The 109,232-nt window shown below is 40.9% G+C and overlaps 2 protein-coding genes across 8 annotated transcripts; one reads left to right on the forward strand and one right to left on the reverse strand.

Annotated features, from left to right (window-relative positions):
- Nucleotides 1-1,014: 1,014 nt before the first annotated feature.
- slc9a7 (solute carrier family 9 member A7) lies at nucleotides 1,015-76,693 on the forward strand. 2 transcript variants are annotated; one of them, XM_062975335.1, is made up of 17 exons: nucleotides 1,015-1,401; nucleotides 33,263-33,462; nucleotides 34,184-34,261; nucleotides 36,037-36,113; nucleotides 36,513-36,625; nucleotides 38,525-38,630; nucleotides 38,779-38,925; nucleotides 40,529-40,629; nucleotides 42,600-42,688; nucleotides 43,745-43,858; nucleotides 45,454-45,565; nucleotides 48,297-48,450; nucleotides 60,684-60,743; nucleotides 65,574-65,637; nucleotides 68,987-69,069; nucleotides 71,387-71,492; nucleotides 74,777-76,693. In XM_062975335.1, the coding sequence occupies exons 1-17, from the start codon at nucleotides 1,077-1,079 to the stop codon at nucleotides 75,017-75,019; spliced, it is 2,172 nt and encodes a 723-aa protein (XP_062831405.1). In that variant the 5' UTR covers nucleotides 1,015-1,076; the 3' UTR covers nucleotides 75,020-76,693. The 2 variants fall into 2 exon arrangements, with proteins under 2 accessions (XP_062831405.1, XP_062831406.1); XM_062975336.1 differs by lacking the exon at nucleotides 60,684-60,743 and having other exon boundaries at nucleotides 1,016-1,401.
- Nucleotides 76,694-80,233: 3,540 nt separating this feature from the next.
- On the reverse strand, nucleotides 80,234-107,959 carry chst7 (carbohydrate sulfotransferase 7). 6 transcript variants are annotated; one of them, XM_062975337.1, is made up of 4 exons: nucleotides 106,387-107,959; nucleotides 94,611-94,677; nucleotides 91,308-91,365; nucleotides 80,243-80,372 (listed from the first exon to the last, which is right to left on the reverse strand). In XM_062975337.1, exons 1-4 carry the CDS (start codon nucleotides 107,735-107,737, stop codon nucleotides 80,364-80,366), a joined length of 1,485 nt encoding a protein of 494 aa, XP_062831407.1. In that variant the 5' UTR covers nucleotides 107,738-107,959; the 3' UTR covers nucleotides 80,243-80,363. The 6 variants fall into 6 exon arrangements, with proteins under 6 accessions (XP_062831410.1, XP_062831412.1, XP_062831407.1 ...); XM_062975338.1 differs by lacking the exon at nucleotides 94,611-94,677 and adding an exon at nucleotides 101,087-101,132; XM_062975341.1 differs by lacking the exon at nucleotides 94,611-94,677 and having other exon boundaries at nucleotides 106,387-107,958.
- Nucleotides 107,960-109,232: the final 1,273 nt, after the last annotated feature.

Here is a 109,232-nt window from a genome sequence, read left to right on the forward strand (position 1 = left end):
CCAACGTTCTGGATTATCCAACACATTTTTGTAGTCAATGTTTTCAATACATCGTGATATTTTGGTGCTAAATTCATAAATACAGTACTTACTACATAGCATTAACCCTGTATTGAACTACTTTTTTGGTCAAATTTGTTGTATAACATGATGTTTTGGTGCTTAATTTGTAAAATCATAACCTAATTTGATGTTTAATAGGCTTTTCCTTAATCTCTCCTTATTATCCAACATATTCGCTTATCCAACGTTCTTGCGGCACGTTTATGTTGAATAAGCGAGACTCTACTGTACTTGTAAAGTAAGTACTGGGGATACCTATTTCAAACTAGTAACAGAAAAAAAATCAAATTTCGTTATAAAGTGTACATAGTAAATGTTACATTCTTCAGAAGGAAGACTGCACTCTAAAAGTCAGAAGAAGGCTAGTGGTGCATCCACACTATAGAATTAATGCAGTTTGACGCTATTTCAACCGCCACGACTCACTGCTATGGAATCCTAAGAGCAGGAGTTTTTAGTTTCGTCGAAGGCTTTCATGGCCGGAATCACTGGGTTGCTGTGCTCTTCGGGCTGTATGGCCATGTTTCAGAAGCACTCTCTCCTACCGGCTGTTAGGAATTGTGGGAATCAAAGTCCAAAACACCCGGAGGGCCGAAGTTTGCCCATGCCTGGTGTAGGCGCACATCAGAATACGGCAGGAGAGAACATCCGTACCAAAAAAAACCCCATCCTCATTCATGGTTGGCAGACAGAATGGATTGCACCACTTCAGATCTTAGAGCGGGGTGTGACTTTGCACTTTAGAATGCTCCCCTCTCTATTTGAACTGAACTAAAATACGATAAGACACATTGAGAAGCTTTAGCTTTGATAGGAGTTTTTAAAAAAACCTCCACGTGGCATTTCAGGGCTCTAACCCCCCCCCTTTCTGTGGTTTGAAATGGTACGGCCTGAGTTGTGGGAGGCGGGAGAGCGCGGGGATTGGACAGGAGGGAAGGGGCGGGCCTTGGGGGAAGGCCCCGCCCCCAGCGTGAACTTGCGCCTTGGCTGGAGCGCTGGGAGGGAAGCCCGGCATGACGCGCCCGCGGGTCCTGCAGCCGCCGCCGCCGCCGCCGCCGCTCCTTGTGCTGGTCCTGCTGCTGCTGCTGCTGCAAAGCCCCGGCCCGGGCGCGGGAGAGCGGAGCGGAGGGAGCAGCAGCAGCACCGGGAGCGGGAGCGGCCTCCGCAGCGCCATGGAGGAGCTGGCCACGGAGCAGGAGGCGGAGGAGAGCCACCGGCAGGACAGCGTCTCCCTCCTGACCTTCATCCTCCTGCTGACCCTCACCATCCTCACCATCTGGCTCTTCAAGCACCGCCGCGTCCGCTTCCTCCACGAGACCGGCCTGGCCATGATCTACGGTGAGGCCGGGAAGAGGGGGAGTGGCAGGGGAGGAGGCCCGGCTGCACTGCGGGAACACCCGCCCTCGCCCCGCTCGGACCGGCAGCCGTGGTTGGGGAGGCGGGAGGGAGGCCCGTGGAACTACAGCTCCCGGGGTCCCATAGCATTGAGCCGTGGCAGTGAAAGCAGTGCAGGTCAGGAATGGGAAAACGTGGGCCTTCCGCCAGGTCTTTTGGACTTCAACTCCCACCATTCCTCACAGCCTCAGGCCCCTTCCTTTCCCCCCTCAGTCGCTTGGTTTGCCCATGCCTGAGTCACTATTGGCATAACATTGGTTTTCACCTATCTCTCAAAATAATAATAATAATAACAACAATGGGCTCACAAATCTGCAAAGGTAGTGGAAAATGAGCACGCAAAAATACTGTGGGACTTCCTAATCCAGATTGACAAAGTTTTGGAACACAACACACCAGACCTCATGGTTGTGGAAAAGAAAAAAAGTTTGAATTATTGATGTCCCCATACCAGGTGGCACAGCATGTTAAACCGCTGAGCTGCTGAACTTGCTGACTGAAAGGTTAGTGGTTTGAATCCAGGGAGCGGAGTGAGCACCTGCTTTTAGCCCCAGCTTCTGCCAACCTAGCAGTTCGAAAACATGCAAATGTGAGTAGATCAATAGGTACCACTCCAGCGGGAAGGTAACGGCGCTCCATGCAGTCATGCCGGCCGCATGACCTTGGAGGTGTCTAAGGACAATGCCGGCTCTTCGGCTTAGAAATGGAGATGAGCACCAACCCCCAGAGTCGGATATGACTGGACTTAATGTCAGGGAAAAAGCTTTACCTTTACCTACATACCAGGTGACGGTCCAATTGACAAAAAACAACAAGAAAAATCCAACCGTTACCAGGACCTCAAGATCAAACTGCAAAGGCTCTGGCATAAACCCGTACAAGTAGTCCCAGTGGTAATTGGTGCACCAGGTGTCGTGCCAAAAGATCTCAGCCGGCATTTGAAAACAATAAACATTGACAAAATTACAATCTGTCAGCTGCAAAAGGCCACCTTATTGGGATCTGCGCACATCATCCGAAAATACATCACACAGTCTTAAATGCTTGGGAAGTGGTCAACTTGTGATTCTGTGATACGAAATCCAGTATATATATCTTGTTTGCTGTGTCATACTCTTGTCTTTTGCCAATAATAACAGCTTAATTTTTGTATCCCGCCCCCATCTCCCTGAAGGGACTCGGGCGGCTCACATGGGAACAAGCCCATTCAATATAAATTAAAACATAGATCAGTAAAATTAACAACATTATAACCACATAAAACATCAACAACAGTTTAAAACCTGAACAGTAATAATTACTGGAATTCAGAGAGTAGGAGTTTGGGCATAGAACTTCCGGGTAGGTCTGCCTGGAAGGTGGGTGTAAGGGCAATCATAAATAGGGCTGGAAGGGAGGCTGGAAACTGGATTGTAGTTCTCCCTCTCCTGCTCCCGTGGCATCCTTGCCGAGCTATGGGTTCATCTTCACTGTGGAATGGAAGCTGTATGGCACCACTTTAACTGCCATGGCTCAATGCTGTGGAATCATGGCAATTCCTGCTTTATAGGGCTTTTAGTTTGGTGCAGTGGTTCTCAGCCTTTTTTTTTTACCAGGGACCACTCTCCAACATTAATACCAAAAGGATTATGATAACTTCACACTAGAGTTTGGATCCACTTTAAATCCACTTTAGGGAGGGACCTTTCAATAGCTCAGCCAGACAGGTCCTGGGCCTCACCAAACCACGAACCCCAGAATTCTGCAGGAGACAGAAAGCAGGTTTATAAAGTGGATAAATGCTCAAGTGTGATGAGGCCCACATGAATCAGTTTTTGGTCAACTTTAGATTTGGTTTGGTTATTTAGGGTGCTGATTCAGAAAACTACATTGGATAGACCACATCAGCTCTAGTTTTTGATACAGAACATGTGCCATCCAGTAGTCCTCATCTGTTCGCCCACAGAAAACTATATTTAATAATCTAAAGCTGATGTGGTCTATCCAATGTAGTTTTCTGAATCAGCACCCCAAATAACCCCACAAGCAGGCCTAAAAACAAAGACACCAAAGAGTCCCCACTTTCTTGGTGCCATATGGAATGGCTCTGCTCAGGGGAGGCAGGAGGAGGAGGGGCAGTAGTCAAGAGGCTTGTTGTCCTTCCTTTCGTGGGTAGCCAACCTTTCCCTTCCCGACATCAGCATTGTCTCAACACTCTCAGAGGGTTTCGCGAGACCAGTCACTTGTTGCAACGGCGTAGTAATGGCGGACCATATTTTAGTTCTTGGAGACCACTGGTGGTCCACAGGCCACAGGTTTGGAACCACAGATTTAGTGCCTCATCAATCTACAGATCCAGTGATCCCATAGCATTGAGCCATGGCTACTAAAGTGATGTCAAACTACATTACTTCTACAATGGAGATTCACTATGGGATATCTTTCATGCCACCTCTTATGCTCTCTATATTTGTCTATGTGCATAAGTATATGTTTGCAGCTTGAACCTTGGCTGGCCCTTTTCCAAGGCTCTATGATTTTCCACAACTGGAGTATGTGTGTGTTGTGTACATATAGTGAATTGTTGTCTTCTTTCAAACCTATTTTTAAAAAGAGGAATTAAATGTGTATGTATTCGTCCTCTGTTTCTCGTTTGCTATTCCCAACAGACAGGCTCATCCCAATGCAAAGGTCACTTCACAGTGAGCATCATTGTGTTGTTGAAGGCTTTCATGGCTGGAATCACTGAGTTGCTGTGAGTTTTCTGGGCTGTATGGCCATGTTCCAGAAGCTTTCTCTCCTGACGTTTCACCCACATCTATGGCAGGCATCCTCAGAGGTTGTGAGGTATATAGGAAACTCTGCAAGGGAGGTTTATATATCTGTGGAAGGTCCAGGGTGAAAGAACTATTGTTTGTTGGAGACCAGGGTGAATGTTGCAATTAATCACTTGATTAGCATTGAAAAGCCTTGCAGTTTCAAGGCCTGGCTGATTCTTGCCTGGGGGAATCCTTTGTTGGGAGGTGTTAGGTGGCCCTGATTGTTTCACATTTGCCTCCAACAGACAAGAGTTCTTTTTTCCACCCTGGACCTTCCACAGATACATAAATCTCCCTTGCCTAGTTTCCAACAGACCTCACAACCTTTGAAGATGTCTGCCATAGATATGGGCAATACATCAGGAGAGAATGCTTCTGGAACATGGCCATACAGCCTGGAAAACTCACAGCAACTCAGTGAGCATCATTGCCTGCCCTTTCCTTTTTGTTTTGTAGATATGCAAAAAAAACTGTAATAGAGCTCTTTCAAATTCATATTACATAATTTGCCTTCTGTGGCACCGGCTGGGAGGCTTGTTTGGGGTCATGGATAAGTGGGGGTGGGAGGAGTTTGAATGTCAGCCTTCTATTACATAAGGAACAAATTAGGGGTATGAATGGTCTTTTCCTATAATAGCACAGCATCTTCCTAATCGTGTTGCTTTAAAACGACACTTTAAAATATCCGCTGGTGAAACAGGCAGGGCTGCTTATTCTCCTGCATTTTTCTCTTTGAACTAGTAATATATAGAATAGCGTAGAAATTGTACTCTCTGAGATAAGTTGCAGTAAATACTTGAATTGTAACCTGATGGTTAGATCTGGTCATGAGCTATTTATGGACCCCCCTCTTGTTTTTCCCCTTTCCTTTTCTTCTGTGTACAAAGGGGAGATCTTGATCTTTCCTGCTTCAAAATAAGACCCCAAACTGTGAAGAGAGGCTTCTTTAAATATTCATGGCCTTTGGCTAATGACTGCCAACTAGCTGTGCCTGCTTGTTTATCCTTCCCCCCTAATCTTTGGCAGTTGGTGTGTGTGGGTTTCTACCTGATTGGGAAGGAACCAGACACCGTCGTTACACAATGCACCTTAAGTCTATTGTGGGGATTAGGCGGCAAAGTGGGCAGAGCCTGCCCTTTGGAAGGTTTTCATGCTCCGCCACCAAAACAAAGTACATTGACGCATTTGTTCTTGCTATCTGATGTGGCAAAGAATTGGAAATTGCAATCAGCCCTGTCCCCGACACCTTTGATTAATGAGTGCTGCAGTAGGCTGCCTGCAAGCTGACAATGACAGCCCGTAACCTTGTGCTGGTTGTCTTTTTAAGCCTCAAAATAGGAATCCTATGTAGTTCTATACAGGCAATAGTGTTATATGATACAAGCGGCCCTCATATTTGGACCACAGATAGTCTTTTAAGCTCCAGATACTGTCAAGTGTATCTATTTCCACCTTTCTTGCTCTTTGGAAAATTAAAAACAACACCTAAAGGAAGACAGCGCATCTGCTTCATGTTCCATGATGCAGATGTGTCTTTTCATAAGGCAGCATGGATTGAGTGCTTCTGCAGAACAAGAAAGTGACAGTTTTCTTCCAGCGACTCCTTAAAAGTTAAATGCATGGAAGCAGTGGAATTTTCCTCTGCTGTGGTTTTTTTAATCTGTGGCAGTCAGTCATCTTCATTATTGGTTCCTGCGGCATTGCTGTGTGGTTGTCCTCCTCTCTGGTTTTTTAACATCCTAAATCCTGGCACAGGGATATCTTGAAAGATAGGTCAGTGTGTGTCATAATATATATCTCTGGGTTAGGGGCCAGTTTTCACTCTGGTACCCCAACGGACCACACTGCCTCGGTTTTTCTAACTGTGTGTGCCACATTTGAAGGTGAATGTTTTCAGATGAGTTGTCAGAGGCTTTCATGGCCAGAATCACTGGGTTGCTGTGATTTTTTTGGGCTGTATGGCCATGTTCCCACATCTATGGCAGGCATCCTCAGAGGTTGTGAGGTACAGTAGAGTCTCGCTTATCCAACATAAATGGGCCAGCAGAATGCTGGATAAGCAAAAATGTTGGATAATAAGGAGGGATTAAGGAAAAGCACCAAAACATCATGTTTTACAACTAATCGACACAAAAAGCAGTTCAATACATGGTAACGTAATGTAGTAATTACTGTATTTACGAATTTAGCACCAAAACATCGCAGTGTATTGAAAACACTGACTACAAAAACATTGACTACTAAAAAAATGGACTACAAATAAAGATAGAATTGCATAAAATGAACATACAGTAACAACATTGTCAGAAGTTAAATCCGTAAAAAGGTCATCCTGTGAAGATTTTTACAAATCTGTGATCCTTGCCTGCCTAGAGAAACAGCTGTGCGTCTGGGCAGGAGGCAGACCGCATTGGATAATACAGAATGTTGGATAAGTGAAGGTTGGATAAGCAAGACTCTACTGTATATTGGAAACTAGGCAAGGGAAGTTTATATATCTATAGAAGGTCCAAGGTGGGAGAAAGAACTCTTGTCTGTTGGAGGTAAGTGTGAATGTTTCTATTAATCACCTTTATTAGCATTGAAAAGCCTTGCAGCTTCAAAGCCTGGCTGATTCCTGCTGGAGGGAATACTTTGTTGAGAGATGTTAGCTGGCCCTGATTGTTTCATATCTGGATTTCCCCTATTTTCTGAGTGTTGTTCTTTATTTACTGTCCTGACAGAGTTTTTTAGAGTGAGTAATTGCAACATTCACACTTACCTCCAACAGACAAGAGCTCTTTCTCCTAACCTGGACCTTCCACAGATATATAATCCTCACTTGCTTAGTTTCCAACAAACCTCACAACCTCTGAGGATTCCTGCCTTAGATGTGGATGTCTCCCATCTGCAATGCTTACTCAAAAGTAGGCCCTACTGAATTAATTGACATTTACTCCTCAAAAAGTGTGTGTCGTGCTGGGTTCTCAGTGTAACAATTTCTATTTGCATTCATGCTATGTTTTTGGAGTATTACCCTCCATAAATATGGAATTATGAGTAAAAAATGTACCATGCCAATCCTTTTTTTGAGGGGGGGATAATGTATTGTGTCAGTCTTCCTAAAATCGCTTCTTGGGCATTTTTTAAAAAAAATTAGAATTGTTACGATCAGACATTCTATGAAAGCATTCACTGATATGCTGGCCATCAGTAGTATTAAAATTCTCATCAACTCCAGCCAATGTGGAAGATTTGAATACTAGGCATATATATGTATAGAGTTGTATTTGGATGCAAGTCTTGCTGAGGCTAGTGGGGTGGGTCCTACTGAATAGGTATTTATGTAAGCAAAATTACTTACAATCTCATTAAAATGTCAGGCATTTTTTTGGTTCACACTGAAATGCAAAATCTTTTCTAAATATTGTACAGTATTGGATAAACTGGTTTCTGCCTTCTAAGCAGTATACGTACATTTATAACTTTGATAGAATTGAAATGTTTTTAAACTTTTTAACACCAAAATGTTTACTAGGTTGCTATGAGTTTTCTGGGCTGTATGGCCATGTTCCAGAAGCATTCTCTTCTGATGTTTCATCCACATCTATGGCAGGCATCCTCAGAGGTTGTGAGGTTTGTTGAAAACTAGGCAAGTGGGATTTATATTTCTGTGGAAAGTCCAGGTTGGGATAAATAACTCTTGTCTGCCTGAGGCACGCGTGAATGTTGCAATTGGCCAACATGATTATCATTGAATGACCTTGCAGCTTCAAAGCCAGGCTGCTTCTTGCCTGAGGGAATCCTTTGTTGGGAGGTGTTATCTGGCCCTTATTGTTTCATGTTTGGAATTCCCTTGTTTTCAAAGTGTTATTCTTTATTTACTCTGATTTTAGAGTTTTTTAAATACTGCTAGCCAGTTTTTGTTCATTTTCATGGTTTCTTTTTTATGTTGAAATTGTCCACATGCTTGTGGATTTCAGTGGCTTCTCTGTGTAGCCTGACATGGTGGTTGTTAGAGTAGTCCAGCATTTCTGTGTTCTCAAATAATATGCTGTGTCCAGGTTGGTTCATCAAGTGCTCTGCTATGGCTGACTTCTCTGGTTGAATTAGTCTGCAGTGCCTTTCATGTTCCTTTGTTTATTGTTTTGTTAAGGCAAAGCTGTTGGTGCTCATGGTATTCCCAGGGCCTTTCCTTGAGATGTTTTCAACCCAGAGTTCCCCAGAGATGCAAGACTCTTTGGAGTCATATTAAGTAAACTTGGTCATTTTTTTGGCTGGCAAGGTTATGAATTGATGTTTAATAGAGTAGATATACAAGGGGAGGTGTCGAGGAAGAGGAGTTATGTGAGTGAAGTTCACTGATTGGAATTTCTCTGATGGAAGATGAATTGGCTATACTATAGGTCTTCAGTATATGATCATGGCAGCAAGACTGTTTCATATGCAAAAAAGGAAGAATTCGTAACTACCAGTCATGGAGGGATGGTTGATTAAACTGACAGACTTAGCAGAAATGGATAAATTGTCTTGTTTGATAAGAGAAAGGTCATTTCTCAAAGTCTGGAAATTCCCCATAGACTTTTAATGAAAGAAAGAAAGTGACTTGGCAACCTTTGGTTTTGATGATTTGATAGTATACGTTATTGAAAGAAAAGACGATGTGGAAATTCAGGTGACACAGACATGAATAATTAAATGTGCCTGTACCAGTCCTGGGCAAACTTTGGCCCTCTAGGTGTTTTGGACTTCAACTCTCACTATTCCTAACAGCCTCAGGCCCCTTCCTTTTGCCCCTCAGCCGCTTATGCGGGGAAAGGAAAGGGCCTGAGGCTGTTAGGAATGGTGGGAGTTGAAGTCCAAAACACCTAGAAGGCCAAAGTTTGCCCAGGCCTGGTCTATACCCACTGAAAGGAAGATTGGAAGTCACCTTTTCCCTCTTTCTCCTCTTCTCATTTTCTCTCTTTGTTTTTGTTCTGTATTCACAAACGCTTATTTTATTGTGTTTCATGTCTTATCTTCTTTGTTCCTGCTCTTTCTAGATTTTTCATATATTTTAAAATTATTATTTAATTAATAGCCTAGCTATATATCTGCCTCTTCTTTGCCCTGGTGTGTCCATTGTAAAGACTCTCAGAATTTGAAAAAACATACTGAAGAGCAAAACGATGGAGAAATGTTTACCCCATTCCCTTCAAAGTAATAGGAGAAAGGAATTTTTAAGATTTAATTGGTCATGATATCAAAAGCTGGAATATCTAGCTTAATACAGAAACAGAATTTACAGTGGTTGCAATCTAAAGCTTCAGGCCGAGAAGAAGCTCCATTCACATGAATGGGTTTCTGTGTTGTGACTTTTCTATGAAGTGTTATGGCATCATTGTCCTATCTTGTGGGTTCAGCCTTGGCTATTTTAATGAGGGAGATAAGGTTTTATAGATGGTGCTTTTTCTGTTTTTGAAGTGAATGGGACAAGTTCTAATACTGCGACTTACAATCAGAGAACAATATGGAGAAAGGAAAGTTTTGCAATGTCCTTCTAATATTGTTGTTTTTAAGGCCATGCTGGATCACCTTAAAGACCTGTTTAGTATAGCTTCTTGTTTTCTATAGTAACTAGCCAATTACTATTAGGACTTGGGGCATTCAATCTCTTCCTCCTCTGAATATCCTAAGCTTGATTATAACTCCTTTCAGTTTTATCTTTCTATATCCGCCATCCATATATGCATGTCTTGTATTAGTCAGTGCATTTCAAGTTGTACACATGGTTTTTGAAGAAGTGAGAGCCACCCATGTATCCTTGTCCTTCCTGTTTTATTAAAGCTGCCAGCTGTGTGGTAAAGCAAGGTGGGAAATGTTTTGCTAGAGCAAGGCATTGTTCTGTCCTGTCTGAAGGAAGCTCCAATAAGGCTGTTCCTTAAAAAATACAATAAAACTAGAAATCTTCCTGAATCCTATCTTATTATAAAATTATTAGTCTGCCTTCATTATCTCCTTTTTGGGAAAGGTTCTGGAATATGTTGTGCCTCCCAACTTATCTAGATCCATTTCAATATGGCTTCAGTCCTGGTTATGGGATAGAGACAGTTCTGGTCACTTTGATGGATGACCTATGCAGGGAACAGAGCAAGATAATATGTCCCTGATGGGTCTGCTGAGCCTATTCACAGCTTTTGATACCATCAACCATGTCATCTGCCTATTCTGCATGGGAGTTTGGGACACTGTTTTGAAGAGCCTCTGCTCCTTCCTGAAGGGGGAACCCAGAAAGTGGTATTCCTCTTCAGCACCCTGGATGCTGGCCTGTGGGGTCCCTCAACTCTGCCTTTTGTCCCATGTTGTTCAACATGCACCAGAAATGGCTGGGAAAGCATGTCCAAAGATTTTGGAATCGGTGTCCTCCGCAACAAAAGTCCGCATAGTTAAAGCAATGGTATTCCCCATAGTAACCTATGGTTGCGAGAGCTGGACCATAGGGAAGGCTGAGCAAAGGAAGATAGAAGCTTTTGAACTTTGGTGCTGGAAGAAAATCCTGAGAGTTCCTTGGACCGCAAGAAGATCTAACTAGTCCATCCTCCAAAAATAATGCCCGGCTGCTCACTGGAGGGAAGGATATTAGAAGCAAAGATGAAATATTTTGGCCACATCATGAGAAGACAGGAAAGCTTGGAAAAGATCATGATGCTGGGGAAAATGGAAGAGAAAAGGAAGAGAGGCCTACCAAGGGCGAAATGGATGGATGGTATCCTTGAAGTGACTGGCTTGACCTTGAAGGAACTGGGGGTGGCGACAGCTGACAGGATGCTCTGGCGTGGACTGGTCCATGAGTTCATGAAGAGTCGGAAACAACTGAGTGAATGAAGAAGAAGAAGAAGTTATCAGTACATACAAGACATTCAAATCTAGTTCTCTTTTCCCTTTACCGGTAATTCCAAGAAACCTGTCTCACTGCTAAAGCAGTGTGTTGGCAATTCTGGAGAACCCAAATCTGGCCACCATAACATATGCCTTGGTTACATTCCAGTTGGATTATTATAACGCAGTCAACGTGGGACTGCCTTTGAGACCTGCTTGGTAACCCCAATAGGTTCAAAATGCTGAAAATAGACTGCATATGACTCCCTTGCTGAAACAGCTTTACTGGCTTGGCTTGTCTCCAGGTACAATTGAAAGTGCTGATTTTGACCTAAAAACATTGTTATAGCTTAAGTTCAACTTTATGAAAACTCATATCTGCCCAAGTTTTATGATATTCGAGGGAGGGCTTGCTCTACATCCCATCACCTTCCAAGGCTTGGATGGTGAAGACATAGGAGTGGGCCTTCTTGGTGGCTGCTCCTAGGCTTTGTAACCACCTCCCAAGGGAGTTTTGATTTGCCCCTCTTTGTTGCCCTTTGGATGGCAAGACGAAGTGTTTCTTGTTTAAAAAAGCCTTCAGCTTTGACAGAGTGGAGTGATGTTGGGTATGCTATTTCAATATACAGTAGAGTCTCACTTATCCAACATTCGCTTATCCAATGTTCTGGATTATCCAATGCATTTTTGCAGCCAATGTTTTCAAAATATCATGATATTTTGGTGCTAAATTCATAAATACAGTAATTACTACATAGCATTACTGTGTATTAGACTACTTTTTCTGTCAGATGTGTTGTATAACATGATGTTTTGGTGCTTAATTTGTAAAATCATAACCTAATTTGATGTTTAATAGGCTTTTCCTTAATCTCTCCTTATTATCCAACATATTCGCTTATCCAACGTTCTGCCAGCCCGTTTACGTTGGACAAGTGAGACTCTACTGTACTTTCTTGTTTTAAGTGGTTTAATCTATATATAAAGGTAATGAAATTTCGGCCTAGGACAAAACAACAAAACTACACATCCCAGAAACACTAAACTTGGCAGCACAACCCCTCATCCATGCCTCTACATTCATACAATAAAAAGAAAAGAAAAATAAAGTCCTAATTAGAGGGAGAGGAATAATTGTTTTTCTCCAATTGCTGCCAGTTAGAAGGCTAAGCTCCGCCCACTTGGTTTCCTAGCAACCCACTCAGCCCAGGGGACAGGCAGAGTTAGGCCTCACTTAGGCCTCTTCCACACTGCCTATAAAATACAGATTATCTGATTTTAACTGGATTATATGGCAGTGTAGACTCAAGGCCCTTCCACACAGCTATATAACACATTTACAATCTTATATTATCTGCTTTGAACTGGATTATCTTGAGTCCACACTGCCATATAATCCACTTCAGTGTACATTTTATCCAGCTGTGTAGAAGGGGCCTCATATAATCCAGTTCTAAGCAGATAATATAAGATTATAAATATACAGTACAGTCTTACTTATCCAACATAAACAGGCTGGCAGAACATTGGATAAGTGAATATGTTGGATAAGAAGAAGGGATTCAGGAAAAGCCGATTAAACATCAAATTAGGTAATCATTATACAAATTAAGCACCAAAACATCATGTTATACAACAAATTTGACAGAAAACGTAGTTCCATGTGCAGTAATGCTATGTACTAATTACTGTATTTACAAACTTACCACTAAAATATCACAATGAATTTAAAACATTGACTACAAAAACATTGACTACTAAAAAGCAGACTGCGTTGGATACTCCAGAACATTGGATAAGCAAATGTTGGATAAGCGAGATTCTACTGTAATATGAAATAATTACTGTGGTAGAATAATACAGAACAATATAATCTCTAAAACGAGGACAGTAAATAAAGAGCAACACTCTGAAAACAGGGAAATTGAAAGGTCGCAGGTTTGAATTGGGAGAGCGGAGAGAGCCCCCACTGTTAGCCCCAGCCTCTGCCAACCCTAAAGTTCAAAAACATGCAAATGAGAGTAGATGAATAGGTACTGCTCTGGTGGGAAAGTAACGGCACTCCATGCAGTCATACCTATGGCCACCAACCCCCAGAGTCAGACACGACTGGATTTAATGTCAGGGGAAAACCTTTACCCTTTACCTTAACTACCACCAATTCCTCAATACTTTATTTCCCATACCACCATATTTCACCACAGCAACGCTTGGCTGGGCACAGCTAGTTGTTTAAAAAGTTTAATATTTTAGAAACAGTGTTTGAATCGAAGGTACTACTTAATGCTTTAAAACTTTTGTGTTCATATTAATTTAACGGCTCTGCTTTCATTTATGCTGAAAGAGGCTTTGAATCTCATTCAGGAGAAAAGCAACATATTAAGTAAAATAAATAAATAATGGCCTATCATTGGTTTAGGATAATACAGGATCTTCCAGCACTGAATATGGTAATTACTTTCTTCAACATGATTTTTTCATTTATTAGAACACTTCACATACATAAATGCATATGTTTTCATAGCTCTGTTTAGTAAGTGCCTTTCCGGTGGCAGGCTAAAACCTTTTTATTGAGACAGGCATTTCAAGATGAAGGTGTTTAAGATCAATTCAGGGAGTGCTGTGGTTTTTAACTTTGAATGTGTTTTAATGTTTTTTAATTGGGAATTTAAAACTGCGTTTTATATTTAATCCTGTTTTAATGTTCAGGTATTTGTATATTTTAAATGGTTATGCTGATGCTTTTATCTTAAGCCGCTTTGAATCCCCTACGGGGAGATAAAGTGGGGTATAAATAAATAGAAGAAGAAGCAGTGCTTCAGTGTAAGTTTATACACAGAGATTTCAACTGTCAAGAGTAATTTCTTTATGGAAAAAGGGCACATAATATCTTACTGAATGAAAAAAATGCACATGTGTTGGTGGTAACTGTGATTTTGTCAATGACACATGAATACTTGCCTTTTGGAGCTATTTTACGTAAACATTGGCATTGTTTCTGTGTAGTGGTGAGTGGGGCTGCGGTGATTTATTTCTCATTCTTCACTATGAATTGTGTATTCCCTGTTCAAGTATATCTTCTTGCCTTGAATTTCAGATTAAGCATTAATTGAGGTATTTGACACAGAGCAAAGGAGTAAAACACTGTCAGAATATATTTCACTACTCATATTGCAACTCTTTATACTCTTTCCTTTTGGAGTTGGCCCCATTGAACTCAGTGTGGCTTTCTTCTGAATATATACAATGGCACTGTTGATTGCAAACTGTTCCCAAAGCTGCCACGTTAAACAAGAAATTGTGTAAACAGAGGACATTGTCCAAGGTTGAAATTTTATGTACACTTTTTTGGGTTTAAGCCACAACAAATACTTTTTTTAACAGTGAACACATGTTTACTTCTGAATGAGTCTAAGAAACCTTAGGTACTAATTGTAAATTGTTACAGAAGCTGTTTTTTATGAGGTGCTAGTGTTTCTATTAAAAACAAACATTTCTGACACTTCTGTAACTGAGTCAGCTACAAAACTAACATTATGCAGAAGTAGGCACTGTGGTTTTGTGCTACTGTAATTCTGAGAACTTGTTATCTTCTTGGAAGTCAAATAGTTCCTACTAAGAAAATGATTGCATTTAAAAACTGGTTTCAGGTTATAGTTCATCCATCTACACCTTAATTTTTCCTTTCTTTCCCACTTGATCTTAATTTAATTAATTAGAGATATGTTTCATGTGTTGTCAAAGGCTTTCGTGGCCAGAATCACTGGGTAGCTGTGAGTTTTCTGGGCTGTATGGCCATGTTCCAGAAGCATTCTCTCCTGACATTTCATCCAGATCTATGGCAGGCATCCTCAGAGGTTATGAGGTTTCTTGGAAACTAGGCAAGTGGGGTTTATATATCTGTGACAACTTCAGGGTGGAAGAAGGAACTCTTGTTTGTTGGAGGCCAGTGTGAATGTTGTAATCAATCACCTTGATTATCATTCAATGGCCTGGCTCAAGGCCTGGCTAATTTCTGCCTGGGGGAATCCTTTGTTGGAAGGTGTTAGCTGGCCCTGATTGTTTCATGTCTGGAATTTCCTTGTTTTCAATGTATTCTTTCAGATATGTTTGAGTCCTCCATGAGACTTGGGATGGAAAACTGGGACTGGTCCTATTTTTTGTTGGGTTGTGGTAAATGAATCCTCAAATCATGACTTTCGGCCCTTCTTTGCGGAAAGGACAAGAAGAAAAGCATATAGTTCTTTAGAGTTTTCTCTTTTGCAATGCATGTTTTAATTCCCTTTGCACCAAAATACTTCCAATTTTTCTGTGAAGTCCAATAATTTGTCAGCTACTCCTAGGTTCAAGTAAGCTAATAGAAGAGGTAAATTTGAATACTTTCAGAGTGTCTATTAAGTGGGTCTTGGGACAAAAGATGGCAATTGTGGCCTTTAAAAATATTTTTGGACTACAGCTCCCATCTTTCCTAACCAATATAGTCAATTGCAGGTGAATATGCAAACTGCAGTCAACCAATGTTTTGAAGGGCACATAAGCTCTTGGCAGTTCTAAATGCCGATGCATAAGCCCATTTTAACGTACTGTACTTAAAGGGAAGATGATCCTGCCAACTGAGGCTGTTACAAATTGGAAAATTTCCACTGCCCCTCAAAATACTGTGATATCTGTGTTATCTGTTCTTTAGTGGTGAGTAGATAGGAATGGTTCTTGCAATAAGCTGTGTGGTTTTTGGCAAAATTTCTTTATCTAATTTTTTTTCTGATAACTTGTTTAAAACATCCCTGTCATACTGGCTTTAAAAAGCAGAAGTGAGAAAAAGAAAGATAACTGAACAATAAGACTGAGAGCTTCAGAAATCTCCATCTTGAGAGGAAAGGGAGGGTACAATGTTTTCACTGTAGCAGCTGTTATTGACTGGTGTTGTTCCCATTCACCGAGAAACACAATGTGGGATATTTGGTGCTTTTTCTGAACTTACTAAGATGAGATACAAGATGAGATACCTTACTCCAGCAATAAACTCCCATTCCTGGCTTCTTGATAAGCAGTCAACACCATCTCTATCCAGAAGTTCTTGCTTACGTGTGCCAAATCCACCCTGGGGGCTGATGTACCCTGGCTTTTGGGTGAACATCTACAAGGGTGGGGCATGTGCATGTGTGTCCAAGAGTATATGTGAAGGTTTCCACATGGCCTGAAACCCCAGCATAGCAGTTCGAAAGCATGCAATGCGAATAGATCAATAGGTACTGCCTCAGTGTGAAGGTAAAAGGGTGCCCCATGCTAAACATGCTGGCAACACGATTGGAGATGTCTACAGACAATAGGCTTCTCGGCATGGAAAAATGGAACAAAAGCGCACGCACGCACACACACCCCATGGCTAGATGCCGGAGATGAAAAGGAGAAGGCTTTTACCTTTGTCTGTGTATTGTATGTTGTTGTTGTTCACTATGTAATATGGTATTGCTGTTCTAGTATACAGTATCTTGGAACTAAGTGGTCAATTTTTGAATACCCTATATACTCATGTATAAGTCTAGAAATTTTAGTGGAAAAACCCTGGGTTGATTTTTTGGAAAATGGCATTTATAATCTTGTGGAAAACACCATTTTTGAAATCATAACTCTTTTGAAAAGCACAATCTTTCATAGAAGAGCTAAGAGAGTAGAATCTTCTCTTATGGTATACAACCAGATATAATTATGCAAGGCAATGGTTTCAGTTATTAGACTGAATAACCTGTTATCTCTTATCTGTTAAGAAATCAGGGATTTGCCAGTGCATAAAAACAGCAGGGCTTTAGACGTTTTATATACAGAGTGTTTGAAAAAGAACTCCCTATTCACCATTTCAATTAAATTTTCAAACACCCCATAAAACAACTTGTTTCATCTTGTGCACTTAAGAAACAAAAATGAAGTAGACTTTGATAAAAAAATATTTGGTTTACTCACAACCTTCATGTTTTCAGCATACACAGGAACAAAACTTATCAGTCCAGTTTCAGAGATGTTTGAGATAATTCTCTGCGCAATCCTGCCAGGGCATCTCTCTTATAACGAAACAGCTATCAACAGGTCACATAGTCAAACGGAGAGAGAAAGGGCATGTAGTCTGCATCCCTTTTTATAACTTCTCAGAAACCATATAGTAAAGGAAGCTGCATACCAGAACATACATACAAGAAACAGTAAGCAACAGGATCATAGATAAAACATTACTAGAGAAGGCTTGAAGAAGGTTGTCATTTCCAACATGATTTATCTACAGTCACTGTAAATATTGTAGCTTCGTCCTTCTTTTTTCTAAAAAGGAACCATTACTGTACTTTCATCTGGGTAGAGTGGTGAATGGCAAGGGCTTAGTGTGTCCCAGGAGAACCTAAAAGAAGCACTGACCCCCCCCCCCCTCTACTTTCTCTGCTGCCATGCCACTTCTGTCCCTTTTGAATACTTCAAAAATGGCAGTAGTGGGCAGACAGAGCGGCCCCTGAGGAAGCTTTGGTCCTTTTTCCTCTCCACACAATGACCCTTGACTTATTTAAGGGTCCATATCAAAATCCATAATGTTGTTCCCAAAACCTGCCCTCAGCTTATATATGAGATCAGCTTATACATGAGTATATATAGTAACTGCATAGTACAACTCCCACCATTAAGCCACTGGAGAAAACATTGTATGTGTGCGCAATAAAATAACAGTATTTTTGGTAAATAAAAAGTGGCCAGTTGCTAGGATAAGACAAAAGCTAGGCTGTCTGGGAGGCCCTTTTCAGTTATACTGATTTGGAGTATGTATCCACCAGCTGCCTCCCACAGTTTGTTCTCAAGGGCAAATCACCCCAATGGTAACTTCAGCTGATAGACTCCATTTCTCTTTCTCCTGCAGGTCCTCAGTATGCACTTAGCTGGTGATATCACACCCACAATAGACCCAGTGCAGAAGCTTGCACTCTTCATATAGGGGTTAGGTAAGTGCGAATCTTTTCAGCAATATTGTATTTTTTCACCTGTCTTAATATTCTTATTTTATTGTTGGCCTATAAAATAAGAATATTTTAGTAAGGAAAACATGCCATATTGAACAGTCACAAAGATGTCCACTTATTCCCCCTGAGTGAGCTTCCTGGAGGGCTGTGATGTCACCAGCAGAGTCCATCCTAGGCTGGACTGGCCAGTCACTGGGTGCATGGAAATTCAAACAAGAAGGGCTCAGCTTTTTGTTGATTTTAAGAGAAGGGGAATAAATGTTGGACATGTGAAAGGGAGAGGTAAGTTGTGCTCACAAAAGGACACTTGAGCATCCAGTGTACTAGAAATTTTTCTCATATACACTCTGCCCATCTAAACTCAGTATAGTAGTATAGTGTCCTACTTTAAAAAATGAAAGTAGATTTCAGACACTTGGTGGAAAATGCAGGAGCAGCAGTCCTGTATGTGTCTCTGATATACAAATCAGGATAAGAGAAGCATTTGCAAGGAAGATGCAAAACATAAGAGTGAGCATGTTTCACACTGCTGTCTTTCCTTTGCAACCACACTTTTGTCTTTCCTTTGCAATGTTTTAAAAAAATCTTCCTTTAATGTTTTCTTCCATTTTATTAACTTGGTGCATATATAGAACTTTATGAACATTTTAAAATAATTATTGTACTGCACATATCACAGAATGAAGGCCAATTCATTTCCTATCCAAAAAACCCTAATAAACTTTTTGTTGTTCATAGAACACAAATAACTTCAATTTTTCCAATATGCTCAAATCTATTTTCCATTCATTTCTTGTTTGAATTGATTTCTCTTTAGTTCTATAGTGTTTTTTGTTGAAATACTGTTTAACATGATCATTTATTAGAAGACCAGTATGTAGTGTTTTTTTCTATGTTTGGAAAACATAGGAAATAATCTCACCTGGCAAGCTGTTTGCTCAAAGTTGGCCTCTGGAGCTTTTCCACCCTGATTTCAAGGCCATTGCCTTTGCTATACTACAGAGTGTCCTCAGTGACTGACTGCTTTACAGTCCTGCAGCAGCAGCCAGATGTTCTAGGAACCCCAACTAAATATCCAAAGACTCTAGCAGTGTCCTAATGGGTATTGTGAGGAATAAGTATTGCCTCATGCTGACTGTGTTGCCACTGCAAATGCTTCCATCCTGCTGCTGCTTTACATGCCTGAGGCGGTACAGGGCTGGGAGGTCCTGAGTTCCTGGTTCAATCTAGCAGGACCTGGGACTTGTGCAACCTTCTCTGATCAGGTTTTGAAGCCTGCAGGTGTGGCACCATTAATTCATTTACTTCTTCATCTACATCCAACCTTTTTCCCAGCACAGGATTATGACATGGCACACAGTAATATGTAGTTCCAAGCAATAGGCTTGGAAACTGGATTTGCCCCCAGTTTTGGCAGAGGAGAGCTTTGATTACATACAACCTTGGGATTCTCTCAGCCACTACAGCTGGTGAAGAGATTATCTTGGCACCTTTATCTAATAGTGTATAATATTAGTCAAGCTTGAGTCCTGCAATACAATATACACAAAGTTGCATTTCAAAATATAAGTTGTGTATCCCTTATCTGGAACTATAATCCAAAATGTTATATAATTCGGAATTGTCTATATGGTTGGATGAGATACTGACATTTTTGTTTTCTGATGTTCCTATGTATATTAAATATATAAAATTATCTTCAGGCTATGTGTGTAAGGTGTCTATGACACATATTTCCCTGTATAGGCTCCCATCTCCAAGGTACCCCATTCTGTACATATATTCAAATACAGATATTCCAAAATGGTAAAAAAGTCCAAACACTTTTGGTCCCAAGTATTTTGGATAAGGGATACTCTTCAACCTGTATTTGGAAACATAGTCCATGTTGCTAAATTAATAAATGAGACTATTAATGTATTTTCACCAATACTTAGAGCTTCACTTTTGTACAGTTCAATTTATGGTTTTGGCTTTGGCCTATAAATGCATCAATAATGTAAGATCAAGACCTCATGGAATGACATACTTTTAAACAATAAAAAATAGAAAAAATAATTGGTTTTTTAATGCTAACTCCATGTGAATGCAAACCATCAATGGAAGTCCTGCTGGAGGCCTTCCTTCCTTCAGATATTAGGTAGATCAGTGGCTCTCAACCTGCGGGTCCCCAGATGTTTTGGCCTTCAACTCCCAGAAATCCTAACAGCTGGTAAACTGGCTGGGATTTCTGGGAGTTGTAAGCCAAAAACACCTGGGGACCCCAAGTTGAGAACCACTAACCTAAAAGAAATACTAACCCCCATGGTGCTGCTTCTGGCCTTTCTGAATGCCTGGGTAAGAAAATGGCCAGAGACAAATAGTCCCTGGAGGAAGTGCTGGAGTTTTTCCCTCTCCACGAAATGACCCTTGACTTATCCACTGAGGTAGATGGTAGTGTCAGAGAAGGAGTCTCTTTTGATCTCCATTCAAGGGCATAATTTGTCTAATGCTCACATGATAATTTTTTGGATGCCACCAGACACTGCTGTTCCCTAACACTTTAGGAAGTAACGTTTGTTTAGATATTCAATTCTATGTAGGTGTGAGATATTTTAGGTGGTAATATTTTCAGTCTATTTTGATGGGTATTTTTGCTAAAATGAGATTAAAATTTGCCTTGAAAACCAATTCCAGTTGAAAGAAGATATGTAAACATTTTAAAAGCTTTATACCACACAGTGGGCTTGGCACTAGAGCTTGTTGTGGAGTGGCATTATCTTGCTTTAACACGTGACATACTTGCCAAACAAAACTTGGCTGCTCTTCCTGATTATCCAGAACAAGAGAGTACTGGAGCCAAAAGTAAAGTAACTAGCCTTTTAGCAGCAACGCCATTATTAGTCTTTTTTCTCACTATTCAACAAGAGCAGTGATTATTTTATCTTAGCCCAAGAAAGATTTCTAGAATTTTGTTTTGAATGGCCGCTTTCCTTTAATGGTTACACTCAGTGCTGTTTTCCCATCTGAAAAAAGAAAGCTGCCATTGATGAGAACAACATCTGTAAAGGATGAAGTGCAAGTAGGAATGATGAACTCCTACACTAATGAAAGGACAAATTGTCTCATTGTGTATTTATTTAATTGGAAATGTCTTGGAGTGTGTGCACTGCTTAAAGTGAGGATGATTTCAGTAATCAGTTGATACACTAAAGGCCGCTTTTGGTACTTTTGGGAGTTTTCTTTGTACTGGTATAAAGATAGCACTGTGTTACACGTAAGATATTTGATTGCTTCTGTTATTGTACATCCATACATGCGTCAAGATAAATGTGGAAACAAAGGGGCATTGTCTGGAGATATTACTTGCACACAGCAGGTTATGCACTGGCCTTTCAAGAAAGTGGGGAAATAACTACTTGAAACAGGTAAAACTAGTTTGAGAACATCAACTGTGAATACATGTGACATGCTTTATCACAGCTATCTTAAAGAAGTGTTGTGATCCTTCAAACGTTTTTGCTATACTTCTATGAGTCCTTTCCAGCATAGCCAAAGGCAAGGGATGATGGGAACAGCAGTCTACCAATGTGTGGAAGGCCACAGGAGCCCACATATGGTTGGTGAATAGGACATGTACTTGGTGTTTAAAAGAGAGGGATAGGTATCTCCTCTTTTAAAAGGATATAAATGTGGAAATAATTCTGAGATGCAGTTTTTAATTTTAAACCATTTAAATAGCACGTGTGTGGTAGGATGATAGATGGTCAGGAGCAGTTATGTACCTTGGCAGGCTACACATGACTCCTGGCCCCTGAAATTCTTGCCCCTTCATTACAGATTAGGGTAACAATAGCACTATATCAACGGTAGGCCTATCTCAGGTGTGCTCTGGACACATGCTTTTTGCCGGGCATGCTCTTGACCTGGATCCCTTTCACACAACACAATTCTAGCTCATGATCATACTTTAACTGTTGAGGCAACATGCTATGAAATTCTGCAATTTGGAGTTTAGGCCGGGGCATTTAGAATGATCAGCCAGAGTGTTCTAGTGCATCACCAAATTACAAACCAACACCTTGTTGGTCTTAAAGATAACAGGATTCTTCGAGGGGTCCAGTTGACCAGTTGTACACTTAATCTATATCCATCCCGGCACTGTGAAATCAGATTTCTTAGCGGGTTCAGGGTGCTGAAGGAGAATGCAACGAGACCTCTATTTGTGAGCAGTGGTAGTCGGGGAATTATCATACAATCCTACTCTCATGAATAATCAATTCTCAATGTCAAATATACTTTTGAGCAAGTCAATCAGAGATGGCACTGCATCTCTAAGGGGCTCTGGGCAAAACAGATTATTTCTGTCTTCTTTTCAATTTGGCTTTTAGCTGAGTCTAAGGTAGAAGCTGTTTAGGAAGTCCTTTGGCTGAATGCATTGTATGCCTTTTTGTTCTGTCTGTTGTATTTATTGCATTTCCTTTTCCTTGATTGCTGTCTTATGAATTGCTATTTAGTTCATCCTAATCTTTTTCATGTTAACAGCTGTTTTTCTGGGATGAATGCTTCACGTATAGTTAATGTTCCCATCTGCACCTTTTGTTGTTATAAGCTGTCTTGGAGTTTCTTCTTCTTAAGAAGCAAGGTGTATTTTTATCAAAGAAAAACAAACAGATGGCTGACTTTGAAATACATTTGTCATCCTCTTGTCCAATTACTTTGTTTGGAAAAATATGTTTTTGAAGCTCTTTATCATCTCTTTTTCTCTGCCAACTTTAAAAGAAGGAAGGTAGGGATAGATAAAAAGAATGTAGCAGCACCAATGCTTTTATTTTTGCATGAAGTTTCATAGATATAAATCCATTTTTTCAGATGTAGTTCTGGGTAACATTAAGGTCTCAGTTATAAAGCATATTTATACAATTGCAGGAGTGGGATTGAATGTGATAGTATCCAGAAAGATATGCATTTTGTGATTGAAGTAGAATTTGAATGAGCTTTTGCCTGTAACCCATTTGACCCACCTTTTAGCAACTTGGGGATACTATGTGTTGCCTCTGGATTTCTGGAGACTGTTAATTTCATAGAATTTTGTTATCATTGTTGTCCTGACTGCTGTAGAGTTGGCATTTACCTGTAACCCCTATGATTGCAAGACCTCCAGATTCCTCTATCATCAACTACCCTTTTTAATCAAGGAATCCTCAGAGGTGGTTTATTTATTTATTCATTTAATATATTTATATACCACCTTTCTAACCCCCGGGGGGGGGGGGGGGAGGGAACGACCCAAGGCGGTTTACAACATATTAATGGCAAAAATTCAATGCCAACATACATATAATAAAAATCATAATAACTTAATTATAATTTAACTATAAATTAAAATCATTAAAACCATTAAACATAGGCATATACAACATTTAAACACTAAGACAAAGCATTAAAAACATCCTAATATAAATATTGACCCCTCCCCCAGAGGTGCAGCGGGTTAATCCACTGAGCTGCTGAATTTACTGACCAAAAGGTTGGCGGTTCAAATCCGGGGAGCAGACTGAGCTCCCGCTATTAGCCCCAGCTTCTACCAACCTAGCAGTTCAAAAACATGCAATGTGAGTAGATCAATAGGTACCGCTTCAGCAGGGAGGTAACGGCACTCCATGCTGGCCACATGACCTAGGAGGAGTCTACGGACAACGCCGGCTCTTTGGCTTAGAAATGGAGATGAACACCATTTCCCAGAGTCGGACTCAACTAAACTTAATGTCAAGGGGAAACCTTTACCTTTACCTTAATATAAATATTAAAATCACTTTGATCCAAAAATCATGCACCGTGGTCATTCCGATTGTCATTGCACATATTTCCTAAATTATTCTTTGCACTGCATTACTGGCCAAAAGCCTGACCCCACAACCACTCAGGAGGGAGGGTGCTGATCTAATCTCACTGGGGAGAGAGATTTGCTAGTTCTTTCTTCTGAAATATAGCCTAAAGCACCTGGTGTTTGTTGGAAGTCTCTCATCCAAGTGCTAACCAGGACTGCTTCTGTTTAGCTTCCAAGATCATGTTGAGTGGTAGATCATGGGGAATGCCCTACCTGCTAGACCACGGTGACTGTTGCATATCAGTATGCAACTACAAGAGATAGCAAAATGAATGAGAAAAAATGATTTAAATTATGACAACTTAATTTCAGTATTGTATCAAGTATTCTGTTTTCTCTATGAAGAATCATGCCCCTGGTGTCCACAAGAAAGCCAGCTGAACTACTTGAAAATACCATTTTAAGGTACTTATAGTTGTTTACAGTATTTTGGAACCAGACAAGATACATCAAAGTGTTTAGTCTGAAGCAAAAACACAAGGGGATAGAAAGGCAATAAAAAACATCTTTTGAATTACAATACTGTTAACAATTCTGTTTATTGTCTCCTTATCTACAAAAGCTTATGCTACCATTCTTTCAATGATATACCCAGTTTTTTCAATAGTCAGATGACACACATTCACTCTGATGTTGTCCATAAGCAAGAGCAAAGGAGGGGGCAACAACTTCTAGAATCCCCCAGCTTGTATGTCCAGTGGCCATGTGACTTTTTCAAATTTTACTCCAAACTAACATGAGTGGTTTTACACTTTGTGCTCTTTGTTGTGCTATAAAATGAAACCCAATTTGTAATTGTCATGTGCCTACAAGTTGAGTTTGACTTATGACAACCCTATCCTATAGTTTTCTAGGCAGGATTTATTCAGAAGGGTTTTGCCATTGCTTTTCTCTATGATTAAGAGAAAATGAATTGCCAGAAGTCACTCAGTAGGCTTCCATGTAGTTTTCTTTAGTTTCTTTCAAAACTATCCTTTCCTTCAGGCGTTCTACGTGTGAAATGCATAAAACCAGACCAACTTTAGATGTGCCGTTTGTTATTGTTTGAATCATTTGTACCTTGCCCTTCTCCTGATAATGAGACTCAAGGCAGCTAACAACATATTAAAATGATAATTAAGTTCATGAATTAAACTAATATGGTCATTTTTGTATTAGGCAGGATTTAGTTTTGCTTCCCCAACTTGTGTGCACACGCATGTTTCCCAAGTGGCTGTTTGCATCAGAAAGGGTGTTTCCAAGGAAAATGGATCTTTCTTGAGAAAAAGTTGTGTGAAACCAGGATATTCACTTTTATTCTCTAAGATATAGGGATAAATCTTCTGCTATAAGGAGGCCATAAGAGACCATTAAAAAGCTTTTGGATTTGTTCCAAGTACTAATGTTTGAAACTTGAAAATAAGAATTATTTGTATGTCCTGAGTATAGCTCTCCCTTAACAACTTTGCAACTCTTTTAAAAATGGATGTCGAAGAGAGTTGAGTGCTTGCTTCACTCACTTCTCTTCTCCCACTCCTTCTAGGTATCAAGAGTTATGAAGAACAATTGTAACGCTATTACAAGGGATTCCTTCTTCTTCTCTCAGGCTTCCATCCATATTGTACTAATCTGATATACTGATAGATTGCAAAGTGATTGCATATTTCAGAAACAGAGATGCTTATTACCAGCGTAAAGTAATGGATGAAGTGTTTGGCTTAGACTAAGGAGACTAGTTCAGGCAGCTGGGCTGGTATGTGGTTTCCTGACTCACTTTGAGCCACTCTCTCTTAGCCTAAACTCTTGGCAGGATTGGTTTGAAGATAACTGTATATGGGAAGCTATACAGGTTCCCCTTCATTCCTTGGAGGTAGATAGGATTACACTTAATTAGGAAATTAAAGATGGTGATGATACTAGGAAAGCACCCAAATTTCCGCAGCTGATGTCTATTTTGGGATGGTAGATTCCATTCTTTTTTTAAAAGCCTTTGGGGGCTTATTGTTTTGTGCAAGCCTGTAAATGTGTATGGTTTTAAATTACATAACTTTTAATTTTTTAAATTATATATATATATATATATATATATATATATATATATACATACACACACACACACACACTCAATTTGTTTGACCTCTTTGGTTGAGATGCTGCTCGTAGCTGCAATGCTGAAACTGCACTCCTTATTTGCTTCTTTAAAACCATAACCTACCATGACCTCCTTAACTGCGGTTCCAACGTGGCCAAAGAGGTTACCTCGCAAATCCCTCAGCAACAAACCAGGAATGAGCTTGTAGCTCAGTGATACATCTAGCTCCTTCCTGTCAGTGGGTTGCAGTATCTCATGGTTGAGACAGAACCCTGCAGGGGTCCAAGCTTCTGCTGGCTATTCCAGAACTCACTAGTGGGAGTGGACAGGGTGTATCATCTTTCAGTGCCCTGCTCTCCAATTCCACAGAATCCCTTTGCTTAAAGGGAGCTTTAGGAGAGTCAGACTGGGAGGTGGAGCGTAGCTGTAACATTATAGCATCAGTCCCATGCAAAATATTGGCCAGTACCCGTAGTGTGCGTTGTGCCACCCAGTGCCTTTTCTCTCTGCAAACACTGGGCTTCCCATCTTCCCTCTCCAACTATGCTTTCCAAGGGCTGGACCCCCTCTGAACTCCTAGCCTCCCCCTCCCCTTAAAGACAGCAGGTAACATCTGATCTGGGAAGCTAAACAGGGTCAGCCCTGGTTAGGACTTAGGTGGGAGGCCACCAATCAATCCCAGAGAGGTGCTATTTCAAAGGAGGGAGCTAGGCAAACACTTCAAGAGCTCCTGACCTTAAAAAGCACCAAGAAGCATATGAAATCCCCAGGAGTTGACATGTATCCTTACTTTGTTTGGATCATCATATTCTTGTGAGCAGCTGTTTTCAGCTTTGAATTGTATCAAATCCGACACCAGAAACAGATTAACAGATGATCTGAGTGCTGCATATGTTGCTCTCAAACTTACAATTTATGAGCCAAGGTTAGACAAATTATCAGCATGCATATAATAGCAAAAATCACATGAATTGTTCAAAAGCGCACCAAATGCTAACTTTTAGTTTTCAATGAAGCCCCCGGTGGTGCAATGGGTTAAACCCTTGTGCCAGCAGGACTGCTGACCAATAGGAGAGTGGGCGAGCTCCCTCTGCCAGCTCTAGTTCCCCATGAGAGAAGCCTCCCACAAGAATGCTAAAACATAAAAAAAAACATCCGGACGTCCCCTGGGCAACTTCCTTGCCAATGGCCAATTTTCTCACACCAGAGGTGACTTGCAGTTTCTCAAGTCACTCCTGACACAAACAAAACAACCTTTCAATAGAAAGTTGTTTGTATAATTGAAAACTATCATTTTGTTCTTCTTTTAAGACAAAAGAGTTTAATGTATGAGTTGTTTGGTTGTTTTTTTTTGTTTGTTTGTTTTTTGTAAATTAAAACCTCAGTAGTCAGGTTAAATTGCATGTTGGCACTTTGCAATAAATAAGTGGGTTTTGGGTTGCAGTTTGGGCACTTGATTTCTAAAAAGTTCACCATTACTAGCTTATACAGTTCAACCCCCTTATCCACAGATGCAGTATCCACAGGGTCACTTTCATACATTCCAAAAAAGCATTCCAGTGTGTTTCTGTGGTATGCTTCCAAGTATAGTAAAAAATATAGGGTTCACTCTCATCCTCAGTTTTAGGTGTCCATGGTGGTGATGGTAGTCTTGGGATGTATTCCCAGTGGATTTAGGGGTCGTACTGTATTTTAAAACATTACGTAAATTTTACTTGTACATTGCTATGTGATTGTATGATATGTGGTGTTTTCCATGATTAACAAAATAACTGAAAGCACATTGAAACTTTGTTGTTCCTGGTTAAACCTGGTGTAATTCAGTAACTAAATAATTCAAAAGCTTGGAGAACATGAGGAAAACTCACGAATGATTGAACTACTCTTCAACACACCTTTTTACTCCAATGTAAAACCAGAAACTACATAATATGGAAATTTCTATGTAAGATAGCCTGCAAGTTACAGAACAACAATGTATATACACATTGCAGACGTAAGCAACACTCAAGTTCAAGATTCAAATTATTCAAAAATCTATAATTTTCTGTTCCCATTTCTTTCCTTTCAGATGACAAAAATTAAGGTTTATGTATTTGGTTGCAGTTTGCAATTCTTTCTGTTTCATATGTTGCCAAATTCTCACTTTTGCCAGTACAAACTAGAGCTTTGATATATTAAAATTCATAAATATGCCAAATAATACAGTTTTATATACATATTATATTGTGAGTAAACAGTTTATGTTGTTAGAGCTGTAAATCATATGTCTGTATAGAGTAATTCCATCAGCCTCCTCCCATATTGGAGAAAAGAGATTATGTGCTCCCAAGTCTTCAAATCTTTGGGGACGGATCCCTTACAATTTTCTTGTGAATCAGTACCAGCAAGAACACCTCAGAGAAATCAATTTAAACACATCCATCTGTATATTATGAGCATTTCTTTTTTTCTTTTTTGCTGTAGGAAACATTGTCAATACAGCACTTGGTGATTGTTTGCTACCTTTTAGGGTCATTGAAGTCCCAGCTGACTATCAGCCTTTAGGAAATTGAGTAATAGGAAGCAAATAACTGTGTGGGCATTCAGAAAACAATTACAGAAAACAAGTACATGCCTGCTGATGGTGGTCAACAAACACTGTAAGAATATTTTGAGTAGGAAAGACCACTTAACCCTCCTATTTAATAAAACAAAGAAAAGTTATGTTTAAAAGAGATAATTGTAAAGCATGATACATCTTACTATGGCATAAGGTTTTGTGGACAATCTGCTATATAACTTCTGTAGCTTCAGAGCAGCATAAAAGAGAGATAACACGACTAAGTTAACTTGCCCAAATTTCTAGTGGAGTCAAAAATGGGGCACAAATTCTCAGTCTTGCATTTTTTGTACATACTTAAGGTGATGGTTGCTCTCCTCATAGCTTCTTTACTCAATGGTACTCATTCTTTACTTATTGGTACAGTGGCATGATTGGAGACCACAATTTTGCCATGTTATGTAAAATTGTGCTTCTCATTTTTTTCTTTGGGGAAACGGTGAGAGCTAGGTCTATGCAGTACGATGTGTGAATCCATAAAGGATACATCACAAGACCACCACCCCACCTGAAAGTGTGGATAATACCAAACTATATTTTGATTACATTTGGGCTGGGAGCATACCATAGAATCATACAGAAGGACCTCAAGAAACTCTTCTAGGGAAGAATATTTTGGAGCATGTATAGGTGAAACCATGAATATTGATTCCATTGATAAAGGGGTTGTACTGTATATTGTGTAAAATTGTGTTTCTTTAAGCAGAGCAAAAGACCTTTATATCTTCTTGTATGTCCAAATTCAGACAGGGCATACAAGTTCTTAATTTCATCATGAAGGTGTCCTTGTCTCTTCCCTCAAAGCTGGAAAAATATACGAAATGGGAGTATCGTTGAATGGGAGATAGTATGGTGAACTTAAACAAATCTGCTATATTGTATCAGAAGGGTGGGAAAATGTTTTCTCACAATTATCTTTGCAGCTGGCTGAGATGAACAAGATCTCTAGCTCAGCTACACGTAAATATTTAAAAATAAGCAGCAGCATATTCCTGGCTGTGAGATAGGGTTAGTCTCAAGATTAAAAAACACAATTATTCAACTTCTGTGCAATCTCTGGATTCAGTCTGTTGTTGCTTCCAATACAGTATATCTTTTCTTATTAGTTAGAAGCAATCATACTGTATTTCTCATGTTGCTGAGGGCCTTGGCTAAAACATATTAGCATTAGAAATACGTATTTCAAGACTCAGAATCAACCCTTTAAGCTTGAAGATATGGTTCTGTCTCCCTTTTGAAAGTAGGATTTCCCCCTAAAGGGCTTCAGGAAAATATTTCTCGAGTTAATTTCCCAGCTGTCATCCATTGCAGTGTCATTAAGCTGTTACCTAACTGTTAGGCCAGTATAGCCCTTATTCTACATCAGCTTTATTTTTAGAGGCAGAGCTCTTCTGGGTTTATGGTTGCTAGTGATTCATGCCAGCAGTTTAGCTAGAAAGTAGAGCACAACCGATTGCACAATGCATGCCTCCAGAAACTCTTTGATTTAAATTTCTGATGTACTTTGGATTTCTTCTGGCATCTTAGGTTCAGTATGTGCACAAAATTGTTAACTTGTAAGGGAGGTGCATTATCTTCAGTGCAAACATATCTCAGTTAAGAAAATCTTTGAGAAAAAAGCTCCTTTTTACAGGAGCCCAGCCCTGCTCAAGGTTTGTTTTCAGTCTTTCTGGAAGTTTTTTCATAGTATTTCCATTGAGAGAATGGTGTTGTAGAGAATGAAGAAATACAGACTTTCAGTGTTGGGTTGCAGCAGTGTATATGCAGTAGACAATGCAATAAGACATGATCTGGGAAAGAATGGGGTCCTACTCTAGATGATCCTACTGTAGCTGTGCATGTCTATGTTCAACACACAAGGTAAACAGTTGCCTCCAGTCTGGTAAAAGGAACAAAATCATCTCAGGATACATTTTGGAAGCAGGTGTAAGTAGTCTCTAGAAGATATAGAATGTTTTTCTTTATGCAGAGCTTACCTGGCTTGGTTGTTTCATTTCACATTTCATTTTGCAACCACATTGAATCCCATTATTTGGAGAAAGACATGATATAAACGTTTGATGAAACACATTGAACTGCTCTTCTTTCTACCTCTGGTACCAAAGTTTCCTTGAAAGAAGTAAAGCCCAGGAATGCATCTACTTCGTTAGTTGAGCTGTGTTTGTACAGTAGGGTTTGGGGCCATGATCCATGGATGCGCAAATCCTCTTCTATACAATGGTGTAATAAAATGCTGTGCATTATATAAAATGGCAAAATCAAGGTTTACTTTGTGGATTTTTTTAATAAAAAAACAAATCTTCAAGTCATGTATGGTTTCATCCATAGGTGCAGACCGATGGCTGTATAGGTTTTATAATCTTTGTGGATGAATCTTTTTTCACAACTTAGCTGCGAGGAAAATGACCCGTGTTTCTATTCTTATATTTTAAACTTGAGATGGCTTATGATGGTAGCTTTAGTCAAACACATTTTGTGTGATTGCCACATTGTGTGTTGGCTAGGCAATTCAGATGAAGCCATTCTTTTTTTCCTCATATTTGGAATTTAGTAGAAGGACTAGCCTTCTTTGATTTTTCTGTTTAAACTACTTTTGTAATCTGTTATATGGGCTTAATATTACTGTACTATTAAATATTTTATCTACTCATCATGAATTTACCTTCTATTGTCTACACTTATTTCCTCTTTTGGAGCTCTTGTACTAACTACCCAAAGATAGTAATTATCCTTTAGAGCAGGCATGGGCAAACTTTGGCCCTCCGGGTGTTTTGACTTCAACTCCCAGAAATCCCAGCCAGTTTACTGACTTTTAGGAATTGTGAGAGTTGAAGCCAAAACACCTGGAGGGCCAAAGTTTGCCCATGCCTGTTTTAGAGTATGTCAACTTTGCTTGATTTGCTTCTAGCTGAACTGTTGTAGCTTCCCTCTAAGACTTACATAAATTATAATGTAGTGACAGTGCTGAGATAGCCCCTCGCTCTTTGGGATTTCTTATATTTCCATTATATTGCCTAGCTCTTGGGACACAGGAATTTACTATGACCCAAATTCATGTAGTTAGTATCACTGTTTTGGATTGAAACTGTCTGCTGGTTTTGTTTCTCTGTTTCACTTTTACTGGTATGGGATTATACAAATATCTTCTAGGTCTTGCTAAGCAGTGATAGCAATTTAATTGGTGCCAGCTTTTATTTGAGTTTTACATACCTTTGTTTTTCTGCCTGACACATTTGAAGGGTGCAGCTGTTCTTTCCTATTTTGGATGTTGGTTCTTGATTCTAGTAGAAGACCTGATCGGATTATGATTATTATTTGTACCCCACTTTTTCACTGCAAAAAAGATACTCAATGTGGCTGTGCTCTTTCGTGGTTTGCTGCTTTCTGAAATTCTCTTTCAAAATGTCAAAAATGTGAAACAAATACTCAGAAAGTATACAGAACTTAACAGGATCTTGCTTCAGACAGTTCCAGCCACATTATATGGAGAACAATTGATTTGTTTATGGTATCCGTTATTCTGTCAACCTAGCAGTTTGAAAACATGCAAATGTGAGTAGATCAGTAGGTACCACTCTGGCGGAAAGGTAACGATGCTCCATGCAGTCATGCCGGCCACATGACCATGGAGGTGTCTACGGACAATGTCGGCTTTTTGGTTTAGAAATGGAGATGAACACCAACCTCCAGAGTTGGACACGACTGGACTTAATGTCAGGGGAAAACCTTTACCTTTTATCTGTTATTTACAGTAACCAAACTAACCAACTTACTTGACAATCTGTAAGAGAGACAACAGATCTCTGGCAGAATGGTCAAGCATGGTTGACTAGGCTACTTAATGTCCTGGATCCGAACTGAGATAACAAATCCAAATACCTTGTACTTGAATTGATATTTCGTAATCAAAACCAAAATCTAACGACCAAGTAAGTTTCTGAATCCTGTTTGGTCTTACAATGGATGTTTAGAACTGAACTTGAATAAATTGCAGTGTGGGCTGCTCTTTTGTACTAGGTTCACAGCTGTTGGGTGGCTACAAGAGTAAGAAGGAAATAAAAGTGAACTGAAACCATCTTTCAAAATGTATGTTTTAGTTACTTATTGTGATCATAGCTGTGGGCAGTGTATCATTCTTCTGTGAAAGTCAAAGGCGGGCAATAAGGGGAAGTTATCTCTCGGATAATCTGAAGAAAGTTTTTTGTACTGTTGTTGTGACTTCTTCATAATCCCTTGCCATACTTCATTTGTGTTCTACTTATTTACGCTTGTTCTTTTTTTGCTCTTTCTGTTTTTCCTCAGGACCATTATTTCATTTTCTTCTGTGATATTTGCAACCCATTGCTTTTTCTCTATAGATGTCTCTTATTGAGATGACCCTTGTTCCTCTCTAAAATTAAACTAGAGAGGTGGGTTATTAAGCTTTTGCTGCATTTTGTGACTGTTTTTTCTATGGAGTACATTTCTGACTAGTCTGGGTTTTTCTACTGAAAATGGCCATAATGAAAGCTACATACAATACAATACCGCCATATCCACAATGGGATATCTTTGGCAGGGGGGAGCATGCTAAAAGACTGTTATGTGCTTGATAGGATGTAACTTATGAATACATTCAAATCTGTATTTCAGGACTGATTGTTGGAGTGATCTTAAGATATGGTATACCTCCTACCAGTGGTCACGATAAGCCATTGAGCTGCTCCCAAGAGGACCGAGCTTTCACAACCCTGTTGGTCAACATCAGTGGGAAGTTCTTCGAATACACGTTAAAAGGAGAAATAAGCCCTGGAAAAATACACAATGTGGAACAGAATGACATGTTGCGAAAAGTGAGGGCTATATTTTGTTGACAGTGGACCTTCTGTTAAAGCATTTATTCTTCTGCTGTTCTCTTTCCATAGGTGTCTTTCAATGTGTCCCATTGTGCATGTTTTGTTGTTATGTCTATGTGTGGTATTTCACAGCAAAGGGTTGTAATTTATAGTGTTGCTTAGATGTGACAAGCAGCCACTTCCAGATTTTGTTGCTCTTAGCTTGATAGGACAAATACTGAGTCTTTTGTTGCAATTGTATAGCTCTAAAAGTGGAGCCAAGAGTGGCCTGCTCCATTCAATATCTCAGCGTTATGGCAACATTTCTCATTCACCTTCACAATTCAATGAGATAGACTGCTTCTGCTCTCAAGTTTATAGTCTGGGAATACAGAGAGTAGTTCCCCAAGATAGACACGGTCTACTTTTAAAGGATATTAGAGATACAGATCTAGATTGGCTCTGTTCAATGTGTTGATTAATTTGTGAATGAATGTCCAGCTGACTTATAATAAGTCAAAAAGCGGTCTGAATCAAGCTTGGGCAGTGGACCTGGAACTGATCTATCTCTCCATGGTTATTAAGAATATTTAAAGCTTGTTGTAGTTTCAAGGCACATTGATCTCTATCCATTTTAATTTAAATAGATTGGCTTGAGAAAACTACATGTAAACTGTGCCTGAAAACTTTATTTTATAGCAGTGTGTATATTCATTTCTCTCTTTCTCTTTTTTAAAAGGTTACATTTGACCCAGAAGTATTTTTCAATATTCTTCTGCCGCCCATTATTTTCCATGCTGGTTACAGTTTGAAGAAGGTAAGCCTGAAACATATACTACTGTTTTGCTGATGCATATTTGCTATCTTTTATAATGCTATGTTATTGTTTCTGTGGGGTTCCTTGCTCAAACAGGAAGACAATCTAGCATCCCCCAAGCTGATGGAAAGTCAGGACACGTTAACACTAAAGACATTTAAAGCGGCTTGGGTGCGATAGCACACCAACTCTCCACAAAATCTACTCTGATTCTAAAGGCATCATGCTCTGAACTTGTGTGTGAATTAATTCTTCAAGACATTGTAGTGTTGGACAGTCAAGATCTCTTGCCAACATGACTTTTATATACTCTGTGTGTGTGTGTGTGTATCGATAGATAGTCAGTCATCCCTGGATGTGTTGAGTCAAAAATGATTCAGATATGACCTACCTTGATCTTCTGACTATTTCAGGAGTGCATTTGTTAAGATGAAAGTTTCTTAAATCAGAATGTGGCAGCTATTTTAGTGAATATACTAGCTGTACCCGGCCACGCATTGCTGTGGCCCTGTCTGATTAGGTAAAACATCTGGGCGTCCCCTGGGCAACATCCATTGGAGATGGCCAATTCTCTCACACCTGAAGGCAACTTGCAGTTTCTCAAGTCACTCCTGACACTGGGAGAGAAAAAAATGTAACACAGTAATCAAATAGTAAACAACATTTTTTTTGCAGCTTAATTAAACTTTTCCACAGTTTTTATCATGGCACCCTTGGAAATAATGACATTTATAAATCTTGGAGGAAATATCATATAATAATAATGTAATACAGTTATAATAGTATAGTAAGTACTGGTATTTCTCCCTCTCTTCTGTGAGACTCATGAAAAGTTAAGAGGAAGTGCTGGTTTGTAATATATATATATTTTTTATAATGCCTGTCGGTATACACTATTTCTTGTGTTATGTTTTTTATATAAGATTATTATTATTGTATCCCATGGCATCTTACCAGAAACCCTTTTTTTAAAAAGAGGGGAAAACATTACTATGATGGTGGTTATAATATGCCACTTTGTCTCTTTAAGAGACTGAATGAGTAATGAGGGGAGGGTGTGTGGCCAAAAGAGGAGGCAGGGAAAGAGGCAGGTACCAGGGTGCCTCTGGGCATAAGAGTGTTCTCCCTTACAGGCCTGGGCCAACTTGGGTCCTCCCTCCAGGTGTTTGGACTTCAACTCCCACTATTCCTAACAGCCTCAGACCCCTTCCTATTCCTTTTCCCTTTCTTTTTCTGCTTAAGCGGTTGAGGGGGAAAGGAAGGGGCATGTGGTTGTTAGGAATGGTGGGAGTTGAACTCCAAAACACCTGGAGGGAGGGCCCTAGTTGGGCCAGGCTTGCTCTATAACATAAAGAATTGCAACACCGGTTGCTAAAGGGTGGAGACTGCTTGGCCGTTGCTTGCACAGTTCCTAAGGGGAGAGGCCATCTGTTACAATGGTTGCTAAGGGAGGAGGGGAGTGCTTGGTCATTGCTAAGGGGAGGAGCCATCTGTTAGGACGGTAGCTAAGGATGGAGGTGACTGATTGGCCATTCCTTTGGGGTTTGTTTTTACCTTTCTCAGGTGGGTCAGGTTTGTGAGAGTAAGCTTAAAACACTCATCAGTTCGAATGCTATGTAGTGTTCAAATTTTATAGTATTCGGTGGGATAGTTTGGGAGATATGAGTGCCATAACGGATGAACATTACATTTTTATTTATATAGATTACATTCTGTTTGGAAGTTTGCAATACATTCTTAACAACAGCCTGTGCTAATACATATTTGTTCTACAGAGACACTTCTTCAGGAACCTGGGATCTATTCTGACTTATGCCTTCCTGGGAACTGCAGTTTCTTGTTTCATTATTGGGTGAGTTGAGTTGTACAATACCATTGGGTCTTGAAGAATATAATATTTGGCTCATTTATCATGTAAGTCAAATGGTTCAGCATGAACAGTGAGGTCAATGTACTTTGTACAGAGATGCCATTGGCACTGTATCTTTCACACTCCCAGTTTTTTCTTTGTCAGATATCTTGATCTTATAATCTTGGTTGAGAGTAGGGGTTTCATTTGAGTCAGTGGCTTTTGCTTCTAAGTAATCACGCATACAGTTAATTTCACATCTGCCAAGCGCAAAATTGTTTGGAAGAGAAATATATGTGGACCTTTGACAAAGTAAGCAGTAGAATAAATTCACAGTTACCTGGTTTCAAGAAATTCTGAAAATATATGTTTTGCTGTATCTTTTATCCTTTATTTCCACAGGAATCTTATGTATGGTATTGTAAAACTAATGAAGCTAGTGGGACAGCTCTCTGATAAATTCTACTACACAGATTGTCTTTTCTTTGGAGCCATTATATCTGCTACTGATCCAGGTACAAACATCAACTTCTATGTTTGTTTGTCTATCAGAAAGAGTAAATAATCTTACAAGGACCCTAATAGTAACCCAACTAAAAACATTTCTTCTGAGAACTTTTAAAGAAATAACAAGCCAATGACAGACTAGTGTCTGATCTCCCTTCTAATTAATTTTATTTCTTTTTAAGGTATAATAATTATTGTGAGATAATTATTCATTTGAAAGACAGAAATTCATTGAAAATACATCTGTACTTTCTTCATGCATTGAGTTAGGGCTGCTTGCAAAATTCTGAAATGCCACACAAATTCAAGGCTGTTTATCTGAAAAGTGAGTGTAACATGAGTACAGTAACATGGCTGTGGCTTTTTTGGTGTGTTTTAAAGAGCAGAATTAAGTGATTAGCATTTCTAATGAAAATAACTGTTACAATAACAAGTGGCTGCTTAGAGCTTAGAGTAGAAGCAGGGGTCTCTAGTTCCAAAAAAGAGGGAGAAATCTTGCTGTTTTTAGTGACTCGGGTATTTTTCTTGTCTCCCACTATCCCTTACACAGATTTTATGTTCCCTTTTAAGATATTTTTTGCAATGTGGGAAAAGCTGGGCATGTCTATTCTGCAGTGAGGATGCAGGGGGAACTTTTGCTGTGACAGGTTTAATAATACCAAAGCTCAGAAAAAGTAAATTGGAGAGTAACTACTACCAGAATTTCTTAGACAGAGAGGACAATGCCCTTTGGTTTGGTTTTGCTTTCTAATGGCCCAACTCAAATTTGAGTGGCAAAGTCAAATATATCCGTTTAGTTCTGATCTTCTGTTAATAATTGAAGCATGTATGTCAATGATGCATTGTTAGAAGGTCTCACAAATGTAGGAAACTGAGGATAGATGTGAAACATTTAAGGCATAGCTGGTGAAGTGAGACTGAAAATCTTCCAGTGCATATTTTTCACATTAACTTTCCTGCTAAAAATACTTTCATATTCATTAGTAACATTCAATGAATTGTAGCAATAAAAAATAAACTACTGACTGTGCTATGATATTAACAACAACAACAACAACAAAAATATATTTGTTACCCGCTTCTCTCACACTCGAAGCAAGGTATAACTTGGCTGAAACAGACAGATAAAATACTATCCTATTAAATTCATATGTTGAAATACACATAATAAACATGGACACTTAATACTAATAAAGTGTAGGTTATAAAATAAAATAAAAATTGAGATGCCATATAGTTATCTTTATGAAAGAAAGCTGCTATTAGTAGTAGTGTCAATGTAGCTGCCATGTCTCAGTGCTATGGAATCATGGGAGTTGTAGTTTGGTGAGGCTCCAGCACTCTGGCACTGATCTTGTAAAGCTACAATTTCCTCAATTCCATAACACCGAGCCATAGCTGTTAAAAGTGATGTCAAACTGCATTAATTTAATAGTGAAAGTCAAAATTTAAAGACAAATTGACTCAAACTGTGCTGTATTTAGGACATCAGGAAAATTCCCAAAATATTCCACCAACATTTTCTGGAAACCCCACATCTCTGATCCAAACATTCAAGTTCATTTCTGTTTGGCCTTGGGGTGACTCAGATCATCACTTGAATAGTGTTTTTTGTTGCGGAGGCCTATGGCAATAGTTGTAATTTGCCACAGAGAGAGACATTGTGTGTACAAAATGACATCTCATGAACTTGCATATTTAGAGAGAAATGTCCATCATATAAAACTGCCAATTTGCCAGTTTCCTTTTGGTGATCCTGCCCATCCAAAATGATTGTGTGAAATGTGCCTTGGAGAAAACCTTGCTACTGAATATTCTCTGTCTAAGAAATGTAAACAATAGTTTCTTGTCTTCCCCAGAACCCTTTTAAATGCAATTTTGAGCTTGTTTTTTTTTTTCCATTTCAGTCACTGTACTGGCAATCTTTAACGAACTCCATGCTGATGTTGATCTCTATGCATTGCTGTTTGGGGAAAGTGTTTTAAATGACGCCGTGGCTATTGTATTGTCTTCGTAAGTCAATTACTCACATTTTAATGTGTTATGTGTATGATGATTTGATAGTAAATGGACATTTTTTCAGTTTTACTCCTATGATATTCATTAGATGGATCATCTGGAATAAGTATTTTGTTCATTTCTGCTTTATTTCCTCTTGCAGTTCCATTGTAGCATATCAACCCACTGGGGGAAACATCCATGCCTTCGATGCAGCAGCCTTTTTTAAATCTATCGGCGTCTTCCTTGGTATCTTCAGTGGCTCTTTCATGATGGGAGTGGCGACAGGGATTGTGACAGCTCTGATATCCTTCTATAAAGCACGTTCAGACTGTTGACAGTTGCAAACCAGTTACTGACTTTCTTCCCTAGCAGAAGTAGCATTTCTTTTTATCTGATTTCATCTTTTATAGTCCAGGGATAGGCAGAGATAGGCATTTGGCATGACCTTTAACTTTTGAGTGATATTCAATAGTAATGCAAGAATTTCCAACTCGTGATTTGTTAAAAAAGCATCAAAATTGCTGACCCTTCCACCTGCCAATTTATGCTGATGAAATTAAGAAAACTGATAGCTTTGGAGCAGTTTTTTAATGTACAAGAATCGCTTATGTAACAAGGAGTAGCTTTTTATGTACAAGCTTTGCCACTTCCATTCAGTTCTCGTACTCAAAATAACTTCCTGTGGTTTTTAATTACACATGTATTTCTTTAGAACATGAGTGGGAATCATGTTTTTCTGCATTTGGTTTTTCTACATATGGTTTTCTACATTTTGTTGGATTGCGGTTTCCAGCCTTTCTGACATGAGGTCTAAATCTTCTGGGAGTTGAAATCCAGCAATATTCGGAGGAATACTTTGCATTGCTGTTGCTTTAGAATTAGGGTCTAGTTGGGAGGTCATAAGATTCTTTTATATGAACACAAATGGGGTCCTATAAGTCTAAAGAATATCAATTTATACCGTAAAATGATAGTGGAAATCATGATCATATTTAAAAACCAAGAAGAAATAAGGAGCCAGACTTTGCTCCACAAGTGGAGCAATATGAAGGTAGAGGCCAAGTTTGAATTAAACTTGCAGGATGTAGTATATCAGGAGGAACACAAGGACACTGGGATGGAAGCAGGGTTGACTGTCAGCATGTTTTCTTAATGAAGGAAGGAAGACAAAGAAATTCCCAGTGAAAGGCCAATACCTTAAATGCAAACTCTTTTAATGTAGTCTGTTCAGGAGACCCAATGGTCTGCTTCTATTTATGTATTTACTTCACTTGTATACTGCTTTTCTCACCCCAAATGGGGGACTCAAAGCAGTTTCCAAACATGTTATGAAAAAATTCAATGCCTACACAACAATAATAAAATAATAATAAAACAATGATTGAGTGAATCATAAGAACGCAATAATTTTAACATTAAAACATAAAGTTAAAACATATTAATTTAAACATTAAAATCACATAATCCAAAAATCAAAGACCAGGGCCATTCCAATATCAATCTCTATTGTATGAAATCTCTGATCATTCCTTTTATTGCTTATTGCCCAAAGGCCTGGTCCCATAGCCAAGTTTTTACCTTTCTTCTGAAGGCCAGAAGGGAGGGCGCGGATCTAATTTTGCTGGGGAGTTTGTTCCATAGTCGAAGAGCCACCACTGAGAAGGCCCTGTCTCTTGTCCCCACCAGTCATGCCTGTGAAGGAGGTGGGACCGAGAGAAGGGCCTCCCTAGACTATCTCAACCTCCGAGGTGGTTCATAGATGGAGATATGTTCAGACAGGTAAAATGGGCCAGAACCTCTGTAGCTACTGCACCACACTGCCTCTCTCCTGAAATTCCTTGCTCCTGAGTCACAGTCACTATATAAAATTCACTAGTTTTTGTGATTCCTTAACAAAACATTTACGTAACAAAGTTTACAAAACTGCACTGCTTTCCTTTGCTGGAAACAGCCCTCTTTTTCCTAATGTCTTGGAGTACCTTCTTATTGGCCGAAGCATGTGGTTTTACAGGTAAGGGTCTCTGAGAGATGAGCTGACATAGTGATTGAAGTATTGTTATTAAATAATACTGATTTTGTTGTTGATGAGATAGCCCTTGTGCCTATTCCTTAAAGAATGTCTTGTGTTTCTATTGATTAGTTAATTACCACAGTTCTTGTATAGGGATTAATATAGCTTCCAGTTTAATTCCTTGGGCATATAAATTTTGAACTGAACTGATAAACACAATAACACGCACCTGGAGCCCTTAAAATTGGATTACTTGTGAACTATCAACTTCAAAACATATTTTTCTGGACTAAGCAGCTTTCTGTCTTGTTTGTTTATAGAATTGCTTCAATTTATTTTAGAATTAGCTTAAGTGAGCAAGAGACTCATTTTTCTAATAGATTTTGCAAAATGTTGGATTGATCATCACAAAGCAAAATGGTGACTTAGTGAATAGAGTACGTTTAATTCCAGAAAATATATGCCAAAATTCAAAAGACTTTATTGGATATATACACACCTGTAAATAGCAATTCTTGTTTGCAGTTTATAATCCACAGTTTTTAATCTGCTTTTGTTTTGCAATGGAGACCGTAACGTGATGGATGTAGATCATTGAGTGGGATTTGCTTATCAAGAAACACAGTCTGAAACCTTATTAGATGTAAGAAGCAGTCATGGTGATGATTTCTTACTTGCCTTCCCGTATGGATCAAGAACAATGGATTAAAATATAGCAATAAAATAGACACATAACATAGTTAAAAAATGAGCATCAATTAAAAATACTTAATCAAGAAGCACACATATTAAAAGTGATTATTTCATAACTTAAAAACTTGTGCTTTAAAAGCCATTTGGATAGGCCTACTGGAAGAGATTGGTTTTTAATGTTGTTTTAAATGCAGGCAGCATATCCAACCATCAGTCATTCCATAGTTTGGGACAACTGATGGAAAAGGTCCTCTGGTTTACAATTGCAGTATTCTCAACTGCGGTAATAATAGAATTGTTCAACATAAAATCTGTGCAGAAGCTTGAGAAAATGTGTTGAATGTACAATAATCACAGGGTGTTTATGGTTCTCTTTTTAAGCATCTATTTATGATGGGGCAAGATGGATGGTTGGCATTTTATTGAATAGACACTGGAATTCAAATAGAGTTGTTGTAATGACTTGTATAACCAGTTCTCATTTTGCACAGGACTGATAGATCAAACAAATACAAAAAAAATATGGGTTGATCACACAATATTTGAATGATCCCTGCAGAATTTTTAGGCCTTAGAAATCAAAGAATTGAGGATTAACTTGTGAGAGGGTTCAACTATGGAGTCTGTTGCAATTTGGGATGAAGCCATGGGATGTTTATATATACAGTAGAGTCTCACTTATCTAAGCTAAACAGGCCGGCAGAACCTTGGATAAGCGAATATCTTGGATAATAAGGAGGGATTAAGGAAAAGCCTATTAAACATCAAATTAGGTTATGATTTTACAAATTAAGCACCAAAACATCATGTTATACAACAAATTTGAAAGAAAAAAGTAGTTCAATACGCAGTAATGTTATGTTGTAATTACTGTATTTACGAATTTAGCACCAAAATATCACGATATGTTGAAAACATTGACCACAAAAATGCATTGGATAATCCAGAACCTTGGATAAGCAAGTCTTGGATAAGTGAGACTCTAGTGTAATTAAGTAATTTGAAGAATGTGCAGAGTGTATTTCTGGTTCATATTTACAATAGCTGTTTTCGGCTCACATGTAATAATGCAACGGGGTTTCAAGAATAGATGGTTATCCTTTAAAGCTGGTTTCATATCTACAGTTACTCTCACATGAATAAACAGCAAAACTACAATGCCTTCATGCAAGGTAGCACTTAAGGAGGTAAAGAAAAGAGACATGTTATCCTAAATACAAACAAGCTATAAAAGAGAATTTTACATGATGTTTTTGATATGTTGTTTGTTTTGGCAGGTGTGGTATCTGTCCTGTTTTGCGGAATCACACAAGCTCACTACACGTATAATAATTTGTCAGTTGAGTCAAGAAGCCGTACCAAGCAGGTGAAAGAAAATATTCTCTGTTTTGTTTCCTAAATAGTGAAGCATGGGTTCATTTAGCCTGTCTGGCTTCACTCATTATACTAGGTTACTCATCCTGAGAAAACCTGATGCTAATGCTAATACTGTATATGAATGATAAAGGTTATGAGAGGCAGCATAGTATAGCATTTTGAGTATTGGACTAGGAATCCTGGAGCTATCCACACTACATACATGTAGTGCTTTTATCCCACTTTGAACTTCCAGGGTTGTGTCTTATAGAATCCTAGAGTTTATAGTTTGGTGAAGCATGAGAGATCTGAGTGAGAATTTACAGATGTTCTTCCCCAAACTGCCAATCCCAGGAGCTCATATAACACATAACAACAGAATTTGATTAGGTGAAATGAACAATTGGGAGAAGGATATGGTGCAGTCGTCACTGAACTGTATCAGTAAAATTGCAGAGCAGGGTTGCATATTTAAATACTCTATTTTTAAAAATTGCTTTAAAAATGCCTGCACCTATAAACCTACAGGTTTTGAAAAAGAGTTCCAGTCTAACAGCATGCAACTTTCTTCCTACAATGGAAATGATATTTATTCCATAAAAACTATGTATCTTTTAGTTGCACTTCCCCCCAATGAAATCAAGATGGTGTATATAATTCCTGTCCTCCTCATTTAACTTCATAATGCTCTTGTAATATAGGATAGTCTGAAAAAGAGTGACTCTCACAAGGTCACCCAGTGAGTTGCAAGACTCAGTGAAGATTTAACTTGCCTTTTCATGGTCTTCAAGATATGTCAGTATCAGCATACTGTAGAAGTTAAAAAACCCAAATCTGCAATGATAGGAGCAACACCAAATTGTTATGTGGAATGCTGCAACTTCGAATTCTGCAATAGAAAGGTAGTCAAGAGTTGCTGGGAACAAAAAATCTGGATTTGTTTCAAAACAATTGCCCTTTCAAATATTTTGAGTTGTTTTTATTTGGAATAAGCTACTTTGAATGCAGGTGTTTTTCTCTTTATGAGAAATATGAACATCACTGACATATTTTTCTTCATTCCCAGCTCTTTGAAGTGCTGCATTTCCTAGCAGAGAACTTCATATTTTCTTATATGGGCTTAGCTCTGTTCACCTTCCAGAAGCATGTATTCAGCCCTATATTTGTCATTGGAGCTTTTGTATCCTTTCATGGTTGTTCTGAATTGTAATGCATTTCTAAGCTATATTTCAAAATTGTACAAAAAGGTTTTAATTTTTCTGTCTCCGCTTCAGTGTATTTCAAATAGAGTATTTTCTCAAACTGTGCTCCTGCAGATGTTTTGGACTTCAGCCCTTATAATTCCTAACAGCTGGTAAACTGGCTGGGATTTCTGGGAGTTGAAGTCCAAAACACCTGATGGAGCACAGTTTGAGAAACACTGAAATTGAGCATTCCCATGTATCTGCTTAGAAGTAGCTTCATTATATTGAGCAGAATATACTCCAAGGTAAGTGTGTATAGCATTTCCATCTCAAAATATCCTTTTCTATATTCTGTACAAGCTTTTCCTTTTTAGCTTTGAAAAAAACAACACGAGACTCTTGAAACTTTGCAGCAGTTCCGTTTACAAAATCAGATATCGTATATCTTGTTTTTGCTTGCTTTAATCAAGACAAGAAAAATAATTGGATTCTTCAACCACATCCTAATAGATTAGGTATTCATAGAAACTTTTATCTCTTATCTTGATCCGAAATGTTGAGAACTCTGTGTACATGATGTGGTTTCTGCAGTCTTTACTTCTTGAAGGTGGAGACAAGCAAAAGTGGCCGAAGTCAGAAAAGCCCTTCACAATCCATGAGGTACATAAACAACTTTAGCAGAAATGGAAGGAAAAGTTGTTAAACTCTTCTTATGTAACTGACAATTCTATCTTATAAATGCCATTGATTAGATATTATTCCCTCAACTGTAGTGGAACCCCCGGTGGCGCAGTGGGTTAAACTGCTTAGCTACTGAACGTGCTGACCGAAAGGTTGGCGGTTCGAATCCGGGGAGCGGGGTGAGCTCCCGCTGTTAGCCCCAGCTTCTGCCACCCTATCAGTTCGAAAACATGCAGATGTGAGTAGATCAATAGGTACTGCTCCAGCGGGAAGGTAACAATGCTCCATGCAGCCATGCCAGCCACATGACCTTGGAGATGTCTACAGACAATGCTGGCTCTTTGGCTTAGAAATGGAGATGAGCACCAACCCCCTGAGTCAGACACGACTAGACTTAATGTCAGGGGAAAACCTTTACCTTTACTGTAGTTATATCTTGTCCATATATTATGGGTAGAGGGAGCATTTCAGGGGGAAATCGGTTGATGATTGGAACTTTAAGTACTCTATTAGTTGTCCACTACTTTGGGTGCATCTACACTGTAAAACTGATACAGTGTAACACCAAGTAAACTACCACAGCTCGATGCTATAGTATCATAGGAGTTGTAATTTTGAAAGATTTTTAGCCTTCTCTGCCAAATACTGCTAGAGTCTCATTAAACTAAAACTCCCATGTTTCCATAGCATTAAACCATGGCAGTTAAGTGCTGTCAATCTGCATTAATTCTACAGTGTAGATGCAACCTTCCACATACCCTCTGAGAGGAACAGACAAACATTCGCCAGGACCAAACTGTGTACATCAGTAACTTCTCATCCTTTTCCTGTGCAGCCCTCTGGGCAATCAGATACCTGCTCCAAATGGCTTTGCTGAATGCTTGAATCCTTAACTAAATGGTGTGATTAGATAGCTGTTTTCCTGGGAAGAGCTGCACACATCTATCCACTTTCTTTCTTCTTGAATTTGGGCAGAAGGCACAAGATCAGCTGGAATTTCCAGCACATGTTGATGTTTTCAGGTAAAACAAATCTCTGGAACTAGTAACCTACTTTTATGACAAAACAGAAGACAAATGTTCCCAACTGCATAAAAGATCTACCAATTCAAAGTGTAGGTGGGGAATAGGGAAGGAAGGGCAAAAAGACATTTCTTTCCTTTCTCCCTCCTTTCTCCCCCTTCTCTCTCCCTTCACATGTCCTCTTTGATGCTTTGACTACTTTGATCTCTCTGAGTTCATTTCAAAGCAAACTCACCTAATGACATTTGCCTCTCAGGCAAAAAAAATCTTGAAGATAATAAAAAAATTTAAAAAATGAAGAACTGAGGCACATGTACGGCTATTTCATCTGGCTAACATTATAGCATCCCTGCCAGAGTAGACATATTCATGGTGTGGTTAACGCAGGTCATCTGTTTTCCAAAGAAGATTAAGCCAGGGACTGACAGTTGTTTAGAATGACACAAAAAAAACTCCAGGTTAAGGCATACATTGGCTTGGAAACGGCACAAGTATGTCACTGTACAAAACAGACTATATTGCCCATATCTTGAGGAGAGGTGAACTCAAAATGTGACATAGGTGTGGGTCTTACGCATATCTGACACACTAGTCTTAATGGTCCCTCGCCCTTCTTTTAAACTTCTCAGAGAATAGATTTTTTAAAAATATGAAGGTGTAGAACAGGGCTGTGTGATGTACAACCTGCAGCCTACATGTGGTTCCATAAGACCATTTTTCTGTATACATATTTCAGATTACTCACAATGTGTCACGTGTGGGGGGGGAGGGGGGGGAAATTACATCATCAGTGATTATTTCTGACTTCTTGGAATCTCCAGCAAAGCAGCTTTTACACAGTTCAGATCCCAGGTCCTCCAAGCTTCCCAATTCTTCCAGTTTTGATTGTTAACAGACTTTCATATTTTATGAAATTGTAAAAGGTTTAATGTCCACAAGCTCCATATATGAGCATTGTCTTAAGTTGTTTTAATGTGCCTTTATTTGTATGATATAGAATGTTTGTTTAAAAATAAATAAAATCTTTAAAATTATGTTAGGATGAAAACGTTCCTACAATTTATTTAAGCCAACAACAATAATTCTTAGTTTCAGGAATTACTTAAAAGCAGTAAGTATCCTGGGTGGGAGAGATGCAAAAGTTAAAAATACTGAAAGTCAAAAAGCTTTTAGTATTTATCAATGCTGTGGCTATTCTAGCTCTTTCCTGGCTGCATAATATTTCTTCATGTCTCTGTTTTTAAATTGTGATTGAAAGATTGGTTGATTATATGATTTATATCTCATTTTCCTCCATATTGGGTCCAAAGCAACTTACACAATTTATTAAAACAACACACTATTAGTGAATCCTACAGGAATGAATGCTTCAGCTAGAAGTTAGCATAGAGTTGCACTGGAGGAAGTAGAAATTTTCTAGCGAGATACCCTCTTTAAGAATTTGCTACGTCCTTCAACATGATTTGATAGTAACTTCTGGAGGGAGCTTACCATAGAATCCCCTGGAGGATCTAGACCAGGCATGGGCAAACTTTGGCCCTCCAGGTGTTTTGGACTTCAACTCTCACAATTCTTAACAGCCAGTAGGCTGTTAGGAATTGTGGGAGTTAAAAGTCCAAAAACACCTGGAGGACCAAAGTTTGCCCATGCCTAGTGTAGACAATTCCTTGAGAGGGCATATTTTGTCAGATGCTGGTAGGCGGAGCTATGAGAACCAGTCCTGTGGATATGGGAATTGTACTATGCAAAAAGTGAAGATATAAAAACAACCATTTAAAATAAAACAGTAATTTGAAACAGTCAAAAGCTCATCCACTACTGGAAGGGAAAAAACATGCATCCCATGACCAAATATTAAGCATTTCTTCTTCGTTGGGGGACATCCTGTACAAAATCTATTTCTGTATTGCCTTCCAGTCCATAGGAGCTCCTGGGGCATTGAAACAATAAAAACACATTAAAACAATGCAAAGATAAAATCATTTATAAAATAAAATAAGAATAAAAGCAGCCTAAAAACAAGCCTAGAATCCATTTTTGGAACTGTTAGAACATCATATTCAAACATGGAATGCCATGAGGGACAGCACTGTTTAGCCTGCCCTCCAGAGGCTTCCATGGATCCAGCCTGGCTTCCTTGGTGAGGAGCTCCATGGTCGAGGCCCTGCTGCAGAGGCAGCTTTGTTACTTGTGCCGCCTATTTAACTTCAAGTGATATTGAGATATACAGCTAGGCCTCTTTCAAAGATCTCAAATGTCTTTGCTGTATTGTCCGTTATGGTATCTCTGCTGTACATGAGGATCGAACAAGTCATTTTCTGTGTTCATTTTTTCCAGGCTCAACACCATTCTTCCTTATTTCTGTATCAAGATTTTAAAAAATTACATATCTTCAAAAATGTATTGATGTGACATGCTTTCTTCTAAGGGGCACATTGTGAAGCAGGTTTTGCCTAACATGTATTTTTGCAAGGAATATCTCCAGTGAACACATATTTTAATATGCTGTAGCTGATATATGCATTGGGAGGACAAAATCATGAACATACACAGAGAGATGCATCAAAGATTTTGAGAAGTGCAAACATTGCAGGAGAGTGGTGTTTTGCTTCCTGCATTAATTGAGGAAGTACAATTAGACACACTACTGTACTATTAAAATGTAACTCAAGCGAGTTTCTCCTACATCCCTAATTATAAGATTTCTGTTCCTCTCTGCTGTTACTCACAGGTCTCAGGGGAGCCATGGCATTTGCGCTAGCCATAAGAGACACAGCAACCTACGCCCATCAAATGATGTTCTCCACAACACTCCTTATTGTCTTCTTTACTGTTTGGATTATTGGAGGAGGCACGACTCCCATGCTTTCCTGGCTGAATATAAGGTACTTGTCTCAAATTTGTATTGAAACATGTTTATATTTTACATTTTCAACTGTGCAAAATATTCTAATGACAATCTTGTTATTCCTTGAGAGGACAATTATTTTGCTTTAACAAAACACAAGGTAGCTTTTAAACTATGCATTTGCAGGTTTAGAGCAGACAATCAAAATAAAGCTCGCCCATGTTGTTGGTCATAAATCCTAGACACTCTTTGTTTCTCTTTATTTCCCCATGTTTTTCAGTGGTGCTACCTATTAATCTCATAATCTGCAAGGGGAGAGTGGAAAATAATCCTATAGATTTTATTCACACATAAATAGAAATACAGTTTATCCCAAAGTCTTCTTCCTGCAACAGGGCAGCACCATTTTTCTAGTCTGGAATATTGCATTCGGTGCTATATGGGCTTGAGGGCAACCTTCCATATACTCGTACCCCACAAGTAATGGGTGTCTCAGACCCTCTCTTTTGACCCTGTAAATTGATATCTAAGTACTTCTAGGCAGATACAAGTAAACCTTCATCCTTTTTAGAAATCTGATTTATACTGTGTTGTCGAAGGCTTTCATGACCGGAATCACTGGGTTGCTGTGAGTTTTCCTGCCTGTATGGCCATGTTCCAGAAGCATTCTCTCCTGACATTTACCCACATCTATGGCAGGCATCCTCAGAGCTTGTGAGGTATATTGGAAACTAGGCAAGGGAGATGTATATATACAGTAGAGTCTCACTTATCCAAACTAAACTGGCTGGCAGAAGCTTGGATAAGCGAATATCTTGGATAATAAGGAGGGATTAAGGAAAAGCCTATTAAACATCAAATTAGGTTATGATTTTACAAATTAAGCACCAAAACATCATGTTATACAACAAATTTGACAGAAAAAGTAGTTCAATATGCAGTAATGTTATGTTGTAACTACTGTATTTACGAATTTAGCACCAAAATATCACGATATATTGAAAACATTGACTACAAAAATGGCTTGGATAATCCAGAGGCTTGGATAAGCAAGGCTTGGATAAGTGAGACTCCACTGTATATATATATCTGTGAAAAGTCCAGGATGGGAGAAAGAACTCTTGTCTGTTGGAGGCAAGCATGAATGTTGTAATTAATCACCTTGATTAGCATTTGATGGTCTTGCAGCTATAATGCCTGGGGGAATCCTGCCTGGGGGAATCCTAGTTTCCAATATGCCTAGTTTCCAATATACCACACAACCTATGGGGATGCCTGCCATAGATGTGGGTGAAACGTCAGGAGTGAATGCTTCTGGAACATGACCATACTGCCCGGAAAACTCACAGCAACCCACTGATTTATAATCTCTACTAGATATCTAGGACACAGGATTGCTAGAATTACTGGGGTTGCTGTTGGGGAAAAGCATTTTCCCTAACTCTGTGACACAGCTAAACTACAGAGAAACGTGGGCAGAGTCCGAAAGAGTAGCCCATTTCCCAATGCATTTCTAGGGCTACAGATCAGTAGCTCTGATCTATGGAGGAAAGCATGGCCTATGAATTGTGCCATGGGTATGGAAGTATTCTTCCACATGGAATAAAGCATTCAGGGGGCCTTTACACATCACACAATTGTAGTGCTATGATTTTGCTTTAACAGCCATGGCTGTCTTCAATAGAATCCAGGGATTTGCAGTTTAAGGAGGAATATTTAGACTTCTCAGCCAGAGAGAGTTCTGGTGCTTGAAAAAACTACAGGCCCCAGGATTCCACAGAAGGGATCCATGGCCCTTAGACTGGAACCATAGTTTTGTAATTTCTCAATGTAAAGAGGTATGTGCTCTCAAAACATGGTTAGGTTTATTATTTCTTCCTTATCTGAGTGCATCTTCACTAATTCCAAAGCATCATTAAGCAATTGAATAAAAAGTTATAAAAACTGCATGAGATGCAACCTTTAATCCAGGAGATGGCAGTCATTTGCAATGTTAATACCTTTTAGAAAAGGGTCACTATTTTAGGTACTGCAGTGAAAATTAAAACCAAAAATATTCTTCTGTGTTTGTCATAGTTGTGGTAGGCCTTCAAGTCACTTCCGACTTGTGGTGATCCTGAGGCTTATCATAGGAGTTTCTTTGCAAAATGATAATCCTTTGCCTTGCCTTGGGGCAACAGAGTTATAGCCCAGTGCGCAAACCATTATACCACTCTGGCTCTCCATCTCATGAGAGTGACATCACAGTTCTATTCTTCATCTTGCTTTCCTGACAATATACCGTATATGCTTGAGTATAAGCTGAGTTCTTCAGCCCTTTTTAGGGCTGAAAAAGACCCCCCCCCCTCAGCTTATACTCGAGTGAGGGTCCTGGCTGGCTTATATTAGGGTTGGCTTATACTCAGTATATAGGAAATCAGAGTTGGATAATCTTATTATCTTAAATATTCAAAAACATTTTAACCTACTGATGCCTCAATTAATGTAATTTTATTGATATCTATTTTTATTTTTATTTTTTAAATTTACCAGTACCTGCTGCATTTCCCACACTTGACTTATACTCGAGTCAATAAGATTTCCTAGTTTTTTGCGGTAAAATTACATGCCTTAGCTTATATTTGGATCAGTTTATACTCGAGTATATACGGTACTTGTAATTTGAAGCAACATAATAGAAATGCTTGCCTAGGATTTAAGCTACAGGGTGTATTTCAAAATACTTCTGGTGAGAGCTAACATGGAAGATCAAAGGGTACCAGTAATGCTTCCTATAGAAGCCAAATTTGATGCTGAAATCTCAGAGACTAGAAAAATGACTTCTCTCCTAGGTATAGCCCAAAAATAAATTGTTTAAGCTCTAACCGGTATGCATTTAGTGAGAGTGACTTTTGAGTATATCTGCATAAAACTAGGTTTTTCTAATAAGGTGGTTGGCACTTGTGTAACATTGAAGTGTGATGTGTTGTCACCTTACACCTAAATATCTGGACTGGCTCAGATTTACTGCTTTTCCTCCATAATTTGTTTTTTGCTGATTTTTCTAGCAACTGCTTAAAATGGACAGTTATTGTAATCAGTCTGTCTGTTATAAGAGGAGTGCAGTTATTTTAACATTATGCATAAATGTGCTTAGAATCTAATCTCTCTTCAGCTCTTCTATAAAAGTATAATACTGAGAGAAGAAGATACTTGACTCAGGAAACCATAAACCACTGGCAGTGTTCTTATGCACATAACAGCTGACATAAACTAGTTTGCTGATGAACGGAAGAAGGAAACCAAGCTGCCACTAAAATGTTGTGTCGATTAATAGCATGGAAGTGAATGACTGTGCACTTGTGAATTTGAAAGCCCAGCAACTATCTGGCTGTTTATTAAGCAGCTGTTGCAGATTGTTAGTTTGTTTGCTTTAATGTTAGAGCACAAAATGTTGCACAGTTGCATGTGTTTTAAGAAGCAGAGAGTGTATTTTGAGAGGCAGAGAGGTCTATTGAAGAGAGGTCTTTCTTCAAAATAGAAAGTCATATGAAAATGCTCTTTTTTATGGTGTAAGAATCTATCCTTATCATGTACCTTGAGAAGCCAGACTTGGCCACGGTGATCCATTCTCTTGTTACATCTCAAATAGATTACTGCAATGTGCTCTACATGGGGTTGCTTCTGAAGACTGTTTGGAAGCTTCAAGTGGTCCAATGGGCTGCAGCCAGATTCCTCACCGTAGCGGCGTACAGGGAGCACACAACCCACCTGTTACATCAGCTCCACTGGCTGCCAGTCTGCTACCAAGCACAATTCAAGGTGCTGGCTTTAGCCTATAAAGCCCTAAACCAGTGGTTCTCAACCTTTGGGTCCCCAGATGTTTTGGCCTTCAGCTCCCGGAAATCCTAACAGCTGGTAAGTTTCTGGGAGTTGTAAGCCAAAACACCTGGGGACCCACAGGCTGAGAAACACTGCCCTAAACGGTTTCAGCCCAGCTTGCCTGTTGGAATGTATCTCCCTCTATGAACCATCACGGAGGTTAAGATTTTCTGGGGAGGCCATGCTCTCGGTCCCACTTTCTTCACTAGTTTGGCTGGTGGGGATGTGAGACAGTGCCTTCTCAGTGGTTGCTTCTCAGCTCTGGAACTCTCTCCCCTCTGAGATTAGATCAGCACCCTCACTCCTGGCCTTCAGAAAGAAAACAAAGACATGGTTATGGGACCAAGCTTTTGGCCAGTAAAATAATGCAATACAAGAAATAAATATGGAATATGTGCAATTGACAATTGGAATGAGCCTGATCTACGATTTTGGATCATGTGATTTTAATGTTTTTATTAGGTGGTTTTTAATTCTATGTTTTCATGTCTAAATGTTGTTTTATGTTTAATTATTTTATTGGTTTTAATGCATAGTTATATGTTTCTTATTTAAATGTTATGATTTGGTTTTATATGTATGTTAGGCATTGAATTTTGCCACTGTTTTGTTGTAAACTGCTTTCAGGCCTCCTGAGGTGAGAAAAGCAGTATATAAATACAGTAAATAAATAAATGCCCATTTTATTTCTATCTCTGTTACCAAATTTTCGATTAAAGTAGAAACCTGTCAGGACCCAGGCTGCAAAGGCACCAATAACCAAACACAGAGGCCAGAATCTAACTAATATCTTTATTGAAGGAATATATAAAGTTAATAAAAGCAAGTATATGAAATAGTCCAAAAGCAGACCTTTCAGGAAAGGTCTAAATTAGTCCAAAAAAGCGATGTCCAATATGAAATATTAAGGTCCAAAGTTGTAATCCAATAACCGAAACACTCACTTTGCCAGGCAAAGTGAGGGGAGATGACAAGGTCCTTTAGTCCATAAACTTGAGCAAGGCTAGGAAATAACTTGATACTTGAAACAAGGCTTAAAACGTGGAACAAGGTAACAAGGAACAAGAACAAGGTCCGTGGAAAAACTTGGTAAAATCCGTGATACAAGGCAATGTTTAGTCCTGGGAAACAAGCAAGGTCCGTAGGTAAACAAAGGCAAAACAGGAGCGAAGGCTGGAAAGCAGGGCAAGGCTTGAGCAGGAGCGAGGCTTGAAACGGAGCGCGCTGTCCAGACACAACTCGCTCCGGAGGTTGACGAATTGACTCCGCGAAGTTACTACGCGGGTAAAACACCTATATAGAGTCTAACTTTCTCGCCGAAGCAGTTCTCTGGGAACCAGAAACGAAAGCTAAACTCTGGGACCAGATGTTTGACTCCCTAAAGATTCTCACGGAAAACAGTCTTAATTGGCTACATTCTTAGCTGCTATCCTCGCACTCCTGCGCGAAGCTGCTTCCAAACCCCTCTGTTGTTTACAAAACTCACGGCGCAAGAACACGGGAGATGTGGGCTCTGGGTTTGTTTGACATACTTCTGGGACACAACTTTCTTGCAGGTGCAAGGTTCCCAGATCTGCCTGGGAAAGATCTGGCTGAGAAGATTCCAGTTCTGACTGGGAAGGTAAAAAACCCAAGTTTTCTTCTTCATCAGGGATTACAATGTCCTGAGCAGGACTACAAGGCCCATGGGTCATCACACTATCCCCCTCCTCAAGGCCCCTCCCAAACTGGGGCCCTCTCCCCGAGGCGCGAGGTCGCGGCTTGGCGGGATAGGTCTGATGAAAGCGACGGGTTAGATCAGGAGCATGGACTGTGGAGGCGTCTTCCCAAGAGCGTTCCTCAGGGCCAAAACCCACCCAGTCAATGAGATATTGTAGGCGGCGGCGGTGAAAGCGAGAATCCAAAATGTCCTCAACCTCGAACTCCTCCTCCCCATTCATCAAAACAGGAGGGGGGGCCGGTTGGTCTGTATCAGGACGCACACCATCCGCCGGAAGGAGCAGGGAACGGTGAAACACTGGGTGGATGCGCATTGAACGCGGAAGTTGGAGTTTGAAGGTCACGGGGTTTAATTGCGCCACCACTGGATAGGGGCCAATGAAACGGGCATCTAACTTCCGGCAAGGGCGGTGGGAGGGCAGAAAGCGAGTGGACAGAAAAACCCGATCTCCTACCTTGATTTCGGGGCCCGGCTGGCGATGTTTGTCAGCGTGGCGTTTATAGTCCTCCTTGGCTTGGTCTAGTTGCTGGAGCAAAAGTTGTTGTACCGCTGTGAGTTCCTGCAGCCAATCCTCTGCTGCGGGAACTTCTGAAGTTTCAATGACAGGGGGAAAGAAACGTGGATGGAAGCCGTAGTTTGCAAAGAACGGCGTTTCTTTTGTAGAAGCTTGAACTCCATTGTTAAAGGCAAACTCCGACAGTGGTAACAGAGAAGCCCAATTGTCCTGTTGGTAGTTTACATAACAGCGAAGATACTGCTCCAAAGTGGCATTGGTGCGCTCCGTTTGCCCATCTGTTTGGGGATGATGAGCTGAAGATAAGCGAGAGTCTATGCCCAATAGTTTTTGTAGTGCCTTCCAAAAACGAGAGGTGAATTGAGATCCACGGTCTGTGACTAAACTCTTGGGCAATCCATGTAGTCTGAAAACATGTTGAAGGAATAGATCTGCAGTCTCTTTGGCCGTGGGAAGACCTTCACAGGGAATGAAATGGGCTAACTTGGTGAAAAGGTCCACCACCACTAGGATCGTGGTGAATCCACAGGAAGGTGGTAGGTCAGTGATGAAATCCGCAGAAATTATTTCCCATGGCCGAGATGGGTTAGGAAGGGGATGCAGAAGCCCTGAGGGTTTCTCCCTTCTTATCTTGGAGCGCTGGCATACTGGGCAGGTGTTGACATATTTTTCCACATCTTTGCGGATCTTGGGCCACCAAAAATCCCTTAGGATCAGATGCATGGTTTTAAATAGTCCGAAATGCCCTGCTGGTTTGCAGTCATGACACAGACGAAGCGCTTTTTCCCTGCCCGGTCCGGGTGGGATATAAACATGATTTCTATAGCAAAGCAGTCCATCTTTAAGCGAAAAGGGAAAATGCAGACCTTGACGAAGTTGGTCTTGCGCCCAGGTATCTGCTTGCTGACTAGCCCTGATTTCTTGAGCACAGATGGGTCCTGGAGTAGAGGAAGTTGAACCAATGGGAGTGGATTTGGTGTTCCCCACTGTGAGCGTGGCAAAGTTCTCGGGTTGTAGTAGTTGGGATTCAAAGGTCTCCTTGCGTCCTGCAGCGTATTCCGGTTTACGTGACAGGGCGTCTGCTTGCTTGGTTTGGGCTGGGGTCACATAATGGATCTGGAAGTTGAAACGTTCAAAGAATAAAGCCCAACGTTGCTGCCTCTGATTTAGTTTGCGGGCAGTTCTTAGATGTTCTAGATTTCGATGATCAGTGTGGACTTCAATGGGAAATTTGGCCCCTTCTAGCCAATGTCTCCAAGTTTCAAAGGCTGCCTTTATGGCCAGTAGTTCCTTTTCCCAAATGGTGTAATTTCTCTCTGGTGTGGTTAGTTGACGGGAGTAAAAGGCACAGGGATGAAGGTGGTCTCCCACCGGTTGTAAGAGTACAGCCCCAATTGCCACATCCGAGGCGTCCGCTTGCACAACAAAAGGAGTTCCAGGATCTGGGTGCTGTAGAATTGGCTGGGACGTGAATAATTTTTTTAGTTGCTGAAACCCTTTCTCTGCTTGATCAGTCCAGCGGAAGGGCTGTTTTCCACGGATGCAGCTAGTGATTGGGTCAGACCAGCGGGCAAAATCTGGAATGAACTTGCGGTAATAGTTCGCGAACCCCAAGAAACGCTGCACCTCTTTCTTGTTAGTTGGCGCCCGCCATTCCAATACTGCTGAAACCTTGGCTGGATCCATGGAGAGCCCTAGAGGCGAGATACGGTAACCAAGGAAATCTACCTCTTGTAGATCGAAAGCGCATTTTTCCAACTTGGCATAAAGTCCATGATCTCGCAAACGTTGTAACACCATTTTGACGTGGTTCTCATGTTCTGATTGTGATCTAGAAAACACCAAAAAATCGTCCAGGTAGATTATCAAGAACCGATCTAGATAGTCCTGAAAAATATCATTGACAAAATGCTGGAACGTTGCGGGGGCTCCGCATAATCCGTAATTCATAACTCGGGACTCGAATAATCCGAATTTAGTCTGAAAGGCAGTCTTCCACTCGTCCCCTTCTCTGATGCGAACTAGATTATAAGCCCCTCGAAGATCCAGCTTGGTGTAGACCTTGGCTCCTCGAAGTCGGTCCAGTAGATCCGAGATTAAGGGCAGGGGATAACTGTTCCGCTTGGTGATATTGTTCAATGCTCTGTAGTCCACCACCAAGCGTAATTCCCCTGACTTCTTCTTCACAAACATTACTGGGGAGGCGGCTGGGGATTGAGAGGGTCTGATGAATCCCTTGCGAAGGTTTGTCTCTATGAATTCCCTGAGAGCTTCTTGCTCCGGTTCAGTCAGGGAGTATAGGTGCCCTCGCGGGATCGGGGCCCCCTCCACTAAGTCAATGGCACAGTCATAAGGTCTATGTGGGGGTAATTTCTCGGCTTCTTTTTCATTGAATACATCCCAATACTCGGAGTACTTCTTGGGCAGGGTGATGATGGGCTCGGTCTCTGTGGCATGGCAGACCTTGGCTACGAGGCAATGGTTTTGGCAGTATTTTGAAGCAAACTGCAGTTCTCTGTTGGACCAGGAGATGTTTGGGTCGTGGAGAGTCAGCCACGGGATTCCCAAAATCACAGGGAAATGGGGAACCTCGGTAACAAAGAAAGAAATCTCTTCCATATGTTCCCTTATCCACATCCTGGTGGGTTCTGACCACTGGCTTACGGGCCCCGTCTTGAGGGGGCGGCCGTCTATGGCTTGCACCACACGGGCATTCTTGAAGTCATGATATTGTAATCCCAGAGAGTCGGCATACTCTCTGTCAATGAAGTTGTTGGTGGCTCCGGAGTCTATCATGGCGTGGATCATGACGGGTCCCCTTTTTGCTGACCATAAGGTGACCACTAGAAGGAACAGGACCCCGGTTGGCGGCTCTTGAATGGGTTTTCTGACCGGGTTGGCGAGCCTCTCTACGCCCGGTCGTTGGCTTCCCCCGCCGGCTGTGTGCCAGCCGCCTCAGACGCCTTCGTCTCCGTGGAGGACGCCGCCGCAAGACGGGCGGCGGGCTTCCCTTTGGCTGGACACTCTCTGGCGAAGTGGCCCCCATTTCCGCAATACCAGCAGAGATTTAAGCGTTGGCGACGGGCCTTCTCGGCGGCATCTAACCTGGGTCGCACGTTGCCCAACTGCATCGGCACCTCCTCGCTCCCTCTGGGGTATGGGGTTGGTGGTGGGGGTCTCCACACTGGACGCGGCTGGACGCTGGCGGGAGCGGGGGGTTTTGCCCCAGTTCTACCGCTCTGACCACGTACCCATTGTTTCCTGTTGGCAATCAAGACTTCAGCCCGTAAACATTGGTCAATGAGTGCTTCGAGGGACTGGGGAGGGTCCACCTTGGAGATTTCTTCCAGCATTTCAATGTTGAGACCCTCCCGAAATTGCCCCCTGAGGGCTACATCGTTCCAGCCGGTGCTGTGGGCCAGCACTCGGGACTCAGCTATGTACTGAGACATGGGTCTGTCTCCTTGAAAGAGGCGCCGGAGTTTATGGCCGGCTGCCTCCAAATTGTCCTCGATTCCCCAGGTCTCCTTAAGGTGATCCAAGAAGCGTTGCGCTGTTCTTAGGTGGGAAGAGGCTTGATCGAATAGGGCCGTCGCCCAGCTGGCCGCTGGTCCGTCTAGAAGGCTGTAAACCCACGCCACCTTGATGTCTTCTTGGGGAAACTCGGCGGCACGGGCCTCTAGGTAAGCCTGGCACTGGCGGCGGAAGACTTGGACCTTGGAAGCTTCTCCAGAAAACTTAGTTGGCAACGCCATGGCCGGGAGGCGGACTCCGCGCTCCCTCAATCCTTTTATTTCTCCATCCTGCGCGTTGAGTCTGTCACGGATGCGGTCCACTTCATCTTTGCTGATGGTGTAGCTGAGCGGCTGCCCAGCCGGCGCGGCTCCGGTCGACATTCTGGCCTTGGTTAATTGGTGCTTATGGGTGGCGGAGTCAAACTGTCAGGACCCAGGCTGCAAAGGCACCAATAACCAAACACAGAGGCCAGAATCTAACTAATATCTTTATTGAAGGAATATATAAAGTTAATAAAAGCAAGTATATGAAATAGTCCAAAAGCAGACCTTTCAGGAAAGGTCTAAATTAGTCCAAAAAAGCGATGTCCAATATGAAATATTAAGGTCCAAAGTTGTAATCCAATAACCGAAACACTCACTTTGCCAGGCAAAGTGAGGGGAGATGACAAGGTCCTTTAGTCCATAAACTTGAGCAAGGCTAGGAAATAACTTGATACTTGAAACAAGGCTTAAAACGTGGAACAAGGTAACAAGGAACAAGAACAAGGTCCGTGGAAAAACTTGGTAAAATCCGTGATACAAGGCAATGTTTAGTCCTGGGAAACAAGCAAGGTCCGTAGGTAAACAAAGGCAAAACAGGAGCGAAGGCTGGAAAGCAGGGCAAGGCTTGAGCAGGAGCGAGGCTTGAAACGGAGCGCGCTGTCCAGACACAACTCGCTCCGGAGGTTGACGAATTGACTCCGCGAAGTTACTACGCGGGTAAAACACCTATATAGAGTCTAACTTTCTCGCCGAAGCAGTTCTCTGGGAACCAGAAACGAAAGCTAAACTCTGGGACCAGATGTTTGACTCCCTAAAGATTCTCACGGAAAACAGTCTTAATTGGCTACATTCTTAGCTGCTATCCTCGCACTCCTGCGCGAAGCTGCTTCCAAACCCCTCTGTTGTTTACAAAACTCACGGCGCAAGAACACGGGAGATGTGGGCTCTGGGTTTGTTTGACATACTTCTGGGACACAACTTTCTTGCAGGTGCAAGGTTCCCAGATCTGCCTGGGAAAGATCTGGCTGAGAAGATTCCAGTTCTGACTGGGAAGGTAAAAAACCCAAGTTTTCTTCTTCATCAGGGATTACAATGTCCTGAGCAGGACTACAAGGCCCATGGGTCATCACAAAACCAGGAACACCCATGGAGTATATCTGTCCATTGGGTCTCTAGTCTCCTGAGAGGAACCCACTATGTTTTCATGAAGCGAATATTTCCCTTCAAGTGCAGTGAAGCCCAAAACAAAGAATTTGGGAACTTTAGGGGGAAAAATGAGAGGGAGGAGTAGATTTCCCTGTTCCTGCTTGCACTGCTATAGTTTTTGAACATCAGTTACTAGGATATACTTTAGTCACTATATTAAAATGCAACAGCATTTGGTGAAATACAACCTTCCCACTGTTGGTTTGTAATATTATCACTTCTATTAACACAGAGTTCTGTACTTAGAGTAGATTAGAATTAGATTCCAACTTTTATAAACCTAGAGACAGAATATATAAGAATAAAGTTAGGATTGACATGTAATGTTCGTTCAGTAATCTGTGTTGCATCTCATCCCCAGGAAGTGACTGTTTCTAAATGATTATCACTTTTTTGTTACTCTATTTTTTAAGTTTACTGTTTGGTTTTATTGTGTGTTTATCATTGAGACCTAGCTCTGAGCTATAAAGGGGGAATGTTAAAAGATGGGCAGCCAGAATTAGGGATGCTGAAGGAAATGGACCAGAAATCTGAAAGGGAGTTTGAGGAACAGGCAATGGGCAAACAAAGGGAAGGGGAAAAATGAGTATTCGAGAGGAGATGAACAGAGGAAACGGGGTTCAGATAAGGAGACTGGAGAAGAATGCACCCTACAAAAGGAGATAACAGTATTTCACTGTCATGGAGGGACAGAGTAGAAAAATGGTCCAGAGGATGGAGAAACATTAAAAATAGTATGGGAAATACAGATCTAGGTCACCACTCTAGTTTTTGGCCTCCGGCTCATTATATCTTTGCCATTTATTTTTTAAATGTTTTTGTTACTTTTGCATCATTATGGTCTTTGCGTCATGATTATTAAAAGCTCTCAAGCCTTTTCTTTCACGGATCCATGTTAAGTACCATGAAAGAGCAAGAGAATTTTAGTGGTTATATTCCAGTTATACAATGCTTCTCACATAAGTTTTCCAACTGGATTCTCAATTCATTCTTAATTTCTGGCAGTGTTGTTTTTATTGTGTTTTTGTATGCTTTTTTAGTTAAAATTTTATATTATTTATCATTTTTAACATATTGGTTGATCCCATTTTTTCAATATTTGTATTTGCATAGAGCACACCTAAGTAGCTTAATTTTTAAAGGAGGGATAACATATATATAAATAAACTCCATTCTTATGCCTATATTAGAGTTGGCGAACATGTCTCATCGGTGGAGGAGATGAATGAAAGCCGCTGGATGTACTTCAGGTGATAGAATAATTCAGTTGGTAATGAGCTTTACCTGATGCTTGGCTTTCTTCATCTCTCTGACGTCAAGTGTGTTTACTCTTTCCTGCTGCATGTCTTTCCCTTAATGCTGCAGACTGGTTTACAGTATCCTTGACTTTTCCTGCAGATCTTGCTTTATGGGGGTTGAAAGGATACCATTCTCCATGTTCTGCTATCTAAAAACTGAAGGAAGTGCAAAAAGCACAAGTACATCTTTTCTAGGGAAATCCTGTAGATCAAGCTGAATTAGTTACTTTCAGCTGAAGCTGTGACATTTCATCTTTTGTTGGACTGTTACTATAAAGTTCCATGATTTCATTCTTTATTGTGGTGTAGAGAATATGATTGAAAAATAAATTACAGCACATTGCAACCCCCATCTCCATGGCATGATATGTTCCAAGACCCCCAGTGGATATCTGAAACCATGGATAATAGTGAATTCTATATTTTGACTGTAACTGGGCCAGAGATATTTCACAGAAGTGCCCTGGAGGACACAGAGAGACTCTCAAACACTCCTTGCAGTCATATTTTATGGAGCATAGATGTCAAATCCATAGGTAAGGAAGTTGTATTGTAGCAGCAAGTTAATTTGGTAGTGAAAGTGAGCATTCAACAGAATTTATGCATGTTCAAAATTAAATAGGGATGAAACTAGTAGACATTTATTGAAGACAAATAGGTCTGTGTAGCATATAGGATCTTTGCTTTGGAGTGTAACTGAAACAAACACAGATATGTGCAAGAGCAAGTGGGGAAGGGTAACAATATTCTTGGAGACAGAACTTTATCAAGGCCCAGACGAAACAGCCCAAAGGCTATAGAAAGAGTTGGACAAACAGAACAAGTACCAGGCAGTGAGAGGACAGAAAGCCGCCTTGAGTTCCCCTCGGGGTAGAGAAAGGCGGGATATAAATATTGCAAATAAATAAAATAAATAATCTCAAATAACCAGCTAGGGAGAATGTCCCATGGGCTTAGATGTCTCTACATTAATTCACAGAGCATGGGAAAATAAGATGAAGGGGAATTCTTAGCACAACAAAACAGTTACTGTGTAATAGGCATCACTGAAACCTGGTGGGTTAAGTCCTATAATTGGAATATAGTAATGGAGAGGTCTCAATAAAATAATTAAGAGTAGAGGCAGCACACTGGCAATGAAGGTTCTCATAGCTAAAGCAGTGGTATTCCCTATAGTAACTTATGGATGCGATAGTTGGACCATAAGGATGGCTGAGTGAAGGAAGATAGATGCTTTTGAAGTGTGGTGTTGGAGGAAAATTCTGAAAGTGCCTTGGACCGCAAGAAAATCAAATCAGCCTATACTCCAGGAAATAAAGCCCGGCTGCTCACTGGAGGGCAGGATATTAGAGACAAAGATGAAGTAGTTTGGCCACATGAGAAGAAAGGATACCTTTGAGAAAATAATGATACTGGGGAAAATGGAAGAAAAAGGAAGAGGGGCCAACCAAGCGCAAGATGGATGGATGTTATCCATGAAGTGACTGACTCTGCCTTGAAGGAGCTGGGGGTGGCAATGGTCAACAGAAAGTTCTAGCATGGGCTAAGTCCATGAGATCATGAGTCGAAAGCGACTGAATGAATAAACACACAATGAAGGAGTATAGCTTATGTCAGAGAAACAGACTAAATAGGAGACGGGGTAGAGTAGCATGATAGGTCAAGGATGTTTTCACTTGTGAAGAGATTCAGAACTTCAGCCCTGATAATCAGGTTGAGAGGATCTGGATAAGAATTAAAGGAGAGAGAACTGAAAAAGATGTAGTTGTTGGGGTCTACTACGGACCTCCACTGAAGCCTGACTAAGACCTGGATGAAGCCTTTCTTGAACAGATGACCAAACATGTCAAAAGAAGAGATATAGTAGTAATGGGAGATTTCAGCTATTCTGATATTTGTTAGAAAACAAACTCTGCCAAGAGTACAAAGTCGAACAAATTCCTCACTTGCCTTGCAGATAATTTTATTGTCCGGAGGGTGGAAGTAGCAACAAGGGGATCAGCTATTCTGGATCTGATCCTAACCAACTCTGAGGAAATGGTCAATAGAGTGGAACTGGTGGGAACCTTAGGTTAGAGTGACCATGAACTCCTGGAGTTTGTGATACAGAGGAAAGTGAAAACTAAGAGAAATCAGGCATGTATTCTAGATTTTAGGAGAGCTGACTTTAGGAAATGTAGGAAATACTGAGTATGAGCCTGTGGATAAGAATGTTTAATGAGAAGGGAGTTTCTTAAAATCGAGATACTGAAGATACAAATGCAAACAGTGCCAATAAGGAGAAAAAATAAGAGAAGTCTAAAGAAACCAGAATGAATGTCCAAAGAACTTTTAACTAAGCTAAGACTTAAAAGGGACACATAGAAGAAATGGAAAAGGGAGGAAATCACCAAAGAGGAATTCAAACAAATAACCAACACGTGTAAAGAAAAGATCCAAAAGGCTAAAGCGCAAAATGAGCTCAAACTTGCCAGAGAAATTAAAAACAATAAAAAGGGGTTCTTTGGTTATCTTAGTAGAAAGAGGAAACTTTGGTGGTGCTTTATCTGCATGGACTAGATGGCCCATGTGGTCTCTTCCAATTATATAATTCTATGATTATGGGTATTTCTTCATCAGCTACTGTAGCAAGGAAAGGGATTGAGAATTTGAAAATCTTTAAGAGAAGTAGATTAAGGAAGGCACTCATTTTTATCCTTGAGAGATCCTCATGCAGTTTTCTCTTTCAGTGAAGGAGGAGGAATCTGATGAATGGACATTTTTCAGTTCTTCTGAAATAGCTTGCACATGTCTGTCTATTCATACTGAGGATAGCAGAGGATATGAAACCTTTGCAGGGAAAAGAGAAAAAGAGAGAGAAATCTCTGCAAATATGAATAGTGATTTATGTGAGTGTGAGCAGTGCTTGTAATAACTAAAGATCATCTGTCCAAGCAGAAAGAATTCAGGCTTTAAAATGTGGAGAGAAAGGAAATTTGTAAAAAGGGAGGTTGACTTTGGACAGACAAGTCAGTTGGTAATAGTTGAAGAAGTCTGTGAAGAGAGAGAATTGGGAATTGGAGTCACTGGATGACGCTGAGTGAAAGGAAGTCTGATAATGCAAGTTAAATATCCCTTGTCTAAAATGTACAGGACCAAAAGTACTTTGGATTTTTTGTTTTATTTTGGAATGCCAGTGTTTTCAAATATCTACATACTGTGATATATTGAAGACGAGACTCAAGTCTAAATGTGAAATATATTTATGTTTTATATACACTTTATACACATAACCCAAAGCTAATTTTATACAATATTTTTAAACAATTTTGTGCTTGAAACAAAATTTGTGTGCCTTTAACCACCAGAAAGTAAAGGTGTCACTTTCAGCCACTCATATCGACAATTTTAAAGCATTTAGGTAAGGGATGTTCAACCTGTACCTGGTTTATATTTTGTGCGCTGTTTTGAAACTAGCCACTGGAACTTGTCAAACCATTAACTGTTCTGCTAGGTATAATATATAAAGTTGAATTGTATAATCTTTTAATACTGATGCTAATTCACTTTGCTCACTTGAAACATGGGTAGTAATTTTTACCATCAAAGAAACAATTTTCCAACAAACATGTCCACAGCAAGGTCACATGAAAACCCAAGACTCCAAGGAGAGATTTTATAGGGGGACCATAGGGCAAGGTGAGAGTGGCAGGCTTCCAAGGTTAGAAATTATAGACCCAGCCTTGAGGTGACACTTGTCACAGAGGTGAATATGGGAGTGTGCATATGATGTGGCAAGATGACATCAAATTCAGCTCTAGGAAGGAGAAAGGTATTTGGGGGTCTTCAAGGCAGAGTACTCAACACTCTGGTAAACCTTCCCACTGGCCAACTGCTTTCAACCCTAGAAGTCAAGCTACTTTTCTTTTGTCGTCCTGCCACTTGTGAACATTAAAATAGAAATATTAAGAATGGTATCTGTCCCATGTATTTCAAGCTTTTGGGGATCCGATTTCTTCTTTAACGCATAATTTATGTTTGGTGTTGGTTTTATATACTCTATCAAGAATTATGCTATGTTGGGTTTATCATATGGATTGTGCTGGATTGCTGACAGACTTTGCTGCTTTAATGGCTTTCCTTTTTCATGCTTTGAAATTTGTATACCTTGAAAAGTGGCTTTCTCCTGCAGTCTTCACTGAACTGATCTACTGGCTTTCTGTGCAACTAGACCATAACAATTTGCTGCTATTCAGGAGCTCCTTTGATTTGAAGTATCTTAGCTATGATAATTGTTACAAGCCAGTAATGTCCTTCCTTCAGGGCTGATTTTGAACCAAGAGGCAAAGGGAACCCTATCAATGTCCCACTGCTTCCTTGGGCAAGCAGCTGATGCTAAGAACTCATAACCATAATGTTGCTAGGTAAAAATGATAATCCAGTTAGTCTAATGTACTACTCATAGCAACCGGTGTTATATTTTTATTTTTTCCTGATCTCTGCAGTTTTATAACATGATTTTGCCCCTGAAGATTTGTAAAATCCTAAATAAGTGTTTAACCTGAAATAGCCTTGGAATGGGAGTGTGATATGATTTAATCATACAATTATGTGCCAGCAGTGACTGCTTGAAAATTGGCATACAAGACGCTTTTTGACATTTCTTGAACCATAAACAAATACCCATGGTTTCTTCTTGCTGTGTTCAGCCACCTTTTACAATGGCCTTGAGCCCAGCCTAAAGGGCATTTCAAGTTCAGCAAAATTCACAGCCTGCTGTTTTCTTTCTTGATGTTTGTATAGAGTTGGAGTTGACCCAGATCAAGACCAGCCGCCCACTCATGACAGTTTCCAAGTCTTACAAGGAGTAAGTGGTCAATGTTTTCAATCGATCAGTAACACTTAGATGCTGCTTATATGAATGTATTTTATAGCTGTGCAAATGTTCTGAGAAATAATTGCATACAAGAATCCAAACACTAATATGAAAAACAGGGAATGTCTTGAGAAGCTCCATTTCTGTAGCTCTTAGAAACAAATTCTTTGTGACTACTGAATGATCAGATGAGTGCATATCGAAGATAAAATGATCCAACTAAAAATGATACAAGAAGGCAACATGATTCCCTTTGCTGATAATCTTCAGTGCAGAGGTTTTGAATAACACTGAAAAATAATACAGAAATAGAAAAAGCCCAGGATAATAAGAGTATGTTACCCAGTCTTTTGTGAACACTGTTTTTGTTTTTATTTCTTGTAAACAGTATCATGATCAACCTTTATAGATGTTTTTGCTAGTTTAGTTTTAGAATCTTCCAGTAGATGAGCTGTCAGGACAGAGATCTCACATTCTACTTGATCACAGATCGAGAGCAAGTGATGAGGGGGAAAACACCTAAAATCTCCTAATAGGGATTTTGAAAAAACCTTAACTCTTCTCTAGGGAGTTCAGTGTGGCCTATAGGCCCTTCGCTGCTACTGTTGTTACATCATGGAGTAAGTTAGTGTGAAGTGGAAAGTGGGATAAGGCCGATCCAGCTCATGAGATGCTGGTGGGGAGCTATGGAAGAAAAGAGGGATTAGAAATGTCTATAAGGAGAGTCAGTTAGGACTGAATGAGATTTTGGGGTTGATGGGAGCTGGAAGGAGTGTGGAAAGAGTTCAAGGAGTTTGTGACTAACTTATTTGTTGTATAATAATTTTTTACTAGTTTTATTTCTACAGCATTTTAAAAACATGCTTAGATACAAGATTAAAGGAGAGATCTTGAAGGTAAAGGGGAAGTTGAGCAACAAGGATTGGAACTGTGGGGCGAGTCTTAGGACAGTAGTATCCTTCACAAGTTCACTCAGTGGACTTTACCTTCTTGAATATATTGCCATTACTGGTGTTTTTCTAATTATTTTCTCTTTTTCTTCCCACCATTTTCTGTATTTCTGTTAATTTTAAAACAACATCTACTTTAAAGCAAAACCAAGTCTTTCCATAAACGGAGCTGCTTTTGCATTCTGTGTGGTGGAAGTACTTGCACAGAGCACAAGTGTCTATTTCAATTTCCCAAGAAATGTTTTAACAAGTGAGAACCGACTTAATCTGGGTCCAGATCTTTCCTTCCTTCTGGCTTAGCTCAGCAGGGTTTCAGCAAAAGAACAAAGCAGCAACCAGGACTAAAAACCAAGTAACAGCTGGAAAACAGCTGGCCTAATAACTTTGTGGTTCTGCTGTTGCATTAAAAGGATTATGTTTAACATATTAGTACTACTGAAGTTTAGTCTAGTCTGGGATTTCTTAAACATAATCACTTTTCCTAATATAAGTGTACCATTCTAACTTTTTTTAAAAGATAGAAGCAATGTCTTCAACCTTTAGCCACTTGGAGTCTTCTTGTTGAGAGAAAAAGCAGGATATAGATAAACATAAACATAATAATGTGAACAAAATCTGCTACCAGTATTAAAAAACTCTAAATTCAGGACAGTAAATAAAGAACAACACTCAGAAAACAGCGGAATTCCAGGCATGAAACAATCAGGGCCAACTAATACCTCCCAACAAAGGATTCCCCCAGGCAGGAGGCAACCAGGCTTTGAAGTTGAAAGGCCATTCCATGCTAATCAAAGTGGCCAATTGCAACCTTCACACTTGCCTCCAACAGACAAGAGTCCTTTCCCCCACCCTGGACATTCCACAGATATATAAACCCCACCTGCCTAATTTCCAAAAGACCTCATAACTTCTGACATAGATGTGGGCGAAACATCAGAAGAGAATGCTTCTGGAACATTACCATGTGGCCTGGAAAACTCACAGCAACCCAGTGATTCCAGTTATGAAAGCCTTTGTTAACACAATAAACAACAACAATAATATAATAACTTCATCAGTTTATGTATGTACTACATATTCTTGTTTCTCATATGAAATGACAGGTTTGCAGCTCAAATTAAATGGAAGCAGACATCATTTCAAAACATACATTTAGAAATATTACAAAAAGGCTCTCTTCAATAGGAAAGTCCAAAAAACTAGCTTAATCGTTTGGCAAACCATGTGAGTTTCTGTTAAAACATTCAGTAAACTTTCAGAATGGATTATTTGTATAAACTTAATCTGCTTTAGGCTGATGGTGGGAAATCTCTCTGGAAAAGTGGAGATCCAAATTCAGTTTCGAATAAGCTCTTATGAGCCTATATTTCAATGATGATTGCAGATAAATAGAAAAATGTGGAACTAAACAGCGTGGCTGCCAGGAAGAGACAAAGGGGCTCAATTAGGACCTTCCTTCTTTCCACATTTGAGTTCATTAGACAATCCTTTATTACCATATATTTTATAGAAAAATGCCCTTTTGGTTGTATAACCCAGTAGTTGGACAAAACATCCAGGGCTGCTTAAGTAAACAGACTAGTTGGAGTCAGTCATGTCAACTTCTAATGATGCTCAGCCAAGATGAAAAAAAAAACCCTCAGTTGTGAGAAATTGGAAAATTCTGAGTGAAAGGCTGTTCTCCCTCCATACTGTGAATGTTTCAGGGACCCAGAAAATGAGGCAACTGACCAAATTAACTTGTTTTGTGGGTATTTCTTTCTGATTCGCTTTATAACATAAGACAGAAAACTAAATGTAAGGTGATTATTCCCAGTTTCCATGTGTCAAAGTAAAGATGCCTTGTGTTGAGACTGCCTCCTAAGGAGTCCTTTTGCTCTCAACCCTCCTAGTTGAATCTTCTTATCTCCTTCCAGTTACTCACAGACTCCCTCTTCTCAGTTCCATCTTGGGAAATGAGTTCAATTATATTGCAGTTCTATAATCTTCTTACTCAACCAGAATTGTAAATTTGTTTCCCTCTTTTTTTGTATTGAAAAACAGCAGAGAGATGTCTGAATTGCATGGGAGGCAGAGTACTAGCTTCGATACTCATTTCTCAAATTGTTATAAGTGGGAACACTTCCTCACTTCCATTGAGTGACATGCATGATAGTTAACAGATAAACAGATGTTCTCCCTTTGTAAAGGTGCACCTGGCCATTGATGTAATGCTTTCTGCCAAATGAGATTGAGGAATACCATCTGAAATGTGTTCAGTTTGGAGTTGCTGTTATTACCAGATTGTTGCATAATTTGGTAATATAGTGTAATAAGTAAAGCCCGAGGCTCTGTGGCACATTTGTTCACATCTGTGTTTCATTTAATTATTTGTTTTTGATACTTTCCAGGATGGTCTAGATACTGAAAGAAGGAACCGCACAAAAGAGGAGAGTGTTTGGATCTTCAGGGTTTGGTATAGCTTTGACCACAAGTATCCTTTTTTAGTAGTTACTTCATAGCTTATATTGTAAGTAAAGCATGTTAAGGTACAAATTTCCCATTGTATCATTCATTAGCAGGCAAGATATAACATTGCAACAGATTATGGGCAATGTAACCTCGGGGGGGGGGGGGGGGTTGAGAAATCCCAGCTTTTACAATCAATGTTCCTTCATATCTCTTTTTATTTGATCTTACTATCACATTTGTTTATTGCAAATCTTACTGGTTAGACTCTCTGATTTGGACTGTTATTGCCTCAGAAATTAATCTTTAACGACTTTCCACAACTCATTGTTGTGTGCATGACTCATTTCTATGAGTGATTATTCAATATCCTATCTCAGATTTTTAATAACCTGTATATACTTCATGAGAGAAACTTTAAAGATCACGGTCACATGAAATTGCAACTAAATCGGAACATCTGACTCATCTCCTGTGGTTCTCTGCCTAGCTATGCAAGGCGCTAAAAGTGTTCAAATAGGCACCTCTTGCTGATGATACGTGCCTTTAAATCTTTCCACTTTATAGCAACCTTAAGCCAAATCTACCACAACTTTTTTGGGGAGTGGGATTAAGGTTCTGTCCTTCATTTCCTCATGTCTGTGTCTCCAGCTCAATTAATGCTCTACTTATCAAAGCTTGGTCACATGTGTGCCTTGCCCTATGTGTTAATTTTTTTTAATTGTATATGTATTGTAAGACCTAAAATGCATACTCCAGCAAAACCCCTGCTATGCTATGACATAGTACATTACATTCCTAAATTCAGGCTGATCAAGCCACATGAATATTGACATATGCCAATTCATTAATATTGTATTTACGCGAGTCTATTGCGCCATCCAATCCAATGCACACCTCAATTTTCAAAGCCCTGAAATAAAAAAAAGGGATTGGCTGCTTAATATAATGTGCTGCAGCAGAAGGTGCACTCTTTGTAATTTGGCCATTACAGTTGCTGCCTGCTTTGGTTCATTGCTGTGAAGTCATGGGGACTGTTTTATAAGGTCTTAGCCTTCTTTGCTAAAGAATGCCGATGCCTCAACAAACTACAGATCCCAGGATTGCATATCATTGAGTCTGTTAATTAAATTAGAGATGGCATCCTTCAAATAGGAACTCCAAATGCTCCTGAAGCAGCTTTCCCTTTTGCTTTGGCTCAGCACTAATCATATAACGCAAATCTAATGTGAACCTTAATTTTGATAAGGTAATTTAGCTAAAAAAAGGTCACCATTAAATTCAAGTAGATAGGGTAATTTTTCCAGTGCGAAAGTACAGAAACAGAACTGCCCTTTGCAAAGCACCAGTACTATATTTGTATTTTAATGACAAAATGAGAGTAGGGTTTTTTCGTGTCAGGAGTGACTTGAGAAACTGCAAGTCACTTCTGGTGTGAGAGACTTGGCCGTCTGCAAAGATGTTGCCCAGGGGATGCCTGGATGTTTGATATTTTACCACCCTTGTGAGCGGTTTTTCTCATGTCCCTGTATGGGGAGCTGAAGCTGACAGAAGGAGCTCACACACTCTCCCCGGATTCGAACCGCTGATATGTCAACCTGCAATCCTGCTGGCACAAGGGTTTAACCCACTGCGCCACTGGGGGCTCCATGACTATAGGTGACCACCTACCTATCCTCATTTTGTTAAGTACCTTGCCTTCTCAAGTACAGTAGAGTCTCACTTATCCAACATAAACGGGCTGGCAGAATGTTGGATGAGCGAATATGTTGGATAATAAGGAGGGATTAAGGATAAGCCTATTAAACATCAAATTAAGTTATGATTTTACAAATGAAGCACCAAAACATCATGTTAGACAATAAATTTGGCAGAAAAAGTAGTTCAATACACAGTAATGCTATGTAGTAATTACTGTATTTATGAATTTAGCACCAAAATACCACGATATATTGAAAGCATTGACTACAAAAATGCGTTGGATAATCCAGAACAATGGATAAGCGAGTGTTGGATAAGTGAGACTCTACTGTAGTTGCAAAGCTGCAAATGGATGTCCATTTATGTTTCTTTAGGGCATAGCTATACATGTAGCATGATATATCAGGGCCTACTTCATAGGATTAGGTTGTATATGATAAGTATGTATGTCATGTTGTCCATTAGTATATGTTGTGATGGCACTATAGAGAAGATGTTGGGATAATTTTCATCTTTTTATTATACGGAGATACAGACTGGATCAAAATCCATAATATAATGAACAATATAACTTTTGTGGAGTTTTAAAACAATCGAAATTCACTCCTTGAAACCTTTTCCCCCTTAATGATCCATTAAAGCTACCTCAAGCCAATTCTCACACACAGTGGTCCTCCACTAACTACAACCTTCCCTAGTTGGTGTGGATTGATAGCACGTTGCTTAACTACTCCTCAGGTTTATGAGGTAAGTATATTTTTGTTGCCTGCTAAACTCTTATTTGCCGCGAATAATGTGTGAAATAATTAAGAATGGCTAGTACTCCAGTTGGATTGCAAATAACATCATTTTCTACCATTTAAATGGACAAGATACTCTAATATTGGGTCTGGTTGAAAATAAGAACAGCTACCCCTGCTTTCCTATGCATCTTCAAAATGATTTCCAGAGGGCTGAGGAAGCCTCTTGAATAGGATTTTGACACCACATAGTGGGAGAGGGCAGGGATGAAGTTCCCATATCCCAGTGGCAGTGAATGTGGAAGTATACCAGTGGATTTAGGAAGTATACCAGTAGTCTGCATATTAGCCCCATACAAAGTACAAATAGTGTTTTGTTTATTAAGAACTGTGCTATACTCTCTTTAATATCACCACATGTCTGTTGAAATGGTTGGGGGGAGGAAAGGTGTTTTTATTGGGATGGAAATATAGTCCACTTCTTTTAAAAATGCAGTATACATTGTACATCTGTTTGACAAGAGGCGATGGTGGATTAATGTATCTATAGGTATACATCTTCTGGTGATCAGGGCTTGTTCAAACCAAAGAATCATAGACTCCTAGAGTTGGAAGAGACCGCAAGGGCCATCCAGTCCAACCCCCTGCTATGTAGGAACACAGTCAATGCACTCCCAGCAGTTGGCCATCCAGCCTCTGCTTAGAAACCTCCAGAGAAGAAGTCACCTCCCTTCAGCCTTCTGTAGCAATGGAGAAGGAAAAACGGAAAGAAAGGAGCTCTCTCACTTGTAAGGATTTGTAAGCTTTTGAAAGCAGTAGGAATGCGTGCTGCTGCTTTAGACAGTCTTGAAAGCACTGAGTAAAGCATTCCTAAGCAGTGAGGTGGATTTTTCTTGTTTCCGAGAGTTTTGCATCCCATTGCAAATTGCCAAGCCTACCTTTGCCAAGCAGTTTGGGCCAAAGCCAGCCAAAAATATGGTCCCTTCTGCTGAGATTTGTTCAAGCATACATGTGCATATTCAAAAAGTGGACAGAATATATTGAAAAAACTAAATAGGCAAATAGGGTACTTCTTTATAGACAAGTGGTTCCCAACCTTTGAGGCCTTTGAAGTTAGGACTTCCAGAAATCTTAACAGCTGGTAAACTGGCTGGGATTTGTAGGCCAAAATACCTGGGGACCCACAGGTTGAGAACCACTGCCGTAGGATATTGTCACTGCAGTTAAAACACTAAAATTGTGAGAGTGAATACAGTTGCCAAATAGAAAAATTGAGATAGTTCCTGTACCTTGAATGGTTATATAGAAGAGGAAATTTCAGCAGTTCTTTGCCATGCAAGCTAGTCAGGTAGCACTTGCTAAAATGCCTTCATCTATAGAATTAGAGATGTAAGATCCCCCCAAAATTTGCCCTCCAGCAATGCCAGATGCCCTGCAACCCCCAGATTTTTTTAAATCCAGGTTTTCCCTAATTTACTAAATCACCAGATCCCATCTTATCTTGGAAGCTAAGCAGAGTCAGCCCAGGTTAGTCCTTGGGTGGACAACTGCCAACAAATACCAAGTGTTGTAGTCTACATTTCAGAAGAAGGAACCGTGTACTTAAGGAAATCCAAAGGGTTTTATGGGTTGCCATAACTCAATAAGTGACATGAAAGCACATAAACGTGTCCAAAAATCCTGTTGCATTCACACACAGAAACCTAGATTCACCTTTAAATGGCAACTGCTTTTTGCTCAGTCCTTTGGCTGCTGGCAGATTCCTCCTCCCAAAGCTTTCCATCATCCAAGCAGATCCCTAGTCAAATTCCAGAACTCAATTTGTTAAAACACATAGACAAATATTACAGAGAAGTTTCAAATTCATGTGCCTGCAGTGTTACGTTATATGCCCTGGAATGCGTCTCTCCAGGCATTGTGTGTGTGTCTGTGTTATTCAATGCAATACTGACATAGATTGAAGAGGCCTTATCTATAGGAATGTAAGGAATTGTAGAAGCCAGTGTTTAAGGTTGTTTTTGGAAGATTTTCAAGTCCCCAGAGAGCGATATGGATTGTTTTTTTGGCCTCTTCCAAAGCAATATTTCAGATTATTGAGGATCCATCTAAAGTATGAATATGTCCTTTTGACTTCAGGCAGGGGTGGGAAATGTCAGTGGGGGCCACTTCCTTGAGACCCTCCAGGAGCACATAGGCTGCCAAAAGAGGGGGGGGGGATCAAGTGGGAATATTCAGAAATCCACTTACGGTTTTGAAAATGCACATCGATGTAGGGTCACAGGGTGTGTTCAGAGGGTGAATAGGCAGTTATGAGAGCTTTTAGAAGAGGCAATTCATGTTTTTTTGCAGTCCAGGAGGGTCTGGTGGGGTTAAGGGTGTTAAAAATAGCCACTTTACCCCCACTCTTAGATGCTTTTTTCAGTTTGCCTATTAAGCAAATTTGTCGGTCAGCCTGTAGTTTAAGTAGAAGTGCATGCATTTTTAAATCACCTTAGATTATACAACATTGGATGTAAATTTCACATTCTAAACTTGAAGGTCCTTTTTTGTATTATTCACATATAAACTATCCAGCTATAGAATGGAGTATAAATTTTGTAAATAAATAATCCCATGCCACCTTGATTTAGTTTTACCTGGAACCAGTTAAAAGGAACATGTAAACAAACTATGCAGCAAATGTTCACCCTTCCATGTTCTATATCTCACTAACAGAAACTTTGGAATAGCCATTAGAAGTAAGTGTGATCACATAAACTACTCTTAGCAAAAGCTCTGAACAATAGAAATATATGCTTTGGGTAGCACTGATCAGTTTAGACTTGTGAATGCCAGGTAAGTGAAAGATACAATGAAGGTGGTATCTTCTGCCCATGCATGCCCTCTCTCAACTGGGTTTTGGTCTGAACTTTTAAAGATCAGTGCATTGAACTTAATTTTCAAGACAAGGTTTGCCACCTTGGATAGCTCCTTTAGGCTTCGGACTAAAATCTGGAACTCACTCAGCATCCTATTGAATCTCCTACTCTGTGTGTGTACACATGTATCCAGTATACACATACTATTCCCTGCAGCTTGTCAGTGTGATTCTTTTTCATGGAGGTATAACCTTTCCCAGGCTGAAGTTAATGGGTTTTAAAGGGTCTAGTTGTGTGTCAGATTTCAACCATTAAGCTGTATGACATTCTGTGGCATGTTTGTGTTTATCTTTAAGTAAGCCCTCTTTGAGTAAGAGAAACAAACATTAGACCCTTGTTCTCTCTTTTTAAAAAAAACCTAAACACTTTTCAGAACCAGGAGCAGCTTAGAGAGGAAGATTCTGACTTTATCCTGAATGACAGTGACCTGTCGCTGACATACGGAGACACGACAATAACTGCTAATGGATCCTCTGGCTCCCATGCGGCTATTACCAGCATTGATGGCCGGAAAACCAAAAGCAACTCAGAAGAGGCTTTGGAGCGTGATCTGGGAACAGAAGCACCAGAGGTGATGAGCAGAGGCACTCGACTAGTATTTCCACTGGATGCATGACGACCTGTTTAATAAAAACGTAGCAATAGGCCCACTGCCCAAGTATCCAAGATGTCTGCTGACTCCAGTGTCAGTGAAGGAGGTCAACGGGTTAATTTAATGTATCTTGTACAAGTGGTTTTATTAGATCTGGAAATGCAATCCCCTCCTCTCAATATCCCTGTGTTTATTTTTAAAATTTTCAAGATGCTGGCAGTGTCTAAGCCAATCAAGCAAAAATAATTGGCCAGGCGCTTACTTTAAAACAATTACATACTTGAAATTAAAAGCAGCATGTTGTAATCATTTTCATTCTGCTGCTCCATTCAGCCGATGAGAGGTATAGGAATATTTATCACAGTTAGTGGCTGGAGTAATTAGCTGAAGTGGCTAACAGAATTCAGGACCACCATAAGCTTTTCAACCTGGAAACATGGGGGGAATTATGTTGTTGATGTTAGACATCAGTGTAATGTTTGACATATACTTGAAAAATGCAATGCAAAAGAGGACATTATGTACAGTGATCACATTATCAGAAACATTTTTTCTGCAAGTTATTGGGAAACCCCCCCCACACACACACACACAAACCTCCACGCAATTCCAAGGGATATAACAAGAAATCCTCCATATTAGTAATGTTTTGTGTTAATTTATTATTGTGGTCTAAAAAGGGAAAGAAAGAAGAACCTCTGGACAATTTATTGAGAATATCTGTAAGTCTTGTAACTGTATTACAAAGTCCATCTGTGTGCTGTCCAAAATTTACATTTTCTGCCTCATGCCCCTATTACATACGAGTTTTGTAGCTAAACTCTTTCAGATGAACCAGAGAGAAATGATCACTCATCCTGTCACAATTTTAGAATGACCGTCCTCTCCTCCAACTGTGAAGACAGTGTTGAATGATTGCATTGTAGTTGCAGACTTACAAGTTGCACAAGAAGTATTGAGGGAACCTGATTCAGGTTCCTGCAGTGTGTCTGGACTTAATACTGTTACCTTTAACCCCAGGTGATAACCTATAAGTGGAGTGCTTAATCTGATGCTTGTATCAGAACAAAAAAAATTATGTTTTTTTTTTACTCTGTTAATAAGTCTGTATGTGTGTGTGTATGCGTGTGTTAGTGGAATATTGCACTATGAACCTGATGTTTAAAAATGGTGCGGTGCCTTTTCTGTAATAGAGTACCATTCTGTAATCTGAAAAAGGAATATTTTGCCTGGAGCAGGGCTGGAGAATTGGTGACCCTTCATATGTCAGACTCTTCCAGACTCATCAACCTGTTTGTTGGTGAAGGATGATGAGAGTAGTTCATCATTCTCTGGAGGGGTTCAAGCCTTAGTGATCAGGGATGCTTATTTACAAATATGCCATAAGCAGTCCTAATTGTGAATGGCTGGCTTCCATGATGCAATCAGGTAACTCTCTAAAGCTTTCCTCAACAACAATTTTGGCTGCTAAAAGCAGGCTAACAAACAATGTAATGGTCTGACTCTTTGTAAACCAACTGCCCTGTAATTTTGAACATGACGGAAGTACTTAGAAAAATAAATATGCTCTTTCTCATACTTTTCCCTCCTTCCATGCCACCATTTTTAAACTTTATTTTAATCTGTCTGTGATGAAGAAACAAAATTTGAACCAATGTATGTAATAAAGTTCATTGTTTCCTCTTCTGCTTTTTTAAATTTGTTTGCCCTTTTTAATGTTCAGTTGACAAAATTGCTCACAATGGTTTTTAATAGCTTGGAATAGCTTCTGAGCTTGGAAGCTAAGCAGAGTCAGAGCTGGTTAACAATTGGAAAGGAAACTACTAAGAAATACTGGGTGCTATGATCTGTACTCAGGAAAAGGCTATAGCAGAAATCTGGAAAGAAATTGCCAAGATAGTCTTAGTGTGGTGTTACAGTACTACCTGAATATTGTAAAGGTACTGGATCCTGTCTGATTTTGGAAGCTAAACATAATACTAAGATTGTAGATTGCCAACCAATATCAGGAAAAGGCAGGAAAAAAACAACTTTTGAGCATTTCTGGTGTAAAAAAAAAAACATTCATGGAATCCCCATAAGTTGACATACTACTTGAAAGTCAACTGTGTTACAGTTAAATAAGTTAGGGTTGACTTAAAGGCACATGGCAAGATATTGCACATTTAATTGTATTTGAGTTTACAATTCAGAACACCAGTGGAGGGGAATCTTTGACCCACAGGTCAAGAGCCTTTTGTATCTTTCAGCTTGCTGTACAGCAGTGGTTCTCAACCTGTGGGTGTTTTGGCCTACAAATCCCAGAAATCCCAGCCAATTTGTTAGGAATTCTGGGAGTTGATAGCCGAAACATCCAGGGACCCACAGGTTGAGAACCACTGCTCTACAGTAACCAAATCCTCCCCATCCTCAAAAAATAAAAGTTACGCAGGGTTCTTGTGAGTTTTTTGGGCTGTATGGCCATGTTGCACTAGCATTCTCTCCTGATGTCACACCTGCATCTGTGGCAAGCATCTTCGGAGGTTTGTTCAGACCTAAGTTTTCATTTGACACATTTGACCAAAGAAACATGTACAGCAGAGAGGTAGGAGATTATTAGCCTAGATTTCTCACTGCATCCTGGGAGACATCTACTGTATACTGACCATTTTGTTTCAACTCCCCCCACTGTAATGTGCACGTGAAGATCCCTGTCCCTTAATTGCTTTTACTATGCAATGTAGTTTACACTAAAGTGTGATAATGTGTATATTTGCCTATTTAATGGGACAGACTCCCCAATGCTGGGGCACACTAAGAAGGAATTCCTTATTCATGATGAAGCTGAAAGATAAGCGCATTGAGAATATGTTCAAAAATGCAGTGACATATAAGAGCTATAAAATACTGCAGAATGCTGATTTGTGAGATGTGTATGAAGCTGGCAAACATGGTGCTCTCTAAGCATTAGACTAGGCACTGCTTTATCCACTCTTGCCAAATGGTTTTTTAATTACAGGAATACACTTCTTTCTTGTCTATTATACATGAAGGTCATTCCCACGATGCAAGTCAGGGTTGCGATCCTAGATGCACTTGCTTCTGATGAAGATCTGTAAAACAAAGTTGATTTTCATAAACAGAATGGGCCTTCTGCAGCAACTCAATGCTATCTCAGTTTGTGTGTCCAATACCTCTTGTATATTTTGACTTATGTTTACCATGGCAGTAATATTTGATTTTAAAAATAGTGGCAACTAGCAGTTCTTGAGTACTATATGTTGAGAATAAAGGGGAAAGCTTGACATGCAATTATGTGTCAAGCTGCACCTCATCTGGTATGCTCCAGACAACTGGCGCTGAATAATCTGCTTTGCACACCTTACTTCACCACTCTGGAATAAAACAGAACTGAATAAAGTATAAGGACACATTCATCCCTCTGTTACGTGGCAGATTTTTTTTTCGTGTCAGGAACGATTTGAGAAACATGGCGGATGTTACTTTTTTTTACCTTAGAAGGCCAAGCAGGAGTTCTGCAACAACTTAGTATGCATCCTATCAGACAAGATTCTATATGGTTTGCTGTGAGTTTTCCGGGCTGTATAGCCATGTTCCAGAAGCATTCTCTCTTGACATTTCACCAACATCTATGGCAGGCATCTTCTGAGGTTGTGAGGTTTGTTGAAAACTAGACAAGTGAGGTTTATATATCTGTGGAATGTCCAGGGTGAGAGAAAGAGCTCTTGCTGCTTGAGGCAAGTGTGAATGTTGCAATGTTGCAATTGGCCACCTTGATTAGCATTGACTGGCCTTGCAGCTTCAGAGCTTGGCTGCCTACTGCCTGGGGGAATCCTTTGTTTGGGGGTGTTAGCTGGCCCTGATTAAATGTACAAATGCATAAATGTACAACAGAGTTGTTAAACTATATCTCACAGCCATGTGTCCAACTGTGCAACAGTTTCATTTTGTCAGAGACTGCACTTCTGCAACTTGTGAGAAATCACAATTTCTAGTGCAACTATTTCTATGCTACGATAAAATAGTTATCCCTGCATCAGTGTCCCAATATGATTCCATCCAATAGATTAAAATATTTTGTCTATTAAAAAAGGCACATAACATTTACTATATTCGTTTTTATAATTCCAAGTTTCCAAGAAAATTACAGTACAATCCTTGTACCCGCAGGACTGGAAACTGTGGATACCTACATGTATCAAACAAAATATGTCCCCTCTAGGAATTGTCTAGGTCCTCCAGATGACTTTATGGTATGCTTCCACTGCTAGTTACCAAAGAGACTTTACAGGACCTAGCAAATTCCAAGAGAGAATGAATTTTCTAGGTGATTGTGTGTGTTTTTCCATAGTAAGTTGAGGAATGTATCCCCTGCATTTACGGTGATAATCGTATGTACCAAACCCCCTTAGAATAAAAGGATGGGGAGTGGCACAATATTTTCCTCTGAGATTTGCACAGTCATCTTCCTGAATTCAGTATGTTCCAGTTACCCTAGGTATATATAAGATATGGTTCATTAATGATAATTTTAAACATAAATCATTATCTCTGCTGCTTGTGCCAATATTAGTGGCATTTATGTACAGGTATGGATCCTATAGCATCTGAATTCTTAGCACCAAAAATTCCTTTAATTTTTTAAAAAGTCAAAAATAGATTTCATGAAGAATATTCTGTTTTGGCAGCGTAGTCAAAGCCCAGACTTTTATTTTGAAAACAGTTATCTTGCAACAAAAATCTATGTCTTGCTTTCAGATCATCAGTGGTCTTCACCTGTTGATCCGTTCATAACACCCATTTGTTGTCTTGTTTGCAAACTTGTAAGAAAAGCAGAAAGGCAAAGATAAGGGGAGAAAGAAAGACACGTATACTTTTTAAAAAATATATAAAATTGGATCTGAGGTTCAGATCATTTCAGACCAAGAAGTCGCTGCCATTTCAACAATTTCTTGAGAACAATCTAGTGAAAATGTGGGATCACAAACTAAGTACTCCGTTGAAGCCTTCTTTCCGTAAAATGTACAGTGTGTCTAATCATTCTAAGTGTAATATAAGATGTCCTAATCAAAACACCACTCTTGTGTATCCTATGAAATGGCAGGCCATTGTTCAATAAAAAAATCTTTTCATCAGCAGCAGAATGTAAAGCTGATCATATACCAACATGATGAGGTTGAGAGATGAAGTGATCACTGGTAGTACCCACGGTGTATCGTGTGACTTTCCTTTTAGAAAGTTTTTACAGTGAAATTCAGAAGTCATTTTGTCATGCAGAACCTGCAGTAGTTGCAATTTACTGAGGGCTCCAATGTCTGTGGAATGCATGGGTGCTCTTCCATTGCCTCTGTCACAGGTTTGCTGCTGGTCAATTAACCTGTCAAAAGAAAGTTTGAGGCTTTAGACTTTAACCAGCTACATGAATTTACCTCCCCAATGAAAGTGCATCGTTATGTCGTGGTTTGAGCATTGGACCATGGCACTCGAGACCAGGGTTTAATTCCCCACTTGGCTATGGAGACCATTGGGTGACCTTGGGATAGCCACACACTCTCAACCCTAGAAAGCCCCGTGATAGGTTCACCTTAGGACCACCGTAAGTCAGAAACAACTCAAAGGCACATAACAACAACAACAGTGTAATAAAACTCTAATCAGCCACCATATTCTCTTGAGATTAAGCTACGTTATGCCACAATAAGTCATTAATTTTACATTATAAATCTGAATTTCTAGTAAAGCTAACACTAGTATGTTTTGAACTGAAGCAAATACTGGCTGTAGTTCTTATTTTTCTCATAGGCCTGACCTGGACATTCTGTTTGTGACATATTTGTTCCTTCACTCTATTTGGGATCCCATTTTATCACTAATACCTTAACGTTACTACAAGACAACCCCCTTATTTGTGGAGGATATACTACTGGATTTGTGGAAATGCAGATCTGCAAATAGCAAACCTACTGAAATAAATCACTTCCAATGGAAGCATACCATAGAATCATGCTTGGTGATCTACACCAGTGGTTCTCAAGTTGTGGGTCTCCAGAGGTTTTGGCATACAACTCCCAGAAATCCCAGCCAGTTTATCAGCTGTTAGGATTTCTGGGAGTTGAAGGCCAAAATATCTGGGGACCCACAGGTTGAGAACCACTGATCTACACAATGCATAAGGAAAACATATTTTTTCAGATGAGGATGAGTGAAACTGAATATCACTCCATGATTGTACTGCGCTTATGAACCATATGACAATATAATTTCCAAAAGAAGCGATGTAAAAGCTAGAGAGATCAGGTGATGGTTTGCAACTTTGAGAGCACCAGCTTTGCCTGCAAAACATCCTCCAGGTAGGAGGTTCCTTTCAAAGCTCTGAGAAGCAACAGCCAATCAGGGTTGGGTCAATCCAACCTGCATAATGGCCTGATTATCTTGACCTGGTATATAGAAGGTCGCTGTGTTTCTTTTTCTTTTATTTGGGTCGAACAAGTAGAGTATAACGTAACTACTTTTCCTCATGAGGAAGTTTAGAAGATAACATAGGCGATATATACAGTATGTATATTTAACAATTTAACAACAAAGAGAGAGAAAATTGTATGTAATCGCTCTCGTTCCCCACTTGTATCCATCTACTTTACATTGCCTATGTTTCTGTGATAATTCCTAAATTGGCCCTGTGTATGTAAGCTACACATAAAACAATTTTACAGTTCTCAGCCGAAGCAGCGAGTTCCTCTGACAAAACACAGCTATTACATTTTTCTCAATGAGTTATCAGTAAATTTTTGTATGAATTACAAATATTTTTGCAAAGGAAATTAAATGTGGGTTCAGTACAAAACCCTAAGCAGCGCAATGATGTGAATGAAAAATATACGTTATGAATGAGTACTGTTGTATGGGAAATCCCTGTTTAATCCCTGGGCTCTATTAGTGGGAAGGAAAAAAAATAGAATTTGTGGGGATTTGTAAAAGGCACTATGATGTAATGGATTGGCTGGAAAGGCATGTGTTGGCAGCTGATTGGCTAAGCGTGCCAGGAGCCAACATTCTGATTGGCTACTGTCTCTGACTTGCTGCTGAGAGAAACAGTTTGAGCAGGCATTTTTACCTCAGAGAGCACTGACTAGAAACAGCTAGGGAATTAATGGCTGCTGACTCTCTGAAGCCTGGTCATTTTTAAGGCTATGAGGCATATTTAAAGACTATTTTTAAAGGACTTTTTATTCCCTCTATTCTCTCTAAGAAACCAGAGAGACTACTGTATATATTATTGCTGTTTGATCTATTGAAGTGAAGTAAAGTTAATGTTACTTATTTCACAAACCTGAATGGCATGTTATTACACTGCAGGGTAAACTTTGGTTCAGAAGCCATGGTAAAGCTTCTATTTATTTACATCTACAACTTCCAACAGAATTAGGTCTGAAGCCTTTTTTTCCATGTTATCTGGCAGTGTGAAATGCAAGTGCCATGTGGTATGCTAGCTGAAACCAGTTGGGTGCACACAGACTAATGTAATCAGGGCTAGAAAATAAAACCATGTTTACATTTTTTTCTCTCATTTGAACTAAATGCCCATTGACAAGGAATACATGTTTCAGCCCAGGAAACACTTTGTTCAGATTAGATTTCCCCATCGGACTACACATCAAAAGTAGTTGAAAGTAAGCCTCTAACAAATTAATCTCACGTCTTTAAAGTTAAAATGAGATTCCACATCTACATTAATGTTTACTTTCAACTTTAATCTTTCGTTTTCCCCTGAAGCACGCATAGTCAGAAAATGAAGAAAAATTAGTTTCTGGTGCTACTCATAGCTGTAGCAGCAGCCCAATTTGGAAGCCCTGTTAGACAAATACTACAAACCACCGAAGTGTGTAATAGAGATTCTGAACATTTTATTCCATTAGGTGCCTTTCCAAATTGGAGCTAATATCATGAGATAAGACCCTCAGGAATCCTGTATATGAAAGTTATGATAGGAAAATCTGAATTTCAAATGCTTGGTCATCATTTTTGCTTTGTTAATTCGGAAGCTCTTCTATGAAAAATGGCTAGTAATACTAAAAAGCACCCACTGTGAACAGCCTGTAACAGAAATCAGAGCAGTCCAGGTATATGTAACAGTTCCTTTTTAAAATCAGGGATAAAAGAAAAAAAAGCTTATCTTACAAAAGCACAGATTGAACTTTCCTTTTTTCCGAATATAGCCTAGTCCTTAGCTGACCTCAAGCATGAAACGCCCTCTAGCCTCTAATATTGGGATAATCTATGGCTCTCAGCCTGTCTGTTGGACTCCTGATGAAATCTATCATCCAACAACATCTGGGGAGCCATATGTTCTCCGCCCTCATTGTAATGGAAGTCTTGATTGGGACAAAATTACTCTCCATGACAGACAGCCACAATAAACAAAAGTTAGCATAACTTATGAAAGCAGCCTAACACTGATCAACAATAGAAACCTGTTTCCAACAAACAATATTTTGTTGTCGAAGGCTTTCATGGCCGGGATCACAGGGCTGTTGTATGTTTTCCGGGCTGTATGGCCATGTTCTAGAAGTATTCTCTCCTGACGTTTCGCCCACATCTATGGCAGGCATCCTCTGAGGATGCCTGCCATAGATGTGGGCGAAACGTCAGGAGAGAATACTTCTAGAACATGGCCATACAGCCCGGAAAACATACAACAACCCAAACAATATTTTGTTTGGCTTTCCTAGTAAAGTAGTTTGGCTACTATTTTCTCTTTGGTCACAACTACTAAAATTAAAGTATAATTTTCATTACATTGATAAAGGGGGTTAGCAATGTCTAACTGCTCTAGAAACATCACAACGAAGATTTCAGCTAAGTAGAAAGTACTGTATGAAAAGTGATGTCTTTAACCAAGGAACATTTTCAAACAATGTGACTGGTATGTTATCCTGGCTCACTAACACTGAAATAGTCTCACTGCCTCATACAAAGAAACAGAGTAAGACAAGGGCCTGTGTGTTCTTATCTTGTTATCTGAGAAATAGGCATCCACTTAAGTTCTTAATTAAAGACAACACTTTTCTAAGGCTTCTATTTCAGGAAATTCTATACTGTGAAAAGAAGTATTACGTGAGGCTGAAAAACAGAACAAGATGTAATTTAACCACAAAGATGTAAATATTTGACTTAGTTTGATCAAGATATCTAAAGGTGAAAAGGATAATACTTAAATTTAGTTGAGGAAAACTATTTCAAATGGAAACACAGTATTTGAGAAAAATATGTTTGATTTTAGTCTATGGTTATTGAGGCACAAAGGAATGAATTAATTTGCAGGTAAACTTCCTTCATTTTTTCCAGGTCACATATTGTATTAAAGGGGGGAGGGGGTCCTTTTAAAGATTCATTTCATACCAGTTATGCTGGGTACTGTATTTCACATTAATCTTGCAAAATATATCTGTTGTCAGTTCGCAATAAAAATGGGTTCACTTAAGTTCTGTTTCAACAGAAGCAAGAAATGGAAGACCTGAGAGAGCATTCTTTGTGCTATTAGGGAATATTAGGAAACTGATTTATACTGAATCATACTGGTGGCTCATTTGGTCCAGGGTGGTTGAAAAGGACTAACACCCACAAGTTTTAGCCTGCTCACCTTTACCTGGGCATTGTCATCTACACTGAGTGATTACCTGTCTTTTGATCTCATCCCTTAAACTTATACATTCTCAATTTGCATCTTTAATATTAAGTTGAAATCTTACGCATATGAAAGACCTCAGTTGTGGTATTCTTGCTGGTCTTCTAGCTTCCTGCCTTTTGGCAGATGAGGTAGAATATTTATTCCAGTGAGGCTTCTCCCACATTTCAATCCCTAGATTTTGTCAAATTATTGCTTGTTTGTATTTTGTTAACTTATCTCATGATTTTGAATTATTTTACTGAGGGCTAACGGTGCTCCATGCAGTCATGCCAGCCACATGAATCATAGAATCATAGAATCATAGAATAGTAGAGTTGGAAGAGACCTCATGGGCCATCCAGTCCAACCCCCTGCCAAGAAGCAGGAAATCGCATTCAAAGCACCCCCGACAGATGGCCATCCAGCCTCTGCTTAAAAGCCTCCAAGGAAGGAGCCTCCACCACAGCCCGGGGGAGAGAGTTCCACTGTCGAACAGCCCTCACAGTGAGGAAGTTCTTCCTGATGTTCAGGTGGAATCTCCTTTCCTGTAGTTTGAAGCCATTGTTCCGTGTCCTAGTCTGCAGGGCAGCAGAAAACAAGCTTGCTCCCTCCTCCCTATGACTTCCCTTCACGTATTTGTACATGGCTATCATGTCTCCTCTCAGCCTTCTCTTCTGCAGGCTAAACATGCCAAGCTCTTTAAGCCGCTCCTCATAGGGCTTGTTCTCCAGACCCTTAATCATTTTAGTCGCCCTCCTCTGGACGCTTGCCAGCTTGTCAACATCTCCCTTCAACTGTGGTGCCCAAAATTGGAGTGAAGTATCTTGCATTTGTCCCTGTTGAACTTCATTTTGTTAGTTTCGGCCCATCTCTCTAGTCTGTCAAGATCATTTTGAATTCTGCTCCTGTCTTCTGGAGTGTTAGCTATCCCTCCCAGTTTTGTGTCGTCTGCAAACTTGATGATCGTGCCTTCTAACCCTTCGTCTAAGTCGTTAATAAAGATGTTGAACAGAACCGGGCCCAGGACGGAGCCCTGCGGCACTCCACTTGTCACTTCTTTCCATGATGAAGATGACGCATTGGTGAGCACCCTTTGGGTTCGTTCGCTTAGCCAATTGCAGATCCACCTAACCGTAGTTTTGTCTAGCCCACATTTTACTAGTTTATTTGCCAGAAGGTCGTGGGGGACTTTGTCGAAGGCCTTACTGAAATCCAGGTAGGCTACATCCACAGCATTCCCTGTATCGACCCAACTCGTAACTCTATCGAAAAAAGAGATCAGATTAGTCTGGCATGACTTGTTTTTGGTAAATCCGTGTTGACTATTAGCAATGACCGCATTTGTTTCTAAGTGTTCGCAGACCACTTCCTTGATGATCTTTTCCAGAATCTTGCCTGGTATCGATGTGAGGCTGACCGGACGGTAATTGTTTGGGTCGTTCTTTTTTCCCTTCTTGAAGATAGGGACCACATTCGCCCTCCTCCAATCTGCTGGGACTTCTCCCGTTCTCCAAGAACTCTCGAAGATAATTGCTAGTGGTTCTGAAATAACTTCCGCTAATTCCTTCAATACTCTTGGATGTAGCTGATCTGGCCCTGGGGACTTGAATTCGTTTAGAGAGGCCAGGTGTTCCTGGACAACTTGTTTCCCTATTTGGGGTTGGAGTTCCCCCAATCCTTCGCCCATTACATGTTGCTGAGGTTGAAGATGGCTTTCTTTTTGTGAGAAGACCGAGGCAAAGAAGGCATTGAGCAGTTCTGCCTTTTCCCTGTCCCCTGTCGCCATCACCCCATCTTCTCCTTGCAGAGGCCCTATCGCCTCCTTTTTCTTCCTTTTTCTACCAACGTAAGCAAAAAAGCCTTTTTTGTTGTTTTTTATGTCCCTGGCAAGCCTGAGCTCATTTTGTGCTTTAGCCTTGCGAACCTTTTCCCTACAGGTGTTGGCTATACGTTTGAATTCTTCTTTGGTGATTTCTCCCCTTTTCCACTTCTTGTGCATGTCACTTTTGAGCTTTAGCTCAGTTAGAAGTTCTTTGGACATCCATTCTGGCTTCTTTGCACTTGTCTTATTTTTCTTCTTTGTTGGCACTGTTTGCATTTGCGCCTTGAGTATTTCACTTTTGAAAAACTCCCATCCATCCTTAACTCCCTTGTTTTTTAATATTGGTGTCCATGGAATGCCGCTCAGTAATTCCTTCATTTTTTGGAAGTCAGCTCTCTTAAAGTCGAGAATGCGTGTTTGACTTGTCTTAGTTTCAGCATTCCTTTGTATTGCAAACTCCAGGAGCACATGGTCACTTGCCCCTAAGGATCCCACCACTTCAACTGTATTGATCAGGTCTTCCACATTTGTTAAGATTAGATCAAGAGTTGCTGATCCTCTTGTTGCCTCTTCTACCTTCTGGACCATAAAGTTGTCTGCAAGGCAAGTGAGGAATTTGTTGGACTTTGTACTCTTGGCTGAGTTTGTTTTCCAGCAGATATCGGAATAATTGAAATCGCCCATGACTACTATATCTCTTCTTTGTGCCTGTTTGGTCAGCTGTTGACAGAAGGCTTCATCAAGTCCTTCATCCTGACTCGGAGGTCTGTAGTAGACACCCACAACAAGATCTTTTTGAGTCCCGGTTCCCTTGATTCTTATCCAGATGCTTTCTAGCTGGTTTCCCAGATTACAGTCTTGCATTTCTTCTGCAACGTAACTGTTTTTGACATATAAAGCTACTCCCCCTCCTCTCCTTTTTGTTCTATTTCTGTGAAAGAGGTTATAGCCCTCAATGGCTACATTCCAGTGATGGGAGTCATCCCACCAGGTTTCAGTGATGCCTATGACATCGTATGTGTGGTGCTGTGCTAAGAGTTGGAGTTCGTCTTGCTTATTTCCCATGCTCTGAGCGTTGGTGTAAAGACATGTAAGCCCCTGTGACCTCCCCTTGAGCTGTTTATTTGGGATTATTGTGCTCTCCGTACTTGGTCCTTGCTGTGTTTGTGCAGCCCTCCGTTTAGCCTTTTGGCGGTTCCCTGTGGTTGTGGGTAATATAGTGTTCGCCAGGCTGTTGTTCCCCTCCCCCAGTGGATCTAGTTTAAAGTGCGCCTGATGAGGTTTGTGAGTCTGTGTGCAAAAAGATGTTTTCCTGCTTGTGTGAGATGCACCCCATCACTTGCCAATAGGCCATCCTCCTGGAAGAGTAGACCATGGTCAAGGAAGCCAAAATGCTCCTCTTGGCACCATTTTCTGAGCCAGTTATTGACCTGTACTATTTTTCCGGCCCTTGTAGAGCCGTGTCCTACAACGGGGAGGAGGGATGAAAAGATCACATGTACATTATACAGTTTTAGCTTTGTTCCCAGAGCTCGAAAATCATTTGTGATCTTTTGAAAAGTATGCCTAGCGGTGTCATTGGTACCTACATGAATCAACATAAGGTGGGGAGGGTGATGGGGCTTTAGGAGCCTGCTGAGCCTCTGAGTGATATGGTGTATTTTTGCCCCCGGGAGGCAGCATGTTTCTCGAGCCATCCCATCCGGTCTGGAAATGATGGCTTCCGTTCCTCTAAGGAGGGAGTCACCTACTACCAAGACCTGTTTCCTTTGAGGATTGACAGGGTCCCTTTTGTGCAAGACAGTGTGTATGTCCCCTGAAGAGTGTTCCTGTTGAAGTGAATCATGCAGGTGTAAAGTGTTGTCCTCCTCCTCAACATCCCCAGTGCATTCATCAATGACAATCCATTGAGATACATCCGAGAGCCCATTACTCTCCCAAGGATGTTCCTGTTGCTCCTGGTCTACGATTGGGGATGGAGCATTTGCATGATTACATAAGTGTGAATGTGGTGATGCACTGTCCGGGCTATCCCCTGCACATTGATCAAGGGTGGCCCACTGAGTGGTATCTAAGAAACTGTGGTCCTCCACAAGATGTGTTTCCTGATTGTATGTTAATGGTGTTAGAATTTCAAATCTGTTGTGTAAATGCAGCTGAGCAGAGGAGTTCTGCGGAGGCTGCCTGGTCCTGTGTCTCCTTCTATGGGTGACCTCCTTCCAAGCCTGAGGGTTGTCTACCTGTGAGTTGATCTCCCCATAAGGTTCCTGATCATGTTCATGGTGGTGTTGGTGTGATGCAGGCTGCAGATCTACAGCAGTGTGTTGTGCAGTGTCCAAGAAGAGCTCGAGTGCCTGAATGTCCTTAAGGGTCTTAATACGGTGCTCGAGCTGTTGGATCCTCTGCTCCATCAGAGTCATCTGTTTGCATTTGGAGCAGATGTAGTTGACTAGTTTTTGTGTGAAAAAGCAGAACATGCCACAGCTGGTGCATGTGGTGGCAAGTATTTGCTGTTGGTCCATCTCTTGGTGAGTGAAGTGACCGAGGAGGATTGTGTGTGTTATGGGCAAAATGCTATCCCCTTCCTGTGTGTGTATTTTTAAAGTTGTTTTGTTTATTGTATATACTGTAAGAATGTGTTTTGCTGTAGTGGTGGGTTCGCGAGCGCCGTCAGGTTTTTAAGGAATTATTAGACAGGCCTTACCTAAACCAAGGAGCAAGCTGCTTTCCTGCTTCCTCTCCTCACCTCTGCGTGAACTCTGGCTCAGAAAGCTTCAACAGGAAGCCAACACTTTCAATAACAATAGCCTTGCCTCACCTTCCAAACAATGGCAGAACAGCAAGCCTTAATTACAGCTAGCCCACACTCAAGAATCAGCCCAGACTCAGGTTTTTAAAGGTAAAAGAGTCCAACAAACACAGGTTTTTAAGGCTTTTAAGGCTATCTAAGAAAAGAGTAGGCAATCTAAGAAAAGAGTGCACACTCTCAGGTTTTTAAGGAATTATTAGACAGGCCTTACCTAAACCAAGGAGCAAGCTGCTTTCCTGCTTCCTCTCCTCACCTCTGCGTGAACTCTGGCTCAGAAAGCTTCAACAGGAAGCCAACACTTTCAATAACAATAGCCTTGCCTCACCTTCCAAACAATGGCAGAACAGCAAGCCTTAATTACAGCTAGCCCACACTCAAGAATCAGCCCAGACTCAGGTTTTTAAAGGTAAAAGAGTCCAACAAACACAGGTTTTTAAGGCTTTTAAGGCTATCTAAGAAAAGAGTAGGCAATCTAAGAAAAGAGTGCACACTCTCAGGTTTTTAAGGAATTATTAGACAGGCCTTACCTAAACCAAGGAGCAAGCTGCTTTCCTGCTTCCTCTCCTCACCTCTGCGTGAACTCATGACCTTGGAGGTGTCTACAAACAACGCCGGCTCTTTGGCTTAGAAATGGAGATGAGCACCAACCCCAGAGTCAGACATGACTGGACTTAATGTCAGGGGGAAACCTTTATCTGTACCTACCTTGAATATAGTTATGCAGAAAAATATAATAAAACCAATTTTAAATATATAAAAGAAAAAAAACCTTAAATATATGCATGGTTAACTTCTTATAGAAACAAAGATAAAACATTTATAGTTAAGCAAGCTGTAATGTCAAAAGCAGAGTTCCAAAGATACCATTCTACAGACTGATAACTAAATATATTTGTATTTAGTAAAGTAGCCACCCTCCAAACCAGATCTTTCATGTTGGTGACACACTTTTTAAACATGCATCATTTTGCAACACAGTAATTCAGATTTACTAGCAAACCAGAGGTTACACCAAACCCTTATAAGAGATATAGATACATACATAAATTATAATAACAAAATGTATGGGGACACAACATATCTCATGAAACCTTTCATTTAGATTATTAAAAATATATCATTCATAAGATTATAACATACAGTTCCAATATTTTGTCACTTCTCGTTACGTTTGTGTGACACACTACACACTGCAGTCAACCCATAAACGTATCATGACACCGAGTTTTGAAAGTTCTGCTGCAAACCATTGCCTATGCTGCAATGATGTTATATGGCATTCAAACATCACAAAAGTCAATACAGAGAACTGTCTGCAACGGGATGCTTCACATAGGATCTACATCATTGTTTCTCAACCTGTGGGTCCCCAGGTGTTTTGGCCTACAGCTCCCAGAAATCCCAGTCAGTTTACCAGCTGTTAGGATTTCTGGGAGTTAAAGGCTAAAACCTCTGGGGACCCCAGGTTGAGAATCACAATGAAGAAGGGAGTTCCTATTGCAAAGGGATTTGATAGCAGGGGCAAATGTTTCTTTGCATTATTTATAATGCAATAATTTATACAAAGGGAGATTTTTTTTCCTACTGTCCTCTCATGAAGAAATTTACAGCCAGATATTTCTCTAGCTATATTTTTAGCTTTGTTTTCCAGTGGTATTCTGAGTATCTACTGAAAGTGTTGGTAAATTCAATACGATTTCAGTCCCAGATAAATGGCTAACTGCCACCCATACATAAAAATGTTTATTTTTATGCTCAGTGATCAAGTAGTCAGCTGGAGGCCAATAACAGGTATGATCGTGCTGATGTTAGCAATACAGTGGAAGTCCCATCAGGTGTGTGGCACACAAGGCTGTTTAATATATTTTCTGTAAGTAACGAGTGAAATGTATGCTTCCGCTCAGTGCTGTTAGGTAGTAATCTAGGTCACTGTCAGAGCTTATGCTTCAGTACTTTCCTCGTCCTAAATACCTTTGCTGCTCTTTCGCTTTGATAAGAGGTTAATCAGACTAACCTGTTGTGAAGCCAAGGTCACGACACAGCACAACATCTCTTTCAGTTCAGCAAAGGGACTATGTAAAATATAGTAAATGGGAATCTTTTAGCACCCAAGTTCTACAACAAAATATTTTCTTTTTTTAAAAAACAGTTTATAGTTTTAGGCAGCCTAGATTTATAGCAATGTAATGCTAAACTCATTATTTGCATTAATCCAGAAGCTACTAAAAAGAATAATTTTGCATCAGAAGAAATGTGGGAATCAAAGTAAGCAATGCTTCTACTTTCTTTAGCTTCCTTTATACCTGACCTGGTTCAGAATTCTTCTTACATATATGCCCACTCAGTTCTAATGAAAAATACTATATTTTTGTAGCTAATGTGCAACACTTAGTATTCAGGAAAAGTGTTTTACTTACATTTGCCAAGGTTTATTTATACATTATGCACAAGCAGATGACATCACACATCCTTACCGTTATAGAAGAGCTGAGGGAAGAAATCACTTCCAACTATTCCAAATTGAAAAGCAATGAGAGAACATACAATATTACCAACCTATATAGCTATACTTCCTTCTCCAGTAGCAGATTATAAAGAAGGAAGGGGGAAATCTCTGACTTTCTAACCTCCCCATCAATTCCAAGTTTCACAAGAAAAAGGACCTTCACTTCAACATTTGTGACTATTTGGCACTTATACTGGCTGATGGCAGCCCAGTGGCTTAATGGTTTAAACCCTTGTGCGGGCAGGGTCGGCGGTTTGAATCCGGGAAGAGCGGGTGAGCTCTCTCTGTCAGCTTCAGCTCCCCATGTGGAGACATGAGAGAAGCCTCCTATAGGATGGTAAACATCAAACATCCGGGCGCCCCCTGGGCAACTTCCTTGCAGACACCCAATTATCTCATATCAGAAGCGACTTGCAGTTTCTCAAGTCGGTCCTGAAACGGGGGGAAAAACTGGTTGACAAAAGTCGATATGCATATAGGATTTTTTTAAAAATCCTACATATTCTGTCAGTTCAGATCTAATAGTAGTGAAAATATAAACACTTTTGTACAGGTAAATAAATGGCTCCCAGAGGAAATCAAACCTGAACTCTCCCTAGAAGCAAAGATGCTAAAAGGAGTCTGTTATACTTTGGGCATATCATGAGATAACATGATTCACAAGAAAAGAAAAGATAGCTTGGGAAGGCAAAAGACCTCCCAAGAAGAAAACTGAATTAGAAATGGGTAGACCCGAGCTATTCCTAACATGTTATGGAGGTCTCTCATTCATAGGGTCACTATACATTTAATCACATGTTGACAATTAACAACAATAAATACATACTGACTTTCAAAAAAATGCACATCTGGATGATTCGATATTGTAATGTTAATAAGATCCAGATACCTCATCAATAATACAAGAGTTTGGAGGGGGATCTCATTGACAGACACAAAATATAACATATACAACTTTATCTTACAAAATTAGACAAGCATTGTGACTAAATCAAATGGCTGGTGTAAATTAAGCAGATTTAATGGGTTTGTTCTACTTTGAACTAACAATTCAGTATTTTGGAAATGCAAAGTCTTTGATCTTAGAAAACATCCACATACACACATCAAATATCACCAAAATCCATGGCTAGCAGCATTTGGACAGCATACTGAATATGTATGCCAGCTTCCCAAACTAGCATCAAGTTCATAAGAAAACTGGCATCAACTTCATATGTTTCATTTCAATGAACTCCCAAGTGGCTTTTAAAATATTAAACAGCCATTTCTTTGTGCTTGAAGAATGCAAAGACAATGGCGTAAAGCTGCTACACAACTGCCAGATACTTTGTGTGTTAAACACATAGTAAAAATAAATATGGCGGTCATTTTCCCAAAAAAGGAATTCTCTCCTATATTTTGCTAACAATGCATCATACACAGGGCTGCCTCTTCTCAGAAATATAATCTAATGCAGAACACAGCTGCCAAGTTAACTGGAATTGCTCGTGTGGAATATATTACTCTGTTCTGACTTCCAGTTTGCTGGCAACCAGAAGACAAAGTATTAAATTTATTCTTTAAAGAAAAGAACAACCTAAGGATGACATATAAACAGGATTCTGTTTTCCACTGTGAACCAGCTTACCAGTTTAGATCTTCACCGGAGGCCCTTTTTTGGATTCAGCTGAACCAAGATTCACAATTAAAACAAAAGAAGTGCATATCAGCAAAGTAAAGACAGATGAAGTTATCTGTCTTTAGCCTCCCCTTTCTTCAGGCAGACTGTCCACATTTTCCTGGTGGATATGCATGGGAGCAAGCCAATCAACACTAGGCACAGGCACATTGTTTCAAGAACAAAAAAGTGATTGGGGAGTGATTTCTATTTGGTTTCGTCAATATAGATATCAGGGCTCAAACTGGGATATTCCAGAAAATTTCACCAATTTAGAAGTATCATGGAAATGTTCAGGATGCAGAAACACTCGCTAGAGCTAATAGGATTGTTCTTTTTATATTTATTTCTGTGATTCCACGGCAATCTATGTCACATTCATTTGATATAATGGGACTTACATCTGAGTAGACATGTATGATGAAGCCAGTGTGGTGTATTAGACCAGGCATGGGCAAACTTTGACCCTCCAGGTGTGTTGGACTTCAACTCCCACAATTCCTAACAGCCAGTAGGCTGTTAGGAATTGTGGGAGTTGAAGTCCAAAACACATGGAGGGCCTAAGTTTGCCCATGCCTGTACTAGACTATGGGTGCTTCCAGACAGCATGAAAACCCAGGTTTAAAATGGGGGTTAAAAAATCCCAGGACCTGACTGCAGGTCCCCAGACAGACCTGTCCGTCCCGGGATAGGGTCCCCTGCCATCTTTGTTGTGCCAAATTGCTATGTGTGTGTGTAAAGAAATCTCTGCAAAGAAATCCTTGCAAAGTTGCTTGCTTTCTCTGCAAAAAGGGAGCTGAGCTTTTTTTGCAGAGGCAAGGCCACGCCTAAAACAATGTATCTGTTTGATGGCAGGTGGCTGGGATTGTCAGTTGGAATTTGAGCTTGGAGGGAGAGCACTGAAAAAGACAGGGCTCTCTAGCTACGGTCAAGTAGCTGTTTTGAATATGCTATGCTGTATATATTGAATGCTGATTGATTGGTTATTGATCTTATGCAACTACATGGACATTGTATGATTGCAGAACTGTTTTATATTTCAACTCTACAAGCAAGAGTAAAGTTCCTTTGTTCATTTCAATTCCTCTGCCTGGTCTGAGTCTTTTGCACATGGTGTTATCTGGACGCTACTGATTCCGCTATACTCTCACCTGGTAACAATCTTCGCAGGCTTCCTCTGTAAAAGAACAAGATGAAGGTTGGACGGAGGACATCCAGCTGAATGTTTTTTTAAAAAAAAAAATCACACTGTTATATGCTGGACTGTATATACACATATGCAAATATCTTAATAGAAATATAAGGAGATTTGCATGTGCATAAATGAGGTTCAGTGCATAAAGGAGTAATTTCTTTTTAAAAAAACTTCTGTTGAATTTCTTGCTCTCCATTTGTGCTTCCTTTAAACCAGCTGTGTGTCCATTTCACAGCCCAATCAGCTGATCAGCTGTTTCAAGCTTTAAAAAGCAAACATCCTGGAGCAGCTTCCATAGGGGGTGGGGGGTGGGATGGGGTGGGGTGGGGTGGGGTGGGAAGGAAAGCATGTGTTTTTTGCAAGTATAGGGATGTACAATGATGTGAATATGCATTTTCCAGCCAGAATCGGGATAAAGGGGGACGTTTTAACCTTGTGTTTGCCATTCATTGCAGTGAATCAGCACGGATTTACCGCTAGCATCATAGAGCCGCCACCCCCCCCCCCTTAACCCTGCTAACTTCCACATTTTGGGTGCTATGTAGAAGGGCCCTACGACTCTGGAAAACAAGGTTCAAATCCCCGTTAGTCATGACATCCTACTGGATAACCTTGGGCAAGTTATGCACTTTTAGGCTGTATCCTCACTGCAGAATTATAGTAGCTTGGCACCACGTTAAACTGCCATAGCACAATGCTATGGAGTTCTGGGATTTATAGGTTTTTTTGAGATATTTGACCTTTGCCAGAGTGTCTCAACAAACAAGTCCCAGGATTCTACAGGATGGAGCTATGACCCTTAAAAGCTTTAATTCGCAGTGTTGATGGCTTATTAGCCTTCAAGATTCCATTCCTTCAAAATTCCAGATATGCCCAATGCCATCCACAAACTTGGGATCCCTGTACTAATTTACTCTGCTGTTTCAATTCTGGAAACCAAATCCCCTTCTAATGGCATGCCTGAAAATGATTCATACTTTATTGCTCTTGTTTTCAAAAAGTTTATTTCCCTGGTGAATTTGTTGTTGTTTATTCGTTCGGTCACTTCCAACTCTTCGTGACCTCATGGACCAGCCCACGCCAGAGCTCCCTGTCGGCTGCCGCCACCCCCAGCTCCTTCAAGGTCAAGGCAGTCATGGCATTTGAGACAATTGAAACATACTGGGTTGAATTTCAAACTAAAAAGTTAAATATGCCCTGCTTTTGGCATCAATCTACACTTTTAAAATTCTGGAGTGTTGACACATGGGGAATGAAATATAATTTGCACTGCAACCCCTTTATCTGAAGAATGAACGACAAATACTTTGCAAGTCAAACATTTAGAATTTTATGAAATTTCAATGCAGTGGTTTTAAATATGCTCGGTTTTCCTGTTCCAGAAAGACAGGTCCTGCTTAAACTTTGGGGTCACTACAAGTTCCAACTGAAAATGTATTCTTAGCCCCTGACGTCACCCTATAGGACACCATCAAATAGTCTCTTGGCACCATATTACCATTCTAGGCACTTGGAAAAAGGAGTTGGCTCCCCAGACAAATAAGGCATGTTGCAAATAAACAAGAAAATTCTTGATGGCACAATGCCCTTATGTGGAAAAACTGGAACCATTCATTTGCTGTCAATACTGAATGCCCAGAGAATTTGTGGTCCCAGGTTTTGATTTCAGTGCAGAGGCTGTTTTGTTTTTTAAAAAGAAAATGCATCAAATTCCAAGACAAGAACTTTGTTGGCTTGGGCATCATGCTATTGTGACAGTCTTGCAAGCTTTCTCTTTCTCAGCAAACCAGAATTATCACTTGAATGATTTACAGTGCATTTATTGTTTCAAGCGGGTAAATAGGGTCCTTTCAGCAACTTGCCATAATCCCCCTTCAATAATTGCTTTCTTCCAAAAGCTCTGTATTATTCTTTGTATAACTGCTATTTTATAAACAGCCTTCTCCAGAAGATGAAGGAAAAAGAGAAGAAAGGAGAAGAAATAGGAAAAAGAAGAAGAGAAAAAGAGACACAAATAAAAGAATGAGAAAAAGAAGAAAAATCTACCGGAAGCTTTTAGAAGTGGCCACCACTAATGCCCAAGTATTCCATATATTGCTTATGGCTACTGTATAAAATATACTTGTTTCACAAAGAACTGGAAACCAAAAGATAAAAATCCAAATTGTTATTCCACCCCCAATCAACAACAATTTTCCAACCTTGCTCAACTTTTGCTCAGCAGTAGGCCAACAGTTGTATCTTGACAGGCTACTAATGCCATGAAATCAAACATGTTCATCAGTCCACAGCCATTCTTAGGCAAGTGCAGGTGCATTAAAATTGATGAATCCGAGGATTCGGGTTAGGATTATGCACTTTAGCATATGGAGAAGAGGAGGACTTGGACATTCATTTTAAATGAATGTCACCAGAACGCTGGTTAATTTATTGCTACCTCATGGCTGCTAAGATACATTTTATTTATTTATTTATTTATTTATTTGCATCACTTTTACCCCGCCTTTCTCTCTGAGGAGAGTCAAAGCGGCTTACAGTAAATGGCAAAAATTCAATGCCTAAAAGAATGTAAAAACAACAATTCATATAAAACAATCTACAAAACAACAGTTCATATAAAACAGATACCATTACAAAATAAAATCACATTATATAAAATTTTAAGAATGTCCAAGATTAAAATCCATTCATCCAGAATCCTCAAGTCTTTGTATAGGTCATGTAAAGCCCATGTTCTCATTTTAAGTGAACATCAGTGAAAGCCATTTCTAATCTATTTTAACGGTTTCTTAGGGTATACATCTAGATGTTAATTCATGTTATCAGTGTTATTCTGTTTTACTGGATTATTTTTATTCTGTTTTCATTTTGATTCTTAATGTCTTTGTTGTAAGTTCATTGTTATTATTGTGTATTATTCTATAGTTTGTGGTTTGTACTTATTTAGGGCACTGAATGTTTATGTGTAAACTGCCCTGAGTCCTTTCGAGGAGAGAGTGTGGTCTAGAAATAAAGTATTATTATTATTATTATTATTAACACAACAACATTGCATGACACAGCAAACAAGATAGATATGCTGGATTTCATATAACAAAATCACAAGTCGAACACTTCCCAAGTGTCTAGGACTGTGTGATGTATTTTCGGATGATGCGCGCAGATCCTTTTGCAGTTGGCAAATTATTATTATTATTATTATTATTATTATTATTATTATTGTTGTTGTTGTTGTTGTTCTATAGATCAGAAGGATGTCAAGTATCTTTTTGTAAATGTTCAAGAAGCTATGGCCTCAAAGCAGTGTAATCACACCATATTGGTAACTGGAGGGTCCTTGTTTAGATGAAAAGGGCCAGATTTTACAAAAGGCTGTTAACAGCTCAGAAGACATGGAAAGAGTTAAGATACTTCTGAATATTTATGAAACCATACAAGAGTACTGTAGAAAAGGAAATGCCCATGCAGCTAATTCCACCAGCAATCCTAGGCATGTATACTCAGAAGTAAACAATGAGTTCATGGGTTGCTGTGTGTTTTCTGGGCTGTATGGACATGTTACAGAAGCATTCTCTTCTAATATTTAGCCCACATCTGTGGCAGGCATCCTTAGAGGTTAGGAGGTCTTTTGGAAACTAAGTAAGTGAGGTTTAGATATCTGTAGAATGTCCAGAGTGGGAGAAAGAACTCTTGTTCTTGAAAAAAAAATCCTCACTTGCTTAGTTTCCAACAGACCTCTCAACCTCTGAGGATGCCTGCCACAGATGTGGGTGAAATATCAGACGAGAATGCTTCTGTAACATGGCCATGCAGCCTGGAAAACTCACAGCAACCCAGTGATTCCGGCCATGAAAGCCTTTGACAATAATGAGTTCAATATAGTTTAATTACAGTTCTTCACACTATTACCACCACCCCATACCAATAAGATGTATTTTCTAAGGTCCTCTATTTCTACCTGAAAACACAGATAATACTGAATCCTACAGCTGGCTGGATGTTTATCACTGAATAGCACCAGGGGACCAAGATAGGTCGTCTCAAACACTTCCAGAAAGGGATTTATTTTTTTTTGAAATATGGGTATAAGAAATCATTCATATTGAAACTATGAGCTATAGGCACACTTGACAAGGCCTCTGACAAATGGATTCCCCTTTAAAAAGTCACTTCATACACCCAGTCTGCCCTTTTCTTCCTTGTTCTCTGTCTAGCTGGAAGCTTTTAGCAGCATCACTATTGCGTGGATAGTGAAGGAGACTAGAGAAACACAGAGCTGCACTGTCAGCAAAAAAAAAAAAACTTCATCTGAGGAGAAAATAAGATTATGTCTAGTTGATTCTCCTATAGCCATGTGTGCATACCTTCAACTGACAAGCCAAACAGTAATGACCTCCAGAGCTGCCTACAGAGCATGAAAAAGCACAAAACAGGCAGAAGAGGAGAGAAAGCATATAGGCCTGTCATTCTAGCTAACCCAGCATGGTCAAAAAGCAGAGATTGTGAATTTAGCTACCAAAATGGGAATTTTAAGAAAAGTACAGGCTGGATGGATTTTGGAAGACGACTTTAGATAATTCCCTGAAGATTCAAAATATTTTTGTTTACTTTTGTATAGTTTACCTGACCTGGTGGTTTCAATTCACCTGTGAATTTTGTTAGCTTTGGATTTTGAAAAATCTGCTGAAACATATTTAGGTGTTCTTGTTTTGTAGTATAGAAACCAATTCCTGTTCTTTCCATTTTATTTCTGTGACCAAATGTACTGTTAAAGAAATAACCAGGGACACATTTATTTCATTAACTGAGGTATATCTGTACATTGGTGTAGTATTATTGCCTGAGGTTCACTTATGAATAGACATGCACAGGTATGTACTATAAATATTGAAACCTTTACTGCAATCCTTCCTTGAACGCATCAACTATGGATCAAAACTTCTTTAATCAAGACCATGCACAATCCAAACCCCCTTTTGCATATCTAATAAAAAACAGCTCTTCTGATAATACTCTCAAGTATTATTGCACTGTATCATACTGTGACAGTCCAAAATTTATTAAGATTCCAAAAGTCCTTACTGTACTGGTGAGGTGACCATTATAATAACTATTTGCAACTGTCTTTCGCCCCAGCAGTTTTAAAGTATAGGCTCATTCCTGATCCCAGATAATCCCTGATTTGAGGTTCACGCTCTGGCTTCTGTATCATCTAGACAACTGGGACTGTAACCTCAAATACCCCCTGCAGGTTTACTAAGATGTCTATAATAAACCTTCAACATCCACTGCAAAAGCTTCAACAATTCAAAATTGGTCTGTAGCAATTAAGCAACATTTGATTGGGATTTGTTTGTATGCCGGTCAGCTTTCAAATAGGAAGTTATAACAATAGGATGCAAATCAGTTCCTAAGACAGGAAGCTGGGGAAGAAAACTTCCCCTCATAACATCTGCATGGACAATCCATCCCTCCTCTAAGAAAATAAGCTAATCACCATAATTGATTTTAATATAATCTGCTGAACTCCCAAATGTTCATGTTTCTGAAGACCTTATAACTTATTCAGGAGCACATTACTTCTTTGATTAACTAAGGGTGCATCCACACTGTAGAATTGATTTGACACCACTTTAACTGCCATGATTCAATGTTATTGAATTCTGGGATTTGTAGTTTAATTGTAGTTTAGCAAAGGCTTGCAAAAATACAATTCCCAGGATTTAATAGCATTGAGCCTTGACAGTTAAAATAGTCTCAAACTGCAGTAGATCTATAGTGTAGACCTACCCAAAGACACTTGCTGGAATGGCCCAGTTCTTATAATACACCAAGGAATTTTGAGAACCCTGGTTTGTTGTGTCGTGTGTATGCTCTTGCACACTAACTTGACTCCAATGAAACAAAGGTTAGTTTATCATGTCATCCAATGCTTTCTCTTCCCCACTCTGCCACAAAACCCACAAACAAACAGCCTCCAAATCCTGATGTATCCCATTGTATAGTTATACAAATAAATTAAACATTTTAAGGCTGTTTTCTCGTATATACATGCATGCATAGACACACACACAAACTTCATTATAACCAAATAGAGGTTTTACAATAAGTATTTATCCAACCACAAGGGAAGTCTCTCTGTTATCCTGTATCTTAATCCAGTAACTCCTTATCCATTTGGACCCAGCTAGGGACTCCTGGCTTAAAACAAAACCAGCTAACATATAAAGAGAGTGACACAGCTAAATGAACAATTTGCACATTACCAGTGGATCCCCAGGTGCATAACAGATTTTCAACAGAATAAGTATCTCCTGTACAATATTTATCTTCTAGAATACAGCAATTGCAAACATTTGATAGAGTAGTTTTCAGTCGCTGAATAAATGGATATAAACTATTTTGGTACACAGTACTGTTAAAGATACTCACTAGGCATGAAGTTTTGTTGCTTTTAAAGATGGTTCAGATTGCTGTCCTATTCAAATAATCAGAGACAAATCCACGTGAAACCTCTTGGGGTGCACTTGCCTGTAGATATGACTATGCACACATTTCTATAGGTTCCCTTTTTTGAAGAGATGTCACATTCTGCTACTCTCTCAGATTCTTTTCTCCATGCTACAAGCTGAGAAGAAGACTGCTCTTCCAGATCTTCTCTTTTAGTTAAATACGATACACAAAAATCTGGGGCCAACTTATTCATAGTGCAACTAATCAAAAAGGGACCATCTCTGAGTATAGTGGTGAAAAGCAGGAGTCTGTCCTGGAAGAACCTAAAACAGTGGTTCTCAGCCTGTGAGTCCCCAGGTGTTTTGGCCTTCAACTCCCAGAAATCCTAACAGCTGGTAAACTGGTGGGGATTTCTGGAAGTTGTAGGCCAAAACACCTGGGGACCCACTGGTTGAGAACCACTGACCTAAAAGAAGAACTAACCCTCATGGTGCTGTTTCTGGCCTTTCTGAATGCCTGGGTAAGAAAATGGCCAGAGGCAAACAGATGAAGTGCTAGCATTCTTCCTTCCCTACAGAACAACCCTTGACTTATCCATGGGTAAGCTGTCAAAATTCACAATTTTGTCCCCAAAAGCTGTCTTCCATATACACATGAGGTACACATTACACCTTATACACAAGTATAAATGGTAAAAGTGTTCTGAATTCAAATGCATAGGATTGGGTTGCAAATCAGATGGGATTAGTACTCAAAGAAGTGCAATCATGATCAGGCTGCCTTTCTGCTTGTGCATGCTGCCTACCATTCATTGCTGAGCCTCAAATAGGCTCCCAAACAAACATTCCTACATAAGTCAACCACCTGAAAAGTCGGGTTACAAGCATTTAAATTTCATAAAACGGAAATTTAAAGTGTGTTGTGTGCCTTCAAGTCATTTCCAACTTACAGCAACCCTAAGGTGAACCTGCAATATGTGAAATTGGTTCATGGGTGGGGGAGTTTTCCTATCAAAACATCACTTATTTTTCCTTAGATGCTTTTTACAAGCAGTATTGAGAACAGAGTCTCCAAAACTTTGTTTTTAAATGTCAGTTCTTGAAACGCCGCCCCTCTGTCTACTACCATGGCCATCCAAATTGGGTTTCACAGGCACTGTACTCCAAAATATAATTTTCCCAAAGAAAGTAACACTCTGCTTTTTAGTTCTTCCTTTCCTACTGTCTCATCTAGTTATGTGTGTGTGTGACTTTCTGCCTTCCTTCCCTTTGGTCTCCACAGTGATGCCACTAAGAAGGGGTTCAGGGGTCCTGACTGCATTGGGTGACACCATCCAATATCCCTGTGTCCAGCCAAACTAGCCTTCCTCCTTGCTTCTCTCTCTTATGCAAACTTTCAGTGGGACTCAAAGTTGAGCATACTTCTCCCCCATAACCCTTCATATTGTGGCTGTGGTGTGTCTGTTAAGTCTTAATAATTGTCTCAGTTATTTCAGCAAGACACCTTCCATCCTTTGCACAGTGCCACTTGCTCAGTTGTCCCCAACTGTCCCGGGGGAGGTAACACAATGAGTTACCGCATTGGGTGACACCACCAAATATCCCTTCCACAGAGCTTTTCAGTGGCCCTCAGAGCTGCTCACACATCCTGTCCCTCATACCTCTGGCTGAGCTGTGCTTTAAACTCTTAATAAGTGCCTCGGTTCTCTTTCAGTGTGACACTTTCCATCCTTTGCCCTGCACCACCTACTCAACTGGGGGAATAACACCATGAGTTACTGCACTGGGTGACATCACTAGATCTCAATACAGGAGAGGCTCACTTATCCAACATAAACGGGCCGGCAGAACACTGGATAAGCGAATATGTTGGATAATAAGGAGGGATTAAGGAAAAGCCTATTACACACCAGATTAGGTTATGATTTTACAAATTAAGCACCAAAACATCATGTTATACAACAAATTTGACAGAAAAAGTAGTTCAATACGCAGTAATGCTATGTAATAATTACTGTATTTACGAATTTAGCACCAAAATATCACGATGTATTGAAAACATTGACTACAAAAATGCGTTGGATAATCCAGAATGTTGGATAAGCGAGTGTCGGATAAGTGAGACTCTACTGTATTTGTAGCCTAAGTGCAAGCCAGGTGTGCCTCCAGCCACACAGCGAAGAGAGAGGATGGTCCTTCCAAATTTTCTGCCTGTCTCAGCAGAAGGAACACCAGGGTTGGAGACAGAAGGAGGTTCTGGTGTCTACCTGGGTGACACAAACCCTAGTAATGCACCTGTAGCCTAAACTTACACTGAACATGCAATTTTCTCCACCCCCAGGGCGAGAGCAGACCCTGGCCCTGTCAGACCTTCCACCTGCTTTGCTAGAGAAGATGCTGGAAAGGAGCTGGGAAGGTAGAGACAGAATTTGACATCTAGCTGGATTTTGTGTGTGTGTGTGTCAGGAGTGACTTGAGAAATGGCAAGTATCTTCTGGTGTGAAAGAATTGACCGTCTGCAAAGACACTGCACAGGAGACGCCCAGATGTTTGACATTTTTCTATCCTTGTGAGGGGCTGCTCTCGGGTCCCTGCATGGGGAGCTGGAGCTGACAGGGAGCTCACCGGCTCTCCCGGATTTGAATTGCCGACCTGTCGGTCAGCAATCCTGCTGGCACAAGGGTTTAACCTACTGCGCCATCAAGGGCCCCATCTAGCTGGATGACATCAACTTTAGTGATACATCCGCAGCCTAATTGCAAGTTGGGCATGCAATTACTTCTATCACTAAAGTGAGCCCTGCCCAACCTTCTGTCTGTTCATCAAAAGAAATGCCAAATGGAGATAAAGGCCCCACAGCATCTAACTGGCTCACAACAGCCCTAGTGATACATCTGCAACCTAAACTTAAAATGTGCATGGAATTGCCTCCATCCAGAGAGCGAGGGCAGAGCCTGGCCCTGCCAAACGTTCCACCTGCCTTGCTAGAAGAGATGCCTTGACAGAGCTGGGAAGAGGAAAAGGGAGATCTTACGCCTACTGATATCTGGGTGATAGCACCCTCAGTGATACATTGACAGCCGAAGTGCAAGTTGAGAATGCAACTGCCTCTGTCCAAAAAACAAGGGAAGAGCCTGGTCCTGGCAAACTTTCCAACTGCCAGGAGGCAGATGGAGATCAAGGCAGGTTCTGGTGTCCAACTGGGTGATGCTAACCTTAGTAACACATCGGCAGCTTATGTGCAAACTGTGTGTAACTACTACCTCTATCCCCAGGGTGAAGGCAGAGCCTGGCCCTGCCAGAATTTCCACCTGCCTCACCAGAAGGGATGCCAGCAAAGATGGATTTGGCAGGGGGGGGGGGGGGGGGGAGGAGGGAATTCCCTAATCACAAATCTTTTTTTTTCATGTCAGAAGCGACTTGAGAAACTGTAAGTCGCTTCTGGTGAGAGAGAATTGGCCATCTGCAAAGATGTTGCCTGGATGTTTTACCGTTCTGTGGGAGGCTTTTCCCATGTCCCCGGATGGGAAGCTGGAGCTGACAGACGGAAGCTCACCCTGCTCCCCGGTACAAGGGTTTAACCCATTGTGCCACTGGTGGGGGGGGGGGGGGAGAGCCAAACATTCTTCCTGCTCACCAGAAGGGTATAAAGATGGGTATAAAGGTGGGGCCCCTGGCCTACCTGGGAGACACCAACCCCAGTGAGGATACATTCTCAGCCTAAACTTATATGAGGCATCATTGAACTCTCTATCCACAGGGAGCAGAGCCAAACTTTCCTCCTGCCAAGAGGTAGATCAGGCACGGGCAAACTTGGGCCCTTCTGGGGTTTTGGACTTCAACTCCCATAATTCCTAGCAGCCTGACCAAAGGTTGCCCATGCCTGCAGTAACCCTAGAGCAGGCATGGGCAAACTTTCTAACTTGGGGGCTGCATGGTGGGCTGGGGCAAGGTGGGTGGACTGGGAAGGCGGGGGTTCTCCCCAAATCTCCTCCTTGCCCTTTCCTCTTCTCTTTTGAAGGCAGAAAGTGAAGAAATGATGGAAACGTTTGGATCCCAAAAGGTTTAGCATTAGTCAGGCATGTAGCCAAATTCTCAAGGTGGTCCGCGAGAAGGCCTTACTTATGTTTATTCATATCATGATCTGATCACCATGCTCAATATATCCCATATGCATGGGGGTATTGGGATAACAATACAGGTCTTGGTCAGGATGAGATGGTGGATGGGAGAGAAAAAGTGTATCCATGAGAACCTGCATTGCCTCCTCCTGATATTGAATCCTAGAATCCTAGAGTGGGAAGTGACCCTCAAGGGCCATCCAGTCCAACCCCCTGCCATGCAGGAAGGCACAATCAAAGCTTTCCCAATAGATGGCATCTGCAGAAAAGACTCCAGGGAAGGACACCCTCAATGGGACACCCTTTTAAATCAAGAAACATGTTTCTCATGTTCCCTCTCTACCTTCTCTTCTCCCAGCAAACCATCCGCCAGGAAGAAAGGAGGGAGGGAGGAAGAGAGGAAGAGAAGGATGGAAGGAAGGAACAGTAGAAAGGAAGCAAGGCTGTGTGTGTGTGGGGGGGGGGGGGGGGGTTCAACCTCTCCCCCTGAAATTTTTCAGGTTTAAAAAAACCTGGTTTACTCATGAATTTTAGCTGGTTAACCAAATCCCCACGAGTGTTCGTTCTCTGAAGTTTATCTGTCTTGAGTGTCCACTAATGTTTATCGATGGAGCCTGATTTCTAAATGATTTTTGTTATGGAACTACAGTACTTTTCATGATTCACTAAAAAAAAGTTTCAACGACCCCCCCCCCCCCCCCCGCCGCCGTTGCTCTGAAGGGAAGGCAGGGAGGGCGGGAGGAAAGCAAGAAAGGAAGGACAAAAGGGTGGAAAGGAGGGAGGGAGAAAGAAAGAGGAAGGTAAGGAAGGGAAAGAGGAAGAAATTAGAGGGAGGGAGGAAAGGATGGTGAGAGAGAGGAGAACCCCAAGGGGCTGCATCCGGCTCCCGGCCCTTGGTTTGCCCATACCTGCCCTAGAGACACGCCTGCAGCCTGGGCGAGGGCAGCGCCAAGCGCCCCTTGCCAGGAGGAGATCCCAGGGGTGGGGACGAGTGACCCCAGTGCAGGCCTGAGCCACCTTGGGCTCCAGGTGTTTGGACTTCAACTCAAGCCATTCCTCACAGCCTCAGGCCCCTTCCTTTCCCCCTCAGCCGCCAAGTGGGCCCAGGCCTGCGCGGGAGACCCACCTGGGGGACGCGGGGGGCGGGCCGGGCTCCTACCTGCCTCGTCCTCGCGGCTGAGCGGGTACCCGAGGAGGCGCATGGCGGGGGCGCAGGCGCGCTCGACCTGCCGGACCTGGGCGCGGCTGAGGCGCTCCTTCCAGGCGCGGAGGGCGTGCCGGGCGTCGCGGGCGGAGACCAGGAAGGGCGCGGGCGGGGCGTCGGGCGCGGGGGCCCGGCCGCGGGTCATGTCCAGGGCGAAGGCCTCGAGGGCAGGCGGCGAGGGCAGGCCGGCGAAGCGGAGGAGGCGGCGCAGCTGCCCGCGGGGGTCGCGCACCAGGTCCTCGTAGCGGAGGCGGGCCAGGCGGGCGCGGAGGGGCGGCGGGGCGGCGCGCTGGAGCCGCAGGTCGCGCAGCCAGCCCTGGCAGATCACCTCCAACGCCCCGCTGAGCAGAGCCTCGGCCCGGGGCTGCTGCTGTTGCCGGGGCGGGAAGGCGTCGGCGAGGCCGGGCCCGCGGCGGCTGCGCACGACCTGGAGGCTCTCGCGGAGGAGGGCGCGCTTGGCGCGGAGGCGGGAGTTGTGGACGGCGCGCGGGTCGCGGAAGAGCTGGACCACGCGCAGGTCGAGGCCCGGGTCGCGGAGGAGCGGCGCCAGGGCGGAGAGGTCGAGGAGGCGCACGTCCTTCACCACCACCAGCGGCGCCTTGCGGCACTCGGCCTCCAGGTCCCGCAGCGCGCGGGGCGGGCAGAGGCGCTCGCAGGCCGCGCCGTCCACCAGGCCCACCGACGCGCGGGGAAGCGCCGCCCCGGGGCAGAGCGGCGGCGAGCAGATGGCCTTGTTGGTGCGCCAGCCGAAGAGCGAGGCCGTGCTCAGGTTGGCGGAGGAGGACGAGGAGGAAGGCGGCGGCGAGTAGAGGCGCAGGACGGAGAAGTCGCAGCGGAAGAGCGCGCCCAGCATGTCCCGCAGGGCGCCCTGGAGGCTGCGCGCGTCGCCCGGGTACAGCGCCTGCCACAGGTGCCACATGGGCTCGTACAGGTAGAAGGCGCCCGGGTGCTGGTTGAACAGCTCGCCCACGAACGACGAGCCCGTCCGCCACGTCGCGTGCAGGTACAGCTGGCGCCGCCCGGAGGGAGCGCGCTCCACCGCCAGGCTCCCGTTGGCAGTCCCGTTGCCCGCCGCCCCCTCGTCCTCTAATTCCTCGCCCCAGCCCCACTCGCCCAGCGCCGCCTCCGGGCTCGGGCAGCGCCGGGACACGCGCGGCGACGCTCCCCCGCCCTCCTCCTCCCCCCCCTCCCCCTTCCCGCCCCTGCCCACGAGGGAGGCCAGGAGCAGCACCAGGAGCGTGTAGAGCGCCAAGCCCAGCGCCCAGCGCCGCCGCCGAGGGGGCTGCCACCGCCGCCGCCTCGGCATCACGCCGCCTCCCGCTCCAAGCGCCGCCCGAGGAGGAGGAGGAGGAGGAGAGGCATGGCCGCCCCGCAGAGACAGCTGGCCGCGCACAACTTCAAGGCAAGGCAGGAGAAGGAGGCTGATCCCCGCCCGCTCTCCCGGCCTCCCTCCGAACACGCCCACAAGCCGGACACACACGGAGAGAAGCGGAGCCAGAGCGCAAAGCCACCGCCCGCCCGCCCGCCCGCCTGCTTTCCTTCCCCTGGGCTTTCGGAGGGGGGCGAGGTTTGGACCAAGAAGGAGCCCCCTCCCTCCCCCTCCCTCCCAGCACAGCGCGCGCGCCGGGGAAGGAAACGAAAAGGATGCAAAGGGGAGATAATGGGGTTTGTCCTGAGTTTTCCGGGCTGTATAGCTAGGGCCAGAAAAAAAATGTCGGGGAGGGGGTGAAACTTTTTTTTTAACGAATCATGAAGAGTAGTTCCATAACCCAAAATAATTTAGAAACCAGGCTCCATCGACAAACTTCAGTGGGCACTCGAGGCAGATAAACTTCAATAGACACTCGTGGGGATTTGGTTAACCAGTTAAAATTCATGAGTAAAGCAGGGTTTTTTAAAACCTGAAAAATTTCGGGGGGAATTGAACCCCTAACCCCACCACCACTTGGCCAAGTAGCCAGGTCCCAGAAGCATTCTCTCCTGACGCATCTGGAACATACAGCCCAGAAAACTCACAACAACCCAGTGATTCCAGCCAGGAAAGCCTTTGACAACACAGGGTAGATAATGAGGTGACACATCGCCACGTTCTTCTGGCTTCGCTGCAGCTTTGGGGAACAGCTGGACCAGGAATGAGCAAACTTTGGCCCTCCAGGTAGGCTGTTAGGAATTGTGGGAGTTGAAGTCCAAAACACCTGGAGGGCCAAAGTTTGCCCATGCCTGATCTAGACCAAGGAATGAAACATTTTCGAGGCTGTCTTTTGCACACAAACGTCATTCAAATGCTAATCAAGGTATCTGCCTCCAACAGACAAGAGTTCATTGTCCCACCCTTGACTTTCCTCAGATATATAAAGCCCCCTTGCCTAGTTTCCAACAGACCTCACAACCTCTGAGGATGCCTGCCATAGATGTGGGCAAAACGTCAGGAGAGAATACTTCTGGAACATGGCCATGCAACCCGGAATACATATAACAACCCTGTGATCCCGATCATGAAAGCCTTCGACAACACATTTTCAAGGTTGTCTTTCGCACACAAACTTCATTGATTTTGCTCATACATTTTAAAAGGAACACAACCTACAAACTATCTACAGACCTACTAAAAAAAATCCAACAAATACTGCATTTAGCAAAGGACAAGAGGGATCCTCTCACCTCTACAGGAGTCTACCGTATCCCATGCAGCTGTGGACAAGTCTACACAGGGACCATCAAACGCAGCAGCATTGCCCAAATGTGAATCAAGGATCATGAAAGGCACTGCAGACTGACTCAACCAGAAAAGTCAGCCATAT

Source organism: Anolis carolinensis, chromosome 3 (assembly GCF_035594765.1).
Source record: "Anolis carolinensis isolate JA03-04 chromosome 3, rAnoCar3.1.pri, whole genome shotgun sequence".
Lineage (NCBI taxonomy): Eukaryota > Metazoa > Chordata > Lepidosauria > Squamata > Dactyloidae > Anolis > Anolis carolinensis.

Bases quoted from the DNA above. Each gene is read 5' to 3' on its own strand.
- slc9a7 (XM_062975335.1), top strand. From the start codon at position 1,077: ATGACGCGCCCGCGGGTCCTGCAGCCGCCGCCGCCGCCGCCGCCGCTC. The intron at 36,626-38,524 runs GTACAAACATCA...TTTCCATTTCAG, and splicing joins TATATCTGCTACTGATCCAG to TCACTGTACTGGCAATCTTT. The intron at 43,859-45,453 runs GTATCCTTTCAT...TGGTGTGATTAG, and splicing joins TATTTGTCATTGGAGCTTTT to ATAGCTGTTTTCCTGGGAAG.
- chst7 (XM_062975337.1), bottom strand. From the start codon at position 107,737: ATGCCGAGGCGGCGGCGGTGGCAGCCCCCTCGGCGGCGGCGCTGGGCG. The intron at 94,678-106,386 runs GTAGGAGCCCGG...AAAAACATTCAG, and splicing joins CAGCCGCGAGGACGAGGCAG to CTGGATGTCCTCCGTCCAAC. The intron at 91,366-94,610 runs GTGAGAGTATAG...TATTTTACATAG, and splicing joins CCTGCGAAGATTGTTACCAG to TCCCTTTGCTGAACTGAAAG.